Source organism: Panicum virgatum, chromosome 7K (genome assembly GCF_016808335.1).
Source record: "Panicum virgatum strain AP13 chromosome 7K, P.virgatum_v5, whole genome shotgun sequence".
NCBI lineage: Eukaryota > Viridiplantae > Streptophyta > Magnoliopsida > Poales > Poaceae > Panicum > Panicum virgatum.
In genome coordinates this window covers 45,984,075-46,119,623 of record NC_053142.1, presented here as the reverse complement: position 1 = coordinate 46,119,623, position 135,549 = coordinate 45,984,075, and the positions used below count along the sequence as shown (strand labels likewise).

Below are 135,549 nucleotides of genomic sequence, written 5' to 3'. Positions count from 1 at the left end.
CTCGTACAAAGTTGCAAACTCCGGAGACTCCGATATTTCATATACTCGTACACATATTTTACTGCAGACGACTTGCGTCCTTTTGAATCTAAGTAAATGTATCTTGAATTCTCAAATGGCCTTTTAATATTGCGTCTAGAACCAGTGGCGAAGCTCGAAAAAAAATTTAGGTGGGGTGCATCGCGGACACAATTTTAAATGACATCGCAAGAACGCACATCAATAGCTAAGCTATGAGAAATTTAAACATTGATTGATGATGATACCTCTAATTTAAAGATAATTGTTCATTAATTCAACAAAGACCATGCAAACAAGAAAAAAATTACAATTTAATCGTGCCTCCGTCTTCTTGGTGGCCTAGGCAAGTCAATAGCCCGGTTTTGATTGCTTGAAATGTCTTCCTGATTTCACCTCCATCAAGGCCTCTAAAAATCTCCTTCTCAATGTAACAAAGTATCAAGTCATTAAGCCATTCATCGGACATCCTATTGCGCAAATCTGTCTTGATTATATTCATAGCCAAGAAGGCTCTTTCAACGGTGGCAGTCGCGACAGGTAGAAGCAATCCTAGCTTGATGAGGCGATAGACCAATGGAAAAGCAATGTCTCTTTCACTTTTAACCATCTGTATAGCCAAACTTCCAAAATCATGACAAGCCTTGAATTGTTCAATTCTTCTCATATGAAGGATGAATGTCTTAAGTTGGTCTCTTGTATTAGAGCGATCCAAGTCAGAGAAATCTTCTTTATATATTTCAGTCAATCTTGCAATCTTTTCAACATCAAACTTAGAAAAGGAGTCTATTGGATCAAGGCATGAGAAGAAAACAAGCAACTCTGATGATACCTCATTGAAGCGATGGTCCATCTCGGTGATAATCAACACGGTAATGATGCTCATGAGTGATTAAGTTACCATCTAGCCTTGATCGACCCCATCTAGGTATTGAGTCATCCATATTTAGTATTGGAATCTTCTTTTCAGTACAAAGTGATTTGACTTCATCAAGCAACGGCTCCCAACCTTCATTTCTCAAAGTCATCAACCTTGTTTTTACATCAACAAGCAATGACATGGCCTAAACAATATTTTTATCCTTTCTTTGCAACAACTGAGATAGCTCATTAGTAATGCGAAGCACCTTCAACATCAATTTCAGATTCAAAACAAAGGAGAAACTCTCCATCTTACGCACCAAACCACCCGCTCGACTAGTATTACGCTCATCCTCATGAATCATGGACAACACCTTAACCACAAAATTCCACATTGTCTCAATTTGTGCTAAGGTTGTTAAATGAGAACCCCACCTTGTTTCTCTAGGTCTAACTAAATTTGTCCTTTGGTGCTTGCTTTTTCCTGAAAAAATCTCACCAGTCTCTAATTTTTTCAAAATTTCTTCCTGATGTGTTGCATTTAGCTTATCCTTTCTTTTACAAGATGAACTAGCACTTGTCACAATCAAACTGACATAGTTGAAGAAATCATCAAAGGATGAACAACTAGATGTGACTGAAACAATGACCAATTGCAATTGGTGGGCAAAGCAGTGAACATAGAAAGCATATGAGTTCTCATCATGAATTTGCTTTTGTAGCCCATTGAATTCTCCTCTCATGTTTGAGGCTCCATCATATCCTTGTCCCCTAAGCTTAGCAACCGATAATTCATACTTAGCAAGCATCTCAAGCAAAGATTTTTTTAGTGCATTTGAAGTTGTGTCCTCCACGTGCTTGAGACCCAAGAACCTTTCAACAACCATTCCGTCTATGTTCACAAACCTCACAATGATAGCCATTTGCTCTGCTATTGAGATATCACGAGATTCATCAATGAGAACAGAGAAAAGATTATCCCCAATCTCATCCTTTATCACTTTACTAATCTCTTTTGCACAACTTTCTGTAAGGCCCTTTTGAATGTCAGAAGAAGTCATCTTAACATTTTTTGGACAGCACTCATCAAATGCAGTCAGTCGGACCTCATATCTCTTCTCACTATATATAGTATTGGACTCAAACTTACATGAGATACTTGTCCTTTGGTTACTAAAGTCAACAACACATTTTCTAGCTTTGTTGTGGCAGCCATTAACAGCCCGACAATGCTCCGGAAATCCTCTATTTGCTGCATTCTTCCAATTATCATAGCCAGTCTTACTAAAAACATCATGACCAAACTTTTCATGGTCTGCTTCTCTCCTAAATAAAAAGCAATAGAAACAATAGGCTGCACCCTTTGAAACAATATATTCCAACCAATCATAATCATCAAACCATGCTGCCCGGAAACATCTACAATTTTTTTTTGGAAATGCATGACCTCTAGGTTGGGTTGAACCCTTCAACAAATAAGCTCTCTTAACCTCATCTCTAATGTTGGGGTGAAAGCTATCAATTGCTATTCGACATCTAGGATCAGAAATAACATGAAGATTTGCATCAAATTCCCTAATGAGATCAATACCTGCACTTTCTTCTTCATCCTGTGTTTGAGTTTGCTCTATATGGGCATGTGCATGTTCTGTCCTAGCCTCTGCATCAGTTGATTCAACTTGAGAAACTACAGCTAGTTCTTGATGTATCTCTTCAGATTCCACGGCCACACCAATTTGACTTTCATGGGTACTTGGGCGTGATCCAGAACCAACACTCATACTTGAAAAAAATGACTTCAAATCTACACATATACAACCACAAAGTCAAAAATCTCAATTGCCACATCTCGAATAAATTGTTAAATGCCTAAATCTGAAATTCACAATTATACCTCTTGTTACAAATTTTTTCTTTCCAATTGCAGAAGAGGCATGACTGTTGGTGTTGGGGGCGCCTGCGCCACGGCCCCGACCCTGGCATGCTCCTCCCTCTTGCTCTCCTTCTCCTCGGCTACACCCACGACTGTGGCCAGCACCTGTCGTCGGCTCGCCGGCATTGCTGCGACCATCCTCCCCCACCATCAGAGCAGCTGAGCAGGCAAGCAGGCAGCAGCGCCCGCCGGAGCTTGGGCTGGCGCCATGGCCACACAGCTCGGGCCTCGGGCCCGCTCACTCGTGGCGCCTCTGGCGGTCTGGGCGCCTGGCCGGGGCGGCGGGGCAGTTGCAGGCTAGCGGAGCGGAGGGCCGGAGGCGGCGGGAGGCGGCGGCGTGGTACCACAGCAGCGGCGGCAGCACGGATTGGAGGCAGGGAGCGGGACTGCGGGAGCTCGGGATTAAGGGTTTGGGGATGGGAAAATAAGTTCCACTTGGGCCAGCTTATTGGGCCTTTTCTTCTCTGTTCTCTTCTCGTTTTTCCCTCGTCTCCAGGCGACGGACGCCACCGAGGCCCCGCTCGCCGACTCGCTAGGTCGCCGGAAGGGAAGAAGATAGGGGGGGTGTCTTGTGGTGCTACTCCGGCGGTAGCTGGGGCAGCTGCCCCACCATGCCGCACGGGGAGCTTCGCCTCTGTCTAGAACCATGCCTGGTGGTGTTAGTGACATCTCCAAGAGAAATAGGATTGTTCATGACAAGGATCTAAAAATATATGAACCATGTACTTAGGTAGGACCGAGGAAGTAGTAGAACCGTACATGTTGTCAACAATATTGATGAAGGGCTTCCGTACCCGAAATCGGTGCAATGGATCTTCCTTCACTCGGGGCTCCGGCGGTGGATGTGATCTCCAAGGCATTGATTGGTTGTCCATCTCACGCACAGATCTAAATATGGATTGGGCACAACGTAATCAGGCAAATCACACGCTCAACACTCTTACAAGAAGGAGATGCCCTTACAAAAGTTGGTAGTTACCTCCATATCCTTAAAAAGTTTAGTCGCCCTTGTATGTCCTCGCGCGAACTTTTTTTACCTGTGTTCCTTTCCATCCGAAGAAATGTCCATCTAGCCCTCAGCCCATCTAGGCTCGTGTACTCCATCCACTCTCATCCTAGCGCTAACTCCACCGGCAGCCGCGCCACTATGCACAGATCTGCTAGGGCGCCACCTCGGCGGGGCAGTCGTCGCCCGCCTTGCGCACCCCTACCTCCGTGCGCGCGGTGCCCTCCGTTGCCCCCTCTCTCCCCACATGTGGCAACGGAAGCTTGCTTCTGCGGCCGGCAATGGAGCTCGGAGACATCACTGGCAGCGCTTGCACGTGACTACGAGAGTGGACTGTGGCGCTCCCCATACAGCGGTGGCAAAGCTTCGCACGCACGCACAATGACGCTCCTCGCCTGACGGCTGCGGAGCTCCGCACGCATGCGGTCTGCGCGGAGCTGGCACCAAATGGAGGTCAAGCTCCGTGAGATGGACGACACCTCCTAGCTGTGTGTTAGATCATGAAAAATTTCGGACGATATTCATTTACTGTAGCAATTTTCAATCGAAGATTAGAAGGACTAAATATAATTTTATTATAAAACTAATTACATGGATGGACGGGAAATCACGAGATGAATCTATTAAGGCTAATTAATCATCATTAGAGGTTATTTACTGTAGCACGACATGTCTAATTATGGTCCAATTAGACTTAAAAGATTCGTCTTGTAGTTTCACCCGGGGTTGTGGAATGGATTTTGTCTATTATCCACATTTAATACTCCTAGTTAGCGGTCAAACTTACGAAGTTACTATATCACTGGAAAATTTTTGGAAACTAAACAAAGCCTAATCCAAACCAACTTTCCTAGAATCCAATTAGCAATCCAGGGCCTGCATCGATCTATTTTTTTTGGGACCTAGCTAATTTACGGCCGGCCGTAATATAACCTATCCATACGGCGGATCCATTTTTAGAAAGCATACTATATTACTGCTGTCCTGTTTCGGGAAAGCCCCCACTTCCACCTCCATTTCCACCTTTTTAAAGGTGTCGCAGCCTAGCGGGCCCACAAAACCCTTGTCCCTTCCCCTTCGTTCGCCAAAAGAAAAAAGAAAAAAAAACACTACAGATAGCGTAGATAGCATGCGTGACACACAGATCGAAAAAGTACTTTTATGCTGCCATCATCTGCAACTTTATTTCTAGGTTCCAGCAACAAGGAAACCCATGGGGGAAAACACACCCCCAGATTCTTCAATTACAAAGCAAAATTGCTACATCACAAAAATTAAACTGCGTGTATCAGAATCTAGATGGATGTGCTGTGTCGAGTCCATTTGTATCCACTGCCGTAGAGGCTGATTGAATGTAGATAAAAAAATGCTTGATTAGATTGGTTGTGATGCTGAACACAGGAAACATCATGAACAAAAAAATAGCTGATCCGCCTGTTTAACAGTACATTATTGCTAGATGACTCACATTTAGTTGCTTTTGATGCATGTAAAAAATGCTCTGGTGTTGCTGTCTAATCAAGCTCCCACCAGAACTTGGCTATGATTTCCTAGATGTGTTAGATGCAAATTCATGCTATTCATCATTGTTCAATTGCTCTAACAAAGTAATTGACCGGCAAAACTACAGGGTAGATTAAATAACATGAACAAAGGCACATTGACCTAAACAACAGAACTAACAGTTGTAATACTATAGCATGAAAAAGACCTTCCATGTACCTGACATCTTAAGACTTACGGGATTACTGAGATGCTTACCTGCCCAAACTGATGACAGATATTGCCGCAGTTGCAGTGACAAAACAACTGCTGCCACCGTTGTGCTGACCCAATAAAAAAAAGAGGTGATGAGCTCGTGTTATCCCTTTGGCATGAAAGGGAGAGGAGAAACTACGATTAATGCACACGATTCCAATCGAACATAACAAGATCAAGATGGAAGTGCCTATCTAATAAGAGTACTTTGCCTGATCAATAATAACACTTTGCCTAATTAAATATAAAACTTTGCCTAACTAATAACAATACTTTTCCTAACTAATAACAATATTTACCTATCTTAGTATAATATATTGTCTAAGTGAAAAATAGTACTTTGCCCAACCAATAACACAAACTAAAAAGAAAATGGATAGTTAGTTGCACGAAATCATTGATTGATCATTCAATCACTGACAAAACTGGATGTGTTATGCAAAAATGTAACTACCTATCTCGCAAAACTAAATATTCAATTATAGAATTCCCTAACGCTTACATTTGCTAGATTATCAAGACAATACCAACAAAATAGTTCAGATTCTCATGTTCATGTACTGCCAGCATGTCTTATAAAAATGAGCGTAAAGATATCACTAACAATGATCAGCTCTCAAACCTAATTGAGCAGATTAAATCATAGCAAACAAATTGAGCCCTCCTTCCCCCTCCTGGTTGTCTGCAGGTGTGCATAGCAATTTGGCTTATAGTAATCTACTTACACAAATAGATTTGCCTCTCCCTCATTCTTGAATAAAAAACTACATCACAGGCAAAAATTGAACTTTCATGAATCATGATTCTATGGTGCTGCACATTACTGTACTTCATACTCGTATGACTTATGAGCTTCTTTTATGACTTGCCATACAATGAGAAAAATAGAACTACATCAGTTACAACAGTATAGATGTTATGGTGGCTACTAAAAAGAACTACAATCTCTTGAGGAGCTCACCTCAGATGTGAGCGCAGGTGCGGGATAACTATCCGTGTAAAATGAGCTTCACTAGTTTGGTTGTCACATCATTGATGCTTTCATTCATATCAAGTCTGCCACAAAAAACCATGCTGAAATGCCATCTAAATAAGCATAAATGGAATTTTAACAAACAAATATTTGTTTAAAACATGCTGTCTGAAAATTCAAGGAATCGGAGAATGGAATAAACAATCAATGATCCTAAATCGGTAACTAGTAAATGACATGGGCATCTTTTTCTGCGCAAGTGCAGACATGAAATCTCTTTTACCTTGATTTACAAATTCATTTGGGTTGCTGGTACTTCCAGAAGCATGCTGATCATTAGGTTGTGCTGTTGTCCTGATTGAAGAAATATTTTGTCAGGATTGCAGGGCACAACCAAAACAACCTCTGCTCTGTTGCAAACAAGGATCAACCAATAATTGATTAGTACCTGGTACTTGATACAAGTAACATGCAGAAATAATTAAGAGCTTAAACTGAAATGACATAGATGATTCCCAAATACTGGATTAGTATAAGTACCTATTGCGAATCATATTATTACCTATTTAGAACAATATTATTGCTTGATCCCTACCTATATTATTGCCTAAATCAGGTTCATGTTATTTGCCTCATGGTATGATCCTTTAAGTTGAACACATAAAAAGACAGCAAAACTAAAATATACAATAGGCTGAACACACATATTGTTAAAAGAGTGCCAAGATACAACTGTAAAATTGCTAATGCATAATAAATAAACAGCTTAATCATTACTTAAAAATGCTAGTAGATAATAGAAAAATTGCTTAACGGAATGTTAGATATCTCAATCATCATAAAATAATCAGGTAACTCCACGGTATAAAACTTACTGCTCACCCCGTTCAAAATAGATACTACTCCAACAAGCGATCAGATAACCTATGAGATAAATTACTACTTGAACAACAAACAATCAGGTAACTTGCAGTATAAAAATGCAATTTATTTTCGATCAGATGATGAATGTATACCTAAAAATCACAGCCATCACAAAGATCATGGCAAGAAGGATGTTGCTCAACCTCGGGTCAAAGTGCACAAAAGAACCTGCACATGATCACTCAGCAATGTCATGAATATAAAAGGTACAAAAATACATCAAATTCTATGAAAATGCCTATCATCTGAACACGAAAATGCTCAAACAAAACGCAAAAGATGCTAAACTATGATACACAAAGTAGTTGTTCATTGTTAGATCCAACGAGGAGCATAACTAATGTACTTTTCTCTAATCTTCAGTTTTGTTGCATCCCTATGAACGATGATCGAGTGACTAGGATGCATCATTAGCAGAAGTGCAATGCAATACAACTCTAATACTTGAAGTACTTTTAACCTTTTTGTCTGTCCAAACATGGATCGGATAAATCCTGGATATATTTGATCAAAGTTTTCTATAGCATTTTTTTCTAGTACAGAGTACTCTACTAAACAATCAGTTGAAATATTGATCTGTGAACTACCAATTAGTGTAATCAAGGGAGACAGAGAAATTACGGTGTGATCTAAGCTCTGTTGGAGCCTGCAGACCGTAGAGTACGCACCTGAGACGCCAAAGTCATAGCCGAAGATGAGGCCGCTGGAGGCGGCCATTAGCTAGGTCACCACCACGGAGAACGTCACGTCGTCGTAGTCCCAGTCCGCAACCGCCATTGTGCCCTCCTCTTCCAGCCACTGTATGATCTCGAGGCTCGGTGTGCGAGCTGCCAAGCTTTGCTCTGTTTCTCAAGGCGCAGTGGCGAGAAGGCCCCAACAGCCCTCCTGCGCGGATCTGTGCGCCGTGCGCCGCTCGTCGCTCCGCCCGCCCCTGCATCCGAGACGCCGCTCCTCGTCCCGCCCGCCGCCTCATCCTCGACGCGCCGTGCCGCCGTATCCTTGACGCGCCGCGCCGCCGTATCCTTACGCGCGTGCCCACGCGCTGCCACGGAGGGAGGTCCTCGCCGCGCTGCGCCGCCGTGCCTTCGCGCCCGTGCCCGTGCGCCGCCGCGGAGGGAGATCCTCGCCGCACTGCGTCGCCGTGCCCTCGCGCGCGTGCCCGCGCGCCGCTGCGAAGGGAGATCCTCATCGCGCTGCGCCGCCGTGTCCTCGCACGTGTGCCCTTGTGCCGCCGTTGAGGGAGGAGGCGGGGGTACGAGGAGAAGAGGAGAGAAGGAGGTTGTGGTGGTGGGGAGAGAAGGGGAGGACGCGGTGGTGGGGAGGAGTGGAGGCGGCGGCGCGCAGGGAGAGGAGTTTGAGGCGGCGCAGGCCCTGACCGAGGCAGTCGGTGACGAGCGCGAGGGTTGGGTCACCAACTCTCGGCGCGGTGCGGTCCTCCAAGCTGACGACCTCAGCGATGGAGGTGAGGACTATGGTGTCGTCGCGGTGAGGGCCGGCGAAGGGGACGGCGGTGGGGGCGGGGGCTTGCGGCAGCTCCGGTGTGTAGCGGGCTGGGCCCCTGGGGGTGGCGGCGGCGGATCTGCCCTGCCGAGGAAGGGGGTAGGGAATGGGGGAGGCTGCGTGGCCGCGGCGGAGGGGAATGGAGACCGTTTCAGTTAAATGTTTTGTTGGATGCTGACGGACCCAGCCGGCCATTCCGATCGACAACAATACGGCCCGTCGTAGATAAGTCATTACCTTTTTTTTTGAGAAAAGTCCATTTGACCCCTCTGAACTTATCACCAAGTCTGAAAACCCCTCCTTAACTCCAAAACCAGATATTATGCACCCCAACTCGTGAAAACCAGACAAATAACCCCCCTGCAATAGTTCAAAGTGGTTTATGGGGTGGTTTTGCTACTGTGGCATGCGGCCCCCACATGTCAGCATTTCCCTCACTCACTTACATGTGGGTTCCACATGTCATCACCTACCTCGCTCTCCCCGCCACCACCAACTCCATGCCTCGCGCCCGCCCTGCCCGCTCGCGGCCGGCCATGCCGCGTGCTGCTCTCCTCGCCGCACGCACACGAGGATGAGGAGGAGGAGGTGGCGAGCCTCACCGCGGCTTGGACGGGCGGAGAGAGGCGGGGAAGGGGTGGCGCGACGGAGTGAGGCGGCGCCGGGTGGAGGAACATGCTGGGAAGAGCTTGGAAACAGCCAGGTGAGGGCCCGAACGGCTCAAGGGAAGGGAGGAGGAGCTTCCGGCGCAAGGAATTGAAGGCAGGCTCACTAGAGAAGGAGAACTGACGGCCGCAAGGAGCTTGGGGCGGCTGCAATGGTGGAGGGGAAAAATGGGGCCTAGGGCCGGCGTGGCGTAGGCCGAGCTCCGGCGTGCGCGGTGGTGGGACTTGCGGCGGCGACTGAGCTCAACATGAGCCCGCAGCGGTGGCCCCACTCGTGGGAGCTCCCCGTGGCAGCCGACCTTCACGGGAGCCCGTAGCGGTCCAGCTCAGCGAGAGCCAGGGCGCGGTGCGACCGACCTCGAGCAGGCAACGCGCGCGCGGCGAGGGGAGCAGCGGCGCGGCGCGGCCAGCCGCGAGCGGGCAGCGCGGGCGCTAGGCGTGGAGTTGGTGGCGGCGGGGAGAGCGAGGTAGGTGATGACATATGGACCCCACATGTAAGTGAGAGAGGGAAAAGGCTGACATGTGGGGCCCACATGCCATAGTAGCAAAACCACCCATAAACCACTTTGAACTGTTGCAGGGGGATTATTTGTCTGGTTTTCACGAGTTGGGGGTGCATAATATCTGGTTTTGAAGTTGAAGGAAGTTTTTCAGACTCGGTGATAAGTTCAGGGGGGGTCAAATAGACTTTTTTTTTACCAATCAATCGATCTGTTTTGTCCGCCTCCTTTTTCTTCCTCCGGATCCTATTTAATTTGGTAACTTAGGTCTTAATGGATAATAGGGGAATCGTTGACCTTAATGACTATCATTATGTATTTATTTCGAATGTTCAATTGTTCTGTAAACTTTATGACATCAATCATTGTGGATGAGAACCAAAACCAGGCAAATCACCAGCGCCCTCATGGTCACAGTCCCTCGTCATCACGTGGTTCCCAGTCATCACGCGGGCTCCTTCTTAGACACCCTTAGACAGAAGGGTATAAACGTCTTTTTCAGCTCAGTTAGCCACCGTCAGTGCTCATTCCGTAAAAAAAATGTACGAGAGTATATAGGTGTGGCTGAACTTTTTAGATGTATGGAACTAACCACCAACTTTCATAAAGATATACACGTAAGACTCTAGAAGAAGAGTGCAGGAAATTAGCATGCCTAGCTAGCGGCGAACAAGTACTTGGGTCTAGGGGGACGTCTATACATCACACATGCGAGTGGAATCCATCCACTCGTAGATGTCATGCCCCCGTCTCCCTAGTCGCCTCCGCCTATCTCTGCCCGCCTCCGGCGCCTCTCCTGCTGCCTCCACCCGCCTCCAGTGCCTCGCCCGCCACCTCCGACCGCCTCCCTCTCCTTTACTGCCTCCGCTGTCTCTGCCCCCTCTGTCTCCCCTGCTACTTCTGCCCGCCTCCGTTGCCTCCTCCGCTGGAACTGTCTCCGCTGCACCGCAACCTCCTACACTGCCGTTGCCGAAGTTCAGCCGCCAGAGCTCGTCGGAGAAGATGCACAATGCATGCGCGATGTGACTTCGAATTTTCACATATGTGATAAATAGACCTCCCCTGGATTAGTGCTAACTCCTAAGGCTGACGCGCCTGTCAGTGTCGTCCACTCGTCCCGCCTCTTGCTTTACAGATGACCCCTTAGGCTTGTTCGGTTTCACACGGTTTCATTTCGGACCCGGAATGATAGAAACAATAAGAGATATAACAAGAGACCCGGATTTATTCCGGGTCGAAAACTACTTGCAACAAAATAAACTCATAATAGATACAACAAGAGACCCGAAAATCAATCCATGAGTCTAGAGATGGGGAATGAATTCGGGTCTCTTGTTATATCTATTATGAGCTTATTTTGTTGCAAGTAGTTTCCGACCCGGGTCTCTTATTATATCTCCTATTGTTTCTATCTTTTCGGGTCCGGAATGAAACCGTGTGCAACCAAACAAGCTCCTAGTGTATTTTGGATCAAACCTTCTAAAATGGATCACGACCATTGATCATAATCCAAAATTTTACAATCTTCTAACTCGGACCGCCATTATTAAGCACGATCCATCTCTTCACAGTGAATCCTCTAAATCGGACTCAGATTTTAACAATAAACCCTAAACCGGTCCAGAATTTGCAATAAACATCCCAATCGGATCACGATTAATCGCGATCCAACATTTTCAGAAAACCTCCAAATATTTTCAGATCAATCTCTCATTAGCTTGTGATCTCCCCTTGGCATCCGTTGCCGTCCGCGTCCGCCGGCGGTCGCCGGTGCCGCCACAAGCGGTCGGAGTTTTGGTGGTTGGAGCATCTTAAGGCGTCCAGCACCGCGCTCCGCGGCGGCGCGACGAGACCCAGTCCGCCGGCGCGATGCGGTTCCTCACCACCGGCCGGGAATCTCGCAGGTAGCTCAAGAAGATGCTAGCGCTACGCGAGATCAACGGCCCCGAGGGCGCTCCGCCTGCTTGAGCGCACGTGGCCGCTGCACCGGGATCCCAAGCTATGCAGCACGGATACGGATACGCGTATCGGTATCGGAAGGATACGGATACGTGGATACGTCAATTTTCTAAAAAAACCGATACGCATATACGTTTTACTATTTTTAAATAAATATAAATGAAGAACAATATATATCAAACAGCACGTTCGGCTGGGCTCGAAAGCAGCCAGCCGGGCTGTTTTTGGGCCATTTAATGTCTATTTGACCATTTAATGTTTTACATATAGCCCATAATCAATCGTGAACATCATTTCTATATACCATGTATACTATTGTGTTGTCTTTTGTTGCATGTACTCTGTCCTAACACATCAATTAAAAAACAGAGGTAAAAAAATATCTCTCCATCTCTCTCGATCTCTCTGGTCTCTCACATCTCTGTACTCTCCCTATGGACCCTATCAATCCTCGCAAAAAAAAACAGAGATGAAAAATATCTCTCCATCTCTCTCGATCTCTCTGGTCTCTCACATCTCTCTGTACTCTCCCTATTTCATCTCTCTCGATCTCTCTGGCGGCAGTGGCGCGGCGCAGGCGTGCAGCGGACGGCGGCCAGGACGGCGGGTCCAGCGGGAGCTCATAGGCGCGGCGGCGGCCTCAAGCTTCCCTCCTCCCTCCCTCCCTCCCTTCCTCAGCTTCCCTCCTCCCTCCCTGGGCACGGGCCGGCGAGCCGCCGCTCGGCCCGGCGCATGCGGGGGCCGGTGAGCCGCGGCCAAGCGCTCGCGGGGATGGGCATGGGTGCGGGCCGGCGAGCCGGCGCCGCCGCGCGCGGCCAGGCGCAGGGGTCGGGGATGGCCGATCCTCCTCCTCTCCGCTGCCTACCCTCCTCCTCTCTGCTCGGCGCGGCCTCCGGTGCCGCCGGATCTCCCCCTCCCCCGCTGCCTACCCTCCTCCTCCTCTCCGCTCAGCACAGACGGCCATGGGAGGAGCGGAGCAGCCCGCGGTCTCCTCCTCCTCTCCGCTCAGCGTGGACGGCCATGGGAGGAGCGGAGCAGCATGCGGCCGCGGGCGAGCGGAGCAGCGTGGGCAGACCGAGCGGCGTGCGCGGCCGGCTCGTCGCCGTTGGATACGTATCCGTTCGTGAGTTTCTAGCATCACTGTTTAGGGATACGCGGACACGCCGTGGATATGTATCCCGGCCGTATCCCAAGCGTATCTGTGTCGGACACGTATCCGACACGGGATACGCCCCTTCCCTGCCGTATCCGTGTTTCTGAGATCCCAAGTCCCAACGCACGGTGGATAATGGCGACGCGGCCAGCCGTCTCGGTGTCGAACACGGCGGGGACGCCGGGGATAGGCTCGCGGGGTTGGTGTCGCGAAGAAGCGTTTTTTTATTTTTGTATTTTTCAAAAAAAATTTACAGAAATATATTTTTGGTTTTAGGTTTTACAGTTCTATACCCCCTACCGCCCGGCAGGGGGGCGGCAGGGGGCCTACCGCCCGACAGGGGGGCGGCAGGGGGCCTACCGCCCGACAGGGGGGCGGCAGGGGGCCTACCGCCCGACAGGGAGGCGGTAGGGACCTATATGTAAATAAAAATAAATTTAATTTGCGCAGAGGTCCTTGGAGGGAGCCTGCCGCCCCCTTGCCGGGCGGCAGGCCCCCTGCCGCCCCACCAGTTGGCGGCAGGGGGCCTGCCGCCCGGCAGGGGGGCGGCAGGCTCCCTCCTCAAATATAAAACTCCGCCCCTTCCCTATGCGCCCTCATTTTCTGCCCACGAGATCCAGAGAGGGGAGAGGGAGAGAGGAGGGGTGAGGGAGGTAAAAAAACCGGCGAAGCCCTGCAGGATTTTGGATCCGAACCGCAGGTAACCAATATTTCTCAACTATTATAGACTTGTTTCTAAAATAATTATGAATTAGAATAGATTTAGTTTTTGGATAGTGAAATATAGAATAGTAAACTTAGAATGACAGTACCTTATTGTTATTGCAGCATAAGGCAATGGCTGCCTCCAATTCTGTTGGATTTTCATGGACCGAAGAAAAATCTAGTATATTTCTTGAGATCATGACACATCTTGTAATCAATAAGAAGTTGGATCCATTAGTGGATGGTACGATAGAGATGGTGTTGTCCAAATTAGTTGAGTTTAAAGATTTGACATTGTTTCGAGGTATTACAATGCAAGATTTAAAGGAACACCTGCTAGAACGTCGGAAGATATACATGAGGGTATGTGAACTAGCGAATCATCCTTATGTTATTGGATTCTTACAAACTAATTGTAAGATATGGATGCGGCCAGAGGTGTATGAGATGCACATTAAGGTAACTCTTATTCAGTTCTAATCACGTCCGTTATTTGTAATCCATATTTACGAAATAGTAAAATTATTGTGTAATTATATACTAGGATTACCCCGAGGACACGGAGTTGATTAACAAATCGATACCAAATTTCCGTAAATTGGTATGTATCTTCGGTGGAGTTATGCCGCAAACTAAACGAAGGAGGTGTAAAAGATCTTCGGGTGATAGTTCTCGGCCTCCGCAAGAACAGATGACCGCAGGTTATTCAAGTCATGCAGCACCACCTCGAGCACCTAGTTGTGTTAACTGGGATGACGATATGGATAACTTCATGCCCCCCAAATCATGGCCTCGAACACCTGATGTTCCTCCCCCTGTACATGAACCTAAAACCAGAAAAGAGAGAAAAGAAAAGTTGAGAGGTTCGTCAAGTAATGCTGCACCACCTACAGCACCACCATCTGTCAACTGGGATGACGATTTAGATGATTTCATGACATGATCTGTAACTTATGATGGACATCAGTTTTAGATTGTGATGTAAATTGTGATGGGATGGCTGTACCTTTAATTGCAATACTTATATGTTTGCTATGTTTGATTGTAATGATTATATTTATGATACAATACCATATAAGATACAATGAACGAAATATAAATAGAACGTTAAACAAAATAGCACATAACATATTACATTGAAGGTTTCATTCGTTACAACCACATTCGAGACAAATACATAATATACTTAGTTTCGTACACACAAATACATTGCAAGTTGTTACGTGCACAACTAGATGCGGCGAATTCTTGTAGGTGGAGCCGATCCATCTATCGGATTCCCGGAAGGTCCAGCCTCGGCAGCAGCAGTGGGTACTGAAAGCTGTGGGCACTTCTTGTAAGTGTGACCGTCCGCTCCACACAAGTTGCAACGTTTTTTCTTCTTTCCAGCCTCGGACTCGCCCATTCCGTTCCGGATCCGACGTGTCTGCCGTCGGCCTATGCCCCGTTTCGTAGCTGCATCAGGTATGAGCATTAGATGGAGATTTTTTTGAGTGAATGGGCCTAGAATACCGATGCCGTATATCTCATGACACCAAGTCTGTGCTGCGGCTTCTTTTATGAAATATTGAGAAACATAGGACGCAGCATCTAACCCAGATACAGAACAAGCCGGGATGACATGGGAGCATGATAAGTGATGCACCTTTGGCTTCTGACATCGGCAGAACACCCTCCCGTCAATGGTAATCAAAACTTCTTGAATTACCCTTTGTCTGCGGACACCCTGTCCGGTTCTGTCCCTGCATGATACCTCAAATCTTTGCTCCTTTGTGCCCATCGATATGACTGAGTGAAATCGAGCCTTTTCAATTTTTTCTCCATGTACTCATTGACCCTTCTGCAAAAATGCACTCCTGGATCATTAAGTAAGGGAGCGGCTGATGCGTATCGCTCCCGAAAATACCTTATACATCCATACATGATGAACTCAATAATGCCAACAAGAGGAAATCCACGAACACGACACATTACCATATTGTAACATTCCGCATGGTTGGTCGTCTCGATCTCATAACGTCTCCCATCTGTGTCATACAGAAGTGACCACTTCTCTTTAGGCACACCATCAATCCACTGTGAAAATGGCTTAGCATGTCCAACTAATGAATCTGTAGAACGTCTCCTGCTGGATGATGAGGCCTGACTCTTAAGCAATTCAGCGCTCATGTCATCAATTATACCCCACAAAGCATCAAACTTCCTCTGCTGATTCTGAGTGCACAATCGCTTGAACAAATTCATCAGATCCTTATTCTTGAACCGCTCATAAAAGTTAGTAGCCATATGCCTCACACACCACCTATTGACAACATCTGGCCATATAGGAGGTGAAGATTGACTACCTTCTTGGAGCTGCCTTATAGCTGCAAGTAGACCTGCATGCCTATCACTGATAAGGCAAACATTAGGCCTTCCAGCAACAACGTGAATCTTCAGACATTCAAGAAACCAGTACCAGCTTTCTGTGTTCTCATTCTCAACAAAGGCAAAGGCGATGGGAACTATCTGCTTGTTGCAATCAATTCCGATTGCCGTCAATATTGTTCCCTTATATTTCCCTGTCAGGAAAGTGCCGTCAATATACAGAACAGGAAGACAGTAAATGAATGCCCTCACACATGCTCCAATGCAGAAGAAAGCTCGCAGCAAAATGCTTGGCCCCCTGACAAGCTCGGTACACTGTATGTATCAAAAAACACTTCCAGGATTTCTGTGCACAATAGCTTCAAGCATACGAGGTAGGTTGTCATATGATGCTTCATAAGTGCCAAACCTCATCTCAAATACTTTTTGTTTAGCCCGCCAAGCCTTTGCATAGCTGATCACATACTGGAAATTCTGTTCAATGTCCCTAATTATCAATGCAGGCTCATAATCCATTTTGTCAAGAATCACCCCATACATTTTCTTAGCCACGAAAGTTGATGTGATATTACGATGATGTCCCACAACACCTGTCAATCTACAAGTATGTGGTGTAACAATTGAACATTCCCAGTGTGTCTTGAACTTTCCCTTGTATGCATGCACTCGCCATGTACAGTCTCTATTTGCACACCTCACCTCGTATTCTTTGCTGCTAGACTTCAGTACTCTGAATTCCTTCCTCAGAGATACAGCCCAGAGCTTCACAGCATCCTTCACATCCTCAATGGTACGATACTTTGCCCCTTGTATGACCTCATTCACTCTGTATTCAAACTCCGGACATATAATATCTTGTACCACTGGATTACCAAAACCCTCTTTACGCCATTCACCTAACACTGGGAAGCGCTCATCGTCCTCATCGTCCGATGAGTCCCCACATTGCTCTATTATTTGTGCATCCTGGTCTTCTTTCTCCATGTCCTCCATAATTCCAGGTATCCGCTCACCTTCATCTGCTAAACCTTGTGGTTCTGGTTCTGGTTCTGGAGCTTGCATGTTCTCTTCTTCTTTATCCTCTTCCATCTCTTCATTGCAGTCAGATGTTGTGTATGTTGACCCTTCACCTAAATCAGTGGTCTTCTAGTGAATCTGAATTACCATTGCGAGAGGCCACCCACTTTCAAGAGCTGCGTGCATGTAATGTTGTCATTCTTCCGTACTACTTATATGCGTCAACTCCCAGAAATCCCCATTAACTTCCCAGGAAGTCAAGGTATGAACCGTAAGTAAATGGGTCTTTGGATTCACATTGAACATCTTGTGAAGACATTTCCGTATGGACTCAAAACTCCTCTCTAGGGGTTTATCTAGACTGCACTGTCTTCTTTACAATGCTGATAGATTTACTCCATAGGAATCATGAGTAATTCTATAGAAGTCACCGTAATGAACTTGAAATGCCACTTTGCTCGACATATATGGCCATGCAAAGACTTCATTTTAATTAATCTAATATCTACAAATATACTATGCCTTCAATTATAACCACTAATCTGAACCCTAAGTGCTTACAATAATAAAAAAATACTAATCATAAAATTAAACATACAAAAAAATCTGGAATGACAAAGTTGAGAAATATTGGTTACCTGCGGTTCGGATCAAAAATCATGCAGAGCTTCACCGGTTTTTTTACCTCCCTCACCCCTCCTCTCTCCCTCTCCCCTCTCTGGATCTCGTGGGCAGAAAATGAGGACGCATAGGGAAGGGGCGGAGTTTTATATTTGAGGAGGGAGCCTGCCGCCCCCCTGCCGGGCGGCAGGCCCCCTGCCTCCAACTGGTGGGACGGCAGGGGGCATGCCGCCCGGCAGGGGGACGGCAGGCTCCCTCCAAAGACCTCTGCGCAAATTAAATTTATTTTTATTTACATATAGGTCCCTACCGCCTCCCTGCCGGGCGGTAGGCCCCCTGCCGCCCCCTGCTGGGCTTTAGGGGTATAGAACTGTAAAACTTAAAACCAAAAATATATTTCTGTAAATTTTTTTTTGAAAATACAAAAATAAAAAAGACGCCGCGAAGAACTTGGTGCCGTGGGCCACGAAGGAGCGCGAGAAGGGGGGTGCTGGCCTGCTGCCCTGCTGGGCGCCTGGGCCTCGATGCGGACGAGCGGGGACTCGGCGGGGGCGCGCGTCGAGGCCTGGGGACGGTCGTCCACGTCCTCCGGCACCCTGTTGTCTGTAGATGTTGTACCCCTTCTCCCAGTCGTCGAACGCCAGGTACCAAATGCTGGCGCCGCCGCCGTGCTGGCCGCGAGGCCGGAGTGGCGGACCTCTTTGACATGCCAAGAGAAAATCCGTTTGGGCCAAATTAAGACTAATATGAGAACAATTAATTAGGTTAAAGAACTTAATCAGCGAAGTCGTTGTAGTATATATAGTGGTGAGTATTCCCGCCTGTCTCGCAGGTGAACCCGGGTTCGATCCCTGGCAACGGCGCATGTTTTTATTTTTTTCCGTTTTTGAATGTCTTACTCGATCCTCCAGTGCTTTGCTTTGGTGTTCTGCGCTTTGTTGAGGCACGTTTCAAGAGTAAAATAAAATGACGCTTGGTATCATCTCCGTATGGTTACCAGGTCAGGAACGTTTCCTGCCAAAATGCACTGCTTGAATTCCGCATGCAACAGTAAAAGGCATGTCTCAACAGAAAAATGAAGTTCCTCTCCGCGTTGCTCAATGCTCCAGGGTACACTGTTCTTCCTTTTTACGGGGATAAATATATGCACTCCATTGGACAAAATCATCACATAGTACTTAAATATGTACAAATTCTTTTATCGAAAATATGTAAAAATTTTGCGACGGCCAATCATGGTCAGACAGGTCAGGAGATTTCAAATCGAGTACTGCTCCTGGGATCGTTTACTCCAATCATGGAGTAATTTGCGTGACATCTTGGGATGGACGTTTTTACTGCAGCGTGTGTGGACGTCTAGGGGAAAGCTTGATTGGTTAGAACGGGTGGGATTTGTAATTTGCTTTGAATACTGATGACTAAATTTTGTATTCATCAGATCGCCCGGGAAGTGCTTGCGTTAGGCTGCTGCACTGCAGGCTGGCTACCTATGCAGAGGCGGCGACTGTCGAGGGAGCTAGGCGGCGGCGTTTTTGCCCGCGGGGAGGTTCTCGAAGCTCCAGTCCCGGCGCACGCCGCCGCTACGCCGGAGCCGCGGGGTCTCAGCGAGCTGCGCCACGTCCCCGTCCTCCACCGCGGACTTCCACTTGCGGACGGCCGCCGCCGCCGCCGCGACCATCTCCTCGCCGCCGCTGCCGGCGCCGTCCTTGGCGGACTGCGGCTGGCGGTCGTCGTCCTCGCCCACCTGCAGCAGGGCCGCCGAGGCGGGCGTCCGCACGGGCGCGTACCGCGGCTGCACGCGGCTGTCGGGCGCGAAGCCCCGCTGCAGCGCCGTGCAGCAGGTGGCCGTCTGCGGCTGCGGCGGGCCGTCGACGGCGAACGACACGCGGCGCGGGGGCCCCGTGGTGCACGACAGCCGCGACGGCGGGCCGCCCGCCCTGCCGCGGCTCGCCTGCCTTCCTTCCTTGAGATCCATCGGCGCGCTGCGGCCGAGCCTAGCTCCTCGGTCTCGTCTCTGGCTGGCCACTCCCAATTATAATCACAGGGGGTGTACGAGCGCGCGAGGAAAAGGAGAGGCGTGGAGTGAACCTCGCGCGCGCATGCCAGTTACGGGCTGCCTAATTTGGGATGGCGCACGAGAGCATCGAGCAGCAGGCGGGCGGCGCCGCCCGCCACGAACGGCTCGCGGCTCGACGCCGTGGCCATTGGCGGCCGGGCGGTCATAGAGTAAACTTGTGAGGATCTGGTCGAAATCCTACAAAATCTCGAAGCGGTAGCCCCTGATCCGATTCCCGCGGTTGCTTTCGCCTGCCCGTCGCCGACGGGTCGTTTGTCTCTTGCGCATCCTCGTCCCTTCCCTGAGTGGGCGCAACAGTGCTCATAGTGGTTCTTCTTTTTTTGGCCAAAGCTTGCACCGATGACCAATCCTTCGTTTCTTGTTACGGAGGGCCACGCCTTTACTCCTTGCTGCCGGACGATCGGGTCGAGGAAATCTTCGCTGAAACGGAGGAAACGGAATTCTGTTCCTCTGTCAAGTGGCACGTAGCGCCAAGGTGTAAGGATCGTGGCCTAAGAAGGGGGTTGAATTGGGACTTTTTTAAATTTCTATCAAGTCCTTAACCTAGACTAGTATTGCCCAATCTATAAATTTGAAACCTAGCCACTAGAGCATGCTAGCACAAGGTTCTTAGGTAGGTAAACACACTATCATGATCAAGTTGCCTAAAAGATATCACACTAGCAAGATTAAACCTAAGTAAAAGATCACACTACCATGCAAGTTGTCCTAGTCAAACTACAAGCAATCAAAGATAAGAGTAACAACAAAAAGGATTTAATTGCTTGAAATAAAAGTAAGAGACACGAGACAACCGGATTTTTTCCCGTGGTATCGAGGAGTTCACGCTCTCCCCTAATCCACGTTGGAGCACCCACACAAGGGTATAGCTCCCTTGCTTCACCAAGGAGCAAGTGATCACTAAGAATGCTCTTTCTCCATCTCCGGAACGGCGAGCTTCACACCGTATACAATTTTCTTGTCTTGGGGCTCCCACAAACACCAAGAGCTCACCAAGAACCTCCCGATCACCAAGACCGGCTAGGTGCCGTCAAACACCAAGAGTAACAAGCTCCTAAGCCTTCACTTGACCTACACTCAGTTGGCCCTAGCTTAAGCACACTTGCTACACTTGCAAAGGATGGATTCTTCAAGGTTGAAGCACAAACAAATTACTAGATCTTCTCTTGTTTGCTCAAAGCACTTTCTCTTCTTCTCAAGGGTGGCCTCAAGTATTCAGGGTGTCAAAGGCAACTGAAATGAGCCATGGGGTGCCCTTATATAGAGTGGAAGGAGTTACATAGCCGTTGGAAGTCCACTGCAGAAAAACCGTGAGCACCGGAAGAACCGATGGGTGTCAGTTTTGAGGCGTCGGTTCAACCGGTCTCTCTGTGTCTAAATTGTAGCCGTTGGGGTTCTGACACAGTGTCCAGGCTTACTTTAATGCACCGGTGCATGCTCCGTAGGGGCATCGGTTCAACCGGTGCTGAAGAGGTTCACTGATCAATTCAATCAAGCTCTCTGGAACATAGGACGTTCAATGCACCGGTGCTTTGATTCCGAAGCGTCGGTTCAACCGGTGCTGAAGAGAAGTTGAAGTCCACCAAAACATGCTCTCTGGAACAAAGAACTTCCATTGCACCGGTGCTTACTTTTTTGACCATCGGTTCAACCGGTGCTAGACTTGATTTCTGCCTTCATCCAAAGAAGATAGACCGACAGGGCATCGGTCCTTCCGCCAAGTATCGGATGCTCCGACGCTAGTGCACCGGTTCAACCGGTGCTGCTGTTTTTCCTGGTTTTCAGCTGAATTGACTTGGATTTCAATGTAACTTCGATTGTTTCTTCTTCCAAGTGTTGTGTTAACTTCTAATGACCATCTTGAGCTGTTTTTGAGAGTGTCCAAGATTTCTAAGGCCAACTCAAATTTTGATCAAGCTACTAACTCATGAACCCCTCTTAATAGTACGGTCAAGAACTAAAAACTATAAACCCTATCTAAATCAAGTGTCCTTCATCTCCTTGTGATACTTGAGACTAGAAAGGTCCTTAATCTTTGAAATTGAGTCCTTGGCACGCATGATTGTTCCGAATTGAGGGGTCTCTTTTCACATTTCATATGAGACTAAATTAAACAATAATTTTTTCCTTCAAAACACACGTTAGTCGCATATGGTTGTTATTAATCACCGAAACTTATCATTTACATCTATCGGTCTAGATGCACTTCACAAGGCTGCTCCATGCGACTGTGCAATCGTCTGGCCCAGTGCAGGATCAGCGCAAGAAAATTCTTGTAGGCAGAGGTAGTAGGTATCTTGAGCCCATGATGGCCCCGAATCCACGAATTCTGGTGGCCTGCATGCAAGACGCCGATTTCTCCAGAGGAATAAGAGTGAGATTTTTTTTTTGAAATGATAGAGTGAGAGAAAATTGTGAGAAATGTTTGTTCTTCTTCATTCCCCACCAGGATCTGTGATTGTCAGCAACTCTGGCAGCCGTAGCCAAATAAGAGATCTAGCAGTTTTTTTTGAGAGGTTAGAGCTAGGAGTTCACCATCACCCATAGCCTGCAGTCACACTAGACCTGGGCAAACGTCGGGTCGGGTCGGGTTCGGGTCAGGTCAAGGTCGGGTCACGGGTCGCATAGGACGGCCCGCGCCCGACCCATACCTATCACCGGGTCGGGTCGGGTTGGCCCGTGCACCCTGCGCGGGCGTGTCGGGTCGGGTTTTTTTTCGGGTTGGGTCGGGTTTTTTGGCCTTTGGGTCGGGTTTTTCGGGTTGGGTCGGGTTTTGGGTCAAAAATCACGGCCCGTGCCCGGCCCGTCGATTGTTGCGGGTCAAAAAATACGGCCCGCGCCCACCTGCCACGTAGCTCGGGTCGGGTCGGGTCGGGTCGGGTTTTTTTCGGGCGGGTTGGGTCGGGTTGTTCGGGTCGGGTGACCCATGCCCAGGTCTAAGTCACACACGTTCCTATTGGAAACAGCCTCCGTGTCAAACTTTAGCAGGATACCTAACTAAGGTCTTGTTTGGATCTCAACTTTTTTCAGAAGTCCCTATCACATCAAAAGGAATCTTACTATTTTATAGTATTAAATAAAATCTGTTTATAAATGTTTTTTGACAGCTGAGTGCTTTTTCGCGAGACGAATCTAATGAGCCTAATTAATTCATAATTTGCTACAGTGATGCTACAGTAACCATTAGTTAATCATGGATTAAGATACCTCATTAGATTCGTCTCGCAGTTTAGCCCCGGGGTTCTGCAGTTAGTTTTATAATTAACATTTATTTAATATTTCTAAATACTAAAAAGTCTCTGGGACTTTTTTTAAGTCCCTATTCCAAAACACCCCTGAACCCTGACGACGGAAGGGGAGAGGTGGACCGTGACACCAGCGTGCCGCCCAAGGTTAGGTCGCGCCGTCGCGGTCGCCGGGCGGTTCCAGACTAATAACCACCGCACGCACGCCCGCCCGCACGCACAGGGTCCAGGGGGGCGGTGCGGGTCGCGCTCGGGTCAAATTCCCGGTGGCCCGGTCCGAGCCGGGAGGCGTTGGCCGTCGCGCCTCTCAGCCCACAAGTGTTCCGCTCGCGTGGCGCCACGAGGACCGGACCGGGCGGCGCGCGGCTGGCCGTGACCGGTGGGGGATTGGAATAGCTCGCCAGCAGCGGCCGTTGGCGGGCGGCAGGGCACTCGCGCACCGCCCGACCTCGCAAAAGGCACGCGGATAAAAAGCAGAGGACGCGCACGGCCGCACGCACACCCAAACCGCGGAGGCAGGCAGCGGCCGTCGGCGGCGGCCGGGCCAATAAAACTGCCGTAACGAACCAGCACACGCTGCTCTGACCCCCTCTCTCTCTCTCTCTCTCTCTCTCCATACACAGCAGCAGCGGCAGCAACGAGCAGTTGCAGCCGCACCAGGCAGGTCACAAAGCAGGAGCGGAGGCCGGGGCGGCGCGCGAGCGAGCGAGGCGGGCACAGGGGAGAGGAGACCGGAGGGGAGCGAGCGTCGAGGCTGGCCGCCGCGAGGATCCCGGCGCCCGTGCGCGCTGTCATGGCGTGGTGGCGGAAGAAGGTGGTCTCCCCGGCGCGCCGCGCGTGGGCCGCCGTCTCCACCGGCGTCCGCATCCGCGCGCGCAACACAGGTACGCGGCACCATCGACCCCGGCGCCCTTGTTTTCAACCTTCGCCACCGCACGAACACGAACGGCTGCGATCGAGTAGGCGCCTGGGTAGGCTTGTCGCCGGTGGAGCTCTGGTTTTCGTGCGGGGACGGACAATTCTTTGAGCTCGGCCAAGTCGCCGCCGCCATGTTCTTGGGCGTTAGCTGTGTGTGATCACCATGGGCTGGTTCTATTCACGAATTAGTTTTTTCGTTTCCTGGAAACGATCTGCGTCCTCGCGTCGCGTTAGTTCTTGTTTTGCCCTTTGAGTAGAGTCTTCTCGATCACACTGAAGGTTCAGTTTGTGGATGTTTCGTTCATGTCGTTAAACTGAAATCTGCAACGGGATAAGTAGCACGAGTGTCGGTGAAGTTTAATTCCGTTGAACGGCACCAGAGTCCACGAATGCTAGGGGCTTGCACGCTAATCATCTCTCTTCTTAAACCAGTTTTATTTTCCCTGTTTCCCTTTGAAGATTCCAGAAGCTTTTTTTTAACCAAAAAAGGACTTCTGTAAAGAAACTTTGCCGATTTACTTGGCCCTCAAAATTTCTTGGCATTCTTGGCGTTAGTGACAAAGAATCAGTCACTCTCAAAACCGTGCTGCCTCTAGAAACCATCAATATTCAGTGCTAGTAATTTATAGACCCTGTAAATTCTTGAGCAACTTTGATCCGTAACCTTCAATTCGTTGACTATTCGCTTCCCCAGCGGGCAAGCACTTATTCATGGTGGAATGTGATTCTTCTCCACTAGAGAGAAGATAGCAGAGACTAGAGCCGTGCTGATCAGACCTTTTAAGTTCCATGTAGAAATAATCTTTCCCTTTATCGCCTCCACAGCTCCCACTAACACACTCTCTCTCCAAAGTTCTAGTTCCCCTAAGCTTTGTAAATTTTACCAAAAGGGGAGGGAGAGAGAGAGAGAGAGAATTGGTTGGTTGGTGTCTGATGCAGTGATGCACACAAAAAATCTTTGGATTTCCAAAGTGGCATAGCAGAGGTGTGTACTACTACCACACCGAACTTAATGTTGTCAGAGAGAGTCAACCTCCCTGTGGGCGCGGCACAGTGCAAATGTGCATTACGAGCTCACAGCCGACAGAGACTCTGCAGCGAACCTGCAGAGGAATTAGCAGCACCAAACAGTGAGATCTTGCCACTGTTGGTGGCAGTACCTAGTACTACCATATTCCACTGAATCGGCGCCGCCGCGTGTCACGACGGAGATGGGCGCGGCCACGACCACGTCGGCCGGGTAGGCTCCCCAACTAACCAGTACTGTGCCCCCGTACCGCCACCGGTGGCCATCAGTGCCAGCTCCAGATCTTCCTCCGCCAAACTACCAATGCTGATGAGTCGTAGTAGCAATGAGTAATGAGCCCCCCATCATCCAATGTCTCTATCCCGGATCCGCACCGCGCGTCGCCTTCAGCTCAGCCGACGCGCAAATCTGGACCTGAATTCTCAGTCGAGAACAGCGACGGCCGCAGGCCAAGTGGGGGTGCTCCCGCTTGTTCTGTTCCGTCGCAGCTCCTGCTCTGAATTCTGATCTCGTTGTCCCTTCCTTCAAGCGCGTAGTGCCGTGCCCTCCCTCCAATGATTCAGCTGTGGCGAAGTCGCGGTGTGAACCCGGGCTTTGCGGCAGAGTTGCGGCGGCGCCGGCCCCGATCGAGCCGCAGCCGGGAGATTCTCTCCGTGCGGCGGCGAGGTCCTCCCTTCCTCTACGTCGACGCGGCGCTGGACAGCGACGCCGGGGACAGTGCAATCAGTGGGAGATAATGCCGTCGGCGCGTACGCCCGGCCCATCAACTTTTTTTAACCACTCGCTTCCAACTTGTCTACAACCCCAACCGTTGGAACAAGAGTAGGGGTAGGACACTGATCTGATCTATCAGTAGTACCAGTAGCACATCATCATCGTTCGTCTAGTAACGAGAGTACTCCTAGCTAGCCTCCGTGAGCGTACAGAAATCATGCCGGGTCCCTGTCCCTCCGTGAGCGTACTGAAATCATGCCGGGTCCCTGTCCAAGACAGTTAAGCTAATAAGCAGGTAGCATCGCTTCGCTTCGAATCATGCCGTCTTCGCGGAGGCCGCTTTTCTTTCCCGTTGGAGGTTGGATGCAGCAGCGCGGCTACTGCCTACTGATGGAGTACGTGATCGGCAGCGCGGGGGTGACGGGGCGGCGACCTTTCCGCCGCCGTGGTAGCCGCTTTCCATTTTGTCCCCGGCCATCCGTTGGCGGTGTCGTGGATGCCGGGCGGCGGAGAGCCGTGCCACTCACTACGGGCCGGGCCGGGGGACAGTGACTTGACTTGGGGATGGTGCTCGTTCTCGGTAAAGCACTCGACTTGCTTACCTTCATCAAAAAAAAAAAAAAGACTCGACTTGCCCGGGGTCCTGATCGAAACCGAATAAAGCCATGTCGGCCGAGAAGTGCAGACGAGCTTGGTGGTGAGAACTCGGGGGAGGAAATGTTCTCGGTTCCGTGAAAGTGGAGTGGACGGTAGTACTAGATAAGGATGAACCGGTGAAGTGGACGAATTGCTGTCTCGGTAGAATCTCGTATATGCGCGTGTTGAAGAGATGCTGCTGCTCGGTGCACGCTCTTAGCGTTCGTCTTTGTGCTTCCTGCTGGGAGCGATGCAACCTCAGCATCTTCTATTCTCCGTATCTGTTCTTCCTTTCTTGATGACTGAGTAGTTTTGTTGCTTTTCAACTTTCTAAAGTTTTTTCTCTCTCTCTCTCTTTTTTAGAATTTTCAACTTTCTAGAGCTTGGCTGGGCTGGTAGCTGGGTAATTGGTAGTGAGCCCGATTGGATTGCCAGTAAAGGCCCATCCGTGTGAATGGGCCCTCCGTCTCATGCTCCGATGGGCCTTTTGCGTGCAAGCGAGGCCCATGAAACTAAGTTGCGTTCAACATATCCTCTCAGAAAACAAAAGAAAAAAAGTTGTGTTGAACAAATTGGAGGGAGACAAGAGAGATTCCTTTTTCTTCAGATAGTGGAATGAATTCCGGTCTTCGCTGCAACTTATAGATTCTTGGCAAAAGCAAAAATTGATATAGACTAAAGTAACGCTGACATCAGCACGAATAATTCACTATTTTAGCACCAACAATGTCACAAATATCACATTTCATCCCTCTCCACCCAAAATCGGAAGGTCAAAAGGCGGCCATCATTCCACGCCTTTTTTTTTCCTCCACTAAACAAAGTGGACAGAAAAGACGCCTCCCTGTCACAATTCTCTTTGATCCCTGAATCCTTTCCCTTTGGGACGACTCATGACAGTGACAAAATCCTTATCCCTGAACCTCCTCTTGCAGGCAGCGGCGGCAGCATACTGAAGCTTCACGAGGATGTGCAGACCTGTGGCTACAAGGACGTGCAGGTGATGTTCGAGATCCTGACCTCGGAGCTGGAGGTGGCTTCGCACGGCCCCAAGCACCACCAGCGCAAGCGCCCGGCGTGGACGCCGCCGCCGCCGTGGCCCAGCCACCGGTCGTCGTCCATGATCGCGGCCGCGCAATAGAGGCCAGTCCCCCGACGCCGACGGGACGTGCACATCAGGACATGGAGTGGAAAGCTGCGCGTCATGGTTAATAAGCAGTCAAGAACACCTGGTTAGTACGTGATGATAGCTATTATTCTTGTCACTGAACGTGTGGTGCCAAGGTAATCAGGCATGCGTCCCCCTGCCCGTCTGTCCGGCGAAAGAGCGCGAAGAATCCAGCAGAGTCAAGGTGTAAGTGTGTGCTATAAGTTGGTCTGAATGTCTGTACATACTGCATAGCACTTGTGCTGAATTTTTTGCAAGACTCGGAGAAATTGATGGAGCAAGAGGGGTTTATTTTTCAATCGACTTGTGTATCTTCCCGTTGCCATTTGTATGGTTCATGAGCTCTTTAAGCAGTTTTCTGAATAATTTTATGTGAGAAGCTGCTAGCGTATAGTAGAGTATATGAGTCGGTCACTTTGCTGATTTTTATGTAGAAACAGGCCAATTGAAGAGTCTAGGAGCCCAGCCGATTAGCAACAAAACTATGTTAGGGCTCTGTCTTTGTTTGTATGTAAGTGGAGCATGACAGCTGCAACTTGCTGGGTATCTTTCACTTCAGAAGTTGACATTTAACAGAACTGAGCAGCCCCAGAGAAGCAACACGCACGCACTAGCTATGTGGCAGCGGGTTCCCTTGCCATCAGGCGACCCCTAGTGTGTGCGTCCACTACTCCACTAGCCCTTGTAGTGGTGGGATTTTGGTCTGAAGTCTGAACCATACGGTGACGTTCAGTGTCATGTTAGAGGTCAGTGCGGCACTAACATTTGGTCTTCTTGTTCTTGAAGCACAAATTCTTGAAGAATATCTTCATCTCTGAATTTGAAGTCCGTGCAGATAAGTTGGCAGAATTATATTTTAGACGGGTACTGTGCAGGTTTGTCAGAGAGATGGACTGAAGCATTCATTAATACTGCTGATTGTGCAGAATTGTAGATAGGCTTTCTGATTTTATACTGCAGTTTTCCTGATCTGTCAGAGAGAAAAACTGAAGCATTCATATCGCTGCAAGTTTTCAACACAGGATTGGTTTCAGTCTCTCAGAGTAGTAATTATTAGTTCTCTATGATCCTTCACTCTGAATTTCCGGCAACTTCCTGACATTTCTTAAGGTGAAGGTGACACCATGACAGGGACACGAAGCGTATAGGTGTCGTATGAGTTTGGGCTATAACATTTGGTTGCTGCAATCTATCAGCTTAAGTATTCTGTACACGTCGTCACGGACTCACGGTGTCAACTTGCAGGTTTGGTGAAAGTGAAATCGTTGGTGTAGAAAATGTTCAATTCAGGCAGGCATCTTTCAGTTATGCTAAAACTGAAACCTAAAATCATATAAGTATCCTTCTTCTATAACATCAACGGACGTGAGAAAAAAAATTATAGGAAGAACACCTTGGTATCTTCTCTATTGAAACCCTAAACAAGGCCAAATCGCATCGCATTCTGACGCTTTCGCTTTCACCAAAAGAAAGCGACTAGTGAGAAGACCATCCGAGGCAACTGAAAGGCCGTCCTATCCAATCCATCCAAACAAGGACACATCACACAGAGCGATGGCCATCGGCCGATTCCTGTCCAGCGGTGCCGTGCTGAATTATCACACCACACCACTCTGAAAGGCACCTGTATTCACAAACACAAATTAGGCATCAACCAAACCTGCTCCAAAACAAATTGCTCGCCTGATTGCTGCATAATTCGATTACAGAGGGATGAGCACGCAGCTTGGTAGGCCACGGTTACTGAATGAAAACAAGCAACTGTCAGCTGGAAATATATTTAGAAGAGAAAAAAAATAATCCTGGGCGGCCTGCCTATGTATGTATATTCATGATGGCAAAGGATTTAATAGAATCACGGACGCATGATGCTGATACGGCACGAGGAGAATATAGTATGCACGAGGGTGGTCAGAAGGCCGGAGGCGGCCATGAGGATGCAGAGGAAAGCAAAGACAAAGGGTTCCCGATGTGTGCCGCTCTGTCTGCAGTCTGCATAATAAGGGGAAAAAAAAGAGGCTCCGACGAGCTGTATGATTGTGTGGCTCTCTTGCTTGCTCGTTTGATTCCCCCTGTAATCATGCTGACGACGCAAAGGGGCTGCAGGAAAGTGAGGCCTACGCATTCAGAGTCATGGCCGCTATGATGCACATGCGCGAAGGAGTGTGAATGAAATTTACCAAACTTACAAAATCAACTCCAAGGCGAATAAAATATAGCCAAGCTCGACGTAGTTAGTACGGTACCAGAAATGAAGAACTGCAAAGAACGCGTAGAACTCGTCGAAGCCAATTGGAGGTTTTCTAGCTAACCGTGCCGTGGCAGTTGCAGAGAGGAACAGGACAGGCAGTTTTCCGTTGCAGCCAGCCTGCTTTGGATCATGTGCGTGTACTGTGTACACGACGATTCCAATCACCGTCGTTGCCGAACTCAGCCAATGGGAGGACAAAAGGGTCGTTTTGACGGAGCTGCTCCTGGGATCGTTTGCGATGGATACCAAACTAAACTGCCACAGGCCTCCGATTGGATCGTCTAAATCTAAATTTTAATCCGGACTAAACTTTAGATGGCTAAACTTTAATCCGTGCCTACTTGGATCTATGGACTAACTTTAGGTAGGATATATATAGAAATATCATTTTCACCCTTGGATTATATTGTTGTTGTGCCTACATACGCATAGTGAGGGATAGTTTGGTCTTTTCACAGTTTATAGGTTGGTTTAGTTCAAATTAGGTAAGTTTTGAGGACTAATGGACTAAACTTTAGTTCACATTCAGTGCACTTGTTTAGATCACTTGATGGACTATATTTTAGATCCATCATCCATGGATCCAAACGGCGCCTAAACCTAGCGGCCACCATTCATCATGTCCGTCCGTCCATATCTACAGAAAGAAAAAGTCTGGTGGTAACTGATAGGAGTTCTGTGACAGAACCGCCAATTTAAAATTCTAATTATGCGTAATGGCCGTCATTTGAACACATCGGGCGCATTAGCTTAACGGCTTAATTTGGCGATCCTTTCTCAACCCACGGCCCGATCGAAACAACACCGGTAGTCCCCCGCGAAGGAGGGCGCAGATGGTACAAGCACAACATAATACTAAAAAAAGTACATACACTATATGAGTATAAAACATTAGGTTTTACAACCCGAGTTCAAATATACACATAATTTACAAAAGTTGCATAATTTACAAACCTTACATCCGATGTACTGAAATTCATAAAGACTAGATCCTACAACTATACTAGACTTCAAAACCCCTGACTAACCATGACCGGTCAGACCGGCCTGCGCAAAAATAGAAAGGCTGAACACTCTGCCCTCGAGTGTACAACCCGACAATCCCCTAACCTAAGGGTCTCGCTCCACCACCTCCCACCCCTCTGCATCCCGGCGGATGAACTTGACACAGCAGGGGCAGAAGTCGACGTCCGGGTGTCCTGAAATAATAATTGTGGCAACAAACCCTGAGTATACTAATACTCAGCAAGGCTTACCCGACCAGTGGGTATAACTTAGCCCACGTACCTAGACATGCACGGCATTTGGCTGGTGGTTTGTTTTGCAGAAATAGCAACTAGAGGTGTATCCTTACTTTCAATGTTTTAGCCGCATATTTTATATAGATAGTCTCTCACTAATGTTTGCCTATCTACACACGCATGTTGGAGCATCCAATTAAGATTCAGAATAGTACCCATTTTTATATCTCTAATATCCTAACTCATTCGCTACGAGGTGACAAAGAGATCAAGGCCCTCATATCCACGAGACACGGCGAATCAATCCGATTTAACCTTGCAAGGTGGACCTAACCAACACGGCACGCAAAAGCCCCGTCGGACTCCACGCACCAACCTTTCCCCTCCCCGCCTCGAACTACAGGAACCAGCCCAACGACATATGGTCAGTCGAGCTCAACGTGAGACCACCAAAAGTAAACATATGCATCCCAATTCTCCGCGACTACTCGACTCGCCCCAGGAGTTGGGTGCGGGTTCCTGTACTTTCGAAGCAAAGCAGTACTCGGCTTACCGGTTTTGACTACCTCCTACTCCCGGCATACGGTTAGTACAATTCAATCTCCGATCAGCACTGCCAAAACGACCGGTGCTTAATCGACACGGATGGGCTAAGACACCCAGGAACCCTGTCCTGCTGCCAAACCTAATATCATCATCCCCGCCCGGTCTCACATCTCCATATCCATTTCTCAAATACTGAAGTACAAAGATAATAATGTATCTCGCGAGTAACCGGCAATTACTCGGCTTCTAAAGTTTTCTGTGTCTCGCGAGTGACACGAAGTCACCCGACTTCTACCGGACTTATTTAGCCTGGCACCGCTATCGATTCATGCAGCTAGGGTTCCAATCAATTCCTAATACGTAATGCACAAGGAATAGATAAAACATATACATAGTGAATCATAATTTAAAATAATAGGACATGCACCAGGGCTTGCCTTGCGTCTGCTGCTCAACACTGGGGTGAGTTGGGCCTTGGGCCGACTCCCCACGGTCCTCCTGCTGCGGGGCTTGCCCCTGCGGCTCCTGTGGCTCCGCAACCACCTCGTACACGACTCCTTCAGCGGCGGCGTCTATACGTATGCAATGATATGAGAAAGTATGCAAAAATAATTTGAAACTTTCAAATAAACCCCAATCTATCATATTTACTACTAACCGAATAACTCAACGTCCATAACTCTGCATAACCCGGAATATCCGGATTCATATCCGGAGCATCCGGATTCCCAAATCCGGAGTTTCCGGGATAGTACCCGGAGTATCTGGGTTTGGCACAACTTTCGCCCCCAAAACTGAAACTTTGATTGAGGCAAAACCAACCCACAAAATTTGAAACCCTTCTAGACCCTAGTAGAGTGATTCATAAGAAGATGACCGACCCAAAGGAAATCGCTTAACACATCCTAAAACGATCAAACCACTTAGCCATAGCTTGGGTACCTTGAGGAAGCTTCCCTTGCAAGAAAAACTCGAAAATGAAACCACCCCAAGGTGGAATATCTGGAGAAGATGATTCCCCACGTCGATTTGAGCTTCTTTGGCCTTGGAAATGGATTGGGAGGGAAGGATTTGGAGTTTAGGGCTAAGGAGAGAGGAAGAGCTCGTGGAGAGAGTGAGGAGGAGTGAAAAAACTGAGTAATAATGTTTGGGAACAGTCACCATACCCAGGACACGTGATATAGCACTTCAGGTCCGGAGTATCCGGAAGAATATCCGGAGTATCCGGGTTAAAGCCGGAGTTTCCGGTCTAATATCCGGAGTATCCGGATATTTCCGGAAGTTCCGGGTCTCAATCCGGAAGTTCCGGTTTTCTCTGGTTTCGGAATCTGAAAACTGAGTTTGGATCCATTTCTGACTCGATTCGCAGCGGAATGTCTTAAGTCACGAACTAGCTAATTAAATCCCAAGTTTAACACTCGGGTGTTACAAGTTCCAATCTTCTCGCCTTATAGCCCAGATTCATGTGCCATTTGTGTGCTTCTGGCGTGTCAACCTGATGCCGGAAAGGCAAATAATCAGCAAGAGGGTTCAAAAGCAAGCATGAGTGAGTACGGTAAATTAGGGCAGCGGCCAGCGACTCCCGTACGTCAACCGCCTGTTCCTTTTGTCCTGCCGGCCGGCTCCGTCCGTCATCGTACTGCTGCTAGGGGCACGGTTCAGTCAGTCCAACTCCAGCTCCAAGCAGTTAAGCACACACAAAGTCACAAACACACCATTTTGGCCTTTAAGTAACTTGCACCGAACAAAAGATAAAAGTAGAGGATCGTTTTTATGCCGTCGTGGGTGTACCTGCGCACTGCATCTGCTGAAAATCAGTGTCTGTTGACCAGATCTTTGCCGCCCCTCTCGTCGTTGGCGGATACTTTGCCGCCGTGCTGCTCTGGCGGATGCTTTGCCGCCATCATCGTTGGTTGGATTTCTCTTCGGTCGGATGCTTTGCCGCTGCTGTTGGTTGGTTGGGTGAATGCTTTGTCATTTTATTTGTATTGCATATCTTCTCAACTTTGGCGGTGTAGTTTCTCTTAGCAGGTTCAGTTGTGTAATTTTGGCTAGGTTTGTCGGTCTGGGTGTGTCTCCTCCCCTATTGTTCTTGCTGTTCTTGTTTCTGGTTCTGGTCGTCCGCCATTTGTTTGGTGGTGCTCTGTGTCCGCCTTAATAGCCTCTGTCTATTAAGATTTGTAATGGTCGTATTGCTTTTCTCTTAATGAAAAACGTACTCAGGCACCTTCGCGAAAAAAAATCTTTGATATCATGCGTGATTTGTTTTTTTCCCCAAAGATGCACTCTCCCTTTATTCCAAATTATAGATCGTTTTGGCAAATTTAGATATATAATTTTTTCTATGCATCTAGATAAACACGTACTATGCATAGTAGAAATTGTGCATCTAAGTTTGCTAAAACAACCTACAATTTCGAATAGAGGGAGTATTTATTATGATTTACTATGATTTATTTAGACCGTCATAAAAGAATTTGGAGAGAGAGAGAGGGAAACAGAGTCATGGAGGTATGTATTCTTTTTTTTACATGATCATGGAACCGTCTACACAACAAATGCGCTGACTTACACAACAAAATGATTTCCGGGAGAATTTGTGCCGTATAAGTCAGAGCAGGTCGCAAGCCACGAACAGTACACAAAAAGCAGCCTACTTTTCCCCAACATCTTTCTGAACAATTCTAGGGAATTGACGGCCGTCTCGCTGAACGACGGGATGTCAGCTAGTACAAAAACATTGCCCAGCATTTCCAGGAAGATTCTACCCCTATCTCCAGTGCCCCTAGCTTACGGATAAATTCTTAATTAGGAGCTTTGGAGTCAATTCCTACCAGTGTGCACTTGGTCATGATCCTATGATAAACACGGCAACAATGATAGGATTTCCTGTGCGTGAATGCTAAAATATGAACTGATTACATGGACCCAGTATACCACAACTCTCTTAGTTTAACGCAAATCACATGGTTTTAGCCGGAGCAGCAGGGAGACACACGAGAGGGAAATGAGTGCAAAAGCAAGGTTCCGACGTATACAATTTGGCAGTCCAAAGTACCCAATTTATGCATCATACACTTTGCGCGCTTTACAGCCTCATCCAAAGCTGGTACGCCCAACAGCTCGGCTGGTCTGCCGGTCGTCCTAAAAATAACCAATCTCCCTGATCACACACTTAGGGGGGGGGGGGGGGGCTTGTACTAGCTCAACGATTTTTCACTTTACACCACGCCATTGCCTACCGAATTTAAACATACACATCTGTCACGTTGCGAGTTTTTATGTCACTTCGTACAACATAGTTTACCTGAGATTTTTTTTAAAAAAAATCTGAGATTTTTTCCTGGAAAAAGTGCACCCAAAAAACACCTTTTCCTGCACTAGTTACAGCTTCTTCTTCTTTTCTTTCTTGAAATTCCAATGGCTCTAGACTGCTATCCCTCCTAAAAAACCTTAAAACATTGATTTTTATGCGATATATGCTCAGTTTCCTTGCTAGTTGCTACAGTATAAGTCGATTTAAATAGCGAAAAGGCATAGTGTAAATTATTTACTTGTGCACCAAAAAGACCTGAAAACACTGGCACTGCTTCACGAAAAGCAGACAAAAAATGTCTTAAAAAAAAGCGAATCCGTATTATAGCGTAACGGCCCACCTGTCAGCCCCCGTGGGTCCACTCACTCGGGGCAGGAAATTCGGTGGTGGGGGCGGTTCGGCGCCTCCATTGTCTCTCCCTCGCGCCCGTCCGATCCTACTCTCGCGCCCCATCCGACGGCTCGGAACCCACCTGCCCCGCGGGCCCCGCCGCCGCCGCCCCGGCCCGCCTCGCCGGTCTCGTCTCCCTCGCCGTTCCTTTTTCTGTTCAAGCTTCCGCCCCTCCCTCCCTCTGTGGTTTCTTGGCCATGCATATATAACAACTCCATCACTTGTGTTCTGACCTCTTCTTCTTATCCCCCTTCTCTCTATTCCTCCCCTCGATCCTCCGTGTTGATCCAGTCGCTGTCCAGGCCTGTTCCATTGGAGGAGAATCGCCCGGGTGGAAGGAGAGGCTTGCAAAGCAAGGTTGGTCATGGCCGCTCTTCTCCTTCTTCTTCTTCCGTCTCTTTGGTTCAGATGCTGTGTTTGGTTCACTCGCTGTTTCTCTTTGTCTTTTCGCGTTCGGATTGGTGTTCTTTCGTTGTTCGTGTCCCTCTATGAACTGTCACCTCTTCGATTTCAGGGTGACAGAGGTAAGGAGTATTCCTGAGAAAGGAATTCACGGTTCTTTTGCCCTTTTTCGTCGGGTTCTTCTGTAGGGGCTGCTAACTGTAGGAGTTATAGCGCTGCAAGTTTAGGAAGACAAACTGTTTCTCATCGTCATCGATCGCTAGCTTCATTTTATCGGGATTTCGAAGGTTCGATTCGATGATCCATGAGAGTTCTGAATTCCTGGTCTCTGCAATCCAATTCTTTTTATCCAGCATCAAACTTCCCTGCTCTCTATTTGGGGAAAAGTCAATGTTTTCCTCTGAAAGGCGGAAAGGTTGCGTTTGCCCCTGCATGTTCCGGTTGCTTCAGACTGTCTGAAACCAGCAACTTTCTTTCCCATCGTTTAGTTTTCAGTTATACAAGGCGACGTTGATAATATTTTTCTTATATGCGATAAGATATGAACCGTCCCATGGAATCCGTATGCGTCAACTGTCTGGAGTGCCTCCTATTCTATCAGGTCCGCGTAAAGCAGAATCAGTACAGCTTTCGGTTTTGATACAGTACTTGGCGTGCTGTGCTAGAGTAGGCATGTGCAAATTGACCTTTCAGGATAGGAAATAATTTCAGGCCGGAAGGCAAAAAGGTTGCTGCAGCAACTTCGTTTGGTCGACACGAAAAGAGGCTTTTGGTTGTACTATGAGCAGGAACACATGCATAACTAGACTAATTAACTTACTAATAGGTAAAATTATATGAAGGATCACCTGATTGAATGATTAGAATCGTTTCTACGGATAGCTGAATACAGTTTAGTCATCCTGCCATCACATGGCCCGTAGTTAATGGTGATTACTTCTCCTCCATGCCTTTATATAGAAATTTAAATATTCCTTTACTAAAAAAAGACTATTGTTGAATGCGAAAAGATATTTCAGTTATATTGTGTTCTAAATCCAACACGTTACCTGTCACCACAGTTGATGAGTTGACCACTTAACGATTCACTTCATCAGTTTGATCACGCCTGAGTATCTGACTTCTTCCAACCATTTCCGATTTCAGGTGATTACTTGACATGGATGAACACATGGGAAGACGAACAGTCGGCGGCCTCCTCTTCACGAAGGGAGGGTCAATTCTTCTCTTCAGGGAAGACGGTTCGCGCTCCAAGGCTAAGAATTGCTGCTCGCGCCATGGTTGTAGCGGTCGGCATTCAGTTGACAAAGCCAAAGGCAAGGAGGTGCACAGGGCAGCGGCGCCCAATGAATCAGCACCGGCTACCCCTGGGAGATCACGAATTTTGAGGAAGCCCAGCAGAAAGCCTCCACAGCCACAGGAAAGCAGTGCTTCAGACAGCATCAGCAGGGATGCAGGAGGCTCCTGCAGTGAGACCGGCAACAGGTCAAGAGACACTCCTGGGCGTGATCTATTGGCTCGGCTCAAGGATAGGGTCAATGCGTCAAGGAAGCGATCGTTGAACAGGGAAAGCAGCCCACCGTCGCCGAACGGACTCGGTGCTAGTTCCCCGAGCAGTAGCCGGTCCATCTCAAGGCCGTCGCATCGGGCAGCTTCAAGGATAAGAAAAGCAGATGACAGTGCAAATGCAGGAACTGACAGTGCGCCCAGGAACGGCTCTGGAGATGCTAGGAGGAATTCAGAGAGGAGTGACGATGACTTGCTGCTAGTTGAGCAGGTAGCAAGAGACCATGTGCCTTCTGAAGGTTTTCTTTCTGGATTCATGGCAAGATACAGAAGCGGCCTTCAGGGAGGAGTTTCATCTCTGGAGGACAGCGTGGAGGATTCAAATGGATACTGGCGCTTTGATACGGGAGTAACTGAAGAGGTAAAGCTACAATGATCAATTCATGCTGATATCTTGGAGAAATTATATAGAGAACGCAAATCATATAACTAAATTGTCTCATGCAGCTTGAGAACTTCTTCATATTCAATGATCGCCATAGAGGAATGAGGATGGATATCGACGGCATGTCTTACGAAGTATGTCTGAATCTCGAATCTCCCCCTACTCTGACGGTGTTGTTAGCTGATTTCCTTGAATTACTTCCTCTTCTCCTACCTCATTTCAGTCGGCAGCATCTTTTGTTTGCCATGTTTTGTTTCTTCAGACGTTAAAGCATTTGCGACACATTGCATTGCAGGAATTGCTTGCCTTGGGGGAGCGAATTGGTACTGTAAACACTGGTCTTTCAGATGATGCGTTGGCAAAGTGCCTGAATAGGAGCATTTACATGCCCACAGCTTCAGGTTCTCATGAAGATTGTGACAGAAAGTGTAGCGTTTGCCAGGCAAGTTCCAATGTATAATCGCACCATATTATTAATTATTCTGAAGACTCTTTGCAGATCTGTTGCATCATGCTAAACATTTCTGTTGCATTTTCTTTTTGTCAGGAGGAGTATTTAGCCGGTGAGGAGCTGGGCAAGATGGCATGCAAACACTACTACCACATGCCCTGCATACAGCGCTGGCTCAGGCAGAAGAACTGGTGCCCCGTCTGCAAATCAGTTGCTCTGAATACGAACTAGCAAATTACTTCCCCAGCAATGTTGTGTATAGATTGCTCATGTCTAGACACATTATTTTCTCTCTCTACTTCTTCCTAGAACAAACCTGTCATTTGTTTGGACCTTCAAGCTTCCTTGCTACTACCTTCAGCTCAGAATCTGCAGCAACTGGGCAAGGAAAAGGAATCAAGGAATAACTCAAGTGAAAAGTTCCACTTTCTCCTACTGTTGAAGACAGAATTTGTTGCTGGTCAATTCATGTTCTTTGTCTGTGTTGTAAATACACACCTTCTCATCCTTAATTTCTTTTTTAGTGAAACAAAGATCCATATATTTGTTAACCGTAGAGTTTGATCCAAATACGTAGGGATACAGCATATGCAGGATTCATATCTAGTTTTTTTTTTCTATATACTCCGCCAGACGTGTCCAGCAAAAAAAAACTAAATAGTTGGATACGTGGGCCGGACACGTATCTGAACGTTTTCTGGATATGGCCCAACCCACATCATCCAGGCCACACAACACACGCGCAGCGTCTGCCTGCCCAGCCCGCTCGCCGGCGACGAGCCGACGGCAAGTAGGAGCTACGACGCCGTGGCGGAACGTACAATCTCCGCCTGTTCTTGACGAGCCGCCGGAAGGGACGAGCGGGACACTGGGCACGCAGCAGCACAAGCCCCGCCGGCAGCCGTCCGGCGTCCGCCCGCCCGCGTTGAACCTCCATTTCTTTTCCTCTTTGGTTTCATCCTTCCCAATCTGATCGATCCAGGGACTTGTTCTTGATTTCTTGAGGGCTAAATGGCAGCATCGGGCGGTGCTGTGTTAGTGTCAAAAAGGATCCGGAGTTTGTTCGCTCTGCGGAATCGGATCCTGGTTCCCAAGCTGATCTTATCTATACAAGTAAACGGTCACGTCAAGTTTACAAAAAAAGACGAACGTCCGCATGAAGTACTAAATGTAGTCTATTTGCAAAACCTTTTCAGAGATGGGTGTAACTTTCTGAGACGAATCTAACGACGGTAATTAGGGGTTGATTTGTTACAGTAATACTACAGTAACCATCCTCTAATCACACGGTCAAAAACCTCATTAGATTCGTCTCGCGATTTACACGGGGGTTGTGGAGGTGGTTTTGTAATTAGACTTCATTTATACTCTAAATTAGCGGTCAAAGCGTGCTACAGTAATTTCACGAAAAAAACCAAACACGTCCCATATAGCTTTCCGGGTTGTGTAATAAATCTTATTCTCCGCGCGCAGGGTTGAGAGGGCAGCCGCAGGCAAGACAGGGAGAGGAGGAGGCCGAGTCGCGGCCGCAGATGGAGAGGGAGCAAGAACCTGAGTTGGGCGCGCCGAAGCGGCCCCTGTTGGATAGTCTCTGCTCTGGCCGCGCGGCCAAGCGGTCGGCGCAGCAGCAGAAGCATCTCTACGTGTTGGTGGACGACTGGGAGAGGGGGTACAGCATCTGCAAGGTTGGTGAGGAGGACGACCAGCCCCCGCTGCCTCTCGTCCGCATCGAGGCGGAGCATGGGCGCTCGTGGTTCCTGGTGGCTCACGGCAGCAAGATCATGGCGATGTGGCCGCCCTCCGAGTCCAGCCCGGGCATCCCCGTGTTCGACACCGAGACCCTGGGCGTGACGGTGTGCCCGCACCCGCGGAGCCGCTAGTCCAGCAGGGGCTGCAGGCCCGTCTACGCCTCCGTTGGCGACAGGCTCGTGGCGTTCGCTTCCCCCTACCTCGAGGTGCTCGGCCCCGAGCCGCCGCCCGGGAAGCCGTGGTCCTGGACCAGCGCCGAGGCGCACGCGCCGTTCGCGTCCATCCTCGTCAGCAGCTACGCAGTGCACCCCGACGGGCGCACCATCTTCATGTCCGTCAAGGGCTGGAAGCCCAACACTAACCATAACCATGTGTTTGGTTTGGAGATGGGTTGGGTCCATCCCTGATTTCAGGGTTGGGTCAGACCCAGTTTCATGTTTGGTTACTGGGTTGGGTTGGACCTAGTTTTTTGTTTGGTTGCAAGGACAAAGTGGGTTGGAGTGACTCCGTCTCTTGTTTGGATGGAGGGATGAGGGTTGATCAGAGAATATGGTCACCTTCTTGGTGAGTTTACCATAGTTGAAACCATAAGACACAACAGGATTCAAATAATAGTAATGGAATTGCAGTACCATACGTCATAATAATATAGCTAGTTCACGGTGCAAACCTTCCTTAAATCATATTACAAAGCTGTCACAACTAATATAGGATATAGCAAGTTCAAGCCTTACTTAAGTATATAAAGTTCAAGACAATACGTCAAGTTCAAGCCTTACAAGATATAAGGTCAAGGCTTACACATCATAGGGTACAAAGCCCAACAAAAGAAACATGTGTCTCATCCAAATCGCCATTATTGTCCAGGAAACTTCTCAGCGATGTACATTGAAACCCAATCTAACTTGTTCTCCCATGGCAGGGCGTAGAAAGCTCTACCAATGCTAGGGTTCGCAACCAAATAATGGAAGTAATAAGATATGTGGGCTGAATTGAAACCAGGCATGCTCTGCAACATTGGAAATAGGTCTGGTGGCAGGTCATCCGGATGAACAACCATTTGTATAGCATTTGCAAGGTCTTTACCTACACCTTTGACAGCACCAATCAGCTCCTCCTCTTCGATTTCAGCTAACTTTGCCCTCTTGCTGGGTCTGCTAGCAGTAGATGTTGCCCCTTGAGTAGTACCTTCACTTGCATCATATCCAGTATCCTCCGCCTCTTGGCTGTCAGCATCATTATCGTCTCTTCCTAGAGGTGCACTTGAGTCCTTTGCAAAGTTTCCTGTGGCCATGCTATTTCCAAATATTGTTTCCATCTCTCTATAGTGCAGGAGGGGCTTGTTAAAAAACTTAGCATCAGCCTTATGATCCTAGAATGTACTACATATTAGTCAACAAAATCTGAAAATTCAGCATGAGCCTAATGATGGTAAAATGGAGTATAGATTACCTGAATATGGTTATTGTAGTGCTCAGCATCAAGAGTAATCATGCAATTATCTTCATCAAATAGTGCAGCACTCAACTTCTTAAGTCTAGTTATCTTTGCAAACCTTTTCTGCCATGTTTTCAAATGGTTCTTGACTTGCTCACCCGTGCGCATAGTGTTGAACTTCTCATTGATAGCCCTAGCACAAGCATTGAGATGGACCTTCTTAAAGCCCTTCGATGTCTTCAAGCCAGTAGCCACCAAATTACAGAGGTGAGTGAGCATGAAAGCGGACATTGTTGAAGTCCATATGGAAGGCCCGCTAGTTCCCCCAAGTCCTTCAACTGCATCCATTGCCTGTCATACAAACACATAATTAAAAACAAAATCAGCAAACTATATGTCCAGCTGCACACTTAATTTTAGTTGCAGCGCCCTGTTATACACATGAACTTGAATTTCAGCACAATCACATGAACAAGCAATATGTCCAATACAAATGGAATCAAACAAAAAATGTCTTACACACATGGTACAGCAAGCAATATGTCCAATACAAATGGAATCAAACAAAAAATGTCTTACACACATGGTACAGCAAGCAATATGTTCAATACAAATGGAATTGAACAATACATATGTCTTACAAATGAAATACATCAAACAATATTAGTTAACATTGTTGTTTTGACGATCTGACCACATCTAATCAGCAATTTGTTGCCTGAAATGAACCATAGTAGCATGGTCATTTGCTTGTCCAGCGACTGTTGAAGCTTGTTCATAGCTTGGATAGTCCTCGAAAAAAAATCATCCACCCCATCTTGTATGACCTAATTATGAATGATGCAGCAAGCAACAACAATATCAACTTGAGTTGGAAAAGGGAAGAATGGGATGGCATCATCAAGAATTTTGAATCTTCTATTTAGTGCCCCAAATGCACGCTCTACTGTGACACGAAGAGAGGAATGTCTAAGGTTGAACAACTCCTTCTCATTTTGCACCGGATTACTCCCCCTCCCCCATTCTTTCAAGTGGTACCGGACGCCACAGAAAGGGGGACAAGAATCCCGGCTTTGCTCCATATCCAGCATCAACTAGGTAGTATTTGCCTATCATGTTATGGACAGGTTGGTCAAATTTCTATAAACATGACAAATTTGTATGCACAAGTTCAGAGCCTGGTACTCTGTTACCTTGTGGAACACGAAGACCATTCTCACGTTCTAAAGCATCTCGTAAAACTAGAGCATCATGTGCTGCCCCCTCCCAACCAGCCAAGACATAAGTGAACCGTAGATCAAAACCTACGGCTGCCATAACATTTTGTGTGGCACGAGACTTCCTACCACGAAATGAATTCTCAATATCCTTAGGAACAGATGCTCTTACATGTGTACCATCAATTGCTCCAATACAATCCTATTTTTTTTCAAATAAATCAAGAAAAGATTAGGGACATTGCTGAGGTCAGATTAGTATGAATCTGAAAACAAAACAGCAATAAGGCTCACACCTTAAAGTATGGATCCCATATGTAGTTCCCTGCAATTTTGCTTGGAGTGTCCAAGGATGGGGGTTTAATTAATTCCCCCCGTAACTGACCAATAGCATGGAGTACTTTGTTGAAATAACGGCTAACTGTTTCTCCCGATCTATCAAAATTAGTTCCAACTAACCTATTCCTAAGGTTGTGTCCCACTGTATTTAGAAACATGCCCACTTGTTGCTCAACACACACGTGAATGGTATCTTTAAGCAAACCACGATCTCTAAAAAGACTGCACAACCGAAAGAATTTGTCTCTATTAAGTCTTAACATGTTCACACAAACTGTGTCATCCCTCCAAATTTTATTGTTTAGGTATTCTATTCTCATCCTATCCCTTTCCTCCATAGGCCCATAGGTAATACCAGCAGTCCTTTCACCCCGTTTACGTTTTCTAGACTGAATAATCACGGTCACCATTGATAACAACATGTGTGCAGCAGCAGCGCAAATTACAGCCTTGGTCTTCTTATCCATCTACAATATAACAATGACAACAACAATAATATAGGCATGGCATAGTTCCAAATCTAGCAACATATACATGTATACCCATTGTTGTAGCAAAATTAGTTCCAAATCTAGCAAGCACCACACACGATAATCAGCAAATCGGTTTGGATTTGCTTACCTTGGGGCGGAAGAAGGATGGCGCGGCTCAGTGATGCCCGGTGGTGGAGGAGAAGGCCGGCTTGCTGGAGATGCGGTGACGACGATGAGGGCCGGTGCAACCAGGTCGCCGCGGCGAGGGAGGGGAGGGGACGGGTCTGCCGGGCCGGCGCGGGCAGGGGAGACGGGGAGGGGCGGTGCCTGCAGGGAAGAACAGGGGCGGCATGGTTCAGCTCGCGAGCTAGGAGGTAAGGGGGAGGCGCAGCCAGGAAAAATGAGAAGGGGAGGGCGCCGGGGTCATGGCGCAATACCTGGGAGGGGAGGGAGCGGGGATTAGGGCTGGAAAAAAAGCTCGAGGCTCGCGAGCCGGCTCGGGCTCGAGGTGGCTCGGCTCGGCTCGAGCCAGCTCGTGAGCCTCATGCGAGCCGAGCCGAGCCTATTTCTCTGGCTCGTAAAAACTCCGAGCCGAGCCGAGCCAGCTCGGTCAGGCTCGCGAGCCGGCTCGCGAGCTCGGCCCAACATGGCTCAAGCCGGCCCAGAAGGCAAATCCTACCTTATTCCTTACCTCCTCCAATCGGCACGGAGTCATGGTCTCAAGGACGCAGGAGATATGCATCATGTCATGTTTGAACTTGTCATTTTTCAATTGCATAATATATATATATATATTGATCTTGGATGATGCAAATGATGTAAATATGGCTAGAACGTTGTGTTGCTGTCCAAGTACGGCAGCTCGCGAGCCGGCTCGCGAGCCTCATACGAGCCGAGCCGAGCCTCATCGGCCAGCTCGTTCGAAGGCCGAGCCGAGCCTGGCTCGGCTCGCTCATGTGCCGAGCCGCACCGAGCCGAGCCGAGCCTGGCTCGGCTCGGCTCGTTTCCAGCCCTAGCGGGGATGCACCAGCAGGGAGGCGGAGCTTCGCCGCCACGGAGGAGGGGCGCCGCCGCGCCCGCCAGAGAGGGGCGTCGCGACTCGCGAGATCCAGCGGGGGTGTGCGTGGGAGGGTGAGGGTGAGGATAAGGATTAAGGGGTGACCGACGGCTCACGCGCGATGCACATGACGGCGCGAGAGGGAAGTGGGTCGGAGTGGTCCGTTGGTTTTGAAGGAATCACCCTGACCCGCATCTAGTGGGTATATTCCCCTCCAGGTTGAACTCGACCCATATGAACCCCCTAACCAAACATGGGTTCAACTGGGTCGAACCTGTCCCGACCCAGTTCGACCCTGGAACCAAACACATGCTAAGACGCTCAACATCCGGGGTGAGCGGAACAGCACCTCAAGATGCCACTGGGTATTCATTATCCACATCCAAATCTATATCCGCACTATTTGAGTAGGGTAGAAATTACCCATCTAAATATGGATATGGATAGGACATTACTGCATAATACCCATTTTACCCATATCCACCCACAAAATAAATAAAAAACAGCAACTAGCATCTCATCCCTTCCGTCTCGTCTTCAGCCTCCCGTTCCTTCCTGTCCCTCCCTCTCTCTCTAGCTTTAAGTCCGTCATCGCCATTATTAATTGACTCAACCAGGGGCAACTCTGATCCCCTTCCTGCCCCTGTTTCTTTCTCCTTCTCTCTTGGCCGTGATTGATGAGTGCTTTAAGTGCTTTAGAAAATGGTAAATCGCAGCTGCAGTAAGCTTCTGCCGCTGCGCTTCCATGGTGGAGAGGCCTGATGCTTTTTGTGCTGCTTATTAGAACGAGCAGATGTAGGAGCGCAGGAAGAACGGGGAGGGCTGCTGCAGATCCGTTAGGAGGGTGGCCAGAAGACGTGGAACGGGTGAAGATTAGCGATTCTGGATGCGGCCGCCTCCTCGTCGATCTCGTGTGTGCACGCAGCCGAATTACAGCTATGCAGTCTACCCGTTGGGTAACCCATACGGGCATGAATAAAAACGGGGATGGGTAACATAATTGCAAATGGATATGGACAATTCTGGATATGGGCATGGATTAACCAAATCCTCCCCAACGGCAACGTGAACAGCACCTTCACCTTGGACACGGAGAGCCTCGAGTGGACCTACCTGGGCGAGTGGTTGCTGCCGTTCAAGGGTGAGGCCCACTACGACAGCGAGCTGGACGCCTGTCAGCCTGTGTCGGGCTCTGCCTCTACAAGGAAGGCGCCGGGCACGCCTGCTGCTGCGACGTCCCGCCCGCCGCAGGGTGCCAGACCATGCCGGCCTGGAAGCTCGGGAAGGACTTGTTGTTTGACGCGGGCTCGAGTACGCACGCGGGAGCATCCAACAGCTCTTCTATCCGATCTTCCATCCGTAAAATAAAGGAGATCAGCCCAAAAACCCGATTCCAACAGTTCTTGTATCCCCCTCCGTCCTCCATCCGGTCATCCAAACTTCCCCCCTCCGTCCTTCATTTTTGCAGGAGCAACCGCAGCCTGCAAAACGCCCTCGGGCACCCACCACCGCGCGCCCTCGCTGCCGTGCGGCTGCTCCGCCCTCCTGCTCCCACCGCTGCGCCGCTGGGCTCCTCCCCGCCGGGCCGCCACCGAAGCTCCTCCCCACCGCCGAGCTCCTCCCTGCCGGGCCGCCGCCGAAGCACCTCCCCGCCGGGCCGCGCGCGAAGCTGCTCCCGCTCGGACCCCTCAGCCGCCCCCTCCGTGCGGCACCGGAGCAAGGGAGGCGGCGGGCGGTGTGGAGGCGCAGGACGTTGGGCGACGGGGAGGCAGGGCGTCGGGGACGCGGCGGGCTTCGTCCTCCATGGTCGTGGCTCCCGTGTGGAGATGGTGATGGAGCGGGCCCACTTGTCAGTGGGTCAGCGGGAGGAGGGGATGGAATGAAGGAGGGAGGGATGGATAAGCTATGGGAGTATACTTCAATTTGGAGGATGAATCTTGGCTAAATGGTTATGTAAATGGGATTATAGAGAATGAGATTTACATAAGCTATTGGAGATGCTCTAAACTGGTGTACATGGGAGACAGTAGGTTCTGCCTGGTCACGTGCCGGAAGGCCAAAGATTACGCCAACAACCGGAGCCTGCGAATGCTGGACATGGCCTCCTTTGTGATCAAGTACAAGGAAGGAGAACCGCGGACTGCGAAGCATCGGGCTTAGAGCAAGTATTATGGTTGGCGTTGAATCGGCGAAATCCGATGTGGCACACGGAAAAACAAGGAGAGAGAACCGCGCGGGCGTCTCACGACGCGCCCGCTCGACGCCGGCGGAGACGCGCTAGCGCGGCTGTGATTGGCTCAACCGGCTGTGGGGCATTAAATTTCGGCATGACCCACCACAAACAACCAACGCCACGCCGCGGCTCGCAGCCGGCGGTCGGCGAAACCATAAAACCTGCTCTTATGGATCCATGTCGTACCAGATGGCGCATCAATGTTTTGACCCGGCAGGAAACGCGGTAGCATTCTGGATGTAATAGAGCTTACTGACTGACGGCGGAGCTAGGTGTAGGCCATAGGCCCTCTTGCCATGCAAAAGCTCCATTAGATGAACAATAATTTTGACACAATTTATTAGGGGTTGTTTGGTTTCAGAGGCTAAACTCTAGTCCATGTCATGTCAAATAGAATTTTAGTATTTAAAAGTATTAAATAAAAGTTAATTATAAAACTAACTGCATAATCCTAGGGCTAAACTACGAGACCAATCTAATGAGGTATATTAATTCATGATTAGCGGATGGTTACTGTAGCATTATTATAGCAAATTATGTATTAATTAGGCTCATTAGATTGATCTCGCTAATTAGCACTTAGCTGTAAAAAAATTATAAACATATTTTATTTGATAAAATTCTTTTTGATGTGACAAAATTTTTTAAAAAAATCTCTAAAAACAAAAGAGGTTTTAGTTTAGCACCTCAATTACTAAGGCTGGCCGGATGACCCCTCTGATTCTCTGGTCTGACTCCGCTACTGTGACTGTAAAAGTCATACAATACAATTGTACATTTGTACTACTCCCGTCTCCCTATAGCACTAGGCACGATATGTCAGCCACGCTTGAGTACCTAGTACAATGAACAGATCTATCTAGGGCCCGTTTGGTTGCGCGTTGTAAAATTTTTGAAAAAGCATCTTTCTACATTTGAAGTACTAAACATAGACTAATCACAAAAATAATTACAGAACTCGTCTGTAAATCGCGTGACGAATCTAATGAGCCTAATTAATCCATCATTAGAGATCGTTTACTGTAGCATTACTGTAGCAATTTAGCATCTAATTACAGCCTAATTAGGTTCATTAGATTCGCCTCGCCATTTACAGACAGCAGTCGCAATGCGTTTTTTATTTCGTCTAGATTTAAGTCTCCATACATGTGCCGGAAATTTTTTTTGGAATTTTGAAGTTTGCATCCAAACACGGGCCTATCAATGTTATGCTCCGCAGAGATCCGTAATTATGGCTGTAATCTCACGTTCTCAATCCTGAAGAACCTTCTCTGGATCTAACTGCCCACTGCAGTAACTGGAAGGAACAGCTGAGAGCTCCGTCCTTCCTTTCCACTCCTCACCAGGCCTCAGGGTAATGGGTTTCTCTACAGCTGCAGGCTCCACGCACAGCATGTGCTTGTATTCTTCATCCCCCAAACCCAAATCTTACGTGTTTTTTGACTTCTTATCCCACGGGTTCCATACAACTGCAAGGGGAAAAGGGTAATGAAAATATTTGTGTTGTAATTAACAAGCTAAATGAACGCTGATAAGAACACTTTCAACTACTAAATACACTTACCGGTATCTGGAAGCCCATCTTTACGTAAGGCTATCCGCACTCGTTGTCCTCTAAATTCATCTCCTAAAAGAATATTCCTATCATGTTCATCTGGATTCTCTACTCTATACTCAGTTTCGCTGCACCTATCATCCTCTATATCCTATTCCATATATCAACTACCCACCAATAGGCCCACACGTCAGATTTTTTTATCACCCCCACACACCCCTTTCTCTCTCCCACCCCCACACATATGTTCTTTTCTTCTCATGATCAGTTATTGCGATTTTTGGTGGTGCGTCTAGATATATTTTGTCAACCTTCAACACACAAAAAATTGATTACAAATCCGCAATCTGATTTCACATGTGACATTGAACTAGTTTGGTTACCTCTGCTTCAAACACAATTGCGTCCCCTTGCTCGCTGAATCGCTCTTTCTCGTTCAGATTGTCAAGGTAGTCCAATGTTGTAACACCTCAGTGTTAATTTGTGCTTAATTCACTAATTATGGGCTTAAGCTTGTCATTAGGGTTAATTAAGCATGCATAGTGTACATCAATTTAGCTGAGTTTGACAATGTTTTTCTCCCTCAAATCAAGTTTTGCCCAAAACCAAAGTTGTAGATCTTCTCTTCCTCTACAACTTTTATTTTGGCCAAATTTTAAGTTTCAATATGGAAATTTGAGTTTTGGACGGTCAAAGTTGAGCAAAATTCTGTTTGAACTCGCTACTGTGCTACCTGTGCTCGCCGTACCTTGCCCATGCCGACAACCCGCACAGCGCCGGCGACCTCCACGCGTCGGCCGTCGGCGATCCTCGCACGCCGTGCGGATGCATTCTTATCCTTCCCAGCGCCAATCATTGCTCCCCCTCCCCTTTCGCCTCCTCGAGCTCGGGCTGTGAGCGCCGAGCGGAGCCGAGCCGTGCAGGGCCGCCGCCGGCATCCGCGCCCGCCATCCCCGCCGCCCGCCTCGATTCCTCGTGCCACAAGTCGCCCCACCTAACCCTTCACCTCCTATGCCCCTCCGCGAGCCCGTTTGAGTCGTTTCTCGACCGAATCGGCCCTTGCGCCGGCCGGCCGCCATTGTTGGCCACCGGAGCTCCACCCCCTTCAGTCGATCTCCACCTTTCGGACCTTCTCCGCCCGAATCGAGCCCGCGGTGAGCTTTCCCGCGCTCTCCCCTTCCTCCCCGGCTTCTTTCCCCTTTGGTTCCGCCGCCGCCGGGGCGCAGCCGCGTGTTGGCGCTCCTTAAGTACCCATTTTATCCCTTGTTTATCCTTGATAATGGCATGAATTTAATATCAAAATCACTAACCGTCCTAACCCCGGCCTAATTACTGGTCATTTTCACGTTTGCACATATATTTTGGAGGAACTTTGTTTTTGCAGATTTTTGGCCTATTTTAGAGCATGAAATGACGAGGCCCGTGATCGAGCGCCAACACAGAGAAAGACGAAGGCCAAAACCCAAAGAAAGGACTAAAGCCCATGTTGATTCGAAGCCCATCCATGCACATCCATCCTCCAAGAGAGCCCAAAGGACCAAGCCCACGAAGATGAGATCAAGATACTTCGGGATTAAGCAAAGCAAATGAAGATTTAAGGAAGGATTCCCTATCCCATCCTTTCCTCGAAGATATCTCCAAGATAACGACGTCCAAAGGGGTGCAATCATGAAGGACATAAACTCTAGAAGATGCGAGGAGTCTACACGCGAAAGATGAGACCGAGGCGGGCCCGAAAGAGGGTAGGCCGGCCGGTCTAGGCCCATGGGGCCGGCTGGCCTAGCCCGTTTCCGAGGCGGTTCGGCCTCCCCTTCGACCGGTGGCTTCCTCGGCTTATAAATAGCTCGCACCTTATTCAACTCGGGGCATCCATCCACCCAGAACTCGATGAAAACCTAGGGCTAAGACCGGAGGGAGACGACGGCCGCCACAAGTCTTCGAAGTTGTCTAGGAGATGGCTTAGGCCACCCCTAGCCGCCATGGCCTCCCTGCGTGGTTGTGCCATGGTGGAGTTCATGAGCTAGTTGGAGTTGTCAATGGTGTATACGCGGCGGTGACGATCCAAACGAATCTATTATGTGAGTAATGTCTTCATGTCATCCGATCTATTCAGCGATAATGTCTCTCCTCTTTGATTTTGTTCTTGCCTTGGGTGCGCTTATTCCTAGATCTATTTTCGAGATAGATTGCATGGGGTGTTCTTGTAGCTATGGTGGCTAGGAGTTCATACCGGATCTACCCAAGGGGGTTCGACACTAGCGTGCTTCTGGGTGCCCTTGTCCAAAGGGAGTGTCGTGACAGGGCGTGGCCTGAGTAGGGGGGTTTCCGAGGGGTCGGATTGGAGGTTTTGGTTTAAAGAGGCTTTGGATGAGATGCATGTTGTGCTTACTCGTTTAGCTAGAACTACAACTAGAATGCGTGTGATAGGTTTAGTCATGCCTTCGGTCATGCTTTATCCTTACCGATGTTCATGGATGAGATCAACCTTTGCACATCACTCATATCTATCAAAGGTTTACCCTTTATATGCAATCAATACTTCATGTTAGGATAGATCCGTTAGATTAGATGGAAAACCTTAGGTAGTTCATTGTCGATCCACGGATTGATAAACCTTGGGGAAATACTCTAAGGGAAAAGCTACCATGATCCGTGCGCTTGTGGTATATAAATTGGGGCGCTAAGGAGCGTCAACACCGCGCCGCCGTGGCCGCCGTACAGTGCTGCCGGCGCCCGTCGCGGGCTGCCCCTGCGCGAGCTCGCGCACAGCTGCCACACACACCGGCGCCCTGTAACACCCTGCCTCGCGGATAGTCTGCTTGAGGCGGCGGACGGTCCGCGACGCACTCTATTTCATCTACTCCGTGACCGAGGATCGTCGGTCGCCGCCACGTGCCGGCCATCGAGCTCTTCCCCGGCCACCCCGTACGCCGCATTGAAGGCGAGCACATCCTCCTCATCCACCCGCGCCCACTCCCTCACTCTCTCTCTCTCTCTCTCTCTCTCTCTCTCTCTCTCTCTCTCTCTCTCTCTCTCGGTTCACTCTCCCTTTCCCTCCCGACGCCATGGGAGACGCTTGAGCGCCCTCTCGTTCGCCGTCCGATTTCGCGAGCTCCCCTCCATGGATTTCAAATCCACCGCACCGGAAGCTCGACCACCTCCCTAGCTCCCTCCTCAACTCCTCCAACCACAGCCACAGCCCCACCTCGCCGGGAATCTCGGATTCCCCGGCCGTCGGTCTTAGTTTGGTCCAAACTCGACCTCACCGTGGAACTCCATCGTCCGAGCTCCATTTCCTTCGCCCAAGGGCTCAAATCAATTGTAAGTGAGTCGCTAATGCTCATGCACCCCTCATTCCTCCACGTTCACATTGTTTCCACACACGTTCTCGACGAAGTCATTCTTGCCACCACGGGCCACACATCGCTGACTAGGTTTGGCTCGATTTCTCCGCGTGAGTCACCCTTGCCCGTGTGCACCTCGTCCAGTAGATGGTGTAGTGATAGCCTCGCCGTCGGTCGGGCCACCGTCACCGGGAACGGCGCGCCGCGGCGCCGCGACGGCCTCACTGGTGGCGGTGCGCGGTGTCAAAAGATAGGAATCGCGGACGGTCCGCCTAGGAGGGCCGGACAATCCGTAGGTCAGGTTAAAGTTGTCCAGAGATGTTGTGTCTCTGATGGTTTCGCAGGATTGAACTGAGGATGGTCCGCTATTGGAGAGCGGACAGTCCGCCGTAGAGTTCGAGATTTGTCCAGAGACGATGTTGTCTCTAGTGGGTTCGCAGGGTTGAACTGCGAACGGTCTGCTATTGGAGAGCGGACAGTCCGCTGTAGAGTTTAGAATTTTGTGCAGAGACGTTGTCGTCTCTGGTGGATTGATAGAGTGAACTGCGGACGGTCCGCCAAGGAGGGCCGGACGGTCTGCCGTAGAGTTTAAAATTTGTCCAGAGGCGTCGTTGCCTCCGGTGGTTTCGTGGAGTTAAACTGCGGACGGTCCGCTGTTTGAGAGCGGACAGTCCGCCGTATAGATTTGAAACTTGTCCAGAGAGGTAGTTGGTTCTGGTGGGTCTGCAGAGTGGAACTGCGGACAGTCCGCCACTTGGGTGCGGACAGTCCGCGTGGCATTTCAGTTGAAGTATAGTAGTTACATCATTTGAGCTACACTCAATTATTTCATATGCATTCGTGTAGCATCCGCCGTTGAGGATGTTGTGTATGAGGTGATTGCGGCACCGCAGGAGCAGCCGGAGCAAGCCCAGGAGGAGAGGCGTGAGAATCCGTCCCAAGGCCCGTCTGACCCCAGCTCTGAGCAGCAGCCCGAAGGCAAGCCCCGGTGTACATCTTATTAATTTAAATTATGACACCTATATATGTATTTATTACTTGTGCATTACGTTTAGGAGTTGTTTGAAACCCTAGTTGCATGAACCCTAGGCTTTCTTGAGTTATACTAGTGTGTATAGGACGATAGAAATACTATACTAGATAGGTTATTTCATGTTTCCATATATGAGTTACTAACCTTGGAAGGGAAGGAAGAATGGAGTTTGAGACCGGGCGGAGAAAAGTGTAGCTCCGTCTGTGTCGGTTAAGGACCGTACCGTTGTCGGCCCTGCTGATCATGTTTGAACTGTACTAACCGCATACCGGGAGTAGGAGGTAGTCGAAACCGGTAAGTCTAGTACTGCCTCACTTCGAAAGTACAGGATCTCATCTCACCTCCTGGGGTAGTCGAGTAGTCGCGGAGAAATGGGTTGTACGTATTTACTTTTGATGGTCTCACGTTGAGCTCGGCTGACCATATGATGGTGGAGCGATCCTGTAGTTCGAGGCGGGGAGGGGAAGGGTTGGTGTGTGGGGTCCGACGAGGCTTTTGCGTGCCGTGTTGGTTAGGTCCACCTTGCAAGGTTAAATCGAATCGATTCGCCGTCAGTCGCTCTCGGATATGAGCACCTTGATCACTGCGTCGCATCGTAGTGTTTTGATATATATATATATATATGAGAATGAACACATTGAACTATTATTGTTTGCGCCACTATGTTTGCTATAGTTGGTTTAAGTAAATATTGGACTATAGTTAATTTATATAGAATCTGGAGCTAAAATATGGAAATTAAGGAATTACTTTAGTCGCTGTTTTCTGCAAAATAACCACCAGCCAAAAGTCTTGCTTGTCTAGGTATGTGGGCTAAGTTATACCCACTGGTCGGGTAAGTCTTGCTGAGTATTAGTTGCTCAGGGCTTTTGTTGAAATATTATTTAGGGCACTCAGACGTAGACTTCTGTCCCTACTGCGTTAAGTTCATCCGCCGGGACGGAGAGGGATGGGAGGTTGTGGAGCCAGACGCTTAGTTAGGGATCTCCCTAGGATATTCTTTTGGTAGTTGTAGGCCCTTTCTTTTATTTGAACCTTAATTTCGGTATTGTAAAGTTTATAAACTAGGTATGTATTCAAACTTGGTTTGTAAAACTCCAGATAGAGTCTTATGTATATTGTTGTATTTGAAATATATGTCGTGCTTGTACCATCTGTGCTCACCTTCGCGTGAGACTATCGGTGTTGTTTTGATCGGGATGTGGGCTGAGAAAGAGCTGTCAAATTAAACCATTAAGCTAATGCGCCCGATATGTTCAAATGACGGCCATTAGGCTTAATTTAGAGTTTTAATTTGGCAGTTCCGTCACACGCCCCCTACCCGCTTCGCCCGCGTGCCTGCGTCGCCCCACCGCCGGCCGGCCTTGCGCCGGCGGGAACGCCGCCGCCGCCGTGCTTGGCCGTGGCCATGGCCGTGGCCATGGCCAGGGCCATGGCGCTGGCAAGCTGGGGGCTGGGCTGGGCCTCCCACTGACATATGGGGTCCAGCTGTCAGCTCCTGTTTAGGGTTTAGGATTTTTCTAAAATCATTTATTTTGGCTGAGATTTTGTAAATGCATAACAAATCACAGAAAAATACTAAAAATGCAAACTAAATTTTGTTAGCTTATTTAGATCCAGAGCTTCAGAGGAAAAATATCCATGCTTGTGTTATATTAGTTTTGCATGTGTTATATTTTACTTTGTGCTCAAGCTTATTTATTTTGTATCTGCATCAATATTTGTCCAAAAATTATGAAATTTATGCAGTAGCTTACTCTTTGCATATCTAGTTCACTGTAAAATTTTCATGTGTAGAATCTATGTGCATGTTTGTGGATCCATTGTTGTTCTGTTTATATTCCACTAAAATAAATAATTTCGGTTGTCAATAAATGCTGATAAATTTTTGTGGCATACCTGGTCAATGTATTGCCTTGCTGGTAAATTTTTATGGCTATATCATTTATGCAAGTTAAGTTTTTGCTTTTGTTTAGTTCCTAGCTATAGTTTTCCTTTTTATTTTGTTGCTAGAAAATCTTTTTCTGCATATGTGCTTTCCAGTAAATTGTTGTTCAGTTGTAATCCTGTTAGTTGTGTCATGATCAGAATGTGGGTTAATTTTCTTTGTTTTGCTGAAGTTGCTTGCTACTGAAATAAATTGTATTGGGTTGCTTATTTACTCATTAGATGTTACCCAGTCGTGTCTTTCTTTTAATTGCCTCACATTGCATCCTGAGTGCTTTGTATCATCGTTGTAACTCTTGCATGACATCTTTTCATACGTGTAGACGCCGCGAACGAAGTAGTCTACGAGCTGGTTGCTGAGCCGGTCCAGGAGCCACAAGCAGGAGAGCAGCAGGAGGAAACAATTGAGCAAGCTCAAGAAGAAGTCGCTAACCCCGCTGACCTGCAAGGCAAGCCCTGGATCATAACCCTTACTTTTAGTATTCAATGTTTATCTAAGTATTGTGCATTTATATTTATAGGAGTTGTATAAAACCCTAGTATGCATGTTTTTTCCCATAGGTACCTATGAGTCTCTACTAGTGTGCATGTCGTTAGTACTGCAATGCTTAATTAGGATTCGGTAGAAGTCGAGTGATTCCTGTCACTCGCGAGTTATAGGTCCTTGTTTCTTTTGGCAAAGTTACTTGAGAATGAACCAAAGAGGAAAAGAGAAATGGAGATCGGGCGGGAATGAGTTTGATTATGGATATGAAATGATTGGAAAGTAAATCTCCACCTGTGTCGGTTGAGGACCGTACCGTTGTTGGCACATTGATCAAGTTTGAACAGTACGAACCACATGCCGGAAGTAGGAGGTAGTCGAAACAAGTAAACTGTGTACCGAGTTACAACGATATTTTGAATCTCAATCTGCTACGCTGGGCGTGGGATGATGGCGGGTGTTGGATTGTTGTCGCCTCTGGGTTCTCCGGGAGTTCGCCGTGAGGGGCCCTTCACCTGGGTTTTAGCAGGCGAGGTTCAGAGGTCGTAGTAACACTGGGAACAGCTGACGTGTGTGGCCCGACGGGGCTTGCATGTGTCATGTGAGTTAGGTCTACCTTGCAAGGTTAAATTGGATCGATTCGCCATCTCTCTCGGTTAAGAGAACCTTGATCTTTCTGTCACATCGTAGTAAATGATGGAAATGAGAATGGAATGAAGACGTTTGATTGTATTTTACTAGAGGATTAATCTGATCTACCCTGTGTGCTCTAGATGTTTCAGAAAACCTAGTTGGTACTCCAATACTAAACTTGAGCTAAAATATGAAAAGTAAGGATTCACTACTAGCAGCTTTTCAGCAAAACAAACCCCAGAGCCAAAAGCCTGCATGTCTAGGAGTCGGCTAAGTATATATCATAGTCAAGTAAGTCTTGCTGAGTATTAGTATACTCAGGGTTGTTGTTGTAATCCATCTGAGCAGGTTGTGTTCCCGCTGACTTCGACGAGGTCTATGCGTCCTGGATTGGACAACCGCTTCCTCTTGGGTGGACAGTTGAGTGGGTCCGGTCTTCCCCGTGAAGCTCGGGCAGGTTGGCATCACATCGGTGGGCAAGATGTGGAGCTCACATTGTATCATCGTTCGTAGTTACCGTATTGTATTCGAACTCTGTTTTAATTTCCACTGCGTTAGAACTCTGTAGTTTGTATTCAAAACCTTTATGTAAAACCAATATTGTAAATTAATTTGAGAATCTCTGTATGCTTGTATCACCTGTGCTCGTCTTCATGTGAGACTTCTGGTGCAAATTGTGATCCTGGAGTACAGTAGTTTAATCGGGAATTACCCAATAGACTGTCGGATTACACCGTTTTAAGTGCGTGGTAACTTGATTATTTATTAAGATGATAGTTAGCGCACTTAAGCCGGTTAATTTGGACGGTTCTGCTACAAATGTCTCCAGCCCTTCAACGCGTATTTCACTGAGAATATTTGTGGCTTGAGTAAGCAAGCGAAAACCATTGAATTCTCAACAGTTTGAATTGACATAAGGTACATTATACTAAATGTCTGTTAATGCCTATTTTCTCCAACTTTCAGTTCCCTCCTTACCAATACAACTAAAGTACATGACCTGTCTCCTGTGGTCTAAAACATTGATGTGTGCCTACACTAAGGGTCTGATTGGTTCGCTTCCAAAATGTGGGCAAGCCTATAAATTTTAACACTCATTTGGCTGAATGCCAAAACGGTAGTCCACCTAACCAAGTCCTATTCTAAACTTGCCAAGGTTTTGGTAAAAAGATTGGCATACCCGCCCACATTTTGGTATCCAACCAAACAGACCCTAAAAGTATAGTATAAAGGTTCGCCAGCAGCCCAACAGCTTCTAGAAAGGTTTTGCATTATCAAGTTCGGTTCAATACCAATGACACAAGCATAATACAAGTAAATTGAACACATCACTGGAAAGTCATGCAAGAAAGGTCCACAGTTCCGGTTCCAGATTCTTGGAGAAGTTTCACTTAACAAGAATGGAAACCTGAGAAAAGGGGGAACAGATTGGTTAAAAAAGGGTGCATACCTTATGTCTGATACAGACAAGTATGTATGATATGCAAATTGAAATGAGAAAGTTCTTCCATCAATATTGGTATTTCTGATTCGAGAAATGAGAATCAAATTTCCTCCAGATGCAAGAGCAACTCTTAATCAAAATTCAAAGCTGCAAGTCATAATTTATTCAAAGATAGATGAGGAGCAGAATCAGACATGTACTACATAAAAGAAAGAAGGCATGAACATAAGCTCGGGATGGTCTAACACGAACCTGTGAGGCCAAATCTTGAGATCTTCTTCAGAAGGCTTCAAAATGAGATCAGCAAAAGTTTTTATAGCAGTGTTTACTGGCAAAGGTGGAGGATTATCATCAATAACCCATAAACGGTTCCTTGCAAATCCATGTTTCTCAAGATTTCATTGTGTTCCAAACGGCACATATATGGTTCATTTAATTTTTAAAATAAAATTCAAGCAGTCAATTTTTGTAGCACGGATTTCTGAAAATAAAATGAGTTTTGCCATACATCTTGAATGCTTCGGCACCTTGCTGCTGACAAAAAGTAACTCATCTCCATGGTCACTCTTCCAAGAGGTTACATGACCTCCATATGGGTGGACCTTGCAAAAGACAACATAATTGATTAGCTACAGCCTACTGGAGCTAAAGCCTGATCTGTTTTTTTTTTGCTGGTAAAGCGTGATCTGATTATGCTGGCAGCCTACTGTGAAAAAGTTTGTAAATTTTATAGCGACGCATGACCAAAGCTTCATCTAACATCCTTTTTTTTTCTCGGTGGAGTAGATTGCAAAAATTAACCATAAAAACACTTAAACGATCCAATGACGGCACTGCTAATTCATCTGATTAAAACAAACAATAAAACAACAAACAGCCAACGAAGCGGCGCTCGCTACTTCCAGCAAAGGCTAAAACGTTGAAACGCCAGACGCTAGCACGCCCCCAAATTAACCGGGCCGGTGAATTCAATCGTGCAATGCGCCAGACCGTATGCGCCAAATCAGCAAACCCAAACGCTCAAACCCCTCGGCAAGTCCCATGCTCCCTACGTAGATCGCACCAAAGCCTCCATGATCGAGGCCGTCTCCAGGAATTGGAGACCCCAGGACGAAATGTAAAGTGAGGCCCTAAATATATAAGAATAATATATTAAATATAACTAATATTTTTCATACAAATATGTAACTTTAGTACGTATTATTTCAAACACTATTTTGAAATATATCAAAAGAGAATGGTAAAACTACAAAAATACAACTAACCTCATGTTCTACTAAAGAGCAGCACTCTTCTCGTATTCTTAGAAATGAAATCTTCAATTATATCTACGTAGTTGATCTCCTCCGGGATATCATTTTCAGTTGCTATTGTCACCAACCCATTGAGTCTTTCTTGTGTCATAGTAGAACGCAAATAGGATTTCAATAACTTGAGTTTAGAAAAAACACCTTTCCGAAGATGCAACAGTAACAAGAATGGTTAACAAAATTCTATATGCAATAATGCAATAATAATAACAGTAACTACTTTGGGGCCCCTCTGTTTGGAGGGCCCTGTGCCGTCGCCCAGCTCGCCCGGGGCCATGGACGGGCCTGCGCGCTCCACGGACGACAGGTGCAGTGTTGGCGGAGACGATGGCGATGAGGACGCGGCGGCCATGTACTCGCCGGTTCACGCAGCGACGAGTTAGGACTGCGGCGAGTGTCTGCAGGAGCGTCGCGTCACGTCGCGTCACGCCGACTCGGGGAGTGGAGTGGTGAAGAGAGGAAAGGTCGGGTAGCTATTTATAACTGGGTCCAGGAGGAATTCCATGCTTTTCACGGATATTTTTTTTATCTCTTTTTAGTGGATTTGTATCAAATGATTTAGTTGGAGGTACAGACTAAAAGCATTACTTGAACAAATACATTCGAACTTTTGTTATCTTAACACAAACTTAGGCCGGCATAAACATTATGGATGTAAACTTCAGTGTGCTGTAGGCACTGGACTGGTAAGATCGATGCATGTTGCAGTGCTTTCGGACCAAACCCAAGCCTTGCCAGTCTCATGTTGAATTCCTGCAACCGTCTTCAAAGAATAGAATTCTATTACTTTGCCCTTCTGTGTTATGTCTTATTTCATTTTTGTTTAGCAACATTTTTATGTTTTGTGTATTGGTCGTGCGCAATTTATTAAGCAATATGAGATGATGATATTGTTTCCTTTTTCTTCAAATCCCGCCAAAAGTTGCAATTCTAATGAGGTCTAATTTGCATGTGATGTCAGAGAAATTGATGAAAATGCTCAAGAGCAAGTTCTTAGTGCTGCTGTAACGTGCACAATATTGGCTGGTGCTGGTCCACAACGCTCCTGTGTTTTTGCTATGCTCCACAAGGTATTAATTTTGTTTGCTCATCTGGATGTATTTTAATTGGGCACTAGCACTATCTGACTATTGTATAATTGTGAATAACTAAATATCATATAACTCTCTAATAACATTGTTTGTTAGTGTTTTACTCAACTGGTATCCTTTTAAATTGTGTTGGGCCTATTTATTTCAGCTAGTAGCCAACATGTGTTGCATATTTAGCTTACTTTGGTGGAATTGTAATATTGATCTCTAAGCTGTCCTCCAGCAAAGGGTGGTAAAGATGCTAATTAAGTAAGGTTTTTATGTTTGTTTTGGTAATAATGTGTTGGCCTAAAAAAATTGTATCATCTGGTTTTTGGTATATTTAATGAGTAGATGTTTTTAGTCACAACTTTGAGGCCGGGATACACTTCTATCTATCATGTTTATCTTATCTCTCCATAGTTTTGTTTTGCATCTTATTCGTCTTATATGCAAATTTTATTTTAGTTGTGACTTTGGGGTGTATCTTTACTTTGTTATGCCCCATTCAGGATGGACGATACTCAAAGTTGAAGATACACCCAATTCTGTGAAAGGTTTGTGATCTTAGTGTCATCTCCCTTAGTCTTTATAACTTAGTTTCATTCTTTCTTTCTCTTCCTTTCTGCTTACATTAAAGTAAAGTAGACTTACTAAGATTAATTTATTATATAGGCAGGATTAAAAGATCAGATGACATGGAACTCCATTCGAGGAAAGACTCAAAATGATGTTTCAAGATGTTCCACTCAGCAAGTCTTTTTCTAACGGATAAGATTAAACTATTGCGTACATTTTTACTTCAATGGGGAAAAAAACGGATGGCATGGAACTCCATTCGAGGAAAGACCAAACAAGATGTTCCCAGGTGTTCCACTCAACAAGTCTACTTCATAATACTATGTATTTATACAACTCGAATGGAGTCGTCCATTGGGTTTTGTAAAAATTATTGCTAGGAAGATGTGGTAGCTCTGCATATTTCCTATCGGGACACGTAATAGATGCAGCTCCTTCAATATTTGGTCTTTCCTCGAATTCACACACAAAGGGCAGGCGCTTACTCGAGGAGTGGAGTGGTGAAGAGAGGAAAGGTTAGGGAGCTATTTGTAACTAGGAGTGGAGTGGTGAAGAGAGGAAAGGTTGGGGAGCTATTTATAATCAGGCCCAGGGGCCAGGAATGGCATGCTTTTCACGGATATTTTTATCAGATATTTTTTAGTGGATTTGTATCAAATAATCTAGTTGGAGGTACAGGCTTGAAAGAGCATCTAGGCCCCTAGTGGGTTTTGGTGTATTGATTGACAATACGATTAAAGGACTAACTTGTTTGCATAAGATTATGAGCAGGTATTTAATTTGTGGATTGATATAGATTGAGATAGCTCATGTATTGCAAGCAAATGTGTTTGTCCCATTGACAATCATTATATGTGACTAGCTAGAATGAGAAAGAAAAATAGAAGAGCAAGGTATTTATGTTTGATATGAAAGCTCTAAAGTGCTGAAGCTTGTTAATTTATGTGGGACTCAAAGTGGCAAGCAAAGTTGTAAAAGAAAATTGAGAGCAAGATAATCATGGTTGATATAAAGACTCTAATATCTATTAAAGGCTTGTTCAACTTATGATGGGGAGACCGGTTAGACCGGTCCAATGCAGAACCTGCACACAAACAAAGTTATTTCCCCCTTTACGAGCTCTAGCACAAATACAACTGGTTGTAGTGCTTCTGTAGGTGTCAATGAATCTATTCCACAACCCTGCACACACAGAAACAACACAACCGAGTAGATCGAAGTGGAAGCACAAAAAAGGCTAGAGCACAAGTGCGAGGCAAAACCAAATGAGGATGATGCAACGGAGACACAGAGATTTGTTTCACCGAAGTTCGGATTCACCACGTTCACCACGTGTGAATCCTAGTCTCCGTTGAGGAAGCTTATGGTGACCACAAGGTCAAGCTATCTCCTCCTTTTCACTATATGACCATGTGCCCTCGTGGCACACAATCGCTGCTGCAACAAACTTGCCGCTGCTCACCACAAGCTTGGGAGCTAGCCGGCGACGCCTAGCCGTCTAGGAGGCTTCACCTCTAAGAGTAACAAATGCTTCAATAAGTTGGCCGACGCAACCGCAAGTGCTCCAGTTAGGGATTATGCTCACACTTCTCAAATGCTTTCTTAGCAAAGGTTTCACTCAACCCAACTTAAGGATCTAGTCTTGATTCACTCAAATCTCACAAAGAGAGGTTGGGGAGGACTTCTCAAGTGCTCTCATGGCTCAGAATCACAATGGCATCAGCACCCCTGAATGGGTGTGGTTGTGGAGTATAAATACCCCTCTATCAAAAACTAGCCATTGCTCTGTCAGAGTTAGACCGGTCAGACCGGTCCCCCAGACCGGTCGGTTCAAATAAACTAGTGTGTCGTCAAGACAAGTGTCCTTTTCAAGGATGTTGATGATTTGTCCAAATTATCAACCGAGGAAAAGGAATGTTTGTCTTGCAACCATCGTGTCACTAACCTCTTGTTTGAGTATATGGACAGAGAACTTTCAGATTCTATACAAGAGGAGAGATTATTTTAAAAGACATGTAGTAATGCTTATCGTCTTTGGAAGTTTTTAGAAAAGATATATGAAGATGATAGCGATGATGAAGATCAAGAAAAAAAAGAAGAGAAGTCACTAGAGGAGTGTACTACTGCAATAGCAAATACTTATCCTCTAGTGACTCCTCATGAAGATCAAGGAGCAAGACCTGCAATGTCTGCTGGTTCCCTGTTGGAACCGGTCAGACCGGTCGGCAAGACCGGTCAGACCGGTCCTACCAGGGGGCAGCGCAAAGAAAGCAAGAAATGCTCCTGTAGGCAATCAAGACAAGTTTCAGTTGAGCCAGCATCATCAAGTGATGTTGATCACCAATGCTTGATGGCCAATGGCAACAAAGAACATGTCCAAGAAGTTGAGCAAATAAAAGCTATTAGAAAGGAGCTTGAATGCCTCAAGCTCAACTATGACTTCTTGGTAAGCAAATCAGAAACTTCCTCTGCAAATTCCTCATATTGTATAGACTCTTTGCAGAAGGAGAATCAAGTGCTTAAGGCTAAATTGGAGAAGCTCTCTAGAGAGCATGTGACCCTACAAAGAACTCATATGGAACTTGAAAACTCCTATGAAAAGCTTGTGGAATCACATGTGATGATTGAAATGGCTCATGAGGTTGTGATTAACACGGTAAAATCTTATGAACCTCTCACACACACTTGCACATGCTCACATGTTCAAATTGATTTGACTTGCACTAAACCATGTTGTTCTCAAGCAAGCCAATCTAGTATTGAGCAAGTGTTTGTAGAATCTTGTGATGACTTCATAGCATAAGAAAATGAAGATCTTATGTGTGAAGTAAAAAGACTCAAAGAAGAAGTAACCAAGTTGAAGGACAAGGGGCAAGTGAGACCATCTCAAGATAACCGCGCCCCCGTGGTGAAGAAGCTTAAGATGGGTTCAAACTTCACTAGCTCAGCTCATCAACAAGGTCAAAAGAGCATCAAGCACAAGATTTCTAGAAAGAAAACTCTAGAACACATCAAGTGCTTCAAGTGTCTAGAGAAGGGGCACTATGCAAGATATTGTCAAATCAAGTCAGATAAGGAAGCTCAACTCTCAAAAAATCAAAAGAAGCTTCCAGAAAATAGGATGTGCAAGAAATTGGGGCATATGGTTCACTGCTGTCCACAGCAGTTCAGGTCTGACCAGACCGGTCAGACCGGTCATACCCGACCGATCAGACTGGTCCAGGCCAGTGCAACTGCAGGACCTCTCAAGAAGCCCACAAGAAGCACCCTTGCACCAAAAAGGGATATTGATGTTCAGAAGCCGAAAAGGCAAGTCAAGAGCACCTTTGTCAAGCTCAAATATCGAATTTGCTATACATGTCGGGCAAAAGGTCATATGAATAAGAATTGTCCAAATGGTAAAGTACTTAACTCAAAACTTGTTCAATATGACTTTGCTAGACTTGGGAGGGACAAAATGAGTACTTATGCTACTAAAGTGATTCAATCACCTAATGCTAGCATAAGAGCTATTTGGGTTCCCAAGTCAATTGTGACGAATGTGGTAGGGTCCAACAAGAGTTGGACACCAAAGAATGCTTGAAAAGCTTTCAGGTACATGAAGATGGATTGGAGAGCTTGGTGCATATACGGACATTGCATTTTCAAATTAATGACCAAGTCTATGAAATTATTGCATATCTTCATCCAATGTCATCTCGATAACTCCATTTCAATTCTATGTGTCTTAGTCACTTGGCTCTAGATGAGAGCAAGTGTGTCACTTGTGACACTCTAATAGTAACTAAGGCATGATATTTTGAGTTACTTCCCATTTGCCGTGAGATACGTTTAATGGCTCTTGTGTAGAGCAATGTCTTGTTTTACTGCAGGTATAAGAATCATTAATTAAGGCAAGACATGGAAGAATTGAAGCATTCTGCAGCTTGACTGGTGTGACCGGTCTGACCGGTCCACCAGACCGGTCTGACCGGTCTGAACTAGCAAACTGCAGCAGGCAGATAAAAGAAGAAAGAAGAAGTGTAATACATATTCTTATTAATATATGCTTCAAGAAGCATCTCATGGGGTCATGTACTGAAGGCAATCAGGAGCAGTACAGGTCGGAACTTCCGATATATAGTCGGAACTTCCGAGGTCCATCAGAGGTTTAAAGATAGTTCCGACAAAGGGTCTTCGGGAAACTGTCTCTGGACAGACCGGTCTGACCGGTCGAATCCAGAGCAATGCAACAAAGCTCAGAAAATGAGAAACTGAGCCCAATCAAATTTATATGAAATAATTCTGAGCTTTGTTGTCATGTTTAAGTGTTGGACCGGTCTGACCGGTAGGTGACTCACAACTGTGTTAAGTATTTTAATCTGCAGAATTAGTTTTAAACGCCTATTCACAACCCCCCCTCTAGGCGACATCACGCGATTAAAGTCCCTTCAAGGCTAAAAGCATTACTTGAACAAATCCATTCAAACTTTAGTTATCTTAACACAAACTTAGGCCAGCACAAACATTATGGCTGCAGACTTCAGTTGGTAAGATCGATGCACGTTGCACGAGTGCTTTCCGACCAAACCCAAGCCTTGCCAGACTCCTGCTGTTGACTCCCTGCAACCATCTTCAAAGAATAGGGTTCCTCCAACAGACCATCAGTCAGGCAACTCACACGAATTTGCTCAATAAAGCACTTTTTCCAGATTGTTCACATTCCAAGGCTTTACATTGACTGATTAAACATTGCTAGCCTTAGTTGTGTACCACAGGGAAAACACTGCAACATTCTCAGATTCTATGGAAGTTTCTTCAACATGTCCGTCCAAAGGTAAGTAGCAGATTCGAAGTATATGCTTCACACACAAGATAAGTTGTGTTTAGACCACTGGGAACCTCAACAAATTGTAAACATTATCTTGCACTGTTCAGCTCAAATCCAATGAAGGGAACGTTTCCACAAGTTATAGCTGTGGGTGAACATCACAATGAAGGTGAATAAAGCTTGAGCTACAGGTCACATCTGCACAGGATCTATGAGCTGATGACTCTCATCTGTTTGACTACTGACTACTATAGATTTCTGATGTGTCTTGTATTGTATGCGGTCCATCAGATGGCTCCTTTCTTTGTTATCTCTTTTCTTCATATTGTTGGGTGCTTTACTTTGACACGTCAATGGTGACAACAGCAAGAGGCGCATACCTATAACAAAAATCAAGCATACATATCAATATCATGCTTCCAGATTTGCATCGATTCAAAGAAGAACAAGAAGATTCTATTTTGCTAGTGATCGCCACACACAGACCGTAATACATACATGTTTACTAAAGTGCTGATCACGTCACACCCATTTCAAAATTATTAGATCTAAAATCTAACTTTAGATCCTAAAATATTTATTTTCTTCACAAAAGTAATAACCATAAATGCAGCAAAAATTATGAGCCAGTTCTGCTAAGGAGGCAAGATACTGAAAGTGTGAAAAGCCAGTCCACAGGTCTAGGAGGTTTGGTCATGAACCACATATGCTTTCTAAAACAGAGCCAAAAACACTTTAATTATGAAAAAATAGTTATGAAAAGTTATGGTGCACAAACACAGCTATGATTCTGGGTAAGGAAACAAATGTTCAAATGACAAAAAATTGCTCGTGTTGTTTTTTAAAAAAAGTGAGCTATGAGATATTTTATTGCTCAACTCTTCTTTCTTGCTATAAAAAAGCATGAATCCACCATTGTTATATGCCCTACCTCAAGGTTTGATACTTAAAGAAAATTTGATACAGCAGTAATTTAAATCGTAAATATGAATAGCATGGTATCAAATGAAAACTTAAACATCGAGGATTCGCAGACATACTTTGCAGGTGTGATAATTTCACTTAATAAATGGTAATCCAGAGTGCACTCTCTGTGCGTATTCTTCATATTCAGAGCCAAAGAACTGCCTCAAGAAAAACTCTTCATACCTGCTCTGAGTGAAGGAATCGCAAGAAAAGGAAAAATACTTCTACTCATTTCACGAAGATGTTCATATTCAGCGGGTGATGAAATACTTAAAGAGGTATGCTTTGAAAAGGTCAATAATCGAGATAGAAAGCCTAGAATGACATCAAAGAGGGAATATAAGATGTTCTTTCAGCAGGATACGGTATCCGTTTTGAAAAGAATCGCCACAAGACATATGTGAATGCAACTGTTGATACTGGATTACACAGCATAACCTGGGTTCCTACTGCCCATATAAGAAAACCAGAATATCCAGGATGGCGCATAAACCTGTACAATTAAGCAGAATGTTTAGCAATTGAAACTGTTCAGCTGTTGAATAGTGGTAATGCAAATGTAGAGTAGTAACTCAATAGGGTTGGAACTCCTGCAAAAAGTACAAATCTTTTACCTATATACCCCATGGGTAATCAACTGATGCTGATCTTCATGATAAATTCTGATAACATGAGTGAAGGCTCGCCCAGCTGTCACAACAGCAAGTTTACGGATAATTTCACCGATAAGCACCATTAGAAGGCCAATATTACTGACAAACCAGTACTCTTTTACTTCCGGGAAGATCAGTATTTCTGTCAGGTGTTCCAGCATCGCAAAACTCATTGCCAATACATACTGCTTGCTAATAAGAAGTGCTGCATGAGAAGCAACTTTATTACTAACAACACTGCCAAAAATAAAGTTAGGACAATGCCAAGTCCTATCTGAATTGTAAGAATTAAGGACAAAAATTAACAATTACCAGTATCAACATAGGCATGAGAGGATTTGTCTGTGTTATTTGAATAATTTAAATTATATCAATTCATTCTAAGGTTTTAGAAAATCACTTTGTCCACAAAGGACCTTTGAGAACTCTTCCTGTATTCATCATCGCCAAAGGAACCAGAATTTAAAGAATGGACAGTTTAAAGCAAGAGCATAATCTTCATACTCCCTGTTTTGGCAGGAAACCAGGGTGTGATCTCATACTACTACATGATGAGCTGGAAGAAAGCTAGCTGCAGAAGCCCAGTTAACATTAACAACTCAATTCATACAATTAAACACATTTAAGATTCATGATAATTCATTAGCTAACTGATGTTTCATTTGTCAAAACCTACTCAATTGATGCATTTAGATCATATTTTACATTTTTGGTGCTTTAACTCAAAAGTACCGGCCAGCTGCGAACGTTCCTTGTTTTCTGAATTAATTTGGGTATAAAACTTGGGGTTCTTTTTATTTGTCTACTTAAACAGATAATTTCTAAAGTTGTATAGACTGGACAGCAAAAGCAGTTTTATAGAATATACATACAGCAAAAGTGTCAGTTCAAAGCCAAGCGTGAAATTGCAAGACATACTGGCACAGGGATTTGCTTCAACTACTCAGTGGATAGCTTGAATCTAGTAACAAAATTGAGTTGCAACTCAGGAGTCGCTCACTGACACTTCAAAATTCTAGTAAATTTCACGAGTACAGTTCAATCTGAGCATCTTTACTCACGCAGAATTTGCTTCGACGCAGTGGATTACTGGACGCAATCTAGTAATGAAACTGAGTAGCATTTTAGGATTCACTCAATCCACTTTCAATTCTAGTAAATTTCACGAGCACAGTCCAAATCACGCTCGAATCGCAAGAGAGATGGAGTTATGGCGCACTCACAGGTGGCGGTGACGTTCCGACGGCCGTGGAAAGCGGCGGCGAGGACGTACTCCGAGCCGTGGAAGAAGACCAGCGCGGCCGCGAACTGCCACGCCTGTCTCCTGGCCGACATGGGCACGGCGGGGATCTGGAGCCCGAGGCTTTCGCTAGGGCTCTGGGGTGCTCTAGCTCTAGGACTAGAAGGAGATGCTTCGCCGAGAGATGTGGCGACGAGGGGATGCCGCATACGGAGGCTTTTCAGACAAAAGGCATGCGGGGGAGCTTTTTGCCTCGCGCCTGCACGGTGAAAACAAAGCCGGTGCCGGCGTCTGTGCTTCTCGTGCTACGGCAGCGGCGGCGTGCCGCACGGGTAAGCGCCGCCGCCTTGCGGTGCTGCTGGGAGACGGCGGCGCAGCGAAGGCGAGAGGAGAGGTTGGCGGCGCTGCTGAGATGGGCCCACTGCAGTGGAGGGAGAGGGCTCGAGGAGGTCGGGCCGCCAGGGCCAGCCCAGTTGGGCCTTGGGCACGGCTGGTGGACCGGATCCGATGCATCATAGCAATGGCCCAAAAGTTGATGGAAATTTTCATGTGGCCTAAGCCTAAACGACAAAAAAAATCTATAGATGGTAGTCTAAGTTGCGAGAAATAAAAGGCACAATAATAATTCACCAAATAACACACTCAGTTCATGAGTTTCATAAAGTTATAGATACAGCTACATATGTAACTTACATATAAAGCAACATCATATGTCAGCTTTAGCAGCCCGTAATTACTATCTAGTTCTCGAAGTGCTACTTCAGTTCAAACATATAGCAACAGGAACAGTTTGATTGCTGTTCGGTTACAGAGCGATGAAGGCCAATCTTATGGAAGAAAAACAGTACATATATCCAGTAGAAAAAACTCAAAGGAATTGGGCTTTTTTTCATTTTTAAGAAATTAAAAATGAAATTTTATGTTCTCATACCAAATACTCCATCCAGTCGTAAATTCATGATGTTTGGTTCATTTTGGTATCCTTTCCACGACTGAAGGCAATGGATGCCAGAGCTTGAGGATCATTTCCGGGGCAATGCCCTGCCAAGCTAAGTGAATCAATGAATAAGCACTTAAAAAAAACAGACATACTTTCTTGTGAAATACTACATCCTATACTGTATCGTTATTTTTTTCTCGTAATATATATTTTTGTTGTGACAACGGACAAATACTAATGCCATGTTCATTTTAGGGCAAACATATATGAGGAAATCGTATCAGATCATCCCCACTCCTATCTGACATCTCACTATTTGATTCAGTCACTGCTAGAAATATAACCATTTGTACCGGGCCGAACCCCCCATTAATACCGGGTAGCTGACCGGTACTGCTTGGCCGGTACTAAACGACACGACATTTAGTACCGGTCAAGCTGTCCGGTACTAAAGGGTTGCTTAGTACCAAATCCTTTGTGTCCAAAAGTAGATTTTCCGTTCCCGCCTCTTTTTTTATTTTCTTTTTCTTTTTTTCCCTTTCCCACAACACCGATCATCACAATCAAAAAATCACATCACAATCACATATATTACAATCACAAATTTTAGAAAAATACATCTCACAATCACAAATTTCAGAAGAAAATTTTAGAAGAATACATCTCACAGTCACAATTTTCAAAAAAATACATCTCACAATCACAAAAATACATCTCACAATCACAACCGCGAGGAGAGACGAGCCCCCGCGCCGCCAGTGCCCGGCATGGCCCCCACACGCCGCCGGAGGCCGGACTACCCCGCGCGCCCACCGGAGGCCGGCGTGCCGCCGGGAGGCCGGCCTGGCCCCTGCGCGCTGCCGGGATGCCCCGCGCCGCCAGGAGGCGGGCCTGGCCCCGTGCGCCGCCGGAGGCCGGCCTGGCCCCTCCACGCCGACGGGAGGCCGCACACCGCCGGAGGCAGGCTTGGCCCCCGCGCGCCAAGGCCACCGCGCCCTGCGGATTGCCTGAGGAGAGGGAGGATTAGAGGACTTAGCGTAGAGATAAGAAGATGTGGCGTGAGGGGTGGTGGATATTTAATAAGGACGGTGGTGGCGGCGGAGAAATTTAGTACCGGTTAGAGTCTCTAGCCGGTAGTACTAAATGGCTTTCAGGGAATCTCTATGTCGTCGTTTAGTATTGACTGAGGCTACAAACCAGTAGTAAATTGTGCTTTATAACTGGTACTAACGTACCACATTAGTACTGGCTAAAAATACGACAGGTACTAATTGGACGAATGCTCGTTTTTCCAGCAGTTGTGAGTATAGCTACACTGTGCAGTGTCAAGACCATACGGCACGTGATTCTATGAAGCGGCAAATCGACGTTGTCCCACCGCCGAACAGCTCCTCGAATTGTACAGGGCCGCCGAATGACGACAACGACGGAGGGCCCGCAGATGCACACGTGTCACCTGCCGACCGCAACAGCCATCTCGCAACTCTGCCCTGCATGCATGCATGCACTTCCTGGTTTGGTGGAGCACGCCAGTGGCACACTTGCTCTCTCTCGCTGTATTTAGATTCTGCAAAATTTTGCAAAATTGGCACTGTAGCGAACTATAGCATTTTCGTTTATTTGTAATAAATATTATCTTATCATGGGTAACTAGGCTCAAAAGATTCGTTTTGAAATGTATATCTAAACTGAAAAATTAGTTATTTTGTTTATCTACATTTTATACTTCATGTATGCGTCTTTTGGTATATTTAATGATTCGATGTGATGGAAATTTTGGAAAAAGTTGGGGAATTGAACACAGCCTCTGTTTTTAGCGTGTCACGTTGACGCACCGCACCTGGACACCTTTTCGTTCCCCGGAACAGCGCAGGCCGGCGGTCCAGGTGACTTCCCCAACCGCGCACGCGGCACGTCAATGCTGCGTGGCCGTGTGGGCCCCACGTAGCTCTACGTGCCCCTTGGGCGCCCCCACCCCCTCCGTCACGTGAGCTACACGCCCCTTACGCGCCGGGGCCACCCATCCACGCCGTTTCCAAGCTCGCGCGGCCCCATACAGAGGATTATATTACTTTGCCCTTCTGTCTTATGTCTTATTTCAATTTTGTGTTAACTATTTATATATAAGCAACATTTTTATGTTTTGTGTATTGGTCGTGTATGATTGATTAAGTAATATGAGATGACGATATTGTTTTCTTATTTTGTTCAAATCTTGCCAAAAGTTGTCATTCTAATGGGGTCTAATTTGCATTAGTGGAGAATGTGTGCCATCGCGTGCGCTCCTAGCAAAGGTAAAGGTGTAACAGTTTTTATATAGGTACAGCAACAAACAAGCAGATAATACATTCAGATACAACTAAACATAAGGTTCAGTATGGTCAAGTTTGGACATCTGAATAACAAAGTAAATAAAAAAAGTAGCAGCAACGTCGCTTGCCGAGTGATGATTGTTATAAGATCTAGCATGAACACTTGGGCTAATGGTAGGTACAGGATTCCACAGGAATTGGAAAATGTGGAAGTTGGCAGTTGGAAGGCATTACAGAAATTAAGCTTTTATGATAGTCGGCCATTTATTTTGGCAACCGGCACAGGGATGATGTCATTTCTTGCCGTAAAAGGGGAAAAAATCTGTCAGGGAGATGTACCTTTTTGAATTAAGCAAATGCAAGCGAGGTTATGCTCCTCCAAAACGCAGGAACTTCTGATTTCAGTTTAGTAGTCTGCTTATGTAAATAAGTAAGCTAAAGAGAAAAGGACTACTGCCAGTTTAGCTGGTCTTACCTGGCTCTGAAAGTTACAATTAATTCAGAAATTATTTTCTTTTACTTTTTTCCTTGGGGACAGTGAAATGTCTGAGCTACAATTATGCCATGTTCCTCATGGACGAGACTGTTGTTTCTAAATGGTGGAAGACTATGTTAACAATTTGATGTTTCATACTTAAAGTTATTTTTAGCTGTCACTACAATATTACTGCTACAAGGTTCATGTTAGCTACATGCGACTGGGCTGTAGTAATGGATTTGTTATCAGTGGGTAAAAATCTTAGCATTTAGATGTCAAACAAATGATGGAAGGAAGATGCTATTGTATTTTTTTTATTGCAAATGGTAATCCTGTGAGACTAAAATTGAAGGTTGGTTGATTAAATCAAATGTACAAGAGCTTAGTGCTGATAAGCAGAAGTAATAAGAGCTTTTCATTTCAGGAACAGCATATCAGCAGGTATTCAATATCCAACCTTTCTAACTTTTTCTCCTTTGCTTCCAGGTATCAAGGTCAGCAGGTATAAGTCCCTTCCCCATTATTGGTTTTAAAATTTCAGCGAGAACTCCCTGATTTCAAGTGCAGAAATACTATGTAAGAGGGAAACCCAGCAAAGTCAGAGTCAGGTTATACAAGGCATGCAACAATATATGCAAAATGCAGTTGCAGAGAGGCAATTGGTACTACAAATAACCTGGCAGACATCATGGGAGTCAAGAAATTATGGTTGAAAGCCACCTAGAATTTCTAATAGATATGGAGCCAATAGAATATGTTAGACGTCATACCTTATCATAACAGAAAGCATTCTCCCGGAGGATGTGTCTGGCGACAATAGGGTCAGAGACGACGACGAACGATTTGGGTCCAAAAGCAAGCTTGTAGACACAGCCATGCTGCGAACTAAGAGATCATAACTTGTTAGTGTTGCACGAGCTGCTGTCCTCAGTTTCCATTCGATTTTTCCTATATGGTCAAGGACATCTAATTGGAGAACAGAGTACAGTGAAAAAAAGTAACGAGAACAGAGTATGCTAAAAAAATGAAGCGATCATAATGCGCGAGAGGGGGACGACACGGTGGGGTGCGGCTAGGGGTGGTAAAAGACCTAAGATTTTGAACTAGAAAAATCTAAGAGCGGTCCTAAAAGTGCCGGGTTCTAATCTTATATAATTTTGAATTAAATAATTTAAAAATCTTGTTAGACTATAAAAAGACCACTAAGGCATGACACATTACCACCCCTAGGTGCGGCCGGGTACGGTGGGGGGCGCATTCACTTCGAGGAACCAATCGTACAACGAGAAGAAGAGGGACTTGCCGAAGAGGTCGGTGACGGCTCCCTCGGCGAGGGGGATGGTTCCGACGCTGCCCCCGCTGAGGAAGTTGGTGAGCAGGTTGCTGGCGTTGTCAAGCAGGTTCCGCTGCTTCGGCCTGGGCGGCGGCGGCTGCTGCTCCTTGTCGACACTGGTGGACTGGCACCTGCATCAATGCCCCAGGGGCACAGATCGATCGACCACTCTACTAATGATTATTCTGCCAACACACACCCGCGCGAATTCAGCAGCCGGCTGGAACTGCAGCTCGTTCGCGCGGTGGCGTAGTGACTACTGAGCGCACAAGTTTTCGAACACCTGGTGGGCGTCCACTGGTGCCGGGAGCGAGCCACTGAGCGAGGCCGTGAGGGTGCGAGTGGTGGTTCCGCGCGCGCGTACCTGACGCTGACGGCGAGGGGGCGCCTCCTGTGAGACGCGGGTGGAGCCGATGTCGTGGAGCTGTGACACGGCGAGCAAGCGACGCGCCCCGGGAGCAGTGTGGCGGCGGCCGGTGCGGTCGCGTCCATGGCGCTGGGGTAGGGGGGGGGGGGGCTCGCGAGCGGTGGCAGAGGCCTCCGCTCCGCTGGGCACAGATAAGACGGCAGAGCAGCGGAGCGGAACGGAAGTTGCTGAGCACGCGTTAGAGCGCGCCGACGAGCTGCAGAACCGGCTGCCCGGGCAGCGCAGAGCAGAGGATACACCCACGCAGGAGGAGGTGGGCGCGGGGACTGCATGGCGGCAGGCGGCGAGTCGGGGCGAGGCCGCAGAGAAGAGCGCTGCTGCGAGTCCGGAAACCGCACCTTCACTACCACCGTTGCGTCTTCGTCCTGCCCCTGAGGAAGAGTGGAGTATAGGCAGCGGCATCATTGTTCATATTTTGTAACATCACAAATAAAATTCGCAAATGCACGGATATCGCTGTAGTTTTCACCCAAAAATATTCTAGGGTATCGTATCCACCGGGAACGTGAGTGTACTATCTACGAGTTCAGGCTCATCCAAGGGCACACACGCTAATGTAGGAGAGATAGAAGAGAGGATTTTCAAAGATTTAGAATCTATATTTAGAAGAAGGGATCACGTCGCCGTTATACTTCGAGCTACTGATTTCGACCGGCTTATACAAACCGATAGCTCCAATAATACGTGCTCTATCCAATATCCAAAAATGGTGGATTACTAGAACTCGAATAGGGCTGACACCACCTGCCGGCTACCTATACAAACCATGGGACTATCAGACAACTAAGTTGTATAGTCCAGTCTAGACTCTAGATACCACGTCTACGCCTTTCCCTACTAACCTTAGCCCTAGCCAAGACTTGCCTTTTCTATCTGGGGGTCTTAAGCTAAGATCAAATGCTACTCTCTAAGCATACACATCAACTTATATAAGGCAGATATGATAACTTGCAATCTAAACTCTAATTCTAAATAAAAAAGTCTCGAATACTTACAACCGAATAAGCATACGTCGAGGTACAAGCGGAGAAGAGTGCCGACAACCCCGGCAATTCCCTCAACTCCTCCTCTTCTTCTACATCTCCTAGTCTACCTAAGCATCTAGGATGAAGGCCTCAACCTCCAAGGGAGAAAGGTGAGTTGAGTTGGGTGTGTTGTGTGTGTGTCTCATTTGAACCCCCTCCTCTACTATTTATAGAAGGGTGCCATGGGTTCTTCTGCCGTGAGTTCAGCCCGAAGCCTCCTAGAACCGACCTTGACATCAAATGATGACGTGACACGTGGAGGATAGGCACCAGGTGAACTGACCTATGGCCGGCCGACCTGATTGGTCGGCCGACCGGAAAACCCGGCCAAACCGCCTCAAACTTCACCGGGAGGCTGGTAGGTGGGCCCCCATTTCATGTATGTGGTTAAGGACCTGTCTTAAGGCGGTTTGATAGCTCTAGTGGGCCCGTGGATCCTCGTGAACGCGTCTGATTCGTCGAGAAGGTGTTGCCTCGGATCGATGATGACGTGTCACCTTACTTATGGGATGCGTCTCTCTCATGTGCAGCTGCCAAGTGGGCCCTTTTGGCCTTTGGGCTTGCTTGTGCTTGGCTCAGAAATTTATACCTTGGATAATATGCTTGTTACATGCAGTTTTGGCCCAAATTCACCTGCACATATTCCCATACTAGCATATGTGGAATTCATCAAATAATCATCCTATGCTAATATTTATTCCTTCTGATGCTCAACTTTTACACGATAGTTGACGGTCAGAACGGGTCGATAGAGACCGTCAACAATCGTCGACGCCCAGATCCGGTGGCCGATTCGCTGCTGTAGGCCAGCAAAAGCAGACTCGCCGCAAACCAGCTCGCCGACGTCGGATGGAAAGGTGGTGGGAGAAGGCGCAGTCGAGCTCATGGCAGAGCCAACATGCGCGCTCGTGGCCACGCGCTCGCGGGCTGGAACTGGCAGCGGCGTCTGCGCGCCCGCGTCCTTTAGGCCAGCTCGGCGGTGTCCCGCGCGCCCGCGGCTAGGGAGGCGACGGCGGCTGCGCCCCGCAAGCTGGTGACCGGGCCAGGCAGGGTGCCGCGCCCGCGCCCGCGCGCTTGCGACCGGAGCTGCGGCGGTGGCCAGGGCGGCGCTGGGCCTGTGGCTGGCGACCACGACGGACTGGGGGCTACCTACAACTGGGTTTGGCAAGCAGAGCAGGAGCACCCGCCAGGCATAGCAGCAAGGAAGCGATCACGAGGGCAGTAATGTGAACGGAAGACGGCAGTCACCGCTGGAGAAGATGAGATGAGTGTGAATTAAAGAAATTTGCACGACGCGAGTGTGAAATGTAGAAAACAAAAGTGTGGCCGGTGCAGGAATGCAGCAACGAGGTATGGAATCACCATTGAAACGAAATCGAATGGCGACCATTTTTTTGGACGACGTGGCCATGCTGGCAGTTTGGCTAAACTCGGAGCTTTCATATATAGAAATGCGATGTCTGATAAATTGATTGAAAATGCTCAAGCGTAATAAGGGGGGCCCTCTTAGTGCTGCTGTAACGTGCACAATATTGGCTGGTGCTGATCACAATGCTCCCGTGTTTTATGCTTGACTCACAAGGTATTAATTTTGTTTGGTCATCTGGCTGTTTCTTTGTTTGGGCACCAGCACTTTGACCCACGCTCCTGTATAATTATGAATAAACTGAATATCATAAACTTTCTACTGACATGTTTGTTTAGTGTTTTACTCAACTTGTATCCTTTTAAATGTGTTGGGCCTATTATTTAGCTAGTAGAACATGTGTTGCATATTTAACTTACTTTGTGGATGGAATGTAATATTGGGGGGATCTCTAATCGTCCTCTAGCAAGGTGGTTGGTAAGATTACTATAACAAATGTTTCTAGGCTGTTTGGTAATTAGTGTGGCCTAACAAAAATTAAAATGTATCATCTGGTTTTTGCGTAATTTAATGAGTAGATGTTTTTAGTCACAACTTTGAGGCTGGGGACACCACTTGGATCTATCATGTTTATCTTATCTCTCCATAGTTTTGTTTTGCATCTTATTCATTCTTATATGCCAAAATTTTATTTGAATTGTGACTTTAGATGCCATCTTACTTTGTTATGCCCCATCAGGATGATCGATGCTCAGATTACCCAATCCTGCAGAAGGTTGTGATCTTAGTGTCATCCCCTAGGCTTTATAACTTAGTTTCACTTTACCGATAATCTTGTTGCTTTCTATTACCGAACTAGTTTTGCCATGTGTCCATCTTCTACACTTCTTTACAAATATCTAACTCTAAAAATTTTTGTACTTATCTAACCATACAAATTTAGAACACGTGTCTACGTGTGTCTGCTCATCTATGGAATCGGGTGCCAGCCGCCGCTTCGGGTGCTCCCAGACCAGTGCCTCCCAACTAGCGCTTACTCTTTCATGTCTCTTTACTTGCTATTGCAATAAAAATATTTGTTATTTTCAAAGATAATAATATATTCAAAATGAAGAAAAAGTATTTTGATTATAGTAGTTCCTAAGTAGTTGAATTTCCTTCATGATTCTCCTCTCTTTTTTTTTGTTTTGACCTTGTAGTTGATATTTTCACTTGTATCAATGTTGATTTGTTGGCCATCACGATCTTCGTCTGAGTCATCTTCTACTATCAGTGCTCTACATCTTCTTTATTTACAGGACTGAGTTTTCCTTGTTGATAAATCTTTTTCTTTAGATACACTTGTGTAATTACTAATTTGTTCGTCATCCTCGATAGTTCAATATTTGTAACCATGCTTGATAACTTTTTGATAGGTGAACTGTGGCAGAACCGTCCGAAAAAATCCGACTTAAGTGCGCTAACCATTATCGCAAAGACAATTAAATTTAACTGACACCTCAAATTGAAGACCACGGCAGTCCCTCGGGTAAAATCCCGATAAATACCACTTAACTTTCGGGATCGACAAAGCACACATAGCCCACACGAATGCGGGATTAGAGATTACAACAATTCACAAATTCTTACATCACAGAGTCTTGACTGAAATTATTACATACCAAGTTCGAAATTTAAAACTTGTTCGAAGACATAAAGTTCAACTTGCAACATAGTTCAGAGTTTTCTTGCAGCAGAAAATAAAACGAGTTCAACTAAACGACGATACAGGATGTCCCGATGAAGCCCGTACAAGACATCACTCGTTATTGCCATCATTGGTTGGGATCGTATCCCATTCCACCGACCAACTAGAGGAAGAGTGCGCGGCCAAGTCAACTAGCAATTATGTCCTCAAAATTCTCACCTGAAACAAAGTAAGTCACAAGTTGAGTATACTAATACTCAGCAAGACTTACCCGACTAGGATATATCCTTAGTCCTCTAACTAGACATGCAAGGTTTTTGTCTTGATGAGTTTGTTTTGTCAAAAGTAGAGGCGATCCTTATTTTCAAATTTTAGCTTTCAAGTTCTACTTCAATTACCCGTTCTAAGTTTGCATCTATCCAAAACACACATGGTGGAACAATTATCTTTCATCATCCAACAATATGATCATCATCATGTTCCACTTCTTACTCTTTGTGGCTGAAGTTTAAGTAGTCTCAATAACCGCGAGAAATAGACGATTCGAATTGGATTTCTTAACCTTGCAAGACAAACCTAACACACGCCACGTGCAACTCCCAGAGTTCACACGGGCAACATTTTCCCTTTCTTTCCGAGTCGTGGAACTGGGTCACCGTCCTCGACTACAGATGACAATCTTGCCATATCCTTGAGACCTCTTATGCCATGATATGTCAAAAGGGGAGAGGAGCACCTCTATTTATATGACTCCATTGCTCATATAGTTTTGCCATGTGTCCATCTTCTACATACTTCTTTACAAAATATCTAACTCTAAAATTTTTTTGTACTTATCTAACCATACAAATTTAGAACACGTGTCTACGTGTGTCTGCTCATCTATGGAATCGGGTGCTAGCCGCCGCTTCGGGTGCTCCCAGACCAGTGCCTCCCAACTAGCGCTTACTCTTTCATATGTCTCTTTACTTGCTATTGCAATAAAAATATTTGTTATTTTCAAAGATAATAATATATTCAAAATGAAGAAAAAGTATTTTGATTATAGTAGTTCCTAAGTAGTTGAATTTCCTATGTTCATGACAATTCTCCTCTCTTTTTTTTTGTTTTGACCTTGGTAGTTGAATATTTTTCACTTGTATCAATGTTGATTTGTTGGCCATCACGATCTTCGTCTGAGTCATCTTCTACTATCAGTGCTCTACATCTTCTTTATTTACAGGACTGAGTTTCCTTGTTGATAAATCTTTTTCTTTAGATACACTTGTGTAATTACTAATTTGTTCGTCATCCTCGATAGTTTCAATATTTGTAACCATGCCTGATAACTTTTTGATAGGTGAACTGTGGCAGAAACCGTCCGAAAAAATCCGACTTAAGTGCGCTAACCATCATCGCAAAGACAATTAAATTTAACTGACACCTCAAATTGACGACCACGGCAAGTCCCTCGGGTAAATCCCGATAAATACCACTTAACTTTCGGGATCGACAAAGCAAACATAGCCCACACGAATGCGGGATTAGAGATTACAACAATTCACAAATTCTTACATCAGAGAGTCTTGACTGAATTATTACATACCAAGTTCGAAATTTAAAACTTGTTCGAAGACATAAAGTTTCAACTTGCAACATAGTTCAGAGTTTTCTTGCAGCAGAAAATAAACGAGTTCAACTAAACGACGATACAGGATGTCCCGATGAAGCCCGTACAAGACATCACTCGTTATTGCCATCATTGGTCGGGATCGTATCCCATTCCACCGACCAACTAGGAGGAAGAGTGCGCGGCCAAGTCAGACTAGCAATTATGTCCTCAAAATTCTCACCTGAAACAAAGTAGAGTCACAAGTAAGGCTGAGTATACTAATACTCAGCAAGACTTACCCGACTAGGATATATACTTAGTCCTCTAACTAGACATGCAAGGTTTTTGTCTTGATGAGTTTGTTTTGTCAAAAAGTAAGAGGCGATCCTTATTTTCAAATTTTAGCTTTCAAGTTCTACTTCAATTACCCGTTCTAAGTTTGCATCTATCCAAAGACACACATGGTGGAAACAATTATCTTTCATCATCCAACAATATTGATCATCATCATGTTCCACTTCTTACTCTTTGTGGCTGAAGTATTAAGCAGTCTCAATAACCGCGAGAAATAGACGATTCGAATTGGATTTCTTAACCTTGCAAGACAAACCTAACACACACGCCACGTGCAACTCCCAGAGTTCACACGGGCAACATTTTCCCTTTCTTTCCGAGTCGTGGAACTGGGTCACCGTCCTCGACTACAGATTGTGAGGACTCTGCACCAGCATGTGTACGCATGAGAAACGACATTCAAAGAAGGTGAAAGGAGAGTCTACTTACCAGGCCGATCAAGTACTCTGCTTACCAATTACCATATTCTCGGCTTGTGGCTAGGACGTTCAAACACTTAACCACCACTACCACACACCGCGACCTTAGCATCTTTTTCACTAGATAGACGGGGCATCACAAGTACCACAGCCCCGCCCGTGAGCCTTATGGTTGCAGTATGTAGTAAACAATCATCTCCTATAAGCTCGCAAGTGACAGGAAATCACTCGACTTCTACCGAATCATAAGCTTAGCCAACTAGCGACCTATTCATGCTAGCATTCAAACATAGGTACCTCGGATTATGCAACTAGGGTTCCAGTCAACTCCTATAAACTTAATATGCACAAGTAGATAGTAATAAAAGGTTGCATAATTTAGAATATAGTAGGTTATGCTCCGGGGCTTGTCTTCCTAGGTGTAGCTAGCCTGGGGCTCTTCCGAACTTTGGTTCGGGCCTTCAATAGCTTCAGTTAGGTTCACTTGAGCTTCACGATGCTCACTCTCAGACTCGAGCACCAGCTCGTACGTTCCGTCAGCGGGAGTAGTCGGATCTACATGAAATGCATATGCATGAGTTGTTGTGATGGTAACAATTTATTCATTCCTTCACTGTAGAGTTGTAATCCAACAAAACTCAAGTTGAGTTGGAGATCATTTTCTTTTCAACTCTAGGGCAATCGTTTATAGAGTAGTACTTTATCTGTACTAACTCATTAAACCGCTGGGTTTGCTGTTTTTTTCTTTTATGAGAGTGCAGAAAAAGTATTTTCATCTAATTACCACATGGGTGTCAAAGAAAAACCATAACTAATGATAACAGCATGTACAGGTGCTGAAATTTTTACGTGAGGTGCACTTCTGATCAAAGAGTTTGCTGTAAACTTTTGAAGCCATTTCATGTAGCAGGTAAACTAGGAAAATTCATGAAAACAGTTATTCCTAGTACACAAAAATAATTCTCCAGACTAGAGAATGCAAGTGCTGATAAAGAAATTTAACTGGAGATCATATTCCTTATGGTGAGCTTGTGGTAAAATTTTTAGAATTACGCAAGTTGCACAGAAGGCAGGATACACCAGCGGCCCTCGAACTTGTCCCCAGATGCCACTTATGTCCACGAACTCGCAAAATCGAAATCTGGCTCCCTGAACTTGTTAAGTTGTGCCACTTAGTTCCATACCCCTTCAAGGGGCATGAATATATGCAAAAAGGCCTTTGAGTTTTATCGTCTTCTACCTTCACATCCTTGAGGGATAGAAGGCAAGGCTGCCGCACACGGCGCGTGCCTGCCTCTGCGAGCCGCCGACCTACGCGCCGCTCCTCCCTCCGCCGGCGCGCCTCTCCTCTCGCGCGCGGCTGTCCTTCTCCGTCCCGGCGCGCCCCTCCTCCTTCCCTCCACCGGCCAGGAGCTGCAGTGCACGGGGAGAGGGCGAGGGCTCCTCCTCCTCCGGCCACGCCAGCTCCTCCGGTCAGGCCCCTTCCTCCGCGTGTCCATGGCGGCAGCGGCCATGGAGGCTCCATGGCGCCGGCGGCCAAGCTCCGAGGACTGTGGTGCTGGGGTAGGAGACCCGAGTGGATCCGTCGCCCCTGGTCCTCCCTCCTCCACCCCCTCCCGTGGCGGCGGCGCTGGCGGAGGCCTCCGCTCTCCCATGGCGGCGGTGTCCATGGCAGGCCTAGCAGCAGCAGCGACGAGGATGAGGATTGCGGGCCGACGCCCACCGCCGACGCTGTTCCTCCATAGCTCGCGGCGAGCAGGGACACAACCCCCTCATGCCTCCCCCACCCCTCCACATCCTCGAGCTCGGCCCTCCCCGGAGGCGAGAGCCGCGAGCCACGCCGCCGCGGCGTGTGTGGGGGCCGCGAGCTCCAACGCGCCGCCTGTGCGGGAGCCGCGAGCCACGCCTCCGCAGCGCGTGTGGGGACCGTGAGCTCCGTCGCCGCCGCCGCCTACGAGGGAGCTGCGAGCCATGCTGCCGCGGTGCGTGTGGGGGTCGCGAGCTCCGCCGCCGCCGCCTGCGCGGGAGCCACGAGCAACACCGCCGCCGTCGTGCGTGCCGAGGATGGGCTGCGTTGGCACGGAGGTAGTGGCGAGATAGTGGGGGAGTTTGACGACATCCTCCGCGGCCACGCGGGCGAGGCTCGCAAGCTCCGTCGCCGCCGCACATGGTTCGCGAGTTCGACCGGCGAGCCAAGGGGGCGGTCGCGAACTCTAGGGGCGGCGGCGAGCGCGAAGTCTGCGAGCTCCAGGGGGCAGCGATGTCCGCGAGCTTTGGGGGGCAGCGGCGTCCGCGAGCTCCAGTGGAAGGCGAGGAGGCAGGGCGGCGGCGGCGGGCTACGAGGCGAAGCAGGGGAGGCATGGGGAGAGAGAAAGAGAGAGAACAGGAGGGAGGGGGCTGAAGGTAGAAGATAGTAATTTTAGAGGAGTTTTGTGCATATATTCATGCCACATGGCGCCATATTAAGGGCTGTGGACCTAATTGGCACAACTTAACAAGTTCAGGATGCTAGATTTCAATTTTGTAAGTTCGTGGACTTAAGTGGCACCTCAGGACAAGTTCGAGGGCCGCTGGCATATTTAAACTCAATAAGATTCTCTTCTAAGGCATATATCAAAATAAAAATCTACAGAGAAAAGTACTGTGTTTCAAAGGCTCAAAAATTACTAGCATGGTTATGTACTCGAGGCAAAGCTCCAGTAAAAATATTAGATTTTTCTAGGCAGAATAACTATTTTTCTTGATTTAGTAATTTTATTCATGCTATTAATTGGTTGGACCAATTTGTCTCCTCTAAAAACACTCAAACCTTTTGTACAGGAACTAGGTACTGAGATATTCTAACAGCAACATTTTCAGCTCAAGAAACCTAGTATGACAGCATGAAATATATATATTTATTTAACCTAGGCATAAAGCAAACTTTAAATACAACTACAGCTAGGAAAGTCAAATGGACGCCAAAATTATACACAAGTCTATACTCTTAGCTCAAAATGATACTATCTAAAGATCTCCTACAGCACATGACTAGAACTTGAGATCTAATTAAAAGCCTAATAAACTTCTATTTAATCTAGAGTAAAAAACTACTTATCAAATGAAGAAGTGCACGTAACAAAAAGTGTGGATCTAGTGACAATGAACTTAGAACAATTGAGTTTGTATTTTTCCGAATTTTCTACGATTTGTTATCGATTTTTGAAGTTCACTATTTTGAAAATAAAAATAAAAAGAAGCGAAACTTTTCACAGAGGCCTCTGGAAAGATTTGAGGCTTGCAAACAGGTCCCTGGCCGGACTTGGAGCAGGGGAGGCGGCGGCCGGCCGTTTTCCAGCGAGGAACAGGTGGAAAAACACGGGGTGTCAAGATCTACATGTTTGTGGGCTTGATTGGGGCTAGGTGCGGTCGGAAGAGGGTCGGCGGCGGAGCAGAGCCTCGGTGGCGGCGGCGGGCTCGCTCCGGCTCGCTCCGATGGCCGGGGCGGTCAGGGAAAAGGTTGGTGAGCGCCAATTGGAGGTGGAGAAGCTCGCTGTGGGTTGGTTGAGGTGGAGGAAGGCTGGTGAGGGGACAGGGGAGCTCCACGGCGAGCTGGGTGGTGGCAACGGCAATGGCGTGGGCGGCGAGCTTGTGTGCGCGGCAGGGGTCGATGGGCCTTTTATAGTGGGACAGAGGGGAGGGAGAGGGCTCATGCATGCAGGCGGTGTGCGGGGAGGTGGCCGACAGCTTGCAGCGCGGCCATTGGCCGCCGGTGCGGCGAGCAGGGTGTCGGCGCGCTGTACGGCCAGCGCAGGCAGGTCGATTGGGCGCCGAGGATTTTGCGTGGGGGAGTGGAGCTTCGCGAGCGCGGTGAGCGGGTGAGCCTGCAGCGCCTACCCGTGCTATCGCCAGCAATTGGCTTGTCGCGGTGTGGTGGTCAGGCATCGCGCGGCGCGTGGCGTGCGGGTGCTCGAGTGGGCTGGCGGGGAGGAAAGCTCGGCGCGGCCGTGGCGAGCATGGGTGGCGAGCGCGGACGGCGATAGGGCGACGAGGCGGTGGCACAGGCGCGGCCACGAGGCGAGCAGAGCTCGCCGACCACCTAGCCGGCGGCCAGTGTCACAGAACAGTCCAAATAATACTGATCAAGTGCAATAATTAACAACTTAAGCTTAAACCACAGCTTTTGCACTCAACCAGTACACCCAGACTGCCTGCTGTAACCAGGATCGATTACACGGGAACTCTCGACAAAAGACGAACACAAGTGATTACAAACAAAAGCAGAGTTCAAATTAATTTACAACAGAGTTTAACACAAGCTTCAGAAATAATTTACAACAAAGTTTTACAATCCAGGGTTACATTTCAAACATCAGAGTTCAAACACAGTGGAAATAAAACAGAGTTTAAAACAGAGACCCAAAATACAATACGATAACTGCCATCGACGACAAAAGACGAGCTTCACATCTTGCCAACTGATGTGAGGCCAATCTGCCCGTACTTCACGGAGAAGACGGGACCCACTCGACAGTCCAACCCGGAGGAAGATGCTGACCAATCCAAGATGCGCAGATCTCCTCGAAGTCTTCCGGAACATAGCCTGCTCAGAAGGGGTACAACCAAAACCCTGAGTATTCTAATACTCAGCAAGACTTATCCGTCTATGGGTATACTTAGCCCATTACCTAGACATGCAAAGCTCTTTGGCTCTGGAGTTGTTTTGCGGAAAAGCTACTAATACTGAATCCTTACTTTCAATATTTTAGCTCCAATTGATTTGACAGCTACAAACTAGGTTCGCCTATTTCTCTAGAGCATACATGGTTGATCATATTAAATTTTAGTAACATACAACTCAACATTTTCATTCCAGTCTCATTCCACTTCTTTACTACGATGTGACATAGGGATCAAGGTTCTCATATCCTCGAGTCACGGCGAATCGATCCGATTTAACCTTGCAAGGTGGACCTAACTCACACGCCAAGTGCAACCCCGTCGGGTCACACCGAGCAACCGTTCCCATGATTACCCCAAAGTCTGAATCAAGCCCGTAAACACCCGGATGATGAGCCCCGCACGTGCGAACACCCGGTGAACCCGTGGATGACTTCACCATCCGTCATCCCTACCCAGCACCGCAGGTCGAGAATCAGAGTTCGACGCAATTTAGGTAATTAGCTTACCGGTTTCGACTACCTCCTATTCCCGACATGTGGTTAGTACTGTTCAAGCCTCGATCAATAGTGCCAACAACGGTACGGTCCTCAATCGACACAGGTGGAGTCTCGGTTTTCCTTTATTCCATAGCCATGTCCAACTTTCCTCCACCCGGTCTCCATTTTCATTCATACAGTATTATTCTCACTTCTTTTACTGAAGTACCAAACTTATCTCTCGCAGATGACAGGAAATCACCTGTCTTCTACCGGGTTTAACTCAAGCGTAGCAGTGCTATTGATCTGCCCACACTAGTAGAAACACAAGTAATCTAGAGATCATGCATCTAGGGTCCCACACAACTCCTAGAAACTTAATGCGCAAGTACATAATTTAATAACACTTTGTAATTTAAAGTAAAGGTTATGCTCCGGGGCTTGCCTTACAGGTCAGCAGGGTTAGCAATTTCTTCTGAAGCGTGCTAAACGGTTTCCCCCTGCTGCTCTTCTGCTTGCGGCTCCTAGACCGGCTCAGCAACTAGCTCGTAGACGGCTTCGTTCGCGGCGTCTACACGTATGAAAAAAAGATGCCATGCAATAATTAAAAATGGTGCAATGAAATGATACAAGTGCTCATGATGCAATGATATTACCGAAAGAAAGATTATTTGGCAACGCAAAAAGAAAAACTGCAGCTAGGAGCGAAACACGTGCAAGAACTTAACTTGCAGACATGAATAAAGCAAAAAAATTTAACTAGCATGAAAATACATTAATATTACATGCAAGAAAAATTTATTAACTTTTATTGCAAAAAGAAAACATTTATTTTTGCCCTAACAAAATAAACTGAACAACAATAGATCCACAAACATATACATAGGCTATGCACATGAAAAAATTTCAGTGAACTAAGCATATAAAGAGTAAACTACTTCATAAATTTCATAATTTTTAGAGCAATAGAACAACTAGTATTAAATAAATAAGCTTAAACACAAACCAAAATTTAGCAGGGGCAAAAGTGACATTTCACAAGCATGAGTATTTTCCTCTGAAGGTCTTGGTTTAGGCAACACAACAAAATTTAGATTGCATTTTTCACATTTTTCTATATTTTTCTAAAAAAATTCAAAGTTCCTAGCTAAATAAACAAATTTAAACCCTAAACCCTAAACCGGGCTGACAGCCGGGCCCCACATGTCAGTGGGAGCCGGCTCAGCCTAGCTCCTCTGTTTTGTGCCCGTACGCGCCATGGCCATGGCCGCAGCCTGGTGCGGCGGTGGCCGGGCGGCGACGTGGCCTGGCCGTACCGCGGCCAGAGCGGGCCGGCGGAGCGGGGCGCGCGCGGGGCGGGGCAGTGGCGTACGCGCGGTAGCGCAGGGTGCATGCGCGGCGGCGCGGGGGCAAGGGCAGCGGCGCGGCGTTCCCCGCCAGCGGTGAGGCCGGCCGGCGGCGGGCGGGGATGGCCCTCGGCCAGGGGAGCCCGGCGGCCCCGGGGCGGCACAGTGGCGGGGGCCGAGTGGCCACGGCGGCACGGCGACGTTCCGACGCCTGCGGCCGCGGAATCCGAGGGGGAAAATGTCGGGGAGGTAGAGTGGACCACGGGGAAGCTCACCACGTCGTCCTAATAGAGTGGAGAAGGGCCAGAGGTGGTTCGTCGATGGGAGGGCGGAGCTTCGGTGGAGAACGTTAATGGCGGCCGTCGGTCTGGAGCTCAATCCGGCCGGCGTAGGGCTCAATCAAGCTCAGGGATGGGTGGCGAAGTTGCGGGGCGAGGCTGTGCGGCTTGGGGTGCGAAGAAATGAAGCGGGGCGGCGAGGTTTGGCCGGAGGGGCGCCGGCGACGAGCTCTGCTCGCGTCGGGCTCGGCGTGAGCGCGAGGAAGGAGAAGTGGATAGAAGGGGGGAGAAGCTTCCCGTGCTCGCGAAGGATAAGGGCGACGCGCACGGAGGGCGAAGTTCGCCGCGACGGCCGACGCGTGGCGTCGCCGGCGGCTGCCAGTTCGCCGGCATGGGCGCGCACAGGGGAGAACAGGAGATCACAGTGAACCCGTTTGACCGATTTTTGACCCGACTTTGACCGATTGAAACTCAAGATTTCATATAGGAACTTGAAATTCGGCCAATATAAAAGTTGTAGGGAAAGAGAAGATCTACAACTTTTGTTTTGGGCAAAAGTTGATTTAAGGCTTGAATCATGGAGAAAAATGCGGTTGAGCACGGCTAATTCAACGTTTACTATGCGAACTCGATTAACGCTAATGACATCGCTTAGGTCCATAATGAGCGAGTTAAACATGTGATTAGCACCATGATTAACACCGGGGTGTTACAGCCAGCCCTGGGCGTCGCGGGAAAACAGGGGAGCGAAGAGAGAAGAGAGAGAGAAAAGAAAAGGTAAGGATTTGACTTTGAATTTTCCCCAAAAATTTGAACTGTGCTAAAAAAACTTTAAATATGAAAGTTGTTCAAAATTTTATTTCCTACAACTTTTGTTTCAGGCAAAACTTCATTTGAGCTTTGGTTTGCAAGTTAATTTCAAACTCATATAAAAAGGACAAAAGGTCTCATTTCAAATTTAAATTCAACTCCAACTTTTGTGTGGCAATTTGAAAAAAATTGAACATAAAAGTTGTTCAACAGTTAAAACTCTACCACTTTTGTGTTAGGCAAAAGTTTATTTGAGCAAATATTTACAAGATATTTTCTAAAGCTATTCTCTTTAAATTGAATTTGTTTGAAATCAATTATTCTTAGTCATTATGCATGATGGCTGGTTTGTGATTTCTTGTTTAGAATTTAAAACACCTAGGTGTCACAACCTACCCCTTAAAAAGAATCTCGTCCCAAGATAATGTGGAGAGGTGCGTGTACCTGAGAGAGAAGTTAGAAAATCGCGGAAGTGTTGGTTTAGATAGCTTTCGGTTTTCCACGTGGCTTCTTTTTCCGTGTGATGGTTCTACTGGATCTTATACATTTTAACGACTCTTCCTCTAGTGATCCTCTCATTTTGATCAAGAATCTTGCTAGGACATTCGACATAGGGGAGGTCCGGTTCTGATGATTTTGCTACCCAATTTAATCGGAACATTTCTTATGATTTGATTCGAAGCAATTTTCCCACCCGGGGTTGACATCATATAAGACCCTTTTGTGTGACAAATCCAAACTCACTTTTGCACCAAACTTTGCATTTATGAAACTATGAGATGTACTCTAATAAAAAAGAATAACTGCAGGGCGGTTATGGATAGAAAATGTATCTGTTGTGACTGGTGCACCCTCTAGAAGCTCTGTAAGGGTGGTGAAATTAACCCTTCCTTGTCTGACTTGAACAGTCTGCCTCCTTCCTTTGTTCTTGTCATTCTGATTTGCATTTTGACCCTGGTTCTGGCGCCGGGGTTGTGGGCATTCTGGAGCGAACTGAGTCAAACTTCCACAATTGAAACAACGATTCCCGTCATTAGGACGGATCGGCGGTGGAGCATTCGGCCTTGGGCCACTCTGCTGTGCAACAGGAGGTCGAATGTTGCCTTGCTGCTGTGGAGGTTTGAAAATCCAACGCCCTTGCTGAGGGGCTTTCTGAGCGGCTGAGGGTAGAGTATTTTGCACAAGACTAAACCTCTGCGCCGGAGCACTAGAAGGTCCAACGGGTGCCTTTCTCTTCTTCTCTGCCGGGTGTGCCAGAATACAGTCCTCCTGTGTGATAGCCATATTGACGAGCTCATTGTAAGTCATCCGCACAAGATTTAGACGTTCCTTACGCTTAGTATTCAAGCCCTGTGGAAATGATCTCACTTTTTGGCATCCGTGTCAGCATGGTGTCCTGTGTACTGACACAGAGCATTGAAAATCTAGGCATACTGCAAGCTCCCAAGTGTCTTCCAAACGATGGCCAAGCACATCAAAAATCAACACGGGCCTCTCCGGGGGGACAGGTTGCGCTATAAGAATGAAGTTCACGTGGCACCGAGTCACACCATCCTCCTGAAACTCATAGTCCACGTAGTGAGGAGGGTAAGCATAGCCCGCTGCATTGAGGACCTCCCATAACATCAAGGGAAAACCCTCCCATGAAGGCACTCGGAGCTGTGGTTCCTTGCGCATCGATCACCAATTCACCATAGTCTAGCAGCCGGGTCAGCCATTCTAAACAAACAGGGAGGAGCAGGCCGGCACTCGAGGTAGCATCCTCAACCGCGCACGTCAATGCCACGTGGGATCCACGCAGCTCTAAGTGGCCCTCGGGCGCCACCCACCCCTCCGTCACGTGAGATCCATGCCCCTGACGCGCCGGGGCCACACCGTCCCCGCCGTTTCCAAGCTCGCGCGCCCCACTCGCCGTTGGATTCCGCACGGTCCCCTTCTCCTCCCCCCTCCGATCGCAGATTCGCCCGGGCCCACTAGCAGAGAGGGAGGGACACCTCGGCAGGGCACATGGGTAGCACAGGCGAGGCGAGAGAACGGCGCGGTCAGCAGGAATAAAATAAGGCGTTTCCCAGGTATTTTAGGCGCTTATCACCTCGTTAATCATTTAACAATCCGATCCACAGCTAATTAAGCCCGGAAGTATATCTTTCCCACAAGGAAAGAGGGGGAGAAAATACGGGCGGAGAGAGAGGCGAGCAAGGAAGAAACCGAAGAAATCGAGGAGAGGGGATTGGATTGGCCTGTGCGATTGTGGCGATTGTGGCTGATTCGCTCGCCCCCTCCCCAGCGCCGCGTTCCTCCCTCCGGTCCGGCCCCAATCCCAAATCCCTAATCCTGCAAGAGGGGATCCCGAATCCGGCGTCCAGTCCCAGTCCAACCTGTAGTCGTTATCCGCCCCGCCGGCTTGGACGCCCCGTCCGTGCTCGCCCCCAATTCCGTTTGACCCATCGCCCCCACCGGAGAAGAGGGGAGGAGTTGGATCGGGGAGCATTGAGATGGCCGCCGCCGCCGCAGCAGCAGCATAGGATGGAGCTGGATTCCTCCGGCGGCTGCTTGGCTGCTCCCGCGGAAGCTGTGATCGTGGCGATTGGAGGTGGAGTCGGAGGTGGGGGTGGGCGGGGCACTGCGCGGCGGGCCGGAGATCTCCCCGAGCGTCAGTGAGAGCTGCGGAGTAGCTGGTCGGTTTATGGAGGAGAGTGGAGGCAGGCAGGAGGACGCGGCGCCGCCGTGGGTGCCCGGCGAGGCCACGGCGTTCCGCCGTTTTCCGGCGGCCACCGCTTCTGGGCGGCCGCCGGAGGCGGCCCCGTCGGCCTCGGGCAATGGGGCTGCTTCCCGCGTCAGCAGCCTTCACGGCGTCAGGCGGAAACCGGTATGGCTTGGTCTCCTCCCCCCTTGGTCTGTTGCTTCGTCTATCGAATTCATGGGAATTGCGAGCAAGTAGAGTACTAGAGTAGCTGAATTCCTTCTTCCTCGTGCTTCTGGTGGCCAGCTGTTAACTGTAGGCTTTGGTCCTCTGATTGTTGGTACTTCGAAATTGTTTCTGGTCTGCTTGTTGCTTGCCTGGTTGCCTTTTGCATAGCATTCCATTTCCTCGTCTACTAAAGGAGACAGCTGGTTTAGACTTTAGATTGAGAATTTCATGGAAGACGGTAGTGTTTTCTGGTTTGTTGGTGCTGTTGAGAGCAAAAGAATTTCAATGCTTAGGTAGCTCTAACTGGTGTATCTAGTAAGAAACTGAGAATGCTTTGAGACATAGTACCTGCCTCTCTAGTTGCTTTAGCATATTCCCTTGCTAGTTTAGCTCAGGAATGTTTTGGGTAGTTCTAATTTGATGAGCATTTGAGGGAGACCAATCCAATATCATACTCCACGAAACAAATTTATGGGTTCCTGTTTGATGAGTTTTCTTCCTTATTATGTGTACAATGATTTTCTGCTCTCTCGTTGCCGCTCCTCTTTCTGTATGATACCCATTGAACCTTTGATGTTCTGGATTTGGCTGACTCTTTATACATGCAGTTTGTTGCAAGATTAACAGCAGGCATCATTCAGACGTATCAACAGTGTGATCCTAATTTTAAGTACTCAGATGAGAACAACCCGAAACGCTTTCTCACCAGTCCTTCCATCCCAGCCCATAATGATGGACTTGACAATGCAAATTGGGACCTCATATTGTATGTCAACCTAGAATTGGTTAATAAGATGTCAAACCGAAGGTTACTCTTCTACAACTTGGTATTCAATGTTCCATATTTGCTTATTTCATTGTATTGAAATGTACCTTGTTATTTTGGCACTCAGGTTTATAGTCAAGGAAATGCTTGGCCAGGGAACATTTGGTCAAGTTGTCAAATGCTGGGACACAGAAACTAATGACTATGTTGCTGTGAAGGTGATAAAAAACCAGCCTGCGTTTTACCATCAAGCTATCATGGAAGTTTCACTGTTAAGAACGGTATGATAGCCCATTGAAACTTCATTCACCCAGTATTGTGGTGACTCACCATTTAATCAATTGTGGATGTATTCGCAGTTAAACCAGAAATTTGATCCTGACGATAAGCATAACATTGTCCGTATGCTTGATTATCTCTCATTTCAAAATCACCTGTGTATAGCCTTTGAAATGCTTGGGCAAAACCTGTAAGCTGATTTCCAAAAAGTTTTTGCCCAATTGCTCTGTCCATTAATTAATTTTTGCTTGAACTGACTATAAACTCCCATTTCAGGTATGAACTACTGAAAAGAAACCAGTTAAGAGGTCTGAAAGTGAAATATGTGCGGGCCTTCTCAAAGCAGGTGATATATCTGTTGGTTCATTGTATGAATTCCAATCTAGTATTCGTTGTTACCGACTTGTGTTTGCTTTTAGATATTGGATGCCATGGTTGTGATGCGAGATGCTGGCATAATTCATTGTGATCTGAAACCAGAAAATATCCTCTTGGCTCCCAGGTGAGGTAGCATTGGATTTTCCATTATTAAGTTTTGGCCCACTGTTTTAAATAATGTTTAGCTTGACATTGTGAGATGAATTTACAGTGTCGCAACAGCTGCAGCAGTGAAAGTTATTGATTTTGGATCAGCATGCCTGGAGGGTAAAACGGTTTACTCATACATCCAGGTGAAATTTTTGGAACTTCTGAGACACCATTTCTTAATTTCTTATTTAAGTAAAGTTTGTTGATTGAAAAATAAGACATTGGTTATTTTCTTCCATTTTTCTAGAGCCGCTATTACAGGTCACCGGAGGTTCTCCTTGGCTATCCGTATCCTATATAGCATATGGGAAGTTGTTTCATTTCATTCACTTTAAGCTTCTTCTTGATGGTTTTTGTTAATTATTAATATGTATTTTTCAATGAAATGCTTCTTCCTTTAAGGCATGTTCTTAGGTTCACTTCAAGTAGTTTGGCTGAACCTTAACACTTAACAGATATACAACTGCGATTGACATGTGGTCTTTCGGTTGCATAGTTGCTGAACTATTTATAGGTTTGCCATTATTTCCTGGAGCATCAGAATATGACGTGCTTCAGCGAATGATGACAATTCTTGGGCAAGTTTCTTTACCTAATTTTCTCTCCTAACTCTGCATTCTGTGAGCAAAATGGCTGCATGCTGAAGTTTTATTCAATCTCATGTAGGCAAATGTCATTATTTAACTCCATTATTCATCTAAGAATTTAACTCACCTGCCGGCATATTTATAGAGGGCAACCACCAGATGACCTGTTAAGGGAAGCTAAAAACACTGGAAGATTTTTTAAACATGTGGGAAGTATTTTTCCTGGCAGTGAAGCACCTGATGGTATTCCTAGTGCATACAGATTTTTAAGTGAAGAAGAGCATGAAGCAGTAAGTTTCTCTTGATTTCACCCAAGTAGCCCGGGATCTTTTTATTTTATATTTGGTCATTCTGCACTGCCTTACTGTCTGTACAAATACAGAGAGAATCCAAGAGGCCAAAGGTAGGGAAGTGGTACTTCCCACGCCTAAAGCTTGACAGACTCATATATAGCTACCCTTGGAACAAGTCAGAACTGACAGGTTTGTTTATTTCTTTCCAGTCTCTAAATGTCATTTGGCCCCTTGCTTTGGCATAGCATGTTTACTCTTTGTTAGTTTCAGTCAGATCACTGTAATTTTAGTGCTTTTCTGTATTCTTGTTTCTTCTATTATTTAGTGAACATGGTGTTGGTGTCTTCTTAAGTTTTATACTTCCTCCCAGTGTTAAAAGCATTGTTTTTGCTTTCATGTCTTTCATTTGTATATAGTATAGTTAGAAAAAATGCTTTAATTCATGCTTGACATTTTTGAGCTGGTCTCCTGAATATGCAAATGAGAGTTCTTACAGTAAAGCTTGCAAGTTTGATATCATGTTCTCAGGTCTTGCATTTTGATTCAGAGACAGAAGAAACAGATCGTTTGGCATTAGTTGATTTCTTGAAGGGGCTTCTTGAATTTGATCCAAATAAGCGATGGTCACCGGTGCAGGTATGGCTACTGCTACTGGCGTAATTCCATTTCTATCCTAATATGTACATTCTCATGTCAGGGCTTGTTAAGACGATTTATCCTATTGACCTAGTGGTATCATAAATTTATATTGATTTTGCACGCATTACACTTTCTACACAATCACAAGTTTTTCTTTATGAAGTAATTCATATCTGGAATAACTTTTTTGTGTCATCTGGAATTAACTTGATTGTTGCTGTAACTTATTTCAGGCTCTATTTCATCCTTTCATAACAGGCGAACCGTTCACCGGTCCATATGAGCCTGTACCTGAGACTGCAAGAATTGTGAGTATGGCCCTATTTTCATGTTTATTTTTTTACAAAAAGTTCTGTCTTGGAAACCTGGTAATTAATTAATAATAGGAAGTATAGGCACTGTTTCTTGAAACTACTTTCTGATGAAGAAATTGTGCTTTCTCCCATCAAGGTTGATCAGTACCCCTTATTTGAAGTTCCTATTAATCACATTCGTGTACTATTAAGAAACAAATCAAAATTTTCAGCATTTTATCTATAATTATGCACATGATTATTTGGCCTGCATGGCGGGCCCAGTGCAATATAAAAATATTATCTGAAAAACTATTTTCTTTTCATACATGTTCATCCATACAGAATCTCCAGTTCCTGTCCCTAATATTTTGTGTCTTTCATTTGTATTTTAGCCTGTTGCTCGTGCTGCAGCAATTGATCACAATCCTGGAGGCGGCCACTGGCTACATTCAGGTCTTTCCCCGCAGGTGACAGCTATTCTCCCTTTTCGTGCTTATGAGTTGAGCTTTATTTCATTCTCCCTTTTCCTGCTTCTGAGTTGAGCTGTATTTCATTCTCCCTTTTCCTGCTTTTGAGTTGAGCTTTAGAAATAATAATTATGTGTAGTCTCTCCTAAACCAGTATGCCCTATATTTGAAACTTTTCTAGGTTGGAAGTGTGAACAGATGCGTACCTCTTAATAGTGCCTATCCTCCAAAGATGCCCTTTTCTTATGGGAGTAGTTATGGAAGCTTCGGTAGCCATGGTAGCTATACTGGTAATGCTGGTTTTGCTAACAGCTATGGAAGCATTGGTGATGTTAATACGAGCAATATGTATTACTCACCCTTAGGTTCTTCTGGATTTACTCAAATTGGCACTAGTCCAGATGTTAGACTAAGACCTCGTCTCCCACATGATAGAGGTATTAGATTAAGCCCTGGCAGTCTAGGGCCAATGTCTCTTGGAGCCAGTCCATCACAGTTTACCCCACCAAACTATCAGATGCAAATCCCAGTTAATTCTGCTGGGAAGCATGGTTCTGGTTCTCCTGCAAGTGGAGGCATTCATGGTTCTCCATTGGGAAAAGCTGCAGTGGCAGGCCCATATAACATGAGGAGGAACGTGCCAATGCCGCCACATGATTATGTATCTCAGCATGGACAAGGGCGTTATGGAGATGGTGTTGGTTTTAGTCATTCTGATGGTTATGTTCGAGGACATCCAGGCCACTCTCAGAATGCAGGACCTAGTTCTGGTCATTCTAGTTGGAGACCACAAATAAGTTCAAGAAGTGGTTTTTCCTTGGAGGCCTCGTCTAGTCATCATGGGCAATCGCAGGCTCTCCATTCACAGGCTCCTTCGCACTCATTTGACTTCTCACCAAATACATCAGCTCCATCAGCACTTGATCCTGCCGATTGGGACCCTAATTATAGGTACGGAAAAGCATACTCAAGTTGATTCTTGTAAATTTGCAAAACATAATATTAATATATCCACTGCTCCATTTCGTAGTGACGAGTCACTATTGCAAGAAGATAATTCATTGTCAGCTGATCTAAGTAGCAGTCTCCACCTTGGAGATGCAACTCGTCAAGCGAGTGGATCTATCAGATCAGCAAATTTCCAAGGCCATGTCTTTGCGACATCTAACCCTGTACCAACAAACCAAAGGTATTGCTACCTAACTAATGCGTACCCCTTGTTTTCCTCACCAGTCAGAAAATTATGAGCTTGCCTCTGTATTTTCTTTTCTTTCTTACAGACTGCCAATTTGTGCTACCTTTTTGTTTACAGAGGAGATCAATTATTTCATGCCTCTTATCAAGGAGGGAGTTCTCATTCTAGTGTTCCCATCAACTATAGTGGTTACAATCCTTCAAGTTATCTTCAGCAAAATCTGCGTCTTCGTCCTGGACAGCCAATTCTTCAGTACCGATACAACCAGGCAACTTCTGGTCCTATGCGGCCGACTGGGAGCCATCACAGTGGGCAGCATGTGTGGTCTAGTACTTATGGCATGGGTGATGGAGTGCCCTGGGGTAATGTATCCACTTCGTTCTCTTAAGCGAGTAGAGAAGTATTTCCTTCAAGAACATTAACAGTGACATTGAATCTGCAGGAGGAACAGGAGGGCACTCATTTACAGCAAGCGGACTGCCGTCATCTCATGCAAGAAAGGATTATGGGAGCATCTTTTAGAGCGGACCGGAGGAGTGGCATTGATTCATTGCAGGCATAAATTATTTGTACTTGCGAGATTGGAGTTGCGATGTTTCAAGCTGTTGTTGGTTGTTTCCGGATGTTGTTGCCTTTCATTCCTCCATTTGGTCCCCTTTGCTAAGACAAGACTCCATATATACAATATATGATCGGTGATTACAGCATTCTTTGAGCGTTCTGATTGTTGTATGCCTGTATTGTCATCGTCTTAGTGAAACGACGTCCTTTTTTTTTTGGACACGATATCCCTGGGTTAAATGGGGTTCAAACTGTAAGGAGGGACAGGCCCGCAAACCTGGCACGAGCCCACAAAGCCCAGCAGCCAGGGAGCGCCGCCAGGCAGCACAACGATTCACAGCCGACTCGCTTCACCCCTTTCCCGGCGGCGGCCAGCGATTGCCGCAGTTGGTCCCGCGATCCCCGTGTGGCCCCTCGAAGTCCGGCGGCGGTACGCGCAGTTCGTCCCGCGATATTCTACTCGTGCGTCCCCTCGCCGCAAGTTTGGAGATGGCGGCGAAGTCCGGGTACACACGCCCGCGCCCGCTCGCCGATGACGCCGCTCCTCCGCCTCCTAGCGCCGTCCTGTACGTGGCCAACTGCGGACCCGCGGTCGGGGTGACCGACGCCGACGTCCGCGCGGCGTTCGGTGCCTTCGGGGAGGTCGCTGGGGTCCAGGCCGCCGACAACAGCGGCGCCCGCGTCATCGTCCGTTTCCACGAGCCCGCCGCCGCGGAGGCCGCGATTGCCGCGCTCCACGGGCGTCCCTGCGATGCCCTTGCGGGGCGCGTGCTGCACATAAGGTACTCGGTGCCCGTGAAGCCGAAGACTCTCCCTGGAGGCTCGCTGCCGGTGGCTCTCGCGGCATCGGAGCTCGGGATCCCCGGGATTTACATGGTTGAGGAGTTCGTGGCTGCCCCTGAGGAACAGGTCAGCCAATTATGAGCCGTCCCTGTTTGTTTTCGAAGTTTGAGGGTCTGCTAGCCCTTCTATCTCTGTGCTGTGTGGTACTATATCTTTTGCTTCTTATGCAGGAGCTACTTGCAGCTGTGGACAGCAGGCCGTGGAAAAGTCTGGCAAAGAGGAGAGTTCAGCATTACGGTTATGAGTTTCTGTATGAAGTAAGTTTGATCTTGTAAGTGACTCAGGATGATGCAAATTTTCTGCTCCATTTGATTATCTTGTGTTCTTCTTACATCAATAATTCAATGGGACTACTCAAGACCAGAAGTGCCTGATGTTTATTTTATTAAGAGATTGTCTTTCTTCATTTATGCTGCCAGGAAGCAAAAAGGTTATAAAAGTGTGAGATGCATTATCTTGTAGTTTTTGTGCTGTGTAGCATTGGTGTTGAGTTTATGATCCTCAATACTGTTTCCTTATTTTCACCAGTCTTGGACCTAACCAAGTCCTAAAGTTTCACTGTTTAATAAAATGTAGCTTGATTTCACTTCTGCGGTACATAGATAACAGTTGACAAAGGTTTGTGTAGTATAAACAAACTTTAGTAACTTGTATCTTCTACCGCACAATTTCCTTTAATCATTATATCTGCAGCTAAAGAGTAAAGACAACCTAAATTTTATGCTGAAAAATAGTCTTGATATCTACAGACAAGGAATGTTGATTCGAAGCAATTCTTGGGTGAATTACCGGATTTTATTTCAATAGTCCTTGAGAAGATCGCTTCCTTTCCTGGTTTGAAGAAATGTACTACCAGATTGGTTGATCAATTAACAGTAAGTGTCTTTATGCCTACTGTTCTCTCTATTGTTTCCTTTGCTGAAGGTGGCCTATAGAATTATTATTCTTGCCTTGCTCCATGATGTAATTTAGTTTTGACCCCTTAGCTTTCTATTGGTAGCAAAATTAAGTTTTGAAATAAAATAATGCATTAAATTGTTCATATGTTTACAGGTAAACGAGTATCCTTGTGGTGTAGGTTTGTCTCCACATATAGATACACACTCAGCATTTGAGGAAATGATTTTTAGCCTTTCTTTGGCTGGACCTTGCATCATGGAGTTCAGGAAATATCCTAGAGGCAGTTGGCGTGCTCCAAGCATGGTCAATGGAGCTGATGAACATACCAGTCAAGAGCCAGAGTGCATAAGGAAAGCAATTTTCCTACCTCCTCGATCTATGTTGCTGATGTCAGGAGAAGGCCGATATGCTTGGCATCACTATATACCGCATCATAAAGTATGTAACGTTCCCTTTGCATTGTTTTGCTTCTGCTCTATATTTTCACAGTGCGCTAATTCCAACTGTTAAATAATCATGCTGCAGAGTAAACTAATGTTTGTGCCCTGTTTTCTTTTAGATCGATGATCTGGGTGGCCGTGTCATCAAAAGGAATTCAAAGCGGGTTTCTTTTACTTTTCGTAAGGTTTGCCCTGCTTTGCTCATTTCACAGCACCCTTGATAGCTGAACAATTTACGAATAGTGTGGCATGCTATCCAGTTTCTTCATTATTGGATTTTGGGTTTGCCACCAGCCTTCTAGCTTTTTACTCATATAAGTGCCAAAATGCTCCTTCTGGCTACTCATTTGGTATATTATGGCCTTCTGGGTGTCAATTACAGGTGAGGATGGGTCCTTGTGACTGTGAATACAAGCAATTTTGTGATTCTCATAGCAAGAGATGTTAATCTGGAAAGTGCTCAACAGATATAAACCTACTTGCTGCTACAACTACTGGTGAATGTTGTCTGACTTTTTGACACAATCATAACGGTAAGCTTGCCCACATATTGAAGCCATGTAAAGCAGTAGGTGTTTAAGACCCAACAGATAGAGAATTCATGCAGCGAAACACTGGCTTGTAACGTGGGGACCTTGTAGTAGGCTCATCTTGAGGTTGAGTTGTATGTATTGCCTGATATGTTCTAATGACAAAAAATAATTTATATGAATATTGTTTATGTTACTGTTGAACTTAATGGAATTCGTGTTTGACTATCAGGAAACTTTTTTTTGTGTTAATCGAGTTTCATTATTTGGTTCCTTAGTCTCATCATCAGGAAACTTTTCTGGATGAGGAACTTAACGGTATTGACCTTTGAAAGAGAAATGTGGTGTTCAAGTCTAATAGATGCACGCACGGAGATGCAACCACCCAGCAGAAAAAAAACTGGCGATTTTCATCTTCATTTGAGTAGTTACAGGAACTCTTTCTGTGCCCATCTTTAGATATGAACAAATTGCTATACACCTCACCATACGTCAGGTGTCTGGGACAAAAATCCATATGAACGACGAGCAACACTACCTTGCTGCTCATTGCATGAGTACTAAGTAGTCCGCAACCACTGGCAGCTGACTTGCGTCACCGTGGCTTGCAACACGGCCGCATCCAACTTACATATCCTTCCAGCATGGCTGCATCCAGGGCATTTTCACCGTTCAGCCGTGGTCTGGGAGTTCATATGCGAGGGGCATATTCAAATACCCCCAAATGCATCAATTTGGCCAACATGTTGATGCTGCACATAACCTGAGTGCTCATCACGTCACAGAACATGACCAAGCATCAGATCAGAAAGCGCACCACTGCCACAGCCCACAGGTACTGAAACTTTTAGATGATTTCATCCCTATCATAATCAACCCCATGCAGCATCGAGTATACATGGTCATTTTTGGGGTAACTTTGCAATGTTGCGTCCTGAACTTTAATCCAACTAGAACCTGCTAGTTTTCTCAACCTCATCTCCTTCCTCAGGCTATCAGCACTACTCCAGTTACCCTCAGCAGCAAAAATGTGTGACAGCAGAACATTGTAGCCAGCATGACCATACTTCTTCTCAACACGGAGCAGTCTCTCTGTCACCAAATTTGCCAGCTCCTGCTTGCCCTGCGCTTTGCAGGATGCAAGCAGTGATCCCCAAATGGACATGAAGTTGCCCTCCTCCCCTAACCCCTCCACAAACTCATAAGCTTCGTCCACTCTGCCTGCTTTAGCTAACAAATCTACAACACAGCAATGATGCTGAGGAGTAGGTGCAACCCCAAATGCTTCCATTGACCTGTACAGAACAAGTCCTTCCTCAACGAGCCCAGAGTAATTACATGCTGAAATCACTGCCAAGAAAGTCACAGCATCAGGTTTTAACCCCTTCTCTCGCATTGAGTAGAAAAGGGACACTGCTCTTTCGCCAAAACCATGCTGACCAAGACCAGAAATCATTGTTGTATAGGAGACAGTGCTCTTCTCAGTCATGCTAGCAAAGATATGTTCTGCAGTGGAAATCTCACCACACTTGGAGTACATGTCAACAAGAGCTGTACCTACAAAGACATTGGAGTCCAAACACCGGCGCACAGCAAAACAATGGATCTGCTTCCCTCCACTGACACCGCCTCCAAGAGGATCACATGCAGGGAGCACCGAGGCAAGTGTCACTGAATTAGGTTCAAGGCCTGCCTCAAGCATTGCCCGGAATGCCAAGATCGCTTGTTCAGGCTGCCCACTTTGTGTGTACCCTGCTATCATGGCATTCCAAGTGACTTCATCTCTTTTGAAATCACCATAGCCATCAAACACTTTCTGAGCTATTTCTATGCGACCGGACTTGGCATACATGTCTATCAGATAGCTCTCCAAGCCCTCGCCCTCAATGCCATGCCTTATGAGATAACCATGGGCTTGTTTGCCGATCTGAAGGTCTCCTGTATTTGACGCAGCAGATAAAACTGCAGTCAATGTCACTGAATCAGCAGCAAAACCTGATTTTTGCATCTCATACACAAGAAACAGGCCTTCCAAGTCAAAATCGTTCTGCACAAAAGCAGTTACCATGGTGTTCCAAGAAACTACGTCCTTCTCTGTTAAGCGGTCAAAAAGTTCAAAGGCAGTTTGGACATTGCCACATCTCGAGTACATCACAACGAGTGCATTACCAAGTATCACAGGCAATGCGCCATGCATTCCTTTGATCAAGTAACCATGCAGCTGCTGACTTAGCCTGCCATCCTGGGACTGTGATGCCGCAGTGAGAGCTGACAAGAAGGTCACAACATCCAGTGGAACCTCTTTAGACCCTAGTAACCGGATAAAGAGATCCATGGCTTCTGTAAACTTCCCATTCTGCACATATCCAGTGATCATCGTGTTCCAAACCTCAGTGTTCTTCTTGGCAGTGTGCTCAAATACCCTCCAAGCTGATTGCACATCCCCGAGCTCAGAAAACATCACGATAGCCGAACTGACAACGAACAGATCGTTGAGATATTCCAACCCATGCTTCAGAAGCAGGCCGTAAAGAGCAAACGACCAACTGGGATCATCGCTGGCCGCTGCGGGGAAAACATTGACGAAGCTGACCGGCGTGGGCCTGACGCCATCCTCCAGCATGCGCGCGAACAGCTCCAAGGCTTCCTGGGGACGCCCGGTCTTGACGTACCAGCCGAATAAGGTGTTCCACGAGACGGCGTTCCGCTTGGGCATCCCGTCGAACAGCCTGCGGACGACGTCGACGCCGCCGTCGCCGCGGTACCGCACGCAGGAGGCGTAGAGGTTGAGGAGCGAGTTCCGGAGCACCGCGGTGTCGGGCAGTGCGCGCGCGCGGCGGAGGAGGTGCGCGTGGACGGATTTCCCGAGGCGGAGGCGGCGGGCGCGCGCGCAGGCGGTGAGCGCGCAGGAGTAGGTGTAGTGGTCGGAGCGCGGCGCGGGGCGCGCGGCGTGGTTGAGGAGCGCGTAGAGGCGCAGTGCGTGGTCCGGGAGCGCGCGGGCCACGTAGGCGATGAGGACGGCGTTGCAGAGCAGCGTCGGCGGCGGGCGCGGAAGCGCGTCCAGCAGCAGCAGCCGCGCGCGGTCGAGGTGGCCTTGCTTGCACAACCGCCGCACCTGCGACGCCGTCGGGTGCGGCTGCGCCTTCTTTCCTCCGCCGCCGCCGCCGCCGCCGGTGCTGGTGGCGGAGGCATTGGTGGGGGCGAGAGGGAGCGAGACGGCGCAGCGGGGAGGAGACATGGGACGCCGGACGGTGGCGCGTCCTGGTGACTCCCCTCGCAGTGGCAGCAGCTCGGCAGCTCCCAGCTCATCGCCTCATCCCCTTCTGCTGCGAGTGCCGGGCCCGGCCGAGCAGCTCCAGCGAGCGAGTCACTGACGACTAGGCTCTACAAGCGCCTTCGCCAAATACGCTTTCCTTGTTTAGTAAGCTTTGCCTGGCGATGAGTTTGGCTTTTGGCGGGTGATTGGGTTAACCCAAAAGTCATTAAAACTAGCGAGATGGCCGGCGTAAATAGCGCGGGTATCTAGACTTTTATATTAACATTTAGTGTTTTTACTTTTAACTAAAAAATAAATTTGTTCAAATAATTTTATTTGTTGTTACAAGATCAGGTAAAAGTAAATTTCTAGCCCATCGAAGTTATAACATCAAGGGAAATCAAGGCTTAACATCACATGTTAATCAAGACCATTAAATCATCATAAAATTTAGTGTTGTATGTTCTTTTATTTTTTTTCAACAAACATAGTAATTTCTAGACCCTTTTAATATTTAAAATTATTTATATTTATTTGTTGTTCTCAAGGAAGGTCTCATCCGCAAGCTCTATATTTGTCAAATATTGTATGGTCTAAATTCCCATGATCAATAGATTTATTTGTAATTCATATATTTTTAATTTTAAGATCTAATCAACCTAAGTATTTTCTCATAGATCAATTGGTTGGTTCATATTGATCGAAGTGTTAATAAGCATTTGGGTAAAGAACATAGATATTGTAGGATCTTAAAATTTTTAGTCAATGCATTATCCAATGTTTGTCTGAATAGCATAGTCCAGGCTCGCAACCCCCATGCGCAAAGCTTTCCCTATCTTTATCCTCTTCCATCCCTTCTAACATAGCTCGCCGAGATCCCATCGATTCAGGCCTCCTTCTGCTATTGTATCATTGTATATTATCTGTGGTTTGTCGTGCCGGTATGGACACTCGGCGGCCGCGCCGCCGCTCCCCTGCTATTGTGGCTTGCCGTGGTGGTTGCAGGGAGAGCTTGAATAAATGTCCGTTTTCTCGCTCTGCTTCTTCCTTTTGCTCCGCCTGACCAAAAATCCCATCCTCCTTCCTCCATTTCCACCACCTCATGGCTCAGCTCTTCCTCTTCCTCCCCTTCCTCTTTTTTTTATTCCTTTCTCTTGCTTCTAGGTTTCTATCTGGATTTTCTTATTTTAGTTTTTGTTTTGGTTAGAATCATGGTAGATCTAATTGCTTGTGCTGTGGATTTGCTTCTGTTCTTCACAGGAGTGAATCTGTGCGGTCTTATTTGCTGATTTTGTCGTGGCATTTTCTATTGAAGCAGCCATGAGCTTCTTCTCTCTGGGTCCCCATGGGTCTATGATGTTGGTTCTGTTGCAGGCCTTCTTCCGAATTTGAGCATTTAACATTTTCACCCATTGGCGCCACTTTCATCTATGTCCTTGGGTCACCGGTATTGGTCTTCAACAATGCCTCTTGGCGAGGCTTCTCTACCATAGCTCAAAACATTATTACTAAGTCCCTTTGGACATTGGTGCCTTTGGTTGTCTGCACGTCAAGCTTTACGGTGCTGACGATGGTGTTTTGTAGTTTGCCCATAGATTCTTATGGATTCTCGCTTACGTGATGTGTGGAGGTGTTTCTGTGTGTCTGGCTATTTGGACCCAGTTTGTAATTGGCTCCTCTTTGAATTGCCTTTATGTAATAGTGTTGCTTCTATAATATATGTTATAAGGTTGTTTTTTAAAAAAAGGCACAGTGCAGTCGGTTCACATCTTCACCAATTCAACAATTAAAAAACACACTGCCTGATGAGGTTGCGGCCAGACACATTTAATGTCTACCGGTTATGCTTTCTTTATCACCAAATTATGATTCAACAATTAAATATTGTGTAATCTTTAATTTTTTGATGAAGTTTTTATGAAACACAGACCAATAGCTCATCCCCAATATATTAGCCATGACTTTAGAAGAATCAGATGCTACCCTCGATCAACTCCTATATTTTTCATACCCATCCGCAGCCATATAGCTTGATTGTGACTCACAACCGCACCTTGCCCATTTTATATTGTCAAAGCGACTATTGTTCTTTCTTCTCATGTTACCGGACCTGCTAATTCTTCCCTTCTCTAGCACCAGCACCCTCCTCCCTTCTTTCGTTAAGCATGCACAAACTGCAAAAAAGTAAGTGTGCTGACACCTCTATATCTATTTCATGCAATTATTCATCTTCATGAACTCCCTTCGTTTGTTAAAGATGCCGACAGATTCAACATCAACCTTACTGGCTTCCTCTATGCTGTGGTCAACTCCTCTCCTAACAAAGCAATCACTGCTTCTTTCAGACTGGACCAAGAACTGATCTATCTCACATTATGCACTATAACACGAAGGTTTTGGTCACCACCGAGGGCAGGCAGGATGTGGCCAATGTTCTTGTCCTCACCTCCTCAGTTCACCAACAAAGATGTCGTCAATCATCGCCCAAGCGAGCTAGCAGTTAGTTACATTTTTTACCGCAATGGTTGAGGCATTGGTGTAACGGTCTCGGCCATTGCAGATGTTCTTTTTGGCTAGTCTATACTGTTAGTTTTTTTAAAAAAATCCAATAGTATAAATCTTTCTCTTTTTTAGATTAATTATTGTGATAATTTTTAGACGCTAACTATCCTCTCCAGCTCTACCACCAGCTCACTGCTCGCACTCCTCCACGTGAATGTCAGTTTCTTTTGTAGAATAATTAATGTAATACTTTTGCTCTCAGTTAACGTGGTGGTTTCTTTTAACACTTCTAGCATGGAAGCTGACTGTCCTCTGCGGCTCTACCACCGGCTCACTGCTCGCACTCGTTCATGTCAATGATATGTTATAGGCAGCAGCAATGCCAGAATGCATCTAGCTAAATGGCCGTTTGCATGAAGATGAGTGAGCACAAAATGTTCTTTTGGTTTTATATCAACATGTCGTTCCATGATTTGTTTTGGATGGGCTTATTCTTCCTTTTATTTATTTACTCAGTTACGGATCTTACAGATGGCAAATCATGATAAAGTCCTAGTACTGTTAGACCTTTCTTAAAACAATGGAGTCAAAAAATTTATTCATTGTGGATTTTTTTTGTGATATGGATTTATTTATATGATATGCACTCTCTAGAATAATATAGACCATTAGATCTCGGTAAATTCAACTGTCTGTGCAAGACAAAGTTAATTGTACCAATTGTTTTAGCGTTCTATTTATATATTGAGCCTGAGAATATATGTGACAGAGCCGGTGCTGGACCCGAGCAAAAGCTTTGATGTACGTGAGAGTATCCATGATAGAAACGGATATGTGTGATGTATTTTCTTTTTTTTAATTCTATCTATAAATGAAGCATGATAGAGGTCTAGTACCGTGAACATGATAGAGTCCTGTACCGTGAACTTGAGTAACGAAACTTGGCTTGATGTGACCTTTTTTTATTTTCTTTATCCTTGCCGGAAACGGAGCATGCTACTACCTTTCCGAGTATACAGTTTTTTATGCCGCTGAAACAATGGAGTTCGTCTCCAATAACAATAACAATAGAAAATATAAATATTTTATCCAATGTGGATTTTTATGTGATATGAATTTATTTTATATGATATGAATTCTTAGAATAATATAGACCGTTAGATCTTTATAAAATCCAACGGTGCGAATTTTTCTCTTTTTTAAATTAACGTGAGAATGAGAATTTCTAGACCCTCTCGACGAACGTAGTGGCTTCTTTTAACACTATTGTATTAAAATAATAGATGAACTAATCTGAGTTTCAAAGTAGGGCAATGAAATAAAAATGAACTAGCTAGCTGACCTACCACTACCTAATGGTTCTCGAGGGCATGTTTAGTTCTAAAATTTTTTCCAACAGTACCCATCACATCGAATATTCGAACATATACATGAAGCATTAAATACAGTTGAAAAAAATAACTCATTACACAGTTTAACTGTAAATGATAAAATTAATCTTTTAAGCCTAATTAGTGTATAATTGAACATTAATTTTCAAATAACAACAAAAAGTGCTACAGTACCAAAAACCCAAAAAATTCGCGAACTAAACAAGGCCTCACTACTAGGGTTGAAAATGGTCGGGATAAATCATGTTCTGTTCCGTCCCAATTTCTACATTTTACGGCTCGTTTTTCATATTTTTGGACAAATTCGGAATCAATACAAAATACGGGATGTCAAATTCGAAAATGGGACGGAAACAGTTTGGCATGTGTCCCGATCGTTTCCGTATTTCCCGTATTTGATCGGGATGTCTCGTTTTCACTAATTCGGGATATACCATTTTTTCCAGCTCAAGCCCAACTAGTTTCCAACCCAACCCCTTAGGCCTTGATGTCCCCGCCTCCCTCCCTCGCCCGCCGCCTCTCCCTCCACTTGCCATCGCCAGCCGCCTCTCTGGCTCTGTCCCCCGAGGCCTCGACTCCGGTGTCCGGTCGTCCTCGGTACGGTCGTCGCCAGCCCCTCCTCGCCGTCCTCGGTCGTCGCCAACCCCTCCTCTGGTTGTGAGTTGTGGTGTGTAACCATGTACCGTCATTTGTCTATATATTTTTATGTACTCATGTCGAGTTTGTTAGATGACTGGGCACGATCGTACGGGTCGGTGTTTTCATTTAACATTTCCGTAGATCATTCGCTTTCGACACTTATCCGTTCGAATTGGTTCGTTTTCGATATACCATGAGTTCTTTCGTGTTCGACTTGTTCGTTTTCGATATCGCTTTCGTATCAAAATGTAAAAGTGAAAACGGTAACGGGGTTATCCCGACCGATTCCGACCGTTTTCAACCCACTACAATTGCATCCCACCCGTTGTGCTACCAAGGAGTGAAGCCGCAGAGTCAACATTTTGCACATCAATATACACCAAATGTTGTACTAGTATGTTACATTGCTCTTTCCCTCTCTTTATTTACCCTTAGATTAGAAGAGGAGACAAATAGGTCATCGATGAACTCTTTCGTCTGTGTTTACATTCATCGTCCACAAAATCACATAAAGCCATACTGGGTAAGAAATCGGCTTTATTTACCCTTAGATTAGAAGAGGAGACAAATAGGTCATCGATGAACTCTTTCGTCTGTGTTTACATTCATCGTCCACAAAATCACATAAAGCCATACTGGGTAAGAAATCGGCTATAGAGAATCACCTATTGGACCTATTACTATGGGCGTGATGTGATCCCTTATTGTTTCACTTGCATGACACAGCAGTATTAACTTAGCTATTTTAGTAATGTATTATCCATCGTCCTCCTTATAAAAAAAATCAATCATCCTCACGGTTCTTGCAAGTTGGATTGCAGGGGTACGGGCAATCGATCTTCTGAGAGACCTCCCTATCGTTGTACCAGTCTCCCACTGCTTTGCCAATTTGCTGCAGTGAGACAGAAACACATCACAAGTAAGCTACATCTGAGCTGGTTTCATTTTTTCTGAATTTGTCGACTAGTACTACACATTAACATATGTCTGAAATCTGAGAGAAAAAAACAAGAGAAACTGTTCAGTATCACGCTTAACTGACACAGGATTAGACTTACCGTCTTATTAACCAAGGGAGATCCATCGGCCAACCATGTATCTTGGGCCCCAGATTGGCAGTGAGCATTGCATGAGTCGATGAACATGCCTAGAGATGGAGACTGCCCTGGTTTAGGAAGTGCTGCCAGAAAGTCTGTCCTGAAATCTGTTCCAAAAGAATCAAGCGAATCAGATATACATAAAGTTACTAAATTGAATGCAGGTTCGTGACGACTAATCCAAGAAGCTGCGTGCAAACTGAAAACAAAAATACTAACTTTGCAAGGTTGTGAGTTGACTGGGGGAGCAGCTCTTGATATCAAGTTTGCATTGGGCCCAGGTCTTCTTCGGATCAGCTGGACTAGGTGCTAGGACGTTCTTGATCTGTAGGCAATGCAGGCCCAAACTGGTTAGTTTTGTTCATTAAGTTGTTGGTTGACACAGTTTATCTTAAACAGTATGCAATGTACTAGAAGATTTGAAAATACCTGCCATGAATCGTAGGCTGCATTAAGTATGAACAGTGGTGTGCGCAATGTTGGGACTACATACTGCGGGAACATACACTGCATTTGTTTTCAAAGTTAGTTTTGAATGCTGCAGAGGAATGTTTCGTCCAGATGAGGTAAAGGAACAAAACGGACCAGTTCAGCTGGTTGCTTTGAGGTACATGAAGCTGGTAAATTTTTGGCTGATCCCTGAAAGATATTGACAGATTATTAGACTTCAAATTTGTATGAAAGAAATTTTTACTTGATCACTCTGCATAACTGATTGACAAAGATTTCTTTCACTTTCTACTAATTCTTTTTGGAAAATACTTAATTATGAGCATTGGTAGTTGCAAGCTTAACGTTAGATTTTTTTTTGGATTAGAAAAAAATCTATGATCAGAAAGAGACGTACATGAAGAGTCACAACATTCTTATATATTGATCTGGCATAATTGTTGCCGGAGATATCCTTCCTGCAATTACAGAAAATGTTCTCATTGTACTGAAAAAGTTGATCTGTTAAGATATTGATACGTTAGACTGATTCTGTAGGTGCAAATCATAATAAGTTATTAAACAACCAAGAGAAAATATAACATGTTACATAGCACGATCTGTACTGAAAGTTCGCCAATTGACACCAAGAGCGCAGAACTTACCCGTCAAGAAAATATCCAGCATCAGAAAAGCACTTGACCTTTGTCGTCGCTGGAAACAGATCATGGAATCTGTCACAGTGTAGTATTGCTGCTAGCCCTCCGGCTGAACATCCAGAAAGAAGGACCTGTAATATGTATGATGCAATGGTTCATTTTTCTAGGATCAGTAAGAGCTGTTCAGGAAGTAAGGAAACATTTAACAGGATGGAAATCATGTGTGTTGGTTCAATTTATGTTCCTAATAGTTGGAACGAACTTTTAAATCATTCAACAACAAAACATCATGATGCCAATTTTAGGTACTCCCATAACTAGAAAATTTAGTCTTGGGTGAATTAAATATTGGGCATCCAGAACCATATTTTTTTTCTTTTTAAATGCAAGTGAATGCTAGTAGCCAGCACTGAACATACATTTTGTGCCTTGTTCATCCCTCTCACAGTAAGTAGATCATCCATGATGGTGCGCCAAACTCTGAAACCTCTGTAATAGATGTTTTTCCCCTAAATTGAAAACACGTTATTAATATCATTTTCTTTTCCTGCAGAGCTGATCGTACAATCCACAGGTCCAAGACATACAGATTCCACGGCCTCAACGTCACCAGTAAATGATGAACCATCACAGTATCTGACCTTCACTCTATTCCAATTGTAGAAATCTGCACGAATCACAAGATATCGCTCAATCATATAGGTACTACAGCATATCACAGCAACATTAGCTACAAGAGTTCCAGTTCTTTTTAAAAAAAAACTAAACCTGCACTGATACCTGTCTTCAGTTTCAAAGGGCCATCAGAGCTAGCATTATTAATAGCACACTTTCAGTAAGTAAAAAATGTTCAAATCCCTACATTTATCCCTTTTTTTCAAATGTAAATGTCACTGCATTCTTTTCTTGATGAGGAAAGGTGCAAGTGGCAAACGGCGAATTGCATACCAGGGTTGGATTTCTGGCTGCCGCCCAATATCCCTGAAAACGAGAGCGGCCTCATGAACTTCGAGGAGCCCCTGAAGTTGCCCTTCCGGACCGCACACTCGTCAGTATTCCTGCACCACCCTCCTCCCTTCAAAGAGAGAAACAAAATTGGGTCGATTCATTGCTCCCGAAAACGTCGGATCCGGCAGAAATACGCAAACTCGAAGAGCATTAGCTTGATCGCATTCGTACCTCCATGTGAACCACCCAGTTGTTGGCGCCAGAGCCAGAGCCGGCCGAGAAGTGGTAGACCGGGGGGCTCCCATCCAAGCACACTGCGCCATGACAAATCACAAGGTCAGCCAATGGACAACCGGGAACAGAAGCTGCAATGCAGAGAGTGGCAAGAGGGAGCACGCACCTGCTCCTTTGGCCACCGCGTTCTTCAGGAACACCATCTCCACTTCCGCCGGACCGGCCTCGGCTGACGCCGCCAGCAGGAGGAAGCCCAGCACCGCCGCCGCACGGCTCAGCCGTGCCCGGGACGCCGCCATTCCGCGAGACGGGAACAGGATCCTCTCCTTCTTCCTGCCCTGGGCGCGCGCGAAGGGAAGAGAGAAACGGGGCAGGGATGGATCGGAAGGGGTGGCGACAGAAAAGCAAGCAAGCACCGGCTGGCTGCGCGCGGCCTCAGGGAGGGTCGCTGGCTGGCGCTCGTCGTTTTCACCGCGTCCGGGGGCGGCATAAATAGCAGCGGCATCCCGTGTGAGCGTGAGTGAGGATGGGGGAGGGAGGGAAGGGACCGAGGGAGAGGAGGGGAGGGGAGGGGAGGCCGGGAGGGTGCCGACAATGCCGGTGGCCTGGCGCCAAGCAAGGCATATGCGGCTGGTGGATGGCTCTCAAAGCCGCGCTGCAGCCTGCAGCAGCAGCAATCTGCGAGATTTGCAGGGACGCGTCGTCGTCATCCTCCCGCTTTAATGGCCCCAGCTACCGATCTACTGTACCAACCTGTGCAGGCTTGCATGGTGCGCAGATTCCTTGGGCGCCAGGTCCAGATCACGGCAGCACAATGCACTCGAGCGACGCACGGCTGCAGGACTATGCACTCGAGCACCGCGGAGCTGCAGAGGGAGGAGGTTGCCGTGACCCGTGGAAACTTTGGCTTCGTTGCATCTGCTGTCAGTGATCGAGCGCGCCACTGCAGTGTAGCCTGTAGGTGCAGCACCTCCGCTTTCGGTGCCGCCCTGCATCGGATGCGAATGCGACTGTGCGAGCACTGCTTGCGCTTGGTATCTGAAGAGCGGATGCACGATGGAGTGGAGTCAGTGTAGAGACAGAGAGGAGAGAGGAGTTGTGTTGCACACGTGAAGTCCCCCAGCCGCTCGATCGTGTCGTGTCGTCTGTCGAGGTACGCAGTAGCATCCAAACGTAATTCACCCCGTTCGGCAGGCTGGAGCTGGAGGCTGCAGCTGGAGTTGTGTGAGAAGGAAACACTGTAGGGCTGGAGCAGCCTCCACCAGCCGAACGGGGTGATTGTCTTCTTCGGCGACCAACATGCGCGTCTCACTGTTAGTCGTGCAATTCTGCCGTTCGCAATGGAGCATAACTCTAACATTACTCATAACAAAACGAGGTATGTACCTAGAACTGTAGAATCCATGACTTGGCATGCCTTGTTGCTTTTGGGTGCTCCTCTACATCAATCGCGATGTCAATATTTGCAAAACGCTCTTCTAGATCGTCCAACCACGTAGACGGGACAACGTGAGGCCCTACGGCATCCCCACTGATAGGAAGACCCAACAGGTGGAAGGTGTGTGTCTCAGACCTCCATCTATCAACCAGAGCCGTCAGTAGGGACCTGTCCAGCTTTGCCAAACCACTCTCAGCAAGACGATCTATAGTAAGAAGACCAACCTCACTCTACCTGAAAAGTAGAACGATCAAAGATAAGTACATTATGTAGGAAACGTATATGAAACAAACGTATTCTCAGAAACATAATCCGACGACATATCATCTGGGCACCCAACGTGGGTCAACAGGAATCAACTCCGCTGGTGGACGTGGACGCAGCACGTTAAGTTTCACGCGCTGAACCACTGCAAGGAAGGACCGGTGCGACGAGTCTATGACTCGGTCAAGTAGAGCTGGCGTATCTTCGGCCATACCTAACACAAAAATATAAGTTTTCTGCATTTTATACAATTTATCTGAAATTTTCATAAACTTTTCTAGCATTTTCTAGTATTTCCTACAATTTTTGTACAATAAATTTTTCTAACATTTTCTACAATTTTTCTGCATTTTCTACAATTTAACTAAATTTTCATATACTTTTCTAGCATTTTCTACAATTTCTGAGCATTTTTTAAAAAATTTCTCACATTAAACAACTAATCAATACCTAAATGGTTTTTCTAAAAACTAATCCTAATTCTACATAAATCATTAATGCTGCATACACTAATTATAGAATTAAACATACAAAAAATTTAGAATAAGAAAGTTGAGAAGTATTTATTACATGCGGTTCGGATCCAAAATCCGGTAGGGCTTCGCCACTGCAACTCCCTCCTTCACCCCTCCTCTCTCCCTCCCCCTCTCTGGATGTCGTGGGAAGCAAATGAGGGGGAGGGGGGAGCTCAGCCTTTAATATAGAGGGGGGCCTGCCGCCCCCTTGTCGGGCGGCTGTCTGGCCTACCGCCCTGCCATCGGGCGGCGGGTACCGGCCCCCCGGCTGTTGGGCGGCGGCCTCCCCCATGGCGGGAGCAGGGTAGCAGGCACACAACTGTCGCCCTGCTGCCGGGTGGTAGGGGTACATTCCGCCCCGTTGCCGGGCGGTAGGGGTACACAACTGTAAATTATGAAACCGAAAATATATTTATGTAAAAAATGATTTTGAAAAATATAAAAATAAAAAAAACGCTACCCTACGCCAACACAACATACGATGGGGCCCAGGGCACGATACAGATGGGCCAAAAAGCTGATGCCAACCAGAACCCAGCAAAGCAGAACGGGCGGGCGCAGGAACGACAAACCCGGCTCGGCCCGCGACCGGTTCCACGAAGCGAGGCACGGAAGGCGTGGGGGAGCACTTGAAAAGGACAACGGGGAGGCGTTAACGGCACGGTGACCCCCTCCCCCCCGAGCGGGGGGGCGTGTCCCCACCGCAGGTGGCGCGCCCCCCGCGCCCCTCCCGTCCTCACATCCACCGCTACTTCACTGCGCTCGCTCGTGAAGCGTCTCGCCGCCCACCGATCCACCAGACCACCACCCACCATTCCCCCCCTCCGACACCCGGCCATGTCGCCTTCGCCGTTGCCCAGCCTCCGCCTCCCGCTCCGCCCGGCCGCGCCTCTCCCCCGCACTCGCGCACCCACCTCGGCGGCGGCGGCGGCGGGCTCCTCCCTCGCGCCCTCGCCGTCGCCGCGCGCCGCGCTGCTCCTTAAACCCCTCGCCGCGGCGCCGTACCGCCACCAGCCCGCGCTCCTCCTCCACCAGCGGCGCCGGGATGGGCCGCCAGCGATTGCCGCGACCGCCACCTCCAAGCCGGCCCTCAAGGTACGCTCCCCTCGTCTCTCCCCCGGCATTGGCGGCGAGGAATGTCGCGTGATTGATCGACCGATTGCCTCGGAATGGGTTGCCGCGCAGGACCCGAAGAAGTACCAGGAGTGGGACTCCGTCACTGCCAAGTTCGCCGGCGCGGCCAACGTCCCCTTCCTCCTGCTCCAGCTCCCGCAGATCGTCCTCAACGCCCGCAACCTCCTCGCCGGCAACAAGACCGCCCTCTTCGCCGTCCCGTGGCTCGTACGCCTCCCGATCCGCGGCCTCGGATTTCGCCTCCTCTATTTCTGTGGCGCTCGTTTTGATCGATTTCATATTGCGCGCTTCAGGGGATGCTCACTGGTCTGCTCGGGAATCTGTCCCTGCTCTCCTATTTCGCCAAGAAGAAGGAGACGGAGGCTGCCATCGTGCAGACTCTGGGCGTTATCTCCACCTACGCGGTCCTCGTGCAGCTTGCCATGGCGGAGTCCATGCCGGTGCCGCAGTTCGTCGCCACTTCAGTCGTCGTGGCTGCAGGGCTCATCCTTAACTTCCTCAATTACTTAGGGTGGCTGCCTGGAACCCTCTGGTTGCTGTGGGAGGATTTCATCACAGTCGGTGGCCTTGCCGTGCTCCCTCAGGTGACAATGACTGTCTTGCTGTGCCATATTATGGATCCAGCTAATTCTGCATTGCTGTCCAGTGTTGAAACTGACAGAACTGTTGATGTGTATTGTGCTTCTGGCCTTCTCTGATTGGTGAACTGAAATTGCAGGTCATGTGGTCAACATTTGTTCCCTTCATCCCCAATAGCGTACTGCCTGGCATAATCTCTGGTTCGTTGGCTCTTGCAGCTGTTACAATGGTACAGCGCATTCTATTCTCTTGCATTAAGCAGTGTCTCATACCACCTGAATGCCTTAAAACTGGAAAACTAGAAAGAGCAGCTCTAATTTCTATATGAGCAAGAGGCGATTGGAACATCCGTTTTATCATTTCCACCATAGAACGGCACCCAGTTACAGTTAGTTGACCATGCTTGTTTAGGAGAGGCTTTGTTCTAAGCAGTTTTAAAAAAAATGAAGTTCACTTCCATAATAGGATGCTATTCTTATTTGATGTTTTGGTAGTTTTAGTCCCTGTTCAGTTAGATTTAATTATTTTTTGAGGAACAATGGCAGGCACCCTGCCTTTTCATTATAGAGAAGAGAGTTTATGTACAAGTAGCTCTGGCCATTAGTCAGAGCTTTGCAACAAGAACTGAAAAAGGAATTGAAAAAGACTGAAGAAGCTGAAATGAAAACAGCATAATAGATGGACTGTACTGCACCTCATATTTCCCGGTTGTTCAGCTGGATTTAGTTTTATGTAGTATCATTCTTTATTTGGTATTTCAAATTGTTTGGTTGATTTTTCCACATCATAAGCGGCTCTTGTTGCTTCAGAAGGAAACTTGTACAGTAAGGCATGCACTGCTAAAAAATAGTGTGGATTAAAACACAAGATGTGTCTCCTCTACTTTATCTTTTCCATCTATGCCCTTATATTTCTATTTTGTGATGTTTTAACGAACTGAAAATTCTAGGGCTAAAAGTAGGTTGCATTCACAATGCATGGTGCCCTGTGTTAATGTCCTTCCTAGTTTATGTTAGCTCTTGATTGCTTTTCCCTTTTTGGTTTCAGGCAAGGATGGGCAAGCTTTCTGATGCAGGGATTAAGTTTGTTGGGTCATTGTCTGGTTGGACAGCCACACTTCTATTCATGTGGATGCCAGTGGCACAGATGGTATCCAAACTTTCATACTTGTAGCACTGGGAAACTTATGATCACAAAATGCTGATACACTAACATTCAACTTGTTTGGTTGGTTCTGCAGTGGACAAATTACCTCAACCCAAGTAACATCAAAGGGTTGTCAGCTTTCAGTATGCTGCTTGCAATGCTTGGAAATGGACTTATGATTCCTCGTGCTGTATTCATCCGTGATTTGATGTGGTATTGTATTTTTATTCCATCTCACCTTATTCCTTTTTTTGATTTAAGACCAACTGTCTTGAGAAATTAGAAATGAAGGTGCTTTTTGTATGAAAGATTAACGCATACAACATTTTCTTTCCTGATCTGCGAACATAAATATCAATAACTTCTGAAGTTTTAGGAGTTAGTATACCATGAAAAGACTCACATCCTATCATTAACCAGATGTTTTTTTGAAAGAACAGGAGGGGATAGTTCCCCTACCATTAACCATAGATGTTAAATGGCAAACCTGCTTAATGGTGATCTCAGTGGATCAATGACTAGTAACTATCTTTTGTTGCTACTTAGGAAGCCATAGAGTTCTGAAGTTATGCTATATGAGTATCTAACTCCTATATGAAATGCTTTCTGTAGATGAGCTGAGGTCATAGGACAAGATCACTGCACTTACTATTTCTGTACATAAAGCTTTTTACGGAAAACCTCCTTCTATATCATGTTCATTATATTAATCATTAAAGGGCATGACAAACAGAATAAGATGCCCAATTATTTCTGATCGAATATCTTATTTTTCGTGGAAGTTGGAATTTGTTTTTATCACATGAGAAAAGTTTTGATATTTTCTGACATAGTCAAACCAACGTCATTTTTTCTACTGTATTGTAATTCCTGTATCAGCCCATAATCGTAATTATTTTCATTAATCTAGGTTCACAGGTTCTATTTGGGCATCTGTCCTACAGGGTTGGGGTAACTTGGCATGCATGTACTTGTATGTATCTCTCAGCTGTGACAGCCCTTGCTTCCATGTATTATCTTGTACAGCTCATGAAAGATGGTTAACCCTTTGAATTGTCTGATTCCAGCTTTGGTAGCATCAGCAGAGAATTTTTCTTTGCAACAACATCTGGGCTCTTTCTATGGCTAGGTGATCTCTCCTTCCAATATCTACTTTGTTTCTTTCCCAATATTAATTTCTTTATCAGAAGCATTTCCAGACTTTTGGTAATTTTTATGAGGAATACATACATTTCAAAGTTTCAGAATTTCTGTGAAGAGAGCAACATTATAGATTAATATAGAACTGAATTGTTTGTTGCGCTGTCCGGATTGTCTTTCTGACCATACACATCACTTTTTTGTTGCTTCGCCAGGATTCACTTTCTGGAGAGATACCATTGCCTATGGCAACAGCTCGCCCTTGACTTCTTTGAAGGAGCTGGTTTTCGGGAAGTGATAAGTCGTCAGCAACTTCATTTATCTTGCACTTGAAGCAGCTAACTGTTCCCGGGATGGAAGCTCTCTTGCAATAATTCATGGGGCGACATTCAAGAACGGTGGTTCAGTTACCCTCCTTTGGTCTAAAGAACGGTGGTTCAGTCTTGGCATTTTGAGGTGAAACCGTGAAGAATACTTGTCAGCTGAGGCTATAAACATTTTTGAAAAGCATTACAATGGCCGCTGTGAAGTACTGAAATGGAGCCCCAACTTCTCCAGAGTCCAGACCGCAGAAGGCGCCATGTGCCTCTGCAGAAGCTACCGAGTGACCAGCTTGTACATCCGGCAGGGTGGGTACAGTCGCAAGCTAGCACTAGTAGATGTAAGAAAAAGATTATAATGTCCATCCCTTCTTGTCTTCGAAAAGATTTGAGTTCCTTTTCTTCGAATGAATAAGACTTCAGCCCTTGCTGTTGCAACAGCTACTGCTGTTCTGGACCATCATATTGTGCACAGCTGTTTCTTCATAGTTGTATTAGCACTGAACCATTGTTTTGATATATGATTTTAGAAAAGGATATATTATATTATATGCTCTGGGTCAAACAAGTGGGTGGGCGGCACCGGGCCCGGTCCGGTCCGGTCCGGTCCAATCCAGCTTGAAGCCCACTGGTAACGTTAATTTCCATTTTTATGTCTAAAAAAGAATAGAAAAAAAGAAACGGAAACGAGGGTCAGGGAGACAGCTAGTGTGAACGCGGCAGGGCCCCCGCTCTGAGACCGAGCAGTGTGAATGGGCAGAAAAGTAATGGCAGGCAGAGAGAGAGAGAGAGAGAGAGAGAGAGAGAGAGGCAGGCAGCGGCGAGAAGCAAGAAGAAAAGCGAGGCGAGCAAGCAAATCGAGGCAAGAAAGCGGGGGAAGGGCAGAGCCTGCGGCCAGCAATCCCACGCCGCCGTCGCGCCGCGCCGCGGGTCACCGCCTGTCGTTAGGGATTGCTGCCGTCGGGCGCGTCGCGCCTCGGAGGCGGCGGCGGCGGAATGATGGAGGCCGGCGGAGGGGGAGCGGGAGGGAGGGATGAAAGAGTGCCGCAGTGGGGCGCGCAGGAGACGCGAGAGCTCATCGCGGCGCGCGGGGAGGTGGAGCGGGAGGCCGACGCCGCGCGCCGCAGCGCCAAGACCATGTGGGAGGCCGTCGCCGCGCGGCTCAGGGAGCGCGGGTACCGACGCACCGCCGACCAGTGCAAGTGCAAGTGGAAGAACCTCGTTAACCGCTACAAGGTAACACGATCGACACTCCTTCATTAGGCTTCTTCAGCGAACATTCTAGTATAGTCCAAGGCGCGGCTAGATTGACCGTTCTGTGCTGGACCAGTGTCAACGAGTCTCTATGTACTGTTCCTTTGTTGATTGATGTGCATTGATATCATCAGGCTCACCACCCCCAAATCGGCCCTCCATCCCATCAATTGAGGACACTGAGAAATCTTTCATGTTGAACAAAATGAAGTTTATCCGTTTTCTTTCTGTGACTGCCCAATTTCATGCCTTTGTTCCATAAAAGAAGAGATGCTTACATCCCAACATTTTGTTGTCTTCTATTGTTACTGATTCACAATTGTTCATATATTCATAATTCTAAGTTGTGTAGTATTTGCTCTAGGTTTCGTTTTAGATGTCATATATTATTGGACCTACAACGACTGCCATATTATACCGTACATTGCTACACATGATTTGGAAAGTAATGCCTTCAATTTGTGCATTCTGAAGTAGTTGGAGGTCTATAGTAATATACTCAGAACTACATGTAAAGAAACCCTCTGATACTGCTCTTTCTTTCTCCAAATCTTCTTCACAGAAATTAAATAAAAGTGAGACTTGCCTTGGTAACTATATTTTTGTCTAATTTTAGCTAGCAAAAATGTGTATTACACTCGTTTTTTAAAAAGTGCATTACACTTCATTTTCTTCTGAGATAAAAGGATGCCACAACTACTTTTTGGAATCTAGAATAAATAAATAGGGGTATCTACAATGGATTGTTACTGGTGATAGAAAGAGGAATAAATCTGCCGTTATCTTTGTTGACAATGATGCATGAAAAGTCATGGTGGAATGTGAAGGGTTTTAGGAAAATTGAGTGGCAAATCATCCAAAATTGGAGTCCCAATCCAAGTTTCAGACTTTCAGTTCTTGTTTTTTAGGGCATGGAATCATTGTGAGCACTTAGAAGATTTATTAAAAAAAATGTATGCTACCAGTACCATTTTCTTTACCTTCACATTGGGTACTTTGTCCAAGAAGTTGTACTTTTGACTGGCTCAGGATGTGACATTTGCTCTGCTTGACTATTTAAATTAGAGTGAATTTTAGGTGCTAAAGGAAGGGGCTAAAATTAGGAATAGTATCAGTTGGGTATGTGAGAACATGAATGCATTAATTCTGTATTTTGAGGTTGAGAAGCGCAAAAGCTGTATTGTTTGTGATGCTCCTGCTGGCTGCAACAGTCATATGTTTTATTGATCTGCTGGAGTTCTGGGTGCAATAGTTATGAATGATTTTGTATTTCCTGATCAAGTCGTCATACAAAGAGAATGTCAGGAAGCAGACCAATTATATTTTTTCCACCAGGGGTTGAAAAATTGGAAGTTTCATGTTAGGTTGAGATTGACTCTATTGTTGGGTTTGTTGGGTGGTGGGCCCACTTTCAAACTTTCTGTTAGAAGCTTTTCTCTATGCTTAAGAAAATACACTTCCAACTTATAATGCAGTGGCTCATTGTTTATTGTCTGGACTGTCTATCTTTGTTGTGTGGCTGGTCCACCTGGTTTGTGCACCTTTGCTATAAGTTTACTTTCATACTTCAACAAGGTTAGTTAGTACCTTCATTTTTTAGTTTATGCAGCACAAGCTCATAACTTTCGCATGATTCAACAGGGGAAAGAAACTTCTGATCCTGAAAATGGCAGACAGTGTCCCTTCTTCGAGGAGCTGCACGCCGTCTTCACAGAACGTGCTAGAAATATGCAGCGCCAACTCCTTGAGTCTGAATCTGGAGCTTCTGTTAAAAGGAAACTGAAGCGACCTATTGGTGACCGGTCATCTGGGGAGTCTGACGGCGAGGATGATGGTGGTGAAGAAACCGAAGATGAGAAACCCATGCACATCAGAAAGAGGAAAGCTGATGACAAGAAGCAGCAATCCCAACGAATGCCAGAGAAGTCAAGAACAGGTGTTTCAAGCATCCATGAACTGCTGCAGGATTTCCTGGCACAGCAACAGCGTATTGACATCCATTGGCAGGAGATGATGGAAAGGCGTGCCCAGGAACGGGTTGTTTTTGAACAAGAATGGAGGCAGACGATGCAGAAGCTGGAGCAGGAGAGGTTGATGCTGGAACACTCGTGGATGCAACGTGAGGAACAAAGAAGAATGAGAGAAGAAGCACGAGCTGAGAAAAGGGACGCTCTCCTGACCACACTGTTGAACAAACTCCTCCAAGAAGACTTGTAGCAGGGAACTAGGGAAGCTGGTTTTCAACAGGAGGGGGGCATTGTTCTCTCATCATGTCTCTTCGATTCTTTGTAGTTACTGCACATATTGACATGTTCAAAAGAAAATTTGTTCTTTGTAGCATTTGTATTAGGTTCCTAGGGTTCTTTCCCAGTTGATTAGTGCAGTAATGTTATTTATGTATAATTGTTGATGTAAGTACATTACCTTATTGACATGTTGTCAGGTAGGTCTACAGATCAATGCTAATGTGCTCGAGCGATCATTGGCTCCCAGTCAGCAATGGACAAAATTCATGTAATCTGTTTCTTCAAAATAATTTCATGTAATACTACCTCCGTTTTTAAATATATGTCGCTTAGGACAACCTATTTAGTTCAAAAATGAATTAATTTGCTTGTCCTAAACGTCATATATTTAAGAACGGAGGGAGACGTCATATATTTAAGAACGGAGGGAGTATGTGGTCTTGGGGTGCAAAGAGGTGATCTTTAGGTGTACCTCTAACTCTTTTTGATTCAAAATTTTGTACGACTTAGTGATACCAATTTGCACCCTTAATGTGGTCTTTAAAAGGAAAGAAAAATGGTCATGTGATCTGTATAGTCGAATGTGTCTGGATATCAATCCTGTGTTTCAGCTTAAGTGCTTTCAACCAGCAGCCGGGCTTGCGCGAGAACTGGATAAGGGAGGGCCAGAGGCAGAGGGAACCGGGGCAGCGGCGATGGAGGTGCGGCCGCTCCCTCTTCTCCTCGCCCAACACCACCACCCTCGCCTCCCCGGGCTCCTCCCCGATCACCCTACCTACTGCCTACCCAGCCCCCGCCTCCGAGTCCGCGTCCGCGATCGCAGGCTGAAGCGGCTCGCCGCGGTGCCTTCCTGGCGTCCACACGGCAGCCAGGCCGACGCGCCCGGCCGCACTGGCTGGGAGTGGGCGCCGAACGCCGCGGTGGCGCTGGTGCTCCAGCTGGCCATGTGCTCGCTCCTGTTTCTCTTCCCTTCTCGCGCCCGAGCTCTCGCGCTCCCGCCCCCTGCTAGCGCCTCCGCGGCCGTTGAGGCCGCGCAGGAGGAGGAGGACCAGGAGTGGGAGGCCGCGCTGCAGAAGTGGAAGACCAAGACGTACGCGCTCTCGGTGCCCCTCAGGATCGTCGCGCTCCGCGGCTCCTTCCCTCCCTTGTGGATTAAGGTCCGGTGTTCCTCATCCACACACACACACACACACACACACACACACACAAAGCATCCCCGTTGTCATATTAGAAAAATACATAAGTTTATGGGAGCAAGGAAGCATGGTATGGTGTATGGTATCAGATTTTCTTATGTGTTCTTTGGTGCTTGTAGGATTTCGTTGAATCTCAGGGCAAGAGGCTCAAATTCAGCCCCGAGCTCCGTGCTAATCTTGATGGGATCTTTTCTGATATGTCCCAATGTATGGACAAGGGTCAGGTTCAGCCGAAGTCCGCAATGGCAGCTGATATTGTGTCGATCGGGGACTCTTGGCTCGGCTATGCCATACGTATGGGATTGTTAGAACCTGTCAAGAATGCTGAAGAACAGGATTGGTTTCGTAGCCTGAGTGACAGATGGAAGGTGAGAAGTGAAACCTTTAGTTTCTCTTGTTGCTGACTGACTATTGACGGACGCATGCTCATAATGTTGCATTGCCTTAGAAAATAATTTGATTGTTGAATTAGATTAGGTTATATTTGAAACATTATACCATGTCAAACTAAAGATCTGTGTAAGTTTTTACTCTCTACTAGATGCTTTTCTGTTCTTCTTAATGGTCCAAATTTTGTTTATGTCATTTTAGAATTGTTTGTGTGAGTTATGATCTTGACCATTCCCCCACATTTAGCCTTCTGTTCGTAAATGCAATCAATAGCAAAGTTATCTATTGAGTTATTAGTATGCAAACATGGAGAAATTAGCTAGGCGTAGGACTACATGATAGAATTTCCACTTTTGGACTTTTGGTTTTCGGCATGGTTAGTAGTCACCAGTTAGGCAGTAGACGGCATCCAGTTTCTTAAGATATTTTGTAACTTGGATGTGAAGATGCCCCGCTATGTAGTTTGCATTTTCATTATAGTCTATCAGGTTCATTTGTGCAGGAACCAGAATGGAGAGGCAGTTCCTAATGGCTCAGTATGGGGAGTTCCATACAGATGGGGTACCATGGTCATCGCGTACAAGAAAAACAAGTTCAAAAGGCATAATTTGAAACCAATACAGGTGAACATTTTTTCTTGAGTAAATGTGCAATGTTACCCTAATGTTACAAGTATGTGTAAATTGAATTATGTTGGGAACATAAGACTCCCCTTTTCTTATGTGAAATAAAAATGTTTTTCTTGTGCTGTGGCGTCCTGTGTTAATACATATCACTGATGAACCTAGTAGATGTTGAACATATAGATTTGTTATTATTTGTAGGATTGGGAGGATTTGTGGAGACCTGAACTTGCTGGGAAGATTTCAATGGTTGATTCTCCGAGAGAGGTTATTGGTGCAGTTCTGAAGCACCTGGGGTCATCATATAACACAGTTGACATGGAAACAGATGTCAATGGTGGTAGAGAAGCAGTCTTGGAAAGCTTTACACAACTACAAAAGCAGGTATGCCCCAGATGTCACTCGTTTTGGCTGTTTCTTGTGTATATATGGTAGATCAGTAGGTGACCATCCAAAATTCCGAATTATTATTTGTTGCGCTTGATTTGATTTTGGTTGCCTATGGCAGGTCCAACTATTCGACAGCATGAACTATCTGAAATCATTTAGTGTTGGAGATGTATGGGTTGCAGTGGGCTGGAGCAGTGATGTGATTCCTGCTGCAAAGCGAATGTCTAATGTTGCGGTGGTTGTTCCCAAGTCAGGCAGCAGCCTATGGGCTGATCTATGGGTATGATATGGTTGCCTCATGAACAATGCCTTGTGAATTTGTGATACCAAACTGTCTCACTGGTTTTGTTGTTTTGTGCATTGTAGGTGATACCATGTGCAACAAGATTACAGACCGACCAAATCGGCGGCAGAACCAGAGGCCCATCCCCACTCATCCACCAATGGTTCGACTTCTGCCTACAGAGCGCTAGGAGCCTGCCCTTCCGGCGAGATGTCATCCCAGGTGCGTCACCACTGCACCTGGAGAACCCTGTGCCGGAGGTCCCTCAAGATAAGAACAAGAGGAAGCCAAAGCTGGACACGAACCTCGTCAGGGGAGTGCCTCCACCTGAGATCCTCGAGAAATGCGAGTTCTTAGAACCCCTGTCCGGTAAGGCGCTGGAGGATTACCAGTGGCTGGTGTCAAGGATGCAGAGACCACGGCCTGGTCTGTTCGATACCGTGTTGCAAAAGATATCAAGTGTATTTGACTTGAAATCGAGATTTTAGGGCGCGTCTACTTAACATGACCCCTTTTTTCCCGTGTTGTAGCGTTTCTCGTTGTCTAATTCTGTGTTGGGTCATTGACGCTGCAGTCGTCGAGAGGCAGGCGTAAACGTTCAGTGCTTCAGACATACCTTGCGCTTTATTTCTACTCCCTCTGTTCCAAAATGTAGGCCATTTTAGTTTTTTTAGATTCATAGTGTTTGCTATGCACCTAGATATAACATATGTCTAGGTACATAGCAAAATATATGAATCTAGAAAAGTCAAAATGACCTACATTTTGGAGGGAGTATTTATTATTCAGTAGCCACATACATGTAGATTGCACAAAGAGAATTTACAGAACACCTCGTTTGTCCCAATCATGTCTGGCACTTTCAAGTTCACGGAAAACGAAACCAGACAATGAAATCTAACTATCTAGACGTACCATCCTAATTGCCATGGAAAACAAAAGTCTGATATTGAAGTCTGACAGCCGATGAGCAGCCGTTACATGAACGTCACCACCGAATCAAATCACTCTTGAGCAGCCGGAGCCCACCAGTTCATGAGCTTCTGGTTCCTGAACATGGCCGATGCAGATGCCCGGCAAGCATCTCTCACAGTTTCAATTTACCCAGGTCAATCTTTGGCTTGGGGTAAGTGTAGGCTTCGTAATTTATCTTCTGGCCAAGGGAGCTCAGCTTTGTGAGTGTGGTTATCAGGTCAACCTGTCGTGAAGAACACAGAGGCACAAGTTAGCATCAATCAGAAGTGATTTCAATTCTAAGACACTGGCACTTGGTGCGAAAACGCGACACCAATATCTCACTTCATAGTCTGTCCGGGAGACTGTCTCACGACTCCGTTGGTACTTCTCGACCCATGGACGGCAATCTGGATCAGCAATCAGTCGTTCCTCCGTAGCAGCCTGGTCAGGTCCAAGGAAGGCTGACATCACAGCAAGCTGCAAAAGGTGACTTATCTGTTAAACATGACACTGGAGGGAAGTTTTTGCAATCTTTCAAGGAAAAATGTGATCTCTGTGAAGGAGGTAGTGGTGACCTGGCGAGGACCCAACCCAACAGCAACAAACCTATCCTTCATCTCCTGAACAGAAGCTTTGCTCCAATTAGGTACCCTTCCCTCTGGGTCAGCTTCTTGTGTATCTGTTCTCCCGAATGTTTTGTCGAACAGACCCCACTGCAGTGGTAAATAGTCACAACACATAATCAGAAATAAGTAGAAATTAATGCATTAAAGTAGGAGCAGTTGTACAGAGGATAGACTGAACATATGCAGTATCATGTGGCATGACTGCATGAGGAGCAATGTGGTGAAGCGAATACCTGCCCGTTTGAACCATATGCAGAGTATAGGGTTCTTCCCTTCTCTTCATTTCCACCACATTTGGCAATTGCCGCATCAAGAAATGATCTCTTCAGCGCTGATTGTGCTGTTTCAAGTAAAAGCACAATTCTTAGTTTAACACTAGCAGAACTACAGCAGAGCTCGCCTGTAAAGGTCAACAAGTTCAGTAATGCTAGTAGAGTTACACTGGAAATTTTCAGACCTGCAAACTGGATCAGATCTGCAAATGAAATTGGACCTCCCTTGGATTTGGAATCTATCTCCTTTTTGGCTTCAGTCAGCAGATCCAACGCAGCAGAGAGCCCACTGTTTTCAGGTCTGCTTATTTCTGGGCTTTATTTGAAAAATTAAGTATCAAATGATGGAGCAACAAGGTCGAGAAACTCGTTAGTTGTTAGATTATCTTCAGCTTAGCATTTCCCCCCTCAAAATAAAGACGACCAGAAGAAGAGGGAAAAGGAAGAAATGCTACCTAGCCTGATAGATCCATTTGCACCTCCAGTTTTTGTGGCCTGCAGAGAATTAAACAGCCAGGTGGCACAGGTTATTTCCAACTTTTCCAAGTGTGCCACGTACAGAGGGGCCAAATGCTAATGACAGAAAGACATTCAGAGACCAGACCTTATCATATGTGATGGCATCATTCAGGGCCAAGGTCAACAAAGATGGAACGAGCTCTGGCTTAGCCTTCGAACATTTTCAGTTTCACTATTTCAGCCAACAAGAGTGATTGATATGTGAATCCGAAATACCAGTATAACGAGCTAAGGAGTCTCACCTTTATAGCTGTATAGAGGGTATCCTTGATGCTTGCTGAAAAAAGACTCAGATACTTCAATCTTTTTCCGGTTTTTAAAGAAGCATAGCATAGCGTATCATTTAAAGGAAAAAATAAACAATGTTAGGTGACCTACATTGGAACTCAGAGCGTTGCCTACGCTCGATGAGATCAGCTGCAGTAGCCACTCCTGTGAATTTGGTGGAGCCCTCAATAAATTCCTAATCCAAGGCATAAAAACCAAGTTCAGTATACTACCTAACAAAACTAACTGCAATCACGATCGAAAAGTATGCTGCGGCATCAACTTGAGCTTTCCCATTATTGTGCTACATTTGATCACTTCTGTTGCGCTAACGCAGAGCTGCATTGATCGCTGACAAACCAAGCAGGTGGCGCGAGCACGTACCAGACCAATGGCCGTCCCGACGCAGCCGCCGATGAAGTCCCTTCTCCGGAATCGCAGACCCTCTTCATGATCAGCGGCCTCAATGCCCTCAACATTGCCCTTGCAGTAGACTTGAATCTACGTACAAAGAGGGAAACAAACTAAGAATCACGCGAACACTCTGCTTGTATCAGCGAAGATTTCGCCAAGTTCAGGAGCGCACGTGCAGGTGCCTCCGCGCCGGAGACGAAACGGACGGCGAGGCAGCGACGCCGCGGGCGCCGAGCAGCGCGGGAGCCTGCGCGGTCGAGAGGAAGGCCGCCCCCGCCATTTTTTCAGCTGCTCGCCCCTTCGCCCGCGGCTGATGCGGTGATGCTCTGGCTTGTTCAGCGCTCTGCCGGGCAGCTGGCTGGTGTGGCGGTGGGTGGGTGCCGCGGTGGCGCGCGAGGATAAGGCCGCGAAATCGTAGGTTACCTCTTTACCTGTCTGCACCATTTGCATATCGCCGGCTGCATCCTCCACGTCCCGATTGCTTCCACGCTGGATCTGCCTAGCTTTCGATGGTTACATGAGGATGCATCTGACTGTCAGCAGCAATGTGGAATCGTCATGGCTCCTGCAGAACAGAAATAAACGGGTGGAGCAGTTTGTGAAACCTGATAATGTCACGGCATGTGTTTGTTTGGGCTCAGTGTCGAAAGCATGTCATCTGATGATCTGAATATCTGATCATTACCAAAATAATTGCCATACAGACTCGGGGTACAAGTGCACAAAAGGGAGGGTCACTAGGAGGCAGATAGACGGAGGTTTAGGTTAAAAACATTCACGAGTTCATAACAACTTCGTGTAGACAACAGATACAGGTCCAAATGCATAAGCATGCGAGGTTACAGGCCCAGCCAATACAATGGAGCAATTGTAAATTGTCATGTGGGTTGTGGCCTTGTGGGAGTAACTCCGGTTCCTTCAGCATTGCATTTAGACACTTTGTGGAAATGACGGCATCTTCTATCTCCAAAGATGGCAACATCATCGCTGGTAAGACTGGTTCTCCCTGCGCTTCACATAGCGAGTCCGGTCACTGTACCTGGGCCTATCTTGGGCTCTCTGAGGTACTGGCTCCACCCTTCTCTGCCTTTCTGGTGATCGCTGAACAATTTCCCCATTCACAAATAACTCCGCTGCAAAGAGAGACAGCTTCATGAAAACCTGAGATATTCTTGGATTAAGAAAGAAAGTATTATGAACAATAGGAAATTTCAACAACAGACAACAGTCTGAATCCGAAGGGGGTTCAAATGCAAATTTCAGCAGTCAACACACTTTTGAATTTGAGAGGAGACAAGACATTGCACAGAAAAGCAATCAACTGTAGTCCACAAATAAAACAAGTTAAATATTAGGCTTCCAACACAAGTGAGGGAAAAAAATGAAAGACCAATTGGCTCTCTGTATCAGTTAAATTTCATGCCATAACTCATGCAGCAAGCTAAACAACCTATAAGGAAATTTCAGAAAAGCTAAACGTTATTCGCAATAGTTTAAATTTCTTTCAAACAACATTCTATTGTTAGAACGAGCAATGCAGCTCAACATAATTTCTAGACTTAAACTAGAAGGAACCCAGAAAGCACAACTTTGACAAACTAACTGGGAATGAACTATTGTGGAAAAACAATAAGTAAATGTAAACCATAGATCACAAAGTGAGGTTTTCTTCCATGACAGTGACGATTCAAAGATCTATTAACAGCTAGTATGAAATGAACCGCACCCAACTTAACAAAAACATACAGGACACTCGAACAATAAACTTACCACCATAATCCTTGTTCTCGGCATCAACATAAGAGTCAGGAAGCACAAAAAGAACACCTGGAAGACCTGTTTTATGGAAAACACAAGCCACAGTTAGTGGACACTAAACTAGTCATGCATGTAGGATACTGAAATTTCAGCAGATTTATATCTCAAATGCTTTTATAGAACCACACCTACGCATAGTATGTGATGTGGTACTACAGAAAACAGATGTAATTACAACTTGGCCTTCTTCGCGAACAGAAATCTTAATCTTCCATGTTATTACGCTAAGCAACTACCAATCTGTGTAGCTCAAAGTTTTCCAAAAAAAAAAAACTGTGTAGCACAAAGATGCTATCACAACGCACGGCTTGAGCAAGGAAACAAACAAGGTACCTTCAAGCTTGTTGGATGTTTCCTCATCAATCTCGCATCCGAATCCGAAATAGCGCTCGCAGGACACGTTGTATATCCTCTTCTTCGCCTCCTCCTCGCTGCAGCACCAAACAGCAAATTATCCAAAATTAATTCTCGTCCCACGAAGCAACCAAATTCCAAGCCTATGTAGATATTTGATAGAATCATAGGACTGACAATTACCTCCCCACGACCTGGGCCAAGGTCTGGATGTAGCAATCGATCATCTGCTGCTTGGTGGCGCCCTCCCCGCCGGGCTTGTCCATGACGATGAGCCAGTGCTCGTAGTCGCACCCGGGGAACAGCGGCGCCATCTCCGTGGGCGCGCGGTCACCTCCCTGCCCCGACCGCAGCGGCGAGTAGGAGGAGTCCGGCCGCCGCGCCATGCAGCGGACGGACCCGACGCCGCCGCGCTGCCACGGGGCGCGGACGGAGGAGAAGGACAGGAGGCGCCAAGACGGGAGGAGCGGCCGCGCAGGGCGGGCGGCGACGACGGCGCGCGCTGCGGTGGCCATGGCCGGCGAGGGAAGAGGCGGTTGCTTGGTTGACCGCGAAGGGGAGGGGCGGAGGGAAGCGGAGGTGAAGGTGAAATGGCGAGGCGAGGGGCTTTGGAATTGGATGGGGTTTTGATGAGGGAAGGGGACGAGGAGATATTTGCCGTCTCCCATGGGCTGGAGGCCCAAATAAACAGCCCAAACAAAACTCCAGGCCCGTTGATGTTTTCCCAACCTTTTTTTTTATTTTTTTACTGTTGCAATCAAAAATTAATAACTTGATTCAATGATTCGGATTTACCCAGATCTTAAAAAGAGTTCGGAGGACATCTGCATCGTTCCTCCTCACCCAGCCTTGCAGATTGCAGGATCTCCAGCACCTCCACGCCTCGATCCAGATCCAGGTATCGTTCCGCAGCAGCTTCACCTCTTCCCTCTCCCGTACGCGTACTCTTCGTTCTCATCACTCTCTGAACTGGCGCGGGTTGGAGATCCATCCTCGATTGGTTACGATGGCGTAGCTAGCTTGGGGGATCGCTCGGTTTGATCTGCAGGGTGTTTCCCTTTGCTCTGAGCCCTGAAGTCGAAACATGATTCGTCAGGGACTGCTAGTACCGGTTTATTTTCCGTTTGCTTTTTTTTTTGTGGGTTCAAGTTGAATTAAGTTCCCCATTTGAGATAATGTAAGGACAAAATTGGCAGGAGTAGCTTCTCCCCTTCGGCTCAACGTGGAGTTGTACCATAGTGGGTGTTTTTAACTGGCGATCTCATGACCGTTTCACCTGCAACGTTTTGTTGATTCTGAATTTTGTCCTCTTCATGCAGCAGCTGAAAGATGGATGCGAACAGACGCCAGAGTGGAATTCAGCAGTTGTTGGCTGCAGAGCAAGAGGCTCAGCAAATTGTAAATGCAGCTAGGGCAGGTAATACGTACGACCAAGTACTATCTTATTTTTGGCACAGATTATTTCAGATCAAGCACAATATCCGAGTGCATTCCTCCTTGTACTTTGATCCATCGATTAATCTTTTTGCACATATTTCTTATTGTGACTTGTGGGTAGAGACATGTTCATTTCCGAGCGTGAGAAAAGTATCTAGTTTGTTTTGCCATTGTATACTGCATATATTTTGCTTTAGTCTAGCGGCTCTTTTACTTGTCAGGCCATACCATAGCACTCCAAACTCATGTTGACTAGCTGTACAAATTTGCATAGTCCAAGTCGGAGAACAAAAGATACAAAATATTACTTTTCTTTGACTGATTAAACAACTCTGTTGAGCTTCTATGGATAACATCCGCAATTATGATTTTTATAAAACTAAAAGCAAAACTATCTGATTTTGATGGACCGCATGTAAACATGAATGTTTTTTTTTTCAACAGCCAAATCGGCAAGGCTTAGACAAGCCAAGGAGGAAGCTGAGAGGGAAATAGCTGAATACCGCTCCCAAATGGAGGCTGAATTCCAGAGAAAAGTTGCAGAGGTATGTCGCTTACCCATACTGCTCAATTGTTCACAAGATTGCAGAGCCCGAGTATATGTTTTTGTTATTTTCAGAGTAGTGGTGACTCCGGTGCAAATGTTAAACGTCTTGAGCAAGAGACAGCGGCAAAAATTGAACAACTCAATCAACAGGCTGCAAGTATCTCCCCTGAAGTCATTCAGATGCTGCTGAGGCATGTGACCACTGTGAAGAACTAAACGTTGATGTGCAGCAAATATGACTGCAACCTTGTATTTTCTATCTAATTCTTTATATCAGAGAGGAGTAATAAAGGATTTGTCACTTATAACTGTAATTCTGTGTTCTTGTTCACAGAATAAGCTGCTGCAGTTTAGCAGCAAACCTGTCTATTACTATCAAAACTTGGTGATCATTTGGTAATTATCACTTTCTCTTGTTTCTGTTGTTAGGAAATGTTATTTTCATGCCTTCCTGAAGAAACTAATCAACCTTTTGCAACAAGTTCATATTTGAGTATCATATCATAGGTTATATGCGACCTGCTGATTTATAAGCCACAGGCACTATTGATATTGCAGTTGTTCTCTGATGGAAGCTTGGAGTAAACTGGAATTGTTCTTTGTTGATCAGATGGGGTAGTTGTCCGATCAACATTGAGAATATAACTTGCTGATATTAACTAATTATTACTCTGAACGTGTGAGTGTGATACAGCGACTTAATCCAAGATCATGAAAAGGGTACCGGAAACTCTTAACGCTACCCTGTCTTCCTGCTAGCCTAGCCCTACACCTAGATTGATATTTTCACATGGGAAAACAAGGCCTGAAGAGCTGCAACCTGCCCAGTCGATGCCACCAACGCATATGCATCTTCTTGACCTGAACCCAGCTGGCAGCTGCACGTCCGCTTCACCCTATCCAAAGCTGCTAATGGGTTCAAAACCGGACCAAACCCACACAGCCACACCGAACTTCTCTGCAAAAGAACGTCAAAAGCACCAGACCGCCCCGCCCCACCCCACCCCACCAATTAATCACACCCCTGAGTACCTTCTTAGATATTTATCGTGGTGTGAAATACCACAGCCGGGCGGCGGAGTGCACCCGCCTAATCAAGTGTAGAATATGCTTAGGGGCAGTCAAGGAATGCTCGATCTAGAGGCGTGGGAACACGAAAGCACACAAGCATTTAGAGTGGTTCGGGCCGCCGGAGCGTAATACTCTACGTCCACTGTGTGACGTATTATCTGAGCTTGTGTGCAAGCTGGGGGAGGAGCTATGCATGTCTCTGCATGTGTGAAAACTTGTGGAGCCTCCTTTTCTACCGTGCGTGTTCTCCCTTTTATAAGCCCAAGGGGAGCAGTACACTGAGCGGGACCCCGACAGGTGGGCCTGGCGATGTATTATAAACTACACTTTGACCATCAATGTCTCAGATCCGGAGATCTTGTCGTCGACTTTCGTGTGTAGCTTCTGACCAGGGATGGTCTTGAGCTGTCCTGTCAGAGTAGAGTCTAGCCTCTGGAGCCGCGTGTTGAGGTCATGATGAAGCGCCGAACTACTGACTCAGTCCGTTGTAGCAGCGTGCACTGTTGCTCCAGTTAGTAGCTGGTCATCATGACTCGTCGCCCACGCGCGCGGCGCTGAGACACTGCTGCATGCCTCGGTAACAGACGAGCCGCCTTGGAAACAGGCGGGCTTACCGTGTTGTCATGTCACGCCTGTCCAACCCATGAGTGGGTATCCGATGCCCTGCTCTGGCAGCGCACGCCCCAACCACCAGCATTTAATGCGGCAGGAGGGCTGGCTTCAGGCAGAAGACTCGTGCCTGTGGGACACGTGGCGGCACCGGACCCGGGGGTCGGCGGCCGCGCCCACAGGGGCACGTGGCGGTTCCGGACCCCTACCCAAGCGGGGAGCAAAGGTCCGGAGGTTGGCCCTGTGGGACACGTGGCGGCGCCGGACCATGGGGTCGGCGGCCGCGCCCACAGGGGCTTGCGAGGGCTCCGGACTCCTACCCAAATAGAGTGCTGGGTCCGGGTCCCTTGGCTGGCTCGATGACTCAGGCCTCCTGGAGGTCTGGCTTCCACTTGTAGAGGCCCAGGTCCGGCCCGCGGAGGTTCGGGACCTGTCCGCGGGGGTCCGGACCCGTGGTCTGTGGTTGCCGCTTCTGAGCGCTTTCGTCCTTGTCTTGTAGGAGAGGGTACTCCTGTCTGAGTGTACCGACAATATTGATCTGGTGGCCCAGATTGAAGTTTGCACGGTTTGCACGAAGAGTTGGTTTGATATGTTCCCTTAATAAATCCATAACAAATCAATCCAGCTACACAACGAAAGCAAACTGTACCCACATGGCTCATGGTTCAAAACCCATTTTCTAGATATGGTTTCTGCAGAATAGGCTATAATTCCACAAGCTTCATGGTAAAATATGGAATACTCTAGAAACTAGATATCTATATGGTTAGATAAGCATGAAAAAAATTCTAGAGTTACATATTTTATAAAAGGCAAAATAGTCATTTTGATCTCTCAACTTTATTGTAAGGGTCAAATTCGTCCCTCAACTTTCAAATTGACCAATATAGTCCCTCAATTTTCATTTTAGGGTCATACATGTTCTTATGCTGATATTATACTCCATGGTAACATGAGATAAATGCAAAAAGTCATTTTTACCTTTGGTTTATTCTTCCTCTCCTTAATTACACTCTTCATGCGCCCTCAATGCAATGCAATGCATGGATAAATAAAATTCTATGTTCCAAATTTAACACTTGTACTGTTTAGCTCATAAATGCGTTGATGCTCATGCCACAATACTGATTTTCTTACATTAGCTAAATATTTTTTAGTAATAATAAATTGTTGAGGAATTTAGAAGGGGAAGGAGACAAGAGTAAAGAGGACCTTTTGCATAAATCTCATGTTATTATGGAGTATAATATAGCACAATGATGAGTTTGACCCAAAAATAAAAGTTGAGGGACTATATTGGTCTATTTGAAAGTTGAGGGATGAAATTGACCCTCAGATTAAAGTTGAGGAACCAAAACACCTATTTTCCCTTTATAAAAGTGTGTATAAAATGGACACATACAAAATCATATGAGCCACGGAGTTCTATAAATAGGGGTGCTTCCCTCCTCTCTTGCCATACTATGTCATAAGAGGTCTCAAGTAGAAGATAACAAGATTGTCATGTAGAGTAGTAGTGTTATGATAGGGTAACCACATAAAGTGTATAAGAGTCTTGTGTTGTACTAAGCTATAATGAATAAAGATTTGAGTCTCAAAATAGAGTCGGTCTCTCATACTAATGTTTAGGTGAATGTCTTTTGGTACAGTGTGGTTATAGGGACCGCAGAAGAAGTGGTGTCACACTAATTTGGTACCACTTCTCGGGAATCGGTGTTAACCTAGAGACACCGATTTCTCAACAAATATTAAATTAATAATAAATAAAGACCAATTATATAATTTAGCTGGCTAAATAACCCTTAATTTAGCAGTTATAGCGGGATATAGCAGACTATAGCAGTGGCTATAGCCGGCTATTTTGAACATTAATATTGATATCCACGTTCTGCTAACACGAAAGTGCAATTTAAAGCAGCTCTTAGAGATCAGATATGGGACAAGTCATTACCAATGCTAAAACACATGGAACAAAAACAACATATGCAGTCAAGGAAAGAACAATCCTATTATGCTGTTTTATCACAAATGACAAGATTCAGCAGCATTTTCATCTTCCAACTTCACGCCCCCAACTTTAGCTGCCAAACAATAAATCTGGAGTGAGGAGTGCATTGTATTTTAAAATCCATACATTATTTGCTGTGGTACTGTCTACTCTTCGAACTTGGCGATTTTCAGAATAATCACCGAGTTCCATTTGTAGAGACTCATCAATATCCTCCCAAAGATCTCTTTTCCCATTCCTGACCATTGGCGAATGAGTTTGACATCTTTCCCCGTTCGTGACCATTGGCAAATGAATTTGACGTGTTCATACAGATCTCTATCAATAGTATTCGCTAAATTCCACATGAAGTCTCTTTGAACAGGTTTTAGCCTCTGGACTTTAAAAAAAACCAAGGTAGAAGTCTCTTTGAACAGGTTTTAGCCTCTGGACTTTAAAAAAAACCAAGGTTGCGGCTCTCAGGACCCTCTTATTTTGGTCAGATTTCACCAGAGCAATGTTTGGCGTACATGATATGGTTCCCAAGTTTGCATCCCAATAGTCATATACAACAGTCATAGCATCCCAAATTTGCATACATGATATGGTTCCCTAACTTAAACACTGCGTTATTTTCAGTATGCAATAAAGAATAGATAACAAAGGTTGCCGGGAGAACATCACCAGGTGGAACATATCAAGACAAATATACTAAAGATACATTTTGGGGGAAGTATCATTAGTCAGACTTAAAGATGGATAGAGAGCGCATGTCCGCCAAAGTTGCAAGAAGAGACCAAGCAACAGCAATTTCCATCTTACGAAGCCAAGATCATATGTACCGCGGCAAAAGCTGGCCTTGAGAGGTGTGAATAGAGCCATATCTTTTACAACAACATTTGATCTGTTATCCACATGTGAAGCCACCACACCGACTTTCAGTTGTCCACTTAATTCCACAAAAACAACATTCCTTGAAAGCTTGATTTCACCAACACAAGTGATAGACATTCTCCCATCTCGAGAATCTAAGTAACAGGATAGCTGCCTACCTTTCCCCACCGCCGCCGCAGGAGGACCTGGATTGGTTTGGACGTTGGTTTAGAGGAGGGCCCTCCGACTTCCCAGAGGCCGGCCCACGCCACGCGGATGGATGCATGAGGAGTGGTTCCTTTTCAGTTTAATTAATTTATTTTTAAAAAATGGATATGAACTGAGTATAGATTTTACACACACTAGTATTTTTTTACATGATCATAAATCTAGAACGATGATGAGGCTGAAACCGACAAATAGAAGAAAATGCAGCCCAAAACATTTTAGTATGGGAACATGATATCCAGGTTCAAAACTGAAAAGGTTGAAATCCAGGTGGGAGGATTACTATGATCTTTTCGAAGCAAGATGAATCAAAGTGTCATGATATTGTAGTATTTTTAATGAACATGATATATGGTTCCTGTCTTTTTGACTTCATATGTCCCAAATATGCTCCTTAAGGAAAGGCATATTAGAATATGAATGTTACTGGGATGATTAAATTGCTTGGTACCCCTGTGGGAAAAAAAATGGTCTGGACCTTGTCGTCTGCAAAAATATGAGTTGGGTAGCTACATACAGTTTTTGACAGCTCATCACTGCCCATCTCCATGGTTCGTAAGCACAGAGGAATTATTTCAGTTTGCAGCAAAAAACTAATGACTTCAGTATCATCAACTTGCATTATTATCACACACAAAAAAGAACATTCTCATTAACGTATTGGTTACTTTTAGAGCAAGCAAGGATTTACTATATAACTATGTATTTGAGCAAAATGAAGAGAACATCCCGGTTCATACTAATATATTGGTTTTATATATCATAAATTGACAATACAAAAAACCTCAATGGTCAATGCAACAAATAACAAAGCTGCCAGTACTAGTGATTCATCTCAGGTTAGCCCTGAAGTTAAACTGTGCATTATATTGTGCTAATTACATAACAGCTT

At 46.4% G+C, this 135,549-nt stretch overlaps 15 protein-coding genes, 1 long non-coding RNA gene and 3 pseudogenes across 22 annotated transcripts in view; 8 read left to right on the top strand and 11 right to left on the bottom strand.

The window, feature by feature from the left end:
- Positions 1 to 23,730: 23,730 nt before the first annotated feature.
- LOC120641681 lies at positions 23,731 to 28,148 on the top strand. The gene is made up of 2 exons (XM_039917879.1): positions 23,731 to 24,166; positions 27,513 to 28,148. Exons 1-2 carry the CDS (start codon positions 24,076 to 24,078, stop codon positions 27,716 to 27,718), a joined length of 297 nt encoding a protein of 98 aa, XP_039773813.1. The 5' UTR covers positions 23,731 to 24,075; the 3' UTR covers positions 27,719 to 28,148.
- Positions 28,149 to 28,912: 764 nt separating this feature from the next.
- Positions 28,913 to 30,096, bottom strand: LOC120641682. Its single transcript, XR_005662360.1, has 2 exons — positions 29,935 to 30,096; positions 28,913 to 29,845 (listed from the first exon to the last, which is right to left on the bottom strand). It is a non-coding gene; the product is annotated as an uncharacterized LOC120641682 (long non-coding RNA).
- A 5,558-nt stretch (positions 30,097 to 35,654) lies between these two features.
- LOC120641680 (E3 ubiquitin-protein ligase MBR2-like) lies at positions 35,655 to 38,844 on the top strand. Of its 2 annotated transcripts, none has more exons than XM_039917877.1 (5): positions 35,655 to 35,846; positions 37,038 to 37,818; positions 37,905 to 37,976; positions 38,138 to 38,284; positions 38,390 to 38,844. In XM_039917877.1, exons 2-5 carry the CDS (start codon positions 37,051 to 37,053, stop codon positions 38,522 to 38,524), a joined length of 1,122 nt encoding a protein of 373 aa, XP_039773811.1. In that variant the 5' UTR covers positions 35,655 to 35,846; positions 37,038 to 37,050; the 3' UTR covers positions 38,525 to 38,844. The 2 variants fall into 2 exon arrangements, with proteins under 2 accessions (XP_039773811.1, XP_039773812.1); XM_039917878.1 differs by lacking the exon at positions 35,655 to 35,846 and adding an exon at positions 35,868 to 36,013.
- Positions 38,845 to 39,632: 788 nt separating this feature from the next.
- On the top strand, positions 39,633 to 40,706 carry LOC120641678 (annotated as a pseudogene).
- A 65-nt stretch (positions 40,707 to 40,771) lies between these two features.
- On the bottom strand, positions 40,772 to 41,827 carry LOC120640318. The gene is made up of 2 exons (XM_039916160.1): positions 41,495 to 41,827; positions 40,772 to 41,414 (listed from the first exon to the last, which is right to left on the bottom strand). The coding sequence occupies exons 1-2, from the start codon at positions 41,825 to 41,827 to the stop codon at positions 40,899 to 40,901; spliced, it is 849 nt and encodes a 282-aa protein (XP_039772094.1). The 3' UTR covers positions 40,772 to 40,898.
- Positions 41,828 to 42,306: 479 nt separating this feature from the next.
- Positions 42,307 to 44,223, bottom strand: LOC120640317 (annotated as a pseudogene).
- A 3,826-nt stretch (positions 44,224 to 48,049) lies between these two features.
- LOC120640315 lies at positions 48,050 to 58,900 on the bottom strand (annotated as a pseudogene).
- A 5,749-nt stretch (positions 58,901 to 64,649) lies between these two features.
- On the bottom strand, positions 64,650 to 68,282 carry LOC120641677 (probable protein-S-isoprenylcysteine O-methyltransferase). The gene is made up of 5 exons (XM_039917876.1): positions 67,850 to 68,282; positions 66,588 to 66,831; positions 66,338 to 66,466; positions 66,048 to 66,156; positions 64,650 to 65,387 (listed from the first exon to the last, which is right to left on the bottom strand). Exons 1-4 carry the CDS (start codon positions 68,073 to 68,075, stop codon positions 66,066 to 66,068), a joined length of 690 nt encoding a protein of 229 aa, XP_039773810.1. The 5' UTR covers positions 68,076 to 68,282; the 3' UTR covers positions 64,650 to 65,387; positions 66,048 to 66,065.
- Positions 68,283 to 71,880: 3,598 nt separating this feature from the next.
- LOC120641676 (classical arabinogalactan protein 9-like) lies at positions 71,881 to 73,724 on the bottom strand. Its single transcript, XM_039917875.1, has 3 exons — positions 73,294 to 73,724; positions 72,367 to 73,060; positions 71,881 to 72,147 (listed from the first exon to the last, which is right to left on the bottom strand). Exons 1-2 carry the CDS (start codon positions 73,626 to 73,628, stop codon positions 72,823 to 72,825), a joined length of 573 nt encoding a protein of 190 aa, XP_039773809.1. The 5' UTR covers positions 73,629 to 73,724; the 3' UTR covers positions 71,881 to 72,147; positions 72,367 to 72,822.
- A 15,731-nt stretch (positions 73,725 to 89,455) lies between these two features.
- Positions 89,456 to 96,040, top strand: LOC120641674 (dual specificity protein kinase YAK1 homolog). Its single transcript, XM_039917873.1, has 18 exons — positions 89,456 to 90,239; positions 90,890 to 91,089; positions 91,175 to 91,328; positions 91,407 to 91,516; positions 91,603 to 91,672; positions 91,746 to 91,828; positions 91,916 to 91,997; positions 92,102 to 92,142; positions 92,310 to 92,432; positions 92,587 to 92,731; positions 92,824 to 92,923; positions 93,282 to 93,370; positions 93,607 to 93,681; positions 94,062 to 94,136; positions 94,318 to 95,087; positions 95,167 to 95,325; positions 95,449 to 95,693; positions 95,774 to 96,040. The coding sequence occupies exons 1-18, from the start codon at positions 90,057 to 90,059 to the stop codon at positions 95,851 to 95,853; spliced, it is 2,784 nt and encodes a 927-aa protein (XP_039773807.1). The 5' UTR covers positions 89,456 to 90,056; the 3' UTR covers positions 95,854 to 96,040.
- A 142-nt stretch (positions 96,041 to 96,182) lies between these two features.
- Positions 96,183 to 98,836, top strand: LOC120641675 (alkylated DNA repair protein ALKBH8 homolog). The gene is made up of 6 exons (XM_039917874.1): positions 96,183 to 96,801; positions 96,906 to 96,992; positions 97,485 to 97,610; positions 97,789 to 98,073; positions 98,195 to 98,260; positions 98,458 to 98,836. Exons 1-6 carry the CDS (start codon positions 96,382 to 96,384, stop codon positions 98,521 to 98,523), a joined length of 1,050 nt encoding a protein of 349 aa, XP_039773808.1. The 5' UTR covers positions 96,183 to 96,381; the 3' UTR covers positions 98,524 to 98,836.
- Positions 98,837 to 98,981: 145 nt separating this feature from the next.
- LOC120641673 (pentatricopeptide repeat-containing protein At3g22150, chloroplastic-like) lies at positions 98,982 to 101,987 on the bottom strand. The gene has a single exon (XM_039917872.1). The coding sequence runs from the start codon at positions 101,841 to 101,843 to the stop codon at positions 99,453 to 99,455; it is 2,391 nt and encodes a 796-aa protein (XP_039773806.1). The 5' UTR covers positions 101,844 to 101,987; the 3' UTR covers positions 98,982 to 99,452.
- Positions 101,988 to 106,917: 4,930 nt separating this feature from the next.
- Positions 106,918 to 110,340, bottom strand: LOC120641668 (pectin acetylesterase 7-like). Its single transcript, XM_039917865.1, has 12 exons — positions 109,927 to 110,340; positions 109,758 to 109,840; positions 109,527 to 109,653; positions 109,166 to 109,245; positions 108,998 to 109,087; positions 108,585 to 108,709; positions 108,338 to 108,398; positions 108,076 to 108,129; positions 107,920 to 107,997; positions 107,710 to 107,815; positions 107,452 to 107,597; positions 106,918 to 107,285 (listed from the first exon to the last, which is right to left on the bottom strand). The coding sequence occupies exons 1-12, from the start codon at positions 110,057 to 110,059 to the stop codon at positions 107,178 to 107,180; spliced, it is 1,191 nt and encodes a 396-aa protein (XP_039773799.1). The 5' UTR covers positions 110,060 to 110,340; the 3' UTR covers positions 106,918 to 107,177.
- A 2,326-nt stretch (positions 110,341 to 112,666) lies between these two features.
- On the top strand, positions 112,667 to 116,845 carry LOC120641667 (maltose excess protein 1-like, chloroplastic). The gene is made up of 9 exons (XM_039917864.1): positions 112,667 to 113,072; positions 113,163 to 113,318; positions 113,405 to 113,695; positions 113,830 to 113,919; positions 114,738 to 114,839; positions 114,931 to 115,049; positions 115,747 to 115,809; positions 115,904 to 115,965; positions 116,192 to 116,845. Exons 1-9 carry the CDS (start codon positions 112,815 to 112,817, stop codon positions 116,272 to 116,274), a joined length of 1,224 nt encoding a protein of 407 aa, XP_039773798.1. The 5' UTR covers positions 112,667 to 112,814; the 3' UTR covers positions 116,275 to 116,845.
- A 728-nt stretch (positions 116,846 to 117,573) lies between these two features.
- On the top strand, positions 117,574 to 123,291 carry LOC120640313. The gene is made up of 8 exons (XM_039916157.1): positions 117,574 to 119,766; positions 119,889 to 119,893; positions 120,307 to 120,953; positions 121,112 to 121,360; positions 121,871 to 122,005; positions 122,207 to 122,389; positions 122,514 to 122,675; positions 122,762 to 123,291. The coding sequence occupies exons 1-8, from the start codon at positions 119,180 to 119,182 to the stop codon at positions 123,164 to 123,166; spliced, it is 2,373 nt and encodes a 790-aa protein (XP_039772091.1). The 5' UTR covers positions 117,574 to 119,179; the 3' UTR covers positions 123,167 to 123,291.
- Positions 123,292 to 123,459: 168 nt separating this feature from the next.
- Positions 123,460 to 126,149, bottom strand: LOC120641670 (thylakoid lumenal 29 kDa protein, chloroplastic-like). Its single transcript, XM_039917866.1, has 11 exons — positions 125,906 to 126,149; positions 125,704 to 125,820; positions 125,431 to 125,515; positions 125,295 to 125,329; positions 125,138 to 125,203; positions 124,989 to 125,028; positions 124,719 to 124,844; positions 124,495 to 124,601; positions 124,211 to 124,348; positions 123,978 to 124,112; positions 123,460 to 123,876 (listed from the first exon to the last, which is right to left on the bottom strand). The coding sequence occupies exons 1-11, from the start codon at positions 126,011 to 126,013 to the stop codon at positions 123,766 to 123,768; spliced, it is 1,068 nt and encodes a 355-aa protein (XP_039773800.1). The 5' UTR covers positions 126,014 to 126,149; the 3' UTR covers positions 123,460 to 123,765.
- A 238-nt stretch (positions 126,150 to 126,387) lies between these two features.
- Positions 126,388 to 128,529, bottom strand: LOC120641671 (multiple organellar RNA editing factor 2, chloroplastic-like). Its single transcript, XM_039917867.1, has 4 exons — positions 128,089 to 128,529; positions 127,885 to 127,982; positions 127,504 to 127,569; positions 126,388 to 126,866 (listed from the first exon to the last, which is right to left on the bottom strand). Exons 1-4 carry the CDS (start codon positions 128,418 to 128,420, stop codon positions 126,715 to 126,717), a joined length of 648 nt encoding a protein of 215 aa, XP_039773801.1. The 5' UTR covers positions 128,421 to 128,529; the 3' UTR covers positions 126,388 to 126,714.
- Positions 128,530 to 128,647: 118 nt separating this feature from the next.
- LOC120641672 (V-type proton ATPase subunit G1-like) lies at positions 128,648 to 130,317 on the top strand. 3 transcript variants are annotated; one of them, XM_039917868.1, is made up of 4 exons: positions 128,648 to 128,803; positions 129,225 to 129,322; positions 129,787 to 129,887; positions 129,962 to 130,317. In XM_039917868.1, the coding sequence occupies exons 2-4, from the start codon at positions 129,235 to 129,237 to the stop codon at positions 130,103 to 130,105; spliced, it is 333 nt and encodes a 110-aa protein (XP_039773802.1). In that variant the 5' UTR covers positions 128,648 to 128,803; positions 129,225 to 129,234; the 3' UTR covers positions 130,106 to 130,317. The 3 variants fall into 3 exon arrangements, with proteins under 3 accessions (XP_039773802.1, XP_039773803.1, XP_039773805.1); XM_039917869.1 differs by having other exon boundaries at positions 128,663 to 128,803; positions 129,228 to 129,322; XM_039917871.1 differs by lacking the exon at positions 128,648 to 128,803 and adding an exon at positions 128,813 to 128,840.
- Positions 130,318 to 135,373: 5,056 nt separating this feature from the next.
- LOC120641666 overlaps positions 135,374 to 135,549 on the bottom strand; it is an 8,719-nt gene continuing 8,543 nt past the window's right edge. For 3 of the 4 annotated variants that reach the window (XM_039917861.1, XM_039917863.1, XM_039917860.1), the window contains one exon: positions 135,481 to 135,549. This exon is cut by the window's right edge and continues 384 nt beyond it. The gene's annotated coding sequence lies outside the window, so the exon portion shown is untranslated. The other variant, XM_039917862.1, reaches the window with a different exon arrangement.

Bases quoted from the DNA above. Each gene is read 5' to 3' on its own strand.
- LOC120641670 (XM_039917866.1), bottom strand. From the start codon at position 126,013: ATGGCGGGGGCGGCCTTCCTCTCGACCGCGCAGGCTCCCGCGCTGCTC. The intron at 124,602-124,718 runs GTCTGAAAATTT...TACTTGAAACAG, and splicing joins AGATCTGATCCAGTTTGCAG to CACAATCAGCGCTGAAGAGA. The intron at 124,349-124,494 runs GTATTCGCTTCA...TTACCACTGCAG, and splicing joins CATATGGTTCAAACGGGCAG to TGGGGTCTGTTCGACAAAAC.
- LOC120641671 (XM_039917867.1), bottom strand. From the start codon at position 128,420: ATGGCCACCGCAGCGCGCGCCGTCGTCGCCGCCCGCCCTGCGCGGCCG. The intron at 127,983-128,088 runs GTAATTGTCAGT...TTGGTGCTGCAG, and splicing joins TTGGCCCAGGTCGTGGGGAG to CGAGGAGGAGGCGAAGAAGA. The intron at 126,867-127,503 runs GTAAGTTTATTG...CTCTCTTTGCAG, and splicing joins CGAGAACAAGGATTATGGTG to CGGAGTTATTTGTGAATGGG.
- LOC120641675 (XM_039917874.1), top strand. From the start codon at position 96,382: ATGGCGGCGAAGTCCGGGTACACACGCCCGCGCCCGCTCGCCGATGAC. The intron at 96,993-97,484 runs GTAAGTTTGATC...TGATATCTACAG, and splicing joins GTTATGAGTTTCTGTATGAA to ACAAGGAATGTTGATTCGAA. The intron at 97,611-97,788 runs GTAAGTGTCTTT...ATATGTTTACAG, and splicing joins GATTGGTTGATCAATTAACA to GTAAACGAGTATCCTTGTGG.
- LOC120640313 (XM_039916157.1), top strand. From the start codon at position 119,180: ATGATTCAACAGGGGAAAGAAACTTCTGATCCTGAAAATGGCAGACAG. The intron at 122,006-122,206 runs GTGAACATTTTT...TATTATTTGTAG, and splicing joins ATAATTTGAAACCAATACAG to GATTGGGAGGATTTGTGGAG. The intron at 122,676-122,761 runs GTATGATATGGT...TGTGCATTGTAG, and splicing joins GCCTATGGGCTGATCTATGG to GTGATACCATGTGCAACAAG.
- LOC120641676 (XM_039917875.1), bottom strand. From the start codon at position 73,628: ATGCAGTCCCCGCGCCCACCTCCTCCTGCGTGGGTGTATCCTCTGCTC. The intron at 73,061-73,293 runs GTACGCGCGCGC...GCATTGATGCAG, and splicing joins CCCCTCGCCGTCAGCGTCAG to GTGCCAGTCCACCAGTGTCG.
- LOC120640318 (XM_039916160.1), bottom strand. From the start codon at position 41,827: ATGGATGCAGTTGAAGGACTTGGGGGAACTAGCGGGCCTTCCATATGG. The intron at 41,415-41,494 runs GTAATCTATACT...AGTACATTCTAG, and splicing joins ACTACAATAACCATATTCAG to GATCATAAGGCTGATGCTAA.
- LOC120641680 (XM_039917877.1), top strand. From the start codon at position 37,051: ATGGATGAACACATGGGAAGACGAACAGTCGGCGGCCTCCTCTTCACG. The intron at 37,977-38,137 runs GTATGTCTGAAT...ATTGCATTGCAG, and splicing joins TCGACGGCATGTCTTACGAA to GAATTGCTTGCCTTGGGGGA. The intron at 38,285-38,389 runs GCAAGTTCCAAT...TCTTTTTGTCAG, and splicing joins GAAAGTGTAGCGTTTGCCAG to GAGGAGTATTTAGCCGGTGA.
- LOC120641673 (XM_039917872.1), bottom strand. From the start codon at position 101,843: ATGTCTCCTCCCCGCTGCGCCGTCTCGCTCCCTCTCGCCCCCACCAAT.
- LOC120641667 (XM_039917864.1), top strand. From the start codon at position 112,815: ATGTCGCCTTCGCCGTTGCCCAGCCTCCGCCTCCCGCTCCGCCCGGCC. The intron at 113,319-113,404 runs GTACGCCTCCCG...TGCGCGCTTCAG, and splicing joins TCTTCGCCGTCCCGTGGCTC to GGGATGCTCACTGGTCTGCT. The intron at 113,696-113,829 runs GTGACAATGACT...CTGAAATTGCAG, and splicing joins GCCTTGCCGTGCTCCCTCAG to GTCATGTGGTCAACATTTGT.
- LOC120641668 (XM_039917865.1), bottom strand. From the start codon at position 110,059: ATGGCGGCGTCCCGGGCACGGCTGAGCCGTGCGGCGGCGGTGCTGGGC. The intron at 109,088-109,165 runs GTATGTCTTGGA...TTTTCAATTTAG, and splicing joins ACGTTGAGGCCGTGGAATCT to GGGAAAAACATCTATTACAG. The intron at 108,399-108,584 runs GTAAGTTCTGCG...CTGTAATTGCAG, and splicing joins GCTGGATATTTTCTTGACGG to GAAGGATATCTCCGGCAACA.
- LOC120641674 (XM_039917873.1), top strand. From the start codon at position 90,057: ATGGAGGAGAGTGGAGGCAGGCAGGAGGACGCGGCGCCGCCGTGGGTG. The intron at 92,732-92,823 runs GTAAGTTTCTCT...GTACAAATACAG, and splicing joins GTGAAGAAGAGCATGAAGCA to AGAGAATCCAAGAGGCCAAA. The intron at 93,682-94,061 runs GTGAGTATGGCC...TTTGTATTTTAG, and splicing joins TACCTGAGACTGCAAGAATT to CCTGTTGCTCGTGCTGCAGC.
- LOC120641677 (XM_039917876.1), bottom strand. From the start codon at position 68,075: ATGCGGCATCCCCTCGTCGCCACATCTCTCGGCGAAGCATCTCCTTCT. The intron at 66,832-67,849 runs GTGAGTGCGCCA...CTTCTCATGCAG, and splicing joins TCGGAACGTCACCGCCACCT to CACTTCTTATTAGCAAGCAG. The intron at 66,467-66,587 runs GTAAAAGATTTG...TTAATTGTACAG, and splicing joins ATTACCCATGGGGTATATAG to GTTTATGCGCCATCCTGGAT.
- LOC120641672 (XM_039917868.1), top strand. From the start codon at position 129,235: ATGGATGCGAACAGACGCCAGAGTGGAATTCAGCAGTTGTTGGCTGCA. The intron at 129,323-129,786 runs GTAATACGTACG...TTTTTTCAACAG, and splicing joins TGTAAATGCAGCTAGGGCAG to CCAAATCGGCAAGGCTTAGA. The intron at 129,888-129,961 runs GTATGTCGCTTA...TGTTATTTTCAG, and splicing joins TCCAGAGAAAAGTTGCAGAG to AGTAGTGGTGACTCCGGTGC.
- LOC120641681 (XM_039917879.1), top strand. From the start codon at position 24,076: ATGGCGTGGTGGCGGAAGAAGGTGGTCTCCCCGGCGCGCCGCGCGTGG. The intron at 24,167-27,512 runs GTACGCGGCACC...CTCCTCTTGCAG, and splicing joins CATCCGCGCGCGCAACACAG to GCAGCGGCGGCAGCATACTG.